The sequence below is a fragment of the Quercus robur genome, chromosome 7 (genome assembly GCF_932294415.1).
Source record: "Quercus robur chromosome 7, dhQueRobu3.1, whole genome shotgun sequence".
NCBI classification, from domain to species: Eukaryota; Viridiplantae; Streptophyta; class Magnoliopsida; order Fagales; family Fagaceae; genus Quercus; species Quercus robur.
This window is the reverse complement of record NC_065540.1, coordinates 38815599-38932228: the sequence shown is the minus strand read 5'-3', so window position 1 is coordinate 38932228 and position 116630 is coordinate 38815599. Positions and strand designations below refer to the sequence as shown.

The 116630-nt window shown below is 36.0% G+C and overlaps 4 protein-coding genes, 1 long non-coding RNA gene and 2 pseudogenes across 7 annotated transcripts; 5 read left to right on the top strand and 2 right to left on the bottom strand.

The window, feature by feature from the left end:
- Window positions 1–11186: 11186 nt before the first annotated feature.
- LOC126693362 (serine/threonine-protein phosphatase 7 long form homolog) lies at window positions 11187–13969 on the top strand. Its single transcript, XM_050389310.1, has 5 exons — window positions 11187–11513; window positions 11625–12404; window positions 12513–12600; window positions 12775–13170; window positions 13263–13969. The coding sequence occupies exons 2-5, from the start codon at window positions 12010–12012 to the stop codon at window positions 13551–13553; spliced, it is 1170 nt and encodes a 389-aa protein (XP_050245267.1). The 5' UTR covers window positions 11187–11513; window positions 11625–12009; the 3' UTR covers window positions 13554–13969.
- Window positions 13970–16754: 2785 nt separating this feature from the next.
- LOC126691361 (GDP-mannose transporter GONST2-like) lies at window positions 16755–19172 on the top strand (annotated as a pseudogene).
- Window positions 19173–22748: 3576 nt separating this feature from the next.
- Window positions 22749–26143, top strand: LOC126693361 (uncharacterized). The gene is made up of 2 exons (XR_007645312.1): window positions 22749–22978; window positions 25841–26143. It is a non-coding gene; the product is annotated as an uncharacterized LOC126693361 (long non-coding RNA).
- Window positions 26144–30791: 4648 nt separating this feature from the next.
- Window positions 30792–31664, top strand: LOC126691360 (uncharacterized). The gene has a single exon (XM_050386411.1). The coding sequence runs from the start codon at window positions 30792–30794 to the stop codon at window positions 31662–31664; it is 873 nt and encodes a 290-aa protein (XP_050242368.1).
- Window positions 31665–48411: 16747 nt separating this feature from the next.
- On the bottom strand, window positions 48412–55888 carry LOC126693360 (protein SIEVE ELEMENT OCCLUSION B-like; annotated as a pseudogene).
- A 12315-nt stretch (window positions 55889–68203) lies between these two features.
- Window positions 68204–70015, top strand: LOC126693358 (zinc finger BED domain-containing protein RICESLEEPER 2-like). The gene is made up of 3 exons (XM_050389309.1): window positions 68204–69515; window positions 69618–69714; window positions 69828–70015. Exons 1-2 carry the CDS (start codon window positions 68321–68323, stop codon window positions 69701–69703), a joined length of 1281 nt encoding a protein of 426 aa, XP_050245266.1. The 5' UTR covers window positions 68204–68320; the 3' UTR covers window positions 69704–69714; window positions 69828–70015.
- Window positions 70016–78335: 8320 nt separating this feature from the next.
- Window positions 78336–82786, bottom strand: LOC126693357 (uncharacterized). 3 transcript variants are annotated; one of them, XM_050389308.1, is made up of 8 exons: window positions 82256–82786; window positions 82060–82140; window positions 81922–81951; window positions 81068–81154; window positions 80631–80691; window positions 80222–80292; window positions 78899–78973; window positions 78336–78602 (listed from the first exon to the last, which is right to left on the bottom strand). In XM_050389308.1, the coding sequence occupies exons 1-7, from the start codon at window positions 82361–82363 to the stop codon at window positions 78920–78922; spliced, it is 492 nt and encodes a 163-aa protein (XP_050245265.1). In that variant the 5' UTR covers window positions 82364–82786; the 3' UTR covers window positions 78336–78602; window positions 78899–78919. The 3 variants fall into 3 exon arrangements, with proteins under 3 accessions (XP_050245265.1, XP_050245264.1, XP_050245263.1); XM_050389307.1 differs by having other exon boundaries at window positions 78336–78973; XM_050389306.1 differs by lacking the exons at window positions 78336–78602; window positions 78899–78973 and having other exon boundaries at window positions 80049–80292.
- Between the last annotated feature and the right edge of the window lie 33844 nt (window positions 82787–116630).

Here is a 116630-nt window from a genome sequence, read left to right as displayed (position 1 = left end):
GTTTCTTATATGACCTCTTTCTAACAAAAATTTTTTTTTTCCGGTTTTAGGGGAAAAAAAGAAAAAATAGTGCAACTAAATCAAATGAGGCTTATTAGGCTCAAAATCTTGGAAAAATATTGGATTTAACTTTTGGGTTTTGTTCTCCGTGCCTTAATTTTCTCAGCAACGAAATGGGTGTAAGTAATATCTGATTTTTGTAGTTTATGGGGTTATCTCTTATCTGTTCTGTTATTAGATTTTTTGCGTTGGGTGATTTTTCTTCTGAGAAATGTTTAGAGCACATATATTAGAACTGGGATGTAACGTTCTCTGGAAATTTTTAATTGGGATTTGAAGTAGATAAACTTCTGTGACTCTTTTTTGAATTTAGGTGGGATTTACTTGGAACTTAGTGCCCGCTTGGTTCATCGTTTTGAGCCTAAAACCTGCAATTTCAAAACACAACAAATGCATTTTATCAAAACATAAATATTAGTATATTACCGTTGTAAAATACACTTTTCCTTAGTATATTACCGTCGTAAAACCAAAAATATTTTCATATATTTGAAATTGTTCAAACCTACTTTCAATTGAAGAAATAGCTTGATCTACTATATATAAAAAATAATTAATTCTAAAATATTCTTCAGCGGATTGTGTTGCCTCATTATTGACATTCTCATCAAACTGTTTCTTCCTACGAATTATACGTTTTTTATGAAATATAGGCTATTGCCATTTTGGTTGCAATTTCTTTAGATGAATTCATAGCAGATGTAAATTCATCATTTCTATATTTTTTTTAAAAAGACATGAGACCTTTTAATTGATTTATAGCAACATCAATATGCATGTCTTTTGATTGTAAATTTTTACTAACAGAGTTAACAGCAAATAATATGTTATACCAAATAGTTATAGTTAGCAAAAACTCAAAACTTTCAATCTCATATGTTGCCAAACAATTAGCTTCACTTTTTGTTTTGGGATATTCACTTGTTTTTGTCAACTGTAACAAAGCATCTCTTATTACGTTGTACTACTCCAAAAAAAAATATAGCTTTAGGACAAGAATTAGCCATATCACATAGGACAAGGTTGAAATTATGACAACCACATGGTGTGTAAAATGCTTTAGGATTTATATCAAGAATTCTTTTTTGTACCCCTTGTTTTTTTCCCTTTCATATTAGACCAATTATCATATCATTGTCTACGTACATCATTAATATAGTTCAGGATTTTTTATTGCATTTATAATTTCATTGAAAAGACCTTTTTCAAAAGTATTATCTATCTTTAAAAATTCCACAAGATGTTCATCTATTTTTATCGGACTTATTGAAATATCCACACATCTTAGTATGAGAGTCATTTGTTCTTGATGACTTACATCGGGGGTATAATTAAGTATAATTGAAAAGTATTTTGCTTCTTTAATCTTTTTTATAATTTTACTTTTAATTTCATTTGCTAATAATTGTATCACTTCATTTTGTATATTATGTCCAAGATAATGGTTATGGATTGCACCATGTTGAATACATTGAACATGTTCTTGCATTACTGGATCAAATTCTGCAATCATTTCAATTATACTTAAAAAATTTCCGTTATTTTCTTGATAGATCTTTTTGTTTTTTCCTCGGAATGCCAAATTATTTTTTCCAAGATTTTTTACCACTGCTATTATTCTTAATAACACTTTTTTTCAATGATCTTCCTCTTTCTTAATTTGTTCTTGGACATTTTTATCAATTGTTTTATTCTTCAATAATCTTAGTTCTAAATCAATCCAAGTATTCATATTAGTAATATGCTCATTGGTTGTTTCGTGATTTTTAAGAATAGAACTAATATTTTTCCAATCCTTAGTTCCTCCATTAGCTAGTTGATTTGTATTAGATTTTGAATTAAACAACTTGCAACAAAAACAAAATACTTTATCTAGGTCTTTCGAATACACTAACCATTTTCTATCATGTTTCTCCCCATTTGGTAATTTTTGAATATAATGCGTAGTAGAAAAATGTCTAGAGTTCTTATCTATAGGAAAGTTTAGATCATCAACTCTTATTGGACCATTTTCTACTAACAAATCTCTTAATTTTATATCAATAGTTTTCCATTGACTTGGATCAAAAATATTTGTAGGAATATAATTAGGTTGATCATTAATATTTTCACTCTCCTTTAAATTATTTTGAGCTTCATTATCAAGAATGGTGACATTACATGTTTGAACATTATCATGACCACTTTCGTTATTATCATTTTGTTGTATATTTTCATTATCTTCTAACTCTTTTTGATGAATTTCTTGTTCATTTATGAAATCTTCACTCAAATTTTTTGCAAGATTTTGTTTTTTTTACTAGTAATAAATTTGTCCATAGCTCCTTTTTGAGATTCAATTAGTTCTTCTCTGTCATTTTTTTTTTTTTTTTTTTTTAAGTTTTTCATATCCAAAAAGATATTTTGTAGTAGACATTTGTAATTAAAAAATATTTATGAATAAATGAAACACGATCTATAATAAAAATGAAATTACAATTTAACCAGAATAATATAAATTTAATTTACAAAACAATAGAACTTGGTTTATCAAAAGCACAATTGAAACTTTACTAAATTGGATGATTGGATTTGGATCCTCTAATAAGTAAGACCAGCCCACTAGCAAAATGTGTAGGACTCAACTTGATAGTTGATCCACTAAGACTAAGACCCTTAGACCCGCCCACTATCCCTCCATCACCATGCTCCAACCCACTAAATCTGATTTCTTAAAAAAAAAAAAAAAAAAAAACAAACAACGTGTAGGACTAGATCTCACGAAGTACTTTAACTTCCATCCACATCCACTAAATCTGACTTCTTTAGAAAAAAAAAAAAAAAACAACAAAATTAAGTGGGTCCATTCGGACCATTCTATAGCATTCTAGAGAAATCTAAAGAAATAAAAGAAAGAAGAGTCTCACTGAGTACTTTAACTTCCATCCACATCCACTAAATCTGACTTCTTAAAAAAAAAAAAAAAAAAAAACAACAACAACAACAACAAAAAAATTAAGTGTCCATTCGGACCATTCTATAGTATTCTAGAATCTAGAGAAATCTAAAGAAATAAAAGAAAGAAGAGTGAAGTGTAAAGCAGTGCCAGTAAAGAGAAAGAGTACAATAACAACTAAACTATAGTTAAGCAAAAAAAAAAGAGCAAAAACCCAGCAGGGCCAGCACTCCGACATCAAACCATAAAGAAGACGAAAGATGCAAATGAAGAGAAAACAAAAAACGAACCTGAAATGAAGCTCTATGAAAGCACCAAGTCTATTGCCAACACCCATTGATGAGTAAGCCAACTAAAAAAAGTGTTCTTTTTTTTTAAAGAATCAAGATGAAGAGAGTCAGAGAGCAAGTGTTTTTTTTCTTCTTTCTTTTTTCAGCATTTTCTTATTTGTCTCTTCTTTTTGCCTTTTGTAATCTTTTCTTCTGCAAGCTAAAGATTTCTACCATTTGTAATCTTTTCTTCTGCAAGCTAAAGATTTGGTGATGGCCTGATGGGATTAACCTTCATGTTACATTGTCACTTCAGCTTTTTTCTCTGTGAGAAACGGGCCTTCATGGCGTGATGGGATTTGGTGATGGTCGTTTGTAAATTTTTTTTTTTTTTTTTTTTGCTATAAACGGGCCTTCATGGCCTGATGGGATTTGTAATTTTTTATATTTATTTTAATTTTTTTGCAGATGAAAAAATAATATTATATAATATATTATTACTATTTGGGGCTCCCATATAAGTGGGGGTCTTAGGCAATGGGGGTCTTAGGCAGTGGCCTAAATGGCCTATAGCTTTAGCCAGCACAGCTTGTACCGCAACCTCAGTGGAGCTTTGGAATCAGAGATCGATCTTGAAATCTTGAGCGATTTCACGAACCAAGCGCTGGAATAGGAGCTTTCAGATGAGGAGCTTGGTATTCTTCTGGTACTTTTGGATCTCACGGAGTGCAACGGTCCTTGGCCTGAACCTGTGGGGCTTCTTCCCTCCTCCGGTTGCTGGAGCGGACTTCCGAGCAGCCTTGGTGGCCAATTGCTTGCTCGGTGCCTTGCCACCACTGGATTTGCGAGCGGTTTGCTTGGTACGAGCCATTTGAGTTGGATAATTAGGGTTAGGGTTTTGGAGATTGAAACTATGAATTGGATTTCGATTTGAAATTTTGAGAATGTGTGAGAGAAATGGATTTGGATGGAGGGGATTTATACGAAGAGATTGAAATTTTGGGAGGGAGAGGAGGTCGATCATGGACGTTGATTTGCTAAGAGTTTTGGGTGATTGTTGTGTACAGAGTAAGCAGGATGTGGCTTCTGAAGCACGAACCAATTGGGTTAGATTCAGAACGTGGAGTTGTTTGTTTTTATGGGTTTTTTTGTGTGTTTGTTTCTGAAGAAAAATTCTGGATTTATGGGTTTGCTAGAGATTGAATTGGTTACTAGGTTTATGGGTTTATTTCTTCGATTTATTTATGGTTTGGTTTGGTTTCTTGGATTTATTTTTTGTTTTTCTGGATTTGATGGAGTAGATTTGGTTGCCGGATTTGGATTTGGGGTTTGCTGGAGATTGGTTTATTTCAAGGATTTAGGAAGAACACGAAGAACAACTTCAGTTCTTACGAAAAAATAATGAAAGTAAAAAATAAATAAAAAAAGTTTTGTTTTTTAATTTATTTTCTTTTTTGGTTTAAATTGTCTGACTTGACTTTTTATAAAAAAAATTAAAATACTGATGTGGCATATAAAAATGCCAAATAATATTTTAATCGCTACATCAGTGCCACATTAGCTAATAGGGTGTTCCGTCTACCACCTCAGCTTTTCTCGTTAGTTGGCTGACGATAAAGACTTAAATGTCATGCGTTAATTGGTTTAGGGACTAAAAGTGGTAAAAATAAAATGTAAGGACCAAAATAAAAAAAGTGCAAAATGTAGGGACTAAAAGTGCATTTACGCCTAATATTTTATATGGAGAGAGAATAAAAAAGTTTTTATTTTTTTTATTTTTAGCTCTCAGCTAGAGTGAACAACCATATATAGCTGTGCATTGTAGCAAGATAGGTAAAAAATATACCTATTGCAAGATAGGTAAAAAATATACCTATTCCTTCACTGCTGCAATACTCTTTTTAATATATAGTGGTGCTAAAAATAGTTTTTTAGCACCACTATTACTAGTGCTCTTAGGGAAAGGCTTCAAATTTTGGGGCAAAAATTGAAATATATTTTAAAATTTTTTTTTATGAGATATAGGAAAAAAAATTAGCTTCACATTTTTCTTCTACTTTTAAGAAGTTCCAAAGAATTTAGTAATACTAGAGATAATTCAATTTTAAATACATAGAGCTTACAAATATGTGTCACTAATCACAAAAAATAATTCGGATAGGAAAATACTATAAATACTATAAATTTTACTTCAGAACCTTTACAAATTGATATGACAATTAATATGATTTGTGGATATCAACAATCTATTAAATGTATTTTTAAATTATTTTTTGTGATTGGTGAATGATAATACACCTGTATAAGTCTCATGTTGTAAAATTTATAACATCCCTAACATCATTCATTCAAATGCTTTTGTGGGGTTAAGGGCCCAAATCATCTATTGAGTCTTGGACCTTGGCCAAGAGCGTGAGTGATCTGAGGGCGAATGAATAGTAGTAGATGGTTCAAGCTTAGAGTCTCATGAGTAAGGAAAGAATGGGAAGGTGGTCTGAAGAGGCGTGTTTCCTCGGATATGCTAAGTGTAGCTCAAATGTGTATTCCAATATTCAGGGCAACCTTCGAGGAAGCTTTAGTGATAGGGACGTGCGTCATGAACATACAAGAAGGATGAAAACTCAAAAATATCTAAGGGAAAGCTGCTATCACCGCATTGAATGCTCTGCAGCTAATTCTCTGGTCGCATTAATGATGAAGTGATCTCTAAACAGTATTTTTTCAGCCTTACAACCACCCCAAAGACTTCTGGAGGAGGCTAATGGGACAAGGATCAACATGTGTAATCAGTTGTACACGTGTAGGGCAAAAATGAATGGATAGATGTAATATAAATTAGAGTGAAGACCCCAAAGGAAGGGGATCAAAAAATTGTAAAAGAAAACACTATAGCCATCTAAACCATTCATGTAACCTCTTTCATTCAATATATATTAGAACAATGCTCCTTGGATTGTGCCAAAGACATATTTTCTTAAGCAATCTTAGTTCATTTCTATTTGATTATTTTGGAAATCCATTCTAACTGTTATCCCACTCATTAAAGCCTAATTCTTCTACCCACTCTTTACAAATTTATTGTATTGGGCTAAGATCCAATTATATCTTGGGCCCAAGATCTAAAACCAGTCCTTACAGCTTTGTTTATTATTTTTTTTTTGAAGTGTCACTAATCACATTCATAGATACATTGTTTGTAAATTTTTTGTAGTTAAATTTATTATAGTTTTAGCATTTTTCAGGAAAAAAAAGAAAAAAAAAAGTGCATATTACAAGATAAAAGGAAAAGATTTTTGTTTATAAGAAAATTATAATATTAAAAATTATTTAAATAATAATAAAAAAACTCATTTAAATATATATTCTTAGACCTTAAAGTTTGTTGCACCGGCCTGGGAAACAACGGTGGATCTATAGACAAAGCAGAAAAGTCAAGTGGGAAGACGATGGAGGCAAATACAAGAGGATAATAGTAAGACTTTCATCAGTTACCCAAAAAAAAAAAAAAAAATCTTTGTTGTCGCAGTTAAATGGCGGGGTTTGAAAAATTTCAAGGGCAATTTTGTCTAAGACAGTTGTCAATTTTTAATTGGACTGAAAAACACAAATATGGTGTGAGTTATTATTCCTAAAATAACATATACTTTCTCTTGCTCGCTCGGTGACCTTGCTAAAAAGAGAGTAGTTGAGAATGCGACGTGATAAATGATATAATTATTATTTTTAATTTTTTAAAAATAAAAAATACTATATTCATAATTTTTTTTAAGAACATATTCATAATATTTTTAAAATCCTTAAAAAAATTTAAATAATAAATTGTTATTGGTTAGATATACCAAAAAAAAGTAATTTAAATTATAAATTAAAATTTTTTTGAAATTAATTCAAATTAAAACTAATAAAAATTACAAAAAAAAAACAAAAAATCCAGATTTTTCATTCAAAGAAAAAGCTGTTCATGTTGGCCAGAGGTGCAATATGCGCTGGAAGGTGCAATAGCTAGCCGAGCATGACGTGACACAGCGACACTGACAGCGTGAATTTTCTTTTGAAGGATTTGTTTTTTTGTAGAGACATATTATTTCTCTTTTTTTTTTTTTTTTTTTTTTAAAGTAAGTAGTTTCGAGTCGGGACTAGCTCACCTCCTGTTAGTAAATAGTTTTCAAATAGATTTGAGACATTTGTTAAATAATAAATCAAATGGTTAAAAATAAAAACCACGTGAACCTCACCTTATTTATCACACATTCTCCTCTGTTTTGTCTCAAACTTCCTCCCTCTGCAACATCACCGCTGCCAAATCGAAGATCTGCCAGAAACCCAAACATTAATAAAATTCCAGCAAACCTATGAAAGTGAAGCTTATAAAACAAAATTGGGATCAAAGATCTCTGGGTCAAGTTCCATCTATTAGCTTCTGAGTTTTTTAAGGAGAGGTAAATGGCAGTGGAAAGATCTCCATTGGATTGCGTCTCCTTATGCTCTTTGTCGCTGAAGGGTCCCCTTTTCGGTGATGGTGTCGCAGCAGTGACGTTGCAGGGGCAGAAAGTTTGAGACAAAAAAAAGGGGCAAAATGGCCCATTACCATTAATTATTGAAATATTTTGCCCAGAAACACTGTTTCGGAACAATATAGCGATGTACCACTTTTTGTGGTACTCGAGCTTGGTGAGCTCGAGTACCCCCATTTTCTATTCCACCGTGGCCTGCTAACATGGAAAGTTTAATTAAAAAAATAAAAAAAAAATTTGGCCATTTAGTACTCGAGCTTGGTGGGCTCGAGTACTGTTCATGATACCCGAGTCCATCAAGCTTGGGTACCATTCTGTACTGGCAGCTTATGGACTTAACTCCTAAAAAATGGGCCGGCCAGTATAGAATGGTACCCGAGCTTGATGGACTCGGGTACCACGCACTCTCTTAATTTTATAACAATATCAAAACTTCCTCTCTCAATACAAACTGAAACCCAGCTTATAAACTTCATTCCCACAGCTACTCTCTCATCACTCACTCTCTCAATCTCCCTCTCACTCTTTCAATCTCCCTCTCAACTCTCTCTGACTTGCTCAATCTCGCTATCAAACTCTCCCACACGCTCTCAATCTCCCTTTCAGTCTCACTCTCGCTCTCATTCTCCGTCTCCCTCTCGCTCTCGGTCTCCCTCTCGCTCTGTTGCTCACACTCTCGGTCTCCCTCTCACAAGGTATGTCTCGCTCAGCTTGCATCTTCAGTTTGAGCATTGGGTATTTGTGGGTATTTGTGTTTGTAAATTTTGTATTTTTATGCATAATTTGATTCTGGGTTTTGATCCAGAAATTAATTAAGGAATTCAATTCAATTTAGTTAGTTAATTTTTATTTTTGGATGATTACTAGAATGTTGGTCTGGTTGTGCTTGTCTTTTGGGTTTTTTATTTTCTAATTATTAGGTACAATGAGTTTAGGGGAGATGAGAATTGCAGTACAGTAAGTGATATAAACATTTTCTAATTTTTATTTTCTAATTAAACTTTACAACTATGAAAAATCATAGTTAACAGTTCATGGTTAGTTGATATAAACATTTAACTACAATGAATGCTTTTAAGTTCTATCAAATGCTATTTGAATGGTTATGGACACACACTGTTCTTACATACATATATAGGAGCAAATAAATGCTAACATTTTACTTATACCTTCAGCCTTGCATGTAGAAGATGGAAAGATGCTTTAGTAAATTCCGCACAATCTTAGTGCTTAACAGGTCTTATGCTATCATCAGACAATTTTCAAGGCCGTAAAACTCATTTTAAGACTGTCTAAAATTTCTTCTTCTCTTTCAATTTTTTATTTATAAGTAGTAAGATTTTAATGTGAAAGGGGAGATACTCTATGCACACTGGATGTGTGTAGAAGATACTCATAAAAAATGAAAACACTAATCATTGCCTATGAATAGAGAGTGAATCAATGAAATCTAAGAATAGAAATTTACTCATTATTGCCTATGATCGGGACCACTCGAACAATGATCTTAAGAAGCCAGATTTTATCTCTAGAACTGTTGACTCCTTTTCATTAAACATTCACTTCCTTCTCCCCCCATATGGTCCACATTAAACAAAGGTGGTGCCATTATAAGTAAGAGAGCTTCTATGTTTGCTAGACCAGCTATAAAAACCAAATAAATCATCTATCGCTCTCTTCGGCATCACTAGTCACCACTGTTCTCTGTACATAGGGGAAAAAAAATGAGAGCCCTTAACTTAGGAGCAACTTTGCAATGAAGAAGCAAATGGTCTACTTTTTCACTATTACATTTGCAAATACAATATTGATTTACAAAGTGATACTCTTTTAGTTAGAATTTTCCCCAAGGCTATTGTTAATGAATATTTAGATGGTTGTTCTATTTCTGGAATATCTTTGTGGTTATCTGCAATAACAATTTTAGTTAAAATTTTGAAATTTACGAAAATTGTTAATAACCAGAGGTATTTTGCTTATTACCAATTATTAGGGGTGACAATGCTTGACTTCATAGTTTATAGGGGAATTAAATTTGACCCCATAGTTTAGGGAGGGGTGGGAAAATTGCAATTAGCCCAAAGAACTATTTTAATAAATGTCAAAGATGTAGCCATCAAAGACTTTAAATTGTAGAGGTAAGCCGGCAGACCAAACTACGTAACCCCCTTGTGTTCTCTCTTTTTTTCTGCATTATCCTTACAGTATTTTCTATTTCATTTTAATTTCAACAGACCTCATCCATCAAAAGAAACTATAAACCATCCGTTAAGCTAGGCACAACTTGTGATAAACAATTATACACAAAATAGCTCAATAAACGTATTTATGAATTCATCAATTGTTGTATCAACCAGATTCTTTTTACCAACAACAAATGAAGTAAAATTCAGATTGGGATGACTCAAAAGGTCCTTGATCACTTTATTATACTGAATTCCTTTCTTATTTCAAATTAGATGCTAACCTATCTTCAATTAATAGTTATTAGTATTTAGACACTAATATTTTTTTTAATCATTTACTAATTACACACAAATGGAATAATTATGGACCCTTGTTTTCTAGATTTTCAGCTTTTCTTTTCTAATACTAAAAATATTCTATTTGTTATCTCTAAGAGAAAGCAACATAGTTAGAAAAAAAAATATTATAGTTTTTAACAAACTGAAAAATAACTAAAACTTCAAAACTTTGATGACATCAAGCAATGCTTTTGAAGGAAATAAGTTGGACTAGTCCAACTGGCACCATGCAAGTCCTTAAATAATTAAAGCCTTTGAGGATTAGTACAATAATGTTGGCTTTTGTCTCCAATATTTTTTTCAGCATACTGGGTTAATGCAAATGTGGATATGCAAGTTTATTTGAATATTTTAGATTTATTAAAAAGAGAATTTATGCAATTTGTATTGTGAAGAATGTTATTGCACCACACAATCGCGTACTCAATTTTATTTTGTAATTCATTTTTTCAAGTCAATAAGCCATTAAAACTCTATATTTGAGAAGAAAATTGAACTACCCATGATGCGCTTACATTTTTGGCATTTTTTGGGTGTGATTGGTATTTAAATAAGTTCGTGGGTTTCCTATATTGAAAACTTATCCTCAAAGTTATTTAGGCAATTTTTTTATACTCTCAGTACAATGTAATACAAAGACATCTTAATGTTTAATCCCAGAATTAATTGTTTCAATCTACAATTTGATTGCCGTGTGCAATAAGGGTGAAGGACTGCATTAGGAAAAATGCGTGTTTGATTCAAGTTAGGGGCACTAGGAGTAAGGGGGCATGTCAAATCGAATGAAAACTTGTTATTCAGGTTGTGGGAAAGACATGATGGCCTATGTTTGACATTGGAAAACACCTTAACTTGAGTTGAATAATGGGAGTATTGTTCTAGTCTATTCCTATTAAACTCTACGAACCCCTATTACTGTTACCCACAATTTAAACTCTCATCCCTCACTTTCTGAGTCTCCCTCTCACTCTCTCAAGTTTAATTCAATTTTTTTTTATTGAAATCAGTGAAGGCTGCATTAGAGATATATTATTGCCATTTTCAGTCAAATATGTTTATAATTAAAAATAAATAAATAAGATTGTCTTGCTGTTGTCACCAAATGCCAAATATGGACCCACATGGAGCAGGACCCTCTATACGGACTTTGTTGACGAGGCAGGATGAGCATCGTTCAAGTTTGCTTTGGGATGCTCATTTGGAAGGCGAGGTATGCACTTGTTCAATATATGTAGTAGAAAGATTTTTGGAATTTAACTTTGAAGCGTAATTATTATGTGGTACTCTAATTATTATTAATACTAAGCTGCTGTATTTGCAGGATGTGCTAGGTGTATTGACTTGTCGTCACCGAGAGAAAGGTCTGCTTGAAGGTGGGTTAGATGGGTTAGATCCGCGAATTGTCGCTTATATCATTGATGCGGGGTTAGATGGGCTACTTCGGGTCCCACATATGGACCTTGACCACGCATTGATCACATCGTTGGTGGAGAGATGGCGGCCGGAGACGCACTCATTCCACTTGCCCCGCGGTGAGATGACCATCACACTACAAGATATGGAGGTTATAATTGGGGGTTCCTGTGGATGGCTTGCCGGTGGTGGGATGTACATCCCCGCCGATCAATTGGCGCGACCTCTGCGGCAAGTTGCTAGGGCATAGGCCGCCAGAGAGAGAACTTGGTAAAAATAAGAACACTGGAGTGATGGAAGGGCCGAGGGTAAAAGCCAAATGGCTTGAGGATCGGTTTAGCAACCCTCTCCCGGTTGACGCCCCTGAAGGGCTTGTGCAGAAGTATGCTCAGTTTTATATAGTGGAGATGTTAGGTGGTACGCTGTTTATGGACAAGTTTGGAGAACGGATCTCAATTAGGTATCTGCAATTTTTCGATCCAATCAGCAACGGAAAGAAGTATAGTTGGGGTAGTGCAGCACTAAGTTGGCTCTATAGACACCTCTGTAATGCATCAGAGAAGACAGCCAAGCAGATCGGCGGTGCACTGCTATTGGTGCAGTTGTGGGCGTGGGCGAGGTTTCCACACATATGTCCTGTGATGAGGCATCCACACCAGGCACTGCCTCTAGGTCCACTTGCTATCAGGTATATAGCATCTTAGATAGTTACCGTTTTACATTTCCTCATTAACTTTGTTCGCATGGGAATTATGTAAGTAACTAATATGAAGGTTATGTCTGTGTTGTTTGCTAGATGGAAAGGGGCTAAGATAACAACTGAACATTCAATGCACGTCCTACGTGCCTATTGTGTGTCGCTTACTTCACTACGGCCAAATCAGGTATCGTGTCTTACAAGTGCGAACCGCTTTGGCATGTAGTTTTTGTAATTACAATTCACTTTGGAATGAATAAACATTTTTTATTTCAGAGTTACATGTATTGTTCACATTCGTTACTCATTTTTTCTAATTATATTGTTAATATGGTTGTTTGCACCTGTTGGATCATTGTAGATTGTCTGGGAGCCGTACAGAAATTATTTGGGTTCCCTGCCCGCATATTGTACGGCAGGCCAACACATATGGAGGTCTATCGTACCGCTCATACATTTTTGGGTGGTTGAAGGCCATCATCCCGAACGTGTTCTCCGACAGTTTGGGATGAAGCAAGGCATACCAGTCGATGTTGATACTTCAATTGAACTGCACAAGATAACCCTCCAGGGCAAGCACCATCAAGATTGGGTTGAAGTATATGCCCCGCATATTGCTAAATGGGTTGCGCACGACATAATTGCTGATGCACCGCCCTTTCATGGGGAGATGAGCTACAATGACGAGTATATGGTGTGGTTTCGTCCCCGCACTGTTCGCCATATTACAAAAGAGACTTCGTACTGGGACACTTTGGTAAGTTTACAAAGACTGTTTCGTTATAAATGTACCTTGCTTCGCATAGTTTAGTTCAACTTACTAACACTACTCTTGTATATTTGTGACAGGTTGAATCGCAGTTGAGCATTTTGGCGAAGTGCGAACCAGGGTCTAAGATTTACACCAACTCTATTAATGCCTTGCAAGTTGTTGAAGAGATTGGTCGGTTAACCTTGGACCATGCACGCGAGGTGGGCAACACAAGTGAACCGGCTGTAGGTCGTGGTCGGCAAGCAGGTGGACGTCAAAGGCATAGAGGCCGTCAATCTAGTCAGCGTCATACATCTAGTCGGCCTTCCACGTTTGGTCAGCGTCACACACCCGTGCCCACATCTAGTCGACGTCCCACGTCTAGTTAATGTCATACATCTGGTCCGCGTGACACACCCGTGCCCTCATCTAGTCGGCCTCACACACCCGTGCCTATATCTAGTCGGCGCCACACACCCGTGCATGACCACACCATGGAGGAAGCAAGTCAGACAACAGATGAGATGTGTTTGGACATTGCTTATGACATAGGCTCCATGGCACACGATGATGCGGGTCCATCCCATACATTCCCATTGACTACCGGCACTGCCCCCACAGTTGTACATGGTAGAGATGAGATGAGGTCCATGCCCACTCTTGGGCGACCCACCCCTGGTGCTGTCCCCCCTGAGTTTGTGCATACCGAGTTCATCCAGACACAGATACCCACCCCCCCACCAGAGCCTTCGCACATTGAGGCCTTCCACGTTTGGTCAGCGTCACACACCCGTGCCCACATCTAGTCGACGTCCCACGTCTAGTTAATGTCATACATCTGGTCCGCGTGACACACCCGTGCCCTCATCTAGTCGGCCTCACACACCCGTGCCTATATCTAGTCGGCGCCACACACCCGTGCATGACCACACCATGGAGGAAGCAAGTCAGACAACAGATGAGATGTGTTTGGACATTGCTTATGACATAGGCTCCATGGCACACGATGATGCGGGTCCATCCCATACATTCCCATTGACTACCGGCACTGCCCCCACAGTTGTACATGGTAGAGATGAGATGAGGTCCATGCCCACTCTTGGGCGACCCACCCCTGGTGCTGTCCCCCCTGAGTTTGTGCATACCGAGTTCATCCAGACACAGATACCCACCCCCCCACCAGAGCCTTCGCACATTGAGGATCGACTGCGAAGGCTGCTACGGACACGGACACGGACACGGACACATCCTCCTGATTGTGGGACTGGACATGGTACTATAGTTTGATTCAATACTGATTACATATACATCTCTTTATAGTTAAATCATTTGCATATTAATATTTGCTTGTGTTGTGTTCTTTTCAGGGAAGGTGAGACCAGTGAAGGAACCGGTGAGGAGAAGAAAATGAGAATGATTCAAGAATGGTCAAGAATCAGTGCTACTTTGGGTTTGGTATATCATCTTTTTGTCATGTATGGGATCTTCTTGTCCTTTGGTGATATATTTTTTGTAGCACATATATTTTGGCAATGAACTTGAAGATTTGGGCTTAGAAGCTGATATATTTTTTGTTCGTAAGTTGCAAAATTCTGCCAATGAACTTCAGAAATTTCCATTTGAGACCTATAGAATAACTTATGTAAGTTATTTTTCAGTTGCACAACTATTTTTTTGCTAGTAAATTTAGGAAAAGGTGGTATTTGGCCAATTTGGCCAATAGTCAAGTCTACAATAAAAATTGAGATACACTTCAGCTCAAGAAAAAAACCCTTTCATATAACATTCTTTTTGGATTGGTTCATTTGCCATATTAAATTTTTAAATTTTGTCATTGATTTGAGCCTAAATTGTGAGGGGGCAGGACTTGTTATTAGTAATTGGGAATTGAGTTTAGAAAGTTTGTTGGTGGATAAGCTTCCTTAGAAAGGTGAATTCCCAAATATTATTTGCTCTATAGGTTCACAATTGTTCTATGGTGTGGGAATATAAGTTTTTAAACAATTAGGGGTGGAGATGATATCTTAGAAAATGGCTAGCAGTACAAGAAAGAAGCTGCATTTACGTAGATTCCGTCCCTTCAGACCTGGAAAAGAATCAATTCAACCTGAACACTCACTGATCGGAGGACCTGGCTTCTCAAGGGTAGTCTATTGCAACAGTACAGAAAGTCAAAAGGTCCTAACTTATGGCAACAATTATCTCAGAAGTACAAAGGTTAGTGTCTTGCACTTAGATCCTCTTGGTTTTACATTTTCTGTTGTAAAAAATCCTGTACTTTGCTACAGAAAACATCGCAGTTCACTCATAGCATGGTGATATTTTTGAGCTCTTCTGCTCAAGGTAATAATGTAAGTTTTTGAGAGATATATGGCTGAAGTGACATATTTTCATTTTACAAATCTTATAAAGTTTTGAATATTTTGGAGTTTAGTAGTGATCAAGCCTTGTGGTTTTGGCAATATGAATTGCTTGATGAAATGATGAACTTTGGGTTCCCGCAATTCACTGAAGCAACGATTCTTAGTGAGTTTATCAAGACTAATGCTTTTAGAATGGAAGTGACATAGTGTCCTCCCATGGCTGTGACGAATGCCGTTTCTTGGCGTAGTGAAGGGATACGGTACAAGAAGAATGAAGTAGGTTGATTTCTTTGTGCATGTTATTATTATTTAATTGAGTTGCAATGTGACATGTGAAATATTGCTTCATTCATTATAACTCAGGTTTTCTTGGATGTGGTGGAGAGTGCATGTTATTATGTAGCAATTGTTGCATAAAGGGTAAGGTGGCAGCGAAAGAGAAGTGACAGAAAATCATGGGTTAAGCTGGTCGTGTCACTTCTCTTTGGCTGCCACCTTACCCTATATGCAGCAATTGCTGCATACAAGGTTGCTGCAAATCCTCTCCCATTTCTGAATGTAGCTTTTAATATTCCCTACCAAATGCGAGCAATGGTGTCTTTGGAAAGTGGAATATTCATACATTTGAGGAAAGGGAGTTGCTGGTGCCACATATCAAGTTTTCTTTTCTCAAGACTTTAGACAAGTAGACTTCCAATTCCATTGGTTTCTCCATGCTTCGCTTCATAGACATTTAGGTGATTTATATTTTTGATGTTAATTTCTTCGTTTGATTTTTTTTTTGTTTATGTATATTTTTGACCGGGGGGGGGGGGGGGGGGGGGAAGAAAAAAGGTGCTTATTACTTTTTGTTTGTAATTGCAATCCCCAGGTTTGGGCTTCGTAAAGAAAGTTTTCTGACTAAAATAAAATATTAATATAAAAAAGGAAGAAAATTAGGTTCTTATTTCTTCTAAGGCAATGAATGCTTGACTTGTTATAAGAGAAATGGCTCTTTGACTGCTGGCTACTTCAATTCTGTCGATTAATGATAATCGGTATTAAAGTGGATTGGTTTCCAATAATATGTGTGTGTGTGTGTGGTATTCTCTTCATCCGTTGCTTTGTTTTGATTACAGTATAATTTGATCTACTTTGTCATTTTATAATATACTAAATGCATTCGTCTAATACTTCTGGGCTTTAAATACCATATCCTATGTTTTTTGTTTAGCTCACTTGTTAAAAATGACACGTACTGGTCCAAATTTAATGCTTGTGTAGAACTAACTAATCTTTTTGCTTTGAAATAGTTTGCACATTCATGAACGGAGTTATTTTTAAGCTAGCAAAATTTGAAAATTTTGAATTCATGGTCAGTTAGGTGCATTTTACTGATAGCAAATTGATGGGTAAAACCTGACTACATCCTTCAAATAGAGTTTCTAGAGGGAAACAAGCTGCGGTTGATTATAGTGTCAATCTTCAAATTGATGGTGATGAAAAGCGTGAACATGGACCATCACCGAAATTAAATCTGGACCTCTTTTGTCTGGGACAGCTTACTGCATTTCCTCTTGCAGCATGATTTTGCTGAATAAAGTGGTTTTATCCGGTTATAATTTCAATGTAGGAATATCCCTAATGTTTTATCAGGTATGTCATCCATTTGCTTTTCAGGTAGGATGAAGTATGCCTAGGTGTCTAATGAGTCCTAGTAGCAACATTTTTTCTACATTACATGCTTTTGCTAGTCAATCTATAACTGAACAGCCTATTTGTTGTACCTATGGATATTTTATAAGTTGAATTAACCCTTGTCACCTGTTAAATGGCATATTTTCTTCCTTGTGCATTATATCAAATTCATATAAACACGATGACATCTATTCTTTTTTCATGTAATTTTATGCAGAACCTTATCAATTCTTTAGTTGTTGTGTTATTGGGCCTCTATCGAGTAGTTTCTGTGGAAAAGCTGAACTGGAAGCTGATTAGGGTCTGGATCCCTGTCAATGTAATATTCATAGGAATGCTTGTATCCTGCATGTATAGGTATGTTATGAACTGCAATTGTTAGGTACTCCTATTATGAGCAATTGTTTAGACCTAGAGAGAAGAGAAGAAGATCCTAAATATGAAGGGAATATAAGTGAGGAAAAAAAATCTAATTACGTTCACTTCCTCTATTTGACATATTACTGAAATATTCTGTCTAATATTTATGTTCATTTAATGTTTCTGGTGCATTTTTCTTTTCAGTTTGAAGTACATAAATATAGCAATGGAGACTATTCTGAAGAACATGACAAATATTTGAACAGCAATTGCAGAATTGTATATATTTCGGAAACATCAGAATCAAAAAGTGTGGACTGCAATGTTTTTAATGGTAAATGACATACCTCTTCTAACATGTTAAAGCATGAATTCTATATTCTCGTTACCGGTGATGATGACTGTTGGCAGTAAAGGATATTCCTATTTATTTTAAACTCATACATTGGCATAGAGTTACTTAAATGTAATTCTGGATTGATCTTTTATTATTAAGGGATTAGTTTCACGTGCAGTACAAAAGCACTTTAGTTGAAATCTAATTTTTGGAATTAAATTTTTTTTAAGGACAAATTTACAGTTTACTCTCATTACACATTGAGCCATATTGGAAGAAACTTATCACCCAAATCTTAATTTTAGATAACTTGGTATCTCACTTCCCTTATCAATGCCAAAACCCATCTAAGCTCCATACGTTCTTGGGTCCTATTTTATACTTTTGGAAAGAGATATCAGTTTAATATTGCATTTTACATAAAATTTATCTTTGAATAATTAATTTGTAATTCATGTTATTCCTACCAATCCAACACCCCCCCCCCCCCCCTCTCTCTTCCCCATTTAATTGTTTTGTTTTCGTTCTTAATAAAGAGTTTAGGTGGTCTGTACTTTGTAAACTGCAGATTCTCTCTGCTGTCAGTGGTGGTATCACAGATCTTTCCTTTGACGCAGTGGGTTATGCATGGCAGATTATGAATTGCATTCTAACAGCTACCTACTCTGTATGTTATTTCTGAATGCAATGTATTATTTATCTATACCTTATTTCCTTTAAAAATTGTAGTAAGTTTACATGTTTAATTTTGGGATCTGTACTTTTGAGTTTGGACTATGGGAAACATGGTTTTTAGTGCAGATCACTCTATATTTCTAAATTTGTGAATTAATATGCTACATTTTCCCTTTGTGGCAGCTCACCCTGCGGCGTGTCATGGACGAGGCAAAGAAGTCAACAAGTTCTGGATCACTCAATGACATTTGTTCACACATGCTTGAATTTTGTGTCCTGTCTTGGAGAAACTTCATCCGTTGCTTTGTTTTGTTCTATTGTAGGGTGAGAACTTAATTGTGGCAGTTGATGATGATGGCTGCTTCACTACAAAAATTTCTGAGTTCAGTGGGCAGTATGTGAAACCGTTATGTATGAACTCTGAAGTTGTTAAGACAGCATTGCAGCAATTCATGTACAAATGCAGATTATTATTTCCTTGTGTACAAAGCTTTCCCTTTTTCATTTACAGTATTTGAAACCAAGAATGTTTGTCATATTATTTGGTAATTGAATAATAAAACAGGCAGATTCGTACCCGAGTTTGGTGGACTTAGGTACTTCATGTACTCGAGTTCTTTAAACTCGGGTACAAATCTGCCTCCCAAAAATGTTTTCTAAAAAAACCTTGACCTTTTCTCAAAGCACCCCGAATTGTACCCGAGTTTGGTGGACTCGGGTCCTTTACTTTAGAAGGTACTCGGGAAGTTGCTTCTTTATTTGGATATTTTTTTGATAACTTGCGTAAAAGGGAAATGCATTTTGTAGGTGGCAATTTTTCTTCTATTTTTTACTTAAATGGTATAGAGTGAATTTGTTTTTCTTCATAATATATGGTATTATTAATATTTGTACAGAAGGGACTTATCAAAAAAATATTTTTTCAGAAGGGATAGTCATTGTTGGTTGCCTTTGAATGACAAAATTCAGTTTGGCTAGCTTCTCTTTTGGGAGCTTTTTTGCTTAAAGGTGAGATAGATAATGGCTTTAAGAAAATAAGCCAGCTTATTTGCTTAAAGCTATTTTCTTCTTCACCTTTAAATAAATAAACTCCCAAAATAAAAGCTCACACACAAAAACTTAGTTTTTTTTTTATCAGATATCTATATAAACCCAGACTCTTGCCTAGTTAATCTTGCTGCCGTTTTTTATTAATTCTCAAATTACACACATATTCAACGTTTTTAATTAATTCTCAAATTCTCGTCAATAGAAAAAAAAAAAAAAAAAAAAAAAAAAAAAGAATTTACCCAATGTAAAATCTGCCTGTTTTAAAAAATTAGGCAGATTGGTACCCAAGCCCAGGAAACTCGGGTACCAATCTGCCTAATTTCAAAAAATTAGGCAGGCCTGCCTAATTTTGGTAGAAGGTAAAATTTCTTTTTTTTATTTATTTATTTTTATTTATTTATTTTGGTAAATTACACACATATTCAACGTTTTTTTTTTATTAATTCTCAAATTCTTGTCAATACAAAAAAAAAAAAAAAGAATTTACCCAATGTAGAAATCTGCAAGTTTTACAAAATTAGGCAAATTGGTACCCGAGCCCAGCAAACTCGGGTACCAATCTGCCTAAATTCAAAAAATTAGGCAGGCCTGCCTAATTTTGGTAGAAGGTAATTTTTTTTTTTGGGTAAAATTACACACATATTCAACGTTTCTATATATATATATATATATATATAATAGTAGAAGCTGAGAGAAAGTAAGTTCCTAGAATTAAGGAGGTAATGACAAATAAGAAAAGTACCTACCTAAAATTCAGACACGTTTAAGGTAAAAAGCGATAAATTACATCATATTATATATAATAAAAGTTGGGCTTAGACGCCGTGGTTGCGCCAAGTGGCTTCACCAAATTGCAAAAATTTTAATAAATTTTTAGATTTTAAGAATAGATATATACATATTTTTTGGATAAATATGACAAATCAAGTAATGAAAGAAAATAATATTTGATTTACAACTATAGCAGTTGTGTTTATCTAAAATGTTATCAACAAAGTCTAAAATCAATAGACTCTTCATCTAATTTTTTTTTTAATTTAAATTATATTATCACATGTAACAAAAAAACAATATAATACACGTAAAAACAAAATACGTACATAGTACAGTTAAAGTTGAAAAAATAATCTTAATTAAAAAAAAAAAAAAACCAACAACATAGTACATGTTTCTATGATATATATATATATATATATATAAAATAAAAAAAATAAAAAAAACCAGATATAACTGCACTTAAAAAGAAAATAGCAAAAAAAAAAAAAAACATATAATAATAATACTACATGTAAAAAGAACCTTATTTTTTATAAAAACAAAAACCAACAGCATAGTACACATTTATATGATTTTAACTTCTCCTATAATTTCTAAGTTGATAAAAATCATAATTTGATGACAATCCAAATTCTATCATAATTTGATTACAATCCAAATTCTATCTTAATTTGATTACAATCCAAATTCTTCATCTAATCCTTTATAAAAAAATTCTTAATTAAAAAAAAGGTAAAATCTAAGTTGATAAAAATCATAATTTAATTACAATCAAAATTTTATCTTTATTTGATTTCAATCTAAATTCTTTATCTAATCCTTTATAAAAATAAAAATAAAAATAAAAATTTACTTAAAAAAAACCTGCAACATAGCACACGTTTGAGTTGAAAAAAAAAATCTTATCAAAAAAAAAAAAAAAAGAAAAGTTGAAAAACAAATCTTAATTAAAAAAAAAAAAAAAAACAGCAACATAGAGCACGTTTTTATGATTTAAAAAAAAAAAAATCGATATAGCTACACTTAAAAAGAAAACAGCCAATAAAAAAAACATATAATAATACACATAAAAAGAAAATAGCTGTACCAATTAAGTTTGAATCCAAGAGAAATTGAGTTGAACTAAAACTCTTGAATCCAAGAGAAATTGAGTTGAACTAAAACTCTACTAAACCTACTCCACTCTACTATTTAAGAATGCCAAAATCAATACAAAAAAAAACCAAAATTAATTAAGTGAAGAACTACTAAATGAAGGATTTGGCTTCTTCAATGAGAATAGCTATCTTCTTTTTACTTTTTACTTTTTGCATTTTTTCTATTAATGTAGTTCAATTATTGCTTAAATTCTATGTTTTTTTTTAAAAATATTTTATATAATGCAATTCATCTTAATTATTGATGTATTTTTTTGATTTAGTGTTCTTAAGTGATTGTGCAGATTATTTCCTTACTTATAGCAATATCAAGATGGCTAGATACAAATGACAACATCAAAATAGTTAGACATGGGTAATTTATATGTAAACTTTTACACATTTACATTGCAATACAATTTTTCTTTATGTACTTTCATTTATCTATTTTTAAAATTATTTTGAATGTGATACTCTAGAAGGTCTAGATACTTATATATTTTTTTTGTAATTTATGGAATATTTGTTTCGGTCAAAATATTATCACTGAATCTATTTGGGATGGAGCTCATCTACAATATGAAATTATGAGATTTATGTGAGAAGAGCTATCTTCATTTTTTTTTAGTTTCTATTTTTCTATTAAAGTAGTTCAATTATTGCTTAAATTATATGATTTAAAAAAAAATTAGATAATGCAATTTATCTTAATTATTGATACTATTTTTTTATTTGGTGTTCTTAATTGATTATACAGATTATCTCCTCCCTTATGGAAACATTAAAGTGGTTATGATTGGTAATTTATAGATAAAATTTTACATTTATATTGTAGTCTAAATACTTACATTTTTTGTAATTTATGTATTTTTTTATATAGTAGTTTGTGGAATTTTTTTTGGCCATATATGCAAGAAATTTATCTATAATTAGAATGGAAAGATTTTTAAGTGCCACACACACACGCATAATCAAAATACAATTTTAATACTAAGATCTTTTAGAAATTTAAAACTTGCCATAATTTTTTAAAAATATTTTATAATATCTTTTTTTGCAAAAAAAAAAAAAAAATACTTACATAATATACATTTTCCATGTACTTAATTTAAAAAATATTTTTACTATTTTATTTGTTATTAAATTTGATTATATTATCAAAAATAATAATAATTTATATAAATTATTTTTAAATACTTACATATTTGGTTGGATCGATTTTAATTTAGGTATTTGGGTTACATTAGGTTTTGATTTGATTTTTTGAAATTTGGGGTTATATATGATTTAGGTTTGGAGAGGGCAAAGACAGAGAAATAAGAAATAAGAGAGAACGTGGGTTCGTTATTCAGAAAGAGCACTGTGGGTTCGTTATTCAGAAAGAGCACTGGTAACCAGAGAAATCAAACTTCCTATCAGAACGCCAGAAACCTTTATCGGTATTTATTTTTTTTTAATATTGCTTTAAACGTTTGAGTTGATTTAGTCTTAGGTTTGGGTATTTAATTGAATTGATTTTGATTCAAGATCTATCTTCCTTTTTTACTTTTTTTTCCCTCTTAAGCACACTCTTAAATACAATTCCGAGAGCGTGAGGGAGATTGAAGAAGTTTGATTTTTTTTTTTTTCTTTTTTGATTTTGATTGTCAATTTTTCATATACTTACTGCTACAATTATAGGAAAAATAATTGTGTTAAGTTCTTAAAATTTTCTATTGCATATGACTAATTGTTAACAATTTTCTATTCAATTTTTATCTATTTTAAATTGGTTCTATGACAGAGTTTGTTTGATGTTTCTGAAATGATTTCAAATTGCAGAGTGAATATTTGTGGATTTGTTTAATTAGTTTAAATAGATGGGTTAGATTTAGTTTTGATCAAGGGATTTTGGTTAGAAATTTTGTTTAGGTTAGCTGGCTTGGCATAAATTGGTTTTAGGTATCTAGAATCGATTTTGCATATTTGGGTTATAATTGATTGCACTAGTTTCATTACTCCACTGTAGTTGTTAGGAAATATTGTCCTGAACATTCGGTGCCCTGTTTCTTAAATGCTTCTCACTTGGATATGAAAGAATCATCCTTCAATTGTGTTCCTTGTGAACTTCTTTATCAAAAAACATGTATCATTCGTGTATGGTATGTTAGTTTTCTCAATTAGTTCATGAAAGAAATACCATATTGCCAAGTAGTTTTTTTGCTGCATTATGTTTTGATTTTTTTAAAAGTTGTTTTAAAAGATTATCAGAGTTATCCTAATATTTAGAGGTTATCAATCTGATGGTTGTTATTGTAGTGGTTGGTAGTGTTGAAGGAGATGTTCTTCATGGTTGAGCTCCACATAGAAATTTCCAATGTTCTTTCACTATCGGATTTTTATTACTGCAAGGACCAGTTTTGAGTGTGTGATTTTTTGAAATTGTGTTCTAGCCCATGCATGACACGAAATTTGATGGGTTTAATCTTTGATCTCAGAAATATAAATAAGAAACATTTAATATTTTTCTTTGTTTGGTTTGTTGGTGCTAAGATGTAAACATTTAAGATTTTTTGTTTGGTTGAGGGGGGTCACTTTGTCAAGAGTGTAGTAAATTGTTTATGCACGTACAATGTCATTTACAGATTTCTTTTAAATTTTGTTGTGAATTGTGATATCAATATTTGGTTAAGATTAATAATTTTTATAGATTAGTTCTTTGGAAATTTGGTTTTCTTTTTAAATATTGTTGTTTTATTTAAGTATACGTATGTGGGATTGGCCTATGTATGCTCAACATACATATTCATATTGGTATATTTAATTTGTGTTTGTGTGTGACCTTGGGTCCTTGCTGTCTAATTGTTACTTTCTCTCTCAAAAGGTTGAATGCTTTCTTATGTTATTAATTTTTGATGATTTCTAAGTTATTCTTTATGTTGGTGCTATGTATCATTTTTTTTGTGTGTGTGTAGTTATAGTCATTGAGATTGCTCGGAATGAAAGATTATGGGTGAGAAAGTTGGATACTTTTAACCCAATTTTGTTGGGTAAGCAATTCTAGAGATTTGAGCCGGAAAGAAATCACCTTTGGAAGTGAGTTTCTTGAATAAAGTATGGGGAGGTTGGGGACAATTGACATTGGATTTAGCAATTGCAACCTTTGGAGAAACAAAAATGTAGGATGGGATAGGTTTGCAGGACATGTGACTTTTGTTATTGGGGATTGTAGAAAAATAAGATTGTGAAAATTGACTGGGAGACCATATGCAACAAGAGCATGATTTCATATCAGTAGGTTACCTATTTGGATGAGCTCACATTTTGCTGATTTTTTTAAATCTTGCAGATTGCTGTTGGCAATGGTATTTTGCTTATTAAATCTGATGCCCAATATCAACCTATGTTACTAATTCTATTCATGATTCTCAGTGTTAAAAATAGGAAAGTGAGATACTTTTTTTTTTTATGCTCCCCATAGGACAGAACATTCAAAGCAATTTTTTAGAATTATGATAAATGAATTATATATTTTGAGAGTGAGAGAGACGTATGTGTGGTCGTCGATGATAAAGACAGTTATGTTAGTCAGGTATGTATAGTTGGCCCATTTGGATGGTGATGAAATCAGGGGAATGTTTAGTTTTATGACTATGACATTGAAATTTGCTATCAATTCATCAATATTTTTTCTCTAAATTGTGTAGCTTTCATGATGTTCAATAATTTTATCTTATCTATATATATATATATATTATAAAACCGAAACCTTTGACTTTCAGTTAACTTCATAATATGATGCTACATTAGTTAGCTCCACAAATTTTGTGTTTTTGATGAATTTGGGGATACCCAGATTTACTATTAGGTTCTAATTCAGAAGACCCATTTGGTTATTGATTTTAAATGATAGTTGTGCTCTAATCATTATTATAATTTTTGCTTTTTAAGTTTGTTCTCATCTTTTCTATTTGTTCATTCAGTAGATTTCAGATGCTATTATTTGGTTCTCTTTTAGAATAGTATTTTGTTATTGCCTATTGGCTTTTCTTTCATATACGGTGGTTAGAGACAATTTTGTGATGCTATCTCTAATCACCTATCCTCTAGATCATATGGAACCATATATAGTTAAAATATTTCACTGTGAAATTGCTCTCTATAGTTTCTTTAAAGTGGTTTCTAAAGCAATTTTGCTCTTGAGGAAATTTTCTTGACGATGGGCTATAATTATTATGGTTTTTTTTTTCGATAACAATTGTTATAGTTATTATTGTCTTATCAATGTTGGTGCTAAATTTGATTTCTTTACTCTTTTGCAGCTTTAACTTAGCCTCATTTGATCAAATTCTTTAGACGAAGTATTAAGATAAAGAACATGAAACCAACTACAACCATGATTCTCTACCAAATTGCTTCCAAGGATATTCTCAGCATTCTCTTTTAGCTGGGATTTTTTTTCACCTTAATTGCTAGAAATATTTTGTATTCATCACAAGGGATGTTACCATTAACATTTTTTTATTTGGGAAAAGGTTACCATTCATTTTAGTTGCTTATGATATTCTTAAAAGAAATCTATTTTTAAGAATCATATTGTGATGGAAATTATATGTGTTATTATACGACTCTTCTAAAACTATTTATTATTAATTTCTAATTAATTAATGTTATTAAAATTCTATTTCATATATCCTCATTATCAATAGCCGGAGTAGAATTTTATGACATTAGCTAAACAAAATATTTAATCTAAATTAAGCTTAAAGAAAATTTAATTAGATTCTTAATTTTGCGCCGTGTGTCTTATCTAATTTTTAATTTTTAGGTCAACTGAATTATTGAGTGTTAATATCGAAAAGTCCAAATCTAATTGATGTCCAAATTTGTGCTACGGGTCCATCTAATTTTTTAAATTTTGTAGTGAGGGAATTATTGGATACAAAAACCAAAAAATTTTAAATCCAATTAAATATTTTTAAAAATGTATGGTTTAAAAAAAGTATAAACTAATACTACGTATAATTTGAACCGTGTAATTGCAATTATTTTTAATTGTACCCGTGAATATGTACGGGGTTATACACTAGTTTTATTAATTCTCAAATTCTCGTCAATACCAAAAAAAAAAAAAAAAAAAAGAATTTACCCAATGTACGAAGCTGCCTGTTTTAAAAAATTAGGCAGATTGGTACCCGAGCCTAGCAAACTCGGGTACCAATTTGCCTAATTTCAGGCTGAGGCAGGTACAGCTTGGGCCTACCTAATTTTGAAATTAGGCAGATTGGTACCCGAGTTTGCTGGGCTTTGGTACCAATCTACCTAATTTCAAAAAATCAGGCAGGCCTGCCCAATTTTGGTAAAAGGTAAAATTTATTTATTTATTTATTTTTTGGTAAATCACACACATATTCAACGTTTTTTTTATTAATTCTCAAATTCTCGTCAATACCAAAAAAAAAAAAAAAAAAAAATTTACCCAATGTACAAAGCTGCCTGTTTTAAAAAATTAGGCAGATTGGTACCCGAGCCCAGTAAACTCGGGTACCAATCTGCCTAATTTCAGAATGAGGCAAGTACAGCTTGGGCCTGCCTAATTTTGAAATTAGGCAGATTGGTACTCGAGTTTGGTGGGCTCGAGTACCAATCTGCCTAATTTCAAAATATTAGGCAGGCCTGCCCAATTTTGGTAGAAGGTAAAATTTATTTATTTATTTATTTTTTTGGTAATTTAAACACATATTCAATGTTTTTTTTATTAATTCTTGTCAATACCAAAAAAAAAAAAAAAAAAAAAAATTACCCAATGTACAAATCTGCCTGTTTTAAAAAATTAGGTAGATTGGTACCCGAGCCCAGAAAACTCGGGTACCAATCTGCCTAATTTCAAAATATTAGGTTGATTGGTACCTGAGCTTGGTGGGCTCGGGTACTTCACAAAGTACAGGTCCACCAAACCCGTACCAATGTAAATTTTTTTTTTGGGTTGACGAGAGTTTGAGAATTAATAAAAAATTTACTTGAATATGTACACATGTACAAAAAAAAAAAAAAAAAAAAAATTGAAATTTTACAATTTCCTTCTACAAGTTTTAAAATTTTGAATTGTTATATGATAGTTCATTATGAGTATTAATTGTCATTGTGGGTAGCTATGACCATTTTATTTTGTTAAGTTTGTCTAGCATTTTTATTTTTATGCAGTTGTTATTATTTATTTGTCTTTGTTTTTATAAAAATATTTTAAACTGAATGGATAAACTGAACTCATTGGTTTTGTATTAATTATTGACGCACACAACCACAGTCATTCATACATAAATAACACATTACGTGTCTACTTAACCAATAAAATACTTGAACAATCACTGACTTTACAAAAAAAATTTCTTGAATTTTTCTGACTTTATAACAAAAAATTATTATAATATGGTGACAATAAACACACATGCAACAAACCTTCTTTATTTCGTAATTACTAAATCATATAAAGTTATATTATATTTAGGGTCATGTTAACGGATACCCTTAAAGCAATTGTTATATTTTCCATGAAAGTAGTGACAAAACATTTCTCTTATATTTATATTGTACACACAAACTTCCACACACATTATTATTTACACAAATAACATTATAACAAAAAATAATGCACACAATCAATATTACATACACTCATACACATATAATATAAAGAATAATGCTAGAGATACAAACTATTTTTCAAAATTTTTTACAAACTGCTGATGTGGTAAGTGATTATTAGTAAATGAAAAAATGGATATTAATGGTAGGCCTAAATAAAAACCAATAAGAAGTTGGCCATATTAACATTTTGTAAAAAATGTAAAATAGTTTGTGGTTGTAACATTACTATAATATAAATTTATGACAGAGTGACACTTACAATCTACAAACACTTATTCTATTTGTTAGAGGTGGAAATATTTGCTATAGGAAATAATTATTTCTTAATATTTTAGCCTTACAAACCTCCTGCCCACTTTTCTGGCGCCAACTACTAACTTAATGCACAATGAATGGTGTACGTTAACAACCACCCTCACCAGCTTACTTGTAGAATTTATGAGATGACTCTTGCACTTGCCAAGTCCATGTGAAGAGTCAGAATGCCCATGTGAAAGAATACTGAAGCAAAAGCTACTGTTGGGTCACCATCTGCGAATCTTAGTGTCAGTGTTTTTCCATTGAAGACAAACCATTTAAACTTTGGGTCTTGCCTGCTATGTACATAGAGGTAATATAGTTAAATGTTTTGTTAGATTGTGTTTACATGTGTGGTTCGTATGAGATTATTTTTGCATGACCACAATTCATGAGTTGAGATTTTTGCAAGACCCTGCGTCCATTTACAACTGCTGATATATATATATTTATAACTTTTTTGTCAAAACAAATGGAGCACAACTATATTGTAACAAAATAAATTGTAAAGAAACAATTGCAATTAGAAGTGATGGGGAATCAGAAAATAATCTATCTCCAATTCGTCCAAACGGATCGTCCAAAATTTGCAGCGCAGGTTTTTCCAAGAGTCAACCCAGAAGAAGGAAAAACTCCCATGGACAATAGCACTACTCTATAAAGAGTCTCCCATGGACGACATGATCGTCCATGAACAATCACCAAATATCCTTGGACGACCAAATCGTCCTACACCAGACGGACGAAAGTGCAACACTTAGAACTTTCGACTAAACCCACAACTATCTCAACAAATCCTTCGAATAAGTTAACTTCCGTTAGCGGTTACAGTTTTATAGCCGTTGAGGAAGTTAACTCCGGATTTGTTGGCTTCCACAAATCCTGGGGAGGTTATTGGACAAATAACCGTCCCAGGCTCCCTATATAAAGGACCGGTCTGAACCCGACAGCGGTAAGAATTTCTCTCAGACAATTTTCCCAAATACTTGGAACATCCTTCTTTGCGAGACTAACTTCTCCATCGGAGGGGGTTTGACCGGTCTTCTCCGGTCTCCTCTTTGATTGTGTTTTATTCCTTGTAGGCCTTCAACCGTTTCGATAGCCAACCGAAGCCAGGCCATCCACCTTACTGATTCAAAGCGATATCAGTTGGCGCCGTCTGTGGGAAGCGAAGGTTGTTTTGCGACTTTCTTTTCCGCGATAAAGGGTTAGGATGGTCAGGACCAGGTCGAGGGCTACTAGCCCTGGCCGTCAGGGAAGCAGAGGCGCTTCAAGTGATCCCCAGTGTGATCGCCAATCTGCACTAGTCATGCAGACGACGTCCGTTCAGCATGTGCAATCCATAGCGGCTGCAATGGCGGAATTGACTCGCCAAAACCAGGAGTTAAGAATGGAGATCAATCAGAGAAGACAGACACGTGAGGAACACGAAGGACAGACACAGGGCTATGGTGACAGAGAGAATACGGAGATTGGAAGTTAGTTTAGAGGCACCACTTCACGGGCGGTGCCACACTTGAAAGAGGAGATGAACCAAATGAAGAAAGTCATGGAGGAGATGAAGGAGAACATGAGGAGGACGAATCCTATAGAAGATTTGGTCCACATAACTGACTCTCCTTTTATGGCTTCCATCAATGGCCACCCTCTACCATCAAAGTTCAAACTGCCTTCCCTGGACTCGTATGATGGGACGCATGACCCATTTGATCACATTGCAACATTCAAGACAACGATGCACCTTCAAGGGGTCCCTGATGAAATCATGTGTCGAGCCTTCCCTACTACCCTTAAAGACCCGGCACGAGTTTGGTTCAGTAAGATACCCCCAAGTTCCGTAAGTTCTTTCGAAGAGTTAAGCAAATTGTTCGTTAACAATTTCATCGGGGGACAGAGGCACAAGCGTTCTTCGTCCAACTTGCTCACCATTGAACAAGGGGAAAACGAAAGCCTACGGTCATTCATCACTCACTTCAATAGGGAAGCCCTTAGTGTGGACGAGGTGGACGACAAGCTTCTACTGGTAGCCTTCCATAATGGGATCAACTCTGACTTATTTATCCACAAGCTATATGAGAAGGAGCCTCAAACCATGGCCGAGCTCGTCCATTCGGCTCAGAATTTCATGAATGCAGAAGATGCGATCATAACCAAGAAGAGGAAAAGAACTGAAAGGATGAAGCACACCCAACTCGACATTCAGAACAAGCCCCTCGTCCAAAGAAGGGACGGACGAAAGATAAGAAGGAACGAGATAAGAAGAAGACAGGTCCCTTGGGAAGAAGCTAGAATTATTCGCCCGTGAACGCTCCACTTGATCAGGTGCTCATGCAAATCAAAGACGATTCTTCCCTAAAATGGCCAGAGAAGGTGAAGGGAGATCCCAATAAGCGCAATAAGAGTAAATATTATCGCTTCCACAGGGACCATGAGCATGACACAGATGAATGTTATGACCTGAAGCAGCAGATTGAGAATCTTATTAGACCAGGAAAGCTGAGGCACTTCATTGGAAGGGATCATAGAGATGAGAAGTTGAAAGGAAAAATGGAGGAATCGTCCCGGCCCCCACTAGGAGAGATAAGGATTATCGTTGGAGGAAACTCGATGGGGCAATCTTCCAAGTCGAAGAAGACATATCTCAAAGTGGTGCAAAACGTCCAGCTATCTGGACGATCACCACGGACGAGGACAAGGGACGAGCCGGCCATTTCCTTCACCGACGAAGATGCTGAGAGGATCCATCACCCGCATGACGATGCGATTGTCATTACTCTGCTTATTGCAGATTATACGACCGGGAGAGTGTTAATTGATAATGGAAGCTCAACGGACATATTGTACTACCCTGCCTTCCAACAGATGAGGCTTGGGCAGGATCAACTTCGTCCAGTCTGCTCACCACTGATAGGGTTCGGAGGAATGAAGGTGCAGCCCGCAGGCACCATTACATTACCAGTGGTGGTAGGGTCATACCCGCAGCAGATAACTAGGGAAGTCAATTTCCTCGTGGTGGACTGTTCGTCTTCATATAATGCCATTATTGGAAGACCAACTCTGAACAGTTGGAAGGCGATAACATCTACCTACCATCTATCAGTCAAATTCCCTACGGAGTACGGGATAGGGCAAGCACAAGGAGATCAGTTGGCAGCTAGAGAATGCTACTTAGCCATGATGGCTTTGGATGAACAGATGTAGACAATGAACATCGAGGAAAGAAGGGTTATTGCAGAGCCCATAGAGGTATTGGAAGATGTTCTTTTGCAAGAAGATGATCCTGAGAAATTCACCAGAATTGGAACAGGTATGAAGGAGAAGGCAAGAAAAGACCTCATCCAGTTCCTGAGAAAGAGTATCGACGTTTTTGCATGGAGTCATGACGACATACCAGGAATCGACCCGAGTGTAATCACTCATCGATTGAATGTGTACCCCTATTTTAAGCCTGTTCGTCAGAAGAAAAAGGTATTCGCACCCGAGCGGGATAAGGCGATCAAGGAAGAGGTTCAGAAACTGACCACGGCACAGTTCATTAAGGAAGTCTATTACCCGGATTGGTTAGCCAATGTGGTGATGGTGAAGAAGGCTAATGGAAAGTGGAGAATGTGCGTAGACTTCACTGACTTGAACAAAGCATGTCCCAAGGATAGTTATCCTCTGCCACGCATTGATCAATTGGTGGACTCTACTCTGGCCATCAGTTGCTGAGCTTCATGGACGCCTTCTTAGGATATAATCAGATTAAGATGGATGAAGCTGATCAGGAAAAAACTTCCTTCATTACCAGCCAAGGCTTGTTTTGCTACAAAGTGATGCCCTTCGGTTTAAAGAACGCAGGGGCAACTTATCAAAGGTTAGTGAATCACATGTTTCGTCCACAGATAGGACGGAATGTGGAGGTTTATGTCGATGACATGCTCGTGAAGAGCATAGACGAGGGAAGCCATCTAGACGACCTACAGGAAACCTTTGAAACACTTCGGCGATATAAGATGAAGTTGAACCCAAGTAAGTGTGCATTCGGAGTATCGTCGGGAAAGTTTCTGGGGTTCATGGTTTCGCAAAGAGGAATTGAGGTGAATCCAGACAAGATCCAAGCTATATTGGACATGGAGCCACCGAAGAGTATCAAGGAAGTCCAATCCCTCACAGGACGAGTTGCAGCTTTGAACAGATTTGTTTTGAAAGCCACAGACAAATGTTTACCTTTCTTCAAAGTCCTCAGGAAGGCATTTGAATGGACGGACGAATGTCAAAGGGCCTTCCAAGACCTGAAGGACTATCTCACTACTGCCCCATTATTAAGTCCGTCCGTGCAAGGAGAAGAACTCTACCTATACTTAGCGGTGTCCCCACACGCCGTAAGTTCAACTTTAATCAGAGAAGAAGGGAAAGTACAAAAACCTGTGTACTACACTAGCTGAGCACTCAGAGGAGCAGAGGGAAGGTATCCGCTTATAGAGAAATTGGCTTTTGCACTGATAACAGCTTCTAGGAAGTTAAGACATTACTTCCAAGTTCATGTCATCAACGTCATGACGGACCATCCGCTCAAGAAGGCAATGAACAAGCTGGAAGCCGCAGGACGGCTGATTCAATGGGCGGTGGAACTTAGTGAATTCGACATTCGGTACCAACCGAGAAATGCAATAAAGGCTCAAGCCCTAGCAGATTTCATCGCAGACTTCACTCCGAGTCATGAGGATCTTGGGGAAGGAGAGTACAATAACAAATGGGTCATCCATGTAGATGGATCGTCTACATTGTATGCTGGAGGAATAGGAGTTGTTTTGCAGTCGCCAGAAGGAGACAAGTTAAAATACAAGGCCCGTTTGCAATACCAGACTACTAACAACGAAGTGGAGTATGAAGCCCTTCTAAAGGGGTTGGAGTTGGCCAAGTCTGTAGAAGCAGACTCAATACTTGTTTTGGGAGACTCTCAATTGGTCATAAGCCAAGTAAATGGGACATGCGAAGTCAAGGAAGACAGAATGAAGAAATATTTACAGAAGGTGGTACGCCTTGTGAAGAAATTCAAAAAAGCTGATTTTGTTCAAATCCCGAGGGAAGAGAATATGGAAGCAGATATTCTGGCAAAGGAAGCTTTTGCGAATGAAGCGTTGGACGAGTTAGATGAAGTACACTACATGCCAAGTATAGACCTTCCAGAAATGCTGCAGATAGAAGGTGACGGAAATTGGATGACCCCAATAGTGTCATACTTAAAAGACGGAAGGCTTCCAGAAGAGAAGGACGAAGCTAGGAAGCTCAGGGTCAAGTCAGCCAGGTATGTACTTATGGACGAAGTGTTATACAAAAGAGGTTTTTCCCAGCCTCTCTTAAGATGTTTGGCTCCAGACGAGGCAAATTACATGTTGAGGGAGGTTCACGAAGGAGCATGCGAAAACCATTCAGGAGCCAGATCACTCGTCCATAAAGTCATCCGTAGCGGATTCTATTGGCCAACCATCCAAGCTGATGCCAAGGCATATGTCAAAGTATGTGATCAATGTCAACGCTTCAGCAACATTCCCAGACAGCCAGCAGAGTATCTCATGCCAATGATGGCCCCTTGGCCGTTCGCGCAATGGGGACTGGACATTTTGGGGCCCTTTCCGACTGGAACTCGGCAAATAAAGTTTCTGGTAGTAGGGATAGATTACTTCACAAAAAGGGTGGAAGCCGAACCCTTAGCAAAAATTACGCAGCAGAATGTCAAGAACTTCGTCTGGAAGAACATTGTATGCAGATTCGGGGTACCTAGAGTACTAGTGTCTGACAATGGACGACAGTTTGACAACACACCTTTCAGGGAATTTTGTGAACAGCTTGGAATGAAGAACCATTACTCCTCACCCTCCCACCCACAGGCCAATGGCCAGGCGGAAGTAGCGAACCGATCCTTGTTGAAAATCATCAAGACTCGGCTCGAAGGGGCAAAGGGAGTATGGTCGGATAAGTTACCAGGGGTTTTATGGGCTTATAGAACGACAGCGAGAACTCCAATAGGGGAAACACCTTTTAAACTAGCCTATGGAAGTGAGACAGTTATACCAGCAGAAGTACACATGATGAGCCATAGGGTGAGGAAGTATCAAACTGAAGAAAACGAAGAACAGCTTCGTCTTAACCTTGACCTTATGGACGAGGTCAGGATGGATGCAGAACAGAGGACAGCGAGGTACAAAAATCTCATGGCAAGGCAATATGACGCCATGGTGAAGCCTAGGCATTTCAACAACGGGGATCTCTTCCTGAAGAGGGTTACCTTGGCAACAAGAAACCCGACCTACGGGAAACTTGGCCCAAATTGGGAAGGACCTTATAGAGTTATCAACTGCAAGAGGCAAGGATCCTATTATTTGGAAGCTTTGGATGGACAGAGGCTGGAACACCCTTGGAATGATGAGCACCTCAGGAAATACCATCAATGAGTGCTAACTCTTCACCAGTGTCCTTGGACGAGATACCTGGACGAGCATAAGTGTTTACTACTATCGTGTGTTTTAAGTATTTTAATAATCCCCTAGAAAGTACATTAGTGTTTTCACTTTTGTGCTATTCATGGACGAGTTGGTTTGTATTTTTAATTCAATAAGGCACTAGCTCACGAGCATGTGCCATGCCTGTGAACGAATGTTTACATAAGTTTGGATTTTCAAATATATATATATATATATTGTGTTTTCAATTATATTATTGGAATCCTTTGTATGTTCATTCAGATTGATCCACAAAAAAGAAAGATAAGCATGGACGAATGAAATCCTTGGACGCAAGGATATATCGTCCATAAGCTTTCCTCCAAAGGAAAAATGAAACAAGGTACATCCGTCCAAAGCGTGAGACGAGATGAAACCTAAGCTAAAAATGAAGCTAAGGTCCATCCGTCCAGAGCATAAGACAAGATGAAACCTAAGTTAAGGGTATACCCGTCTAAAACTCAAGACGAGATCAATTCCCAGAAGTGTTCGTCCGAGACACGGACAAGCAAAGACTTCAAAACTAGCTTAACAATCCATTGCATTGGACGAGAAATCGCTGGAAAGTCTAATCATCAAGGACGACAAAATGAACGTCCATAATCTTGAATGATGAAAAATCTAGCTAAAAGGAATCAATTTACTCTATCTTGGTGATGTAATAAAAATTCACCCCCATACTCAAGACGAGGCGAACTGAATTCCTGGGTGGACGAACCACACAGTCAAATGATGACTTATGAAAATAAAAATTTCATACATAAAGCTGGAAATGTATATATTCAAACACAATGGAAGATGAAAATAGAAATATTCATTCTTTCATGAAATTCAAAGAAGGGTGGACGACCCACGTCCAAAAACCCCTTAAGTTGTGAAAATGAAACTGTATATAAAACTCGTCCACAATCTTGGACGAGACAATTGTACTTGTATGAACTGGAATAAAAAGAAAAAGAAGAAACAAAGCCCAAAACAACGGGCACTTCCAGATAAAAGTAAAACAAATTTTAAAGGAAATTGCAAATCATTTAGGCAAACTAGCCTTGGGGTCGTCCTGGGTGACCTCAGTATTAGCGTCGTCCATGATGTTGACGTCCTCGGAACTCGTCTGCAACACGGAACTCTCTGTAGCAAGAGGAAGCTTGAAGGAGTTGAAGTCCAAATCAGGATATGCCTCTTTGGCATCAGCACGGAAGTCTTCATAGCCAGTTGCATAATGACTATCTAGACGATTCTTATACTCGTCAGACTTCTTAAAGGCAGCAATTGCTTCTTCATGTGCCTTCTCCAAGGACGAGGTAAGCTCTGAAACTTGTCCTTCGAGATGGACGATGCGGGTATCCTTCTCTAAGTTGTCAGCTTTGAGCTCTTCCACTTCGTTCTTCAGCTTCGTCTCGCTTCCCAACAGACGATTAAAATCCTCAGTCAACCTAATGACCTCCCCCTTTTTGGATAAAATCTCATGGCTTAGCTCCTTAGCCTTATCCTTGGCCATCTTAGCATCTGAAGCAAGCTCCTTGGCTTGACAGGTTGCTGTATAAAACTTTGACATAGCCTGCATTTGGACGAAAAAGAGTTAGACATTTCATTCAAGATAAAATGTTTATACACAAGGACGAGGAAGAAACTTACCTTGAAAAGGTCATGGATGCCAGAGCGTTCAAACTCCTTCACTGACATGTTGTAACATTCGTTAACTTCACGCTCAGTGACGATTCCTTTGAACGTCCTCCATGCGTAACCCTTGTCCAAAACCAAATTAGGTGGACGATCAGAGGACTCAAAAGGGCTAGGCTTATGAGAAGCTTTGGGAGGAGGGGGAGGATCAGACTAGACAGGATGAACTGTTTGGACGGGCTCTACATCCACCACAGGTTCGTCCAAGTTCACTGTTGGTGGTACGAACTTGGGAACCTTTGGAAGGGAAGTCTTAATTGACTTTTGCTTCTTGTGGCCATGACGACTGGGGAGGTCGTCCAGATCCACAGTACTTGAGATTGGCTTAGACTTCCTCTTCCCAGCCTGGACGGAAGCCACTTTGGCAGTAGGGGCAGCAACATCCTCGTCCCCGCTAGCCACTGTTTTCTCTTTGTTTTCCCTTATCGTGCTTATCCCTATGATGAGGAAAATTAATCAGAAAAATTAAAAAATAAAAAAGAAAGGAGAACTGAAATAATAAAATATAATGGACGACACTTACTTCGACGAGTGAGCTCCTCGTGACTTAAGTTCTCAGCGGTAGGAGCTAGACCAAGTCCCCAAGTTGCTAGACGACTAAGGGTAACTAAGTCGTGGAAAGTCCTTCTTGGAAAGGTGCGAACCACTTCTATCCGGTCAAAGAAAAACTTATCCAAGTGTGGACGAGCAACAGCTGCATCACCAAAAGATAAGGTTAGACGACTAACATATATAAAAAAATTGAAGGATAAACGGGATAAAATGGAAAGAAAAACATACCCTCAGGACGAAGACGACCTAGAGGGCTGGTAAAAGGTGGGAAGAGGGGATTACCCACATCAGCTAGGTCCCCAGCCCAATTTCCAGAAATAATAAAAAATTCTTTTTTCCAAAGCCGGTCAGACGAACTACGACCCTTTATTAAACTGTAATATGAACCTCTGGACGAGAACTGGTAGAAACCAGCAAATTTTTTGATCTCTGAGGGCTTATAACAGTAAAGGAACTCGTCCACTGTAATTGGACGGTCCCCTTCCAATGCCTCACGCCATAATACTTGCATGGCAACTATCGTCCTCCAACCATTGGGGTTGAGCTGGTTAGGTCCAATACCCAACCTTTGGAAGAGGTCTCTGCAAAAAGATTTGAGAGGAAACCTAAGACCAGCTAGAAGGTAAGAAGCGTATACCCCTAAGCCAGAGGAAGGAGAACAACACCATTCTCCAACCTTGGGTAGACGAGGATTAAATTCTTTAGGGATTTGATATCTATCTACAAGAATTTTCAACTTAGCAGCGTCTAAGGTGGATTCTACCTCTGGGGCACAACTATAAATGACATCTTCTTCATCCTCATCCTCGTCTTAAGGAGGACTAGATGGCTGTCTGGACGAGCTAGCCCCAGAACCAGAAGCCGCCCTACGACGCAATTCCTGAAATTCCTCTAAGGGAATGCCAGGAAACCCAGACGAGTAATGCTCGTCTGAGGAATCACTGCAGGACGAACTATCTACACTACCCTCACTCCCTGAGGAACCATCCTGGTACTCGTCTATCTCTCTCTCTAAACTACTAGACGAAGACATGGTTGAAATGAAGAGAAGACTTAAAATGAACCTAAAAAGAGAAAGAGGAAATACCTGATGAAACTAGGACGAGGGCTAGACGAGGATCTTGGACGAGTTGGTAGAAGAGAGAATGAGAAAAAAAGTAAGGGGCATGAAAGAGAATGCACTATTTATAGGCCCCAGCAACAGGACCAACGAAACGACACTCGCCACTCATAGATTGACACGTGGCAAATCCTTTGGGAAATGGGATCGACACGATCGGCCAACCAACAGTTTCGTAACACGTGGCGTACGAAAAATTGAAATTTTGTTAAAATCACAACAATGCCCTGGACGACCCTTTGAACAAAGGGGCAACTGATGGGGAATCAGAAAATAATCCATCTCCAATTCGTCCAAACGGATCGTCCAAAATTTGCAGCGCAGGTTTTTCCAAGAGTCAACCCAGAAGAAGGAAAAACTCCCATGGACAATAGCACTACTCTATAAAGAGTCTCCCATGGACGACATGATCGTCCATGAACAATCACCAAATATCCTTGGACGACCAAACTGTCCTACACCAGACGGACGAAAGTGCAACACTTAGAACTTTCAACTAAACCCACAACTATCTCAACAAATCTTTCGAATAAGTTAACTTCCGTTAGCGGTTACAGTTTTATAGCCGTTGAGGAAGTTAACTCCGGACTTGTTGGCTTCCACAAATCCTGGGGAGGTTATTGGACAAATAACCGTCCCAGGCTCCCTATATAAAGGACCGGTCTGAACCCGACAGCGGTAAGAATTTCTCTCAGACAATTTTCCCAAATACTTGGAACATCCTTCGTTGCGAGACTAACTTCTCCATCGGAGGGGGTTCGACTGGTCTTCTCCGGTCTCCTCTTTGATTGTGTTTTGTTCCTTGTAGGCCTTCAACCGTTTCGATAGCCAACCGAAGCCAGGCCATCCACCTTACTGATTCGAAGCGATATCAAGAAGCATATATTTTTTTTTTTGTTAAAAGAAAGAAAAAAAAATAACCAACTCATAATTACTAATAGTTGAAAGAGAGATAGTAAATCCATAAATTATTATATGCTTTAGAAGAATAATACATAAAGTTTAGACATGTACTTTGATTCCTTAAAATAAATTAAGAAAAAAAATCAACTATAAGTTTTTTATTTTATTTTGTGAAATCTAAAAATATTAAAAATATAGCAAATACTTGTAAAGTTGTGTATATATCTTAATGTTTGATTGCTTCTTAAAATATGCCCCATTCAGCATTTATTTCTCTATCCTTCTAAATATTTAAAATTTAAGTTTATAACAAAAATTCAGATTTTAAAATTGTAAAAAAATTAAGAAATAACAGGATTTCATCATTCATTTATGGGTTAAGCTATTTATGAGATAAGCAAGAGAGGCAAGTGCTGTGAATAGTGATATTGGTAAAAAAAATGAACGTGTATACAATATCAAAATTCATTTGGGGGGGCCACAATTAACATAAACCATATATCTAAATAACAAAAAACTCAAGAAGAAGAAAAAAATTCGTATCATTGTCATTATATTTGCCTATGCTTTGAAGAATTCATTTTATATTTTATGTTTCTATGTATTTATTTATTTAGATGTAAAAGAATACTATGTCATTGTATATTGTTTATTCTATAATTTACAAGTTATCTAAATATTAAATAAAATACAGTTTTTTTTAACAATTTTCTGGCAGCCAAGTATTGTAATTAAATCTATTATAAATTATAGATATGTGGTTAAAACGATTGAAAATTATTTATATCTCTATACACAAAGTTGAGGAGGTTGAGTTTGAATATAAATTGTTTTTATCATACGCCATATTTATTTAAGTGGTTATAGATGATGACAACTTTTATATTGTAAATAACAGGTCGGTGATGGATTTTCACTTTTTCTATGTGTACTATGACGGGGAGATGTATTATCATGAGTTGCATGGGTTGTCATACCAAGGCTCGAACCAAAAGCAAAAATATGTTAAGTTGAAACGTGGGATAGGGCTTACGAACTTGCAACGAAGAATATTGAAGGCGATGGGGTTAGATCACTCTAGGCATAACATTTCCATCGTGTATCGAGCACCTCAACGGGTTGTAGACACGCAGGTTTTCTACAATTCACTACAATTATCGAGTGGCACCGAAGTGAAGATGATGTGGGAAATGGTTGCACAAATGGTGGCTCGAGGATTCATTGCTTCAGATCTCTATATCACTGTTGAGCCCGCCACAGTAGAGGCTGGAGAGGGTTCACAACATACTGTTTTGGATGGAAGAGTAGATGAGCACATCGACTCAATACCAGAAAGATCTTATCAAGGGTGTGTAGAGAACACAGGAGATGGGTATGGCAGTGAACCGTGGCAGACATTTGTCCATGTGAACTCGATTGATGAGGAGGAAGGGCCCCAGCAAGTGCATGAAGGAGAGCATTTAGCTAATGATGAGCTACATAGGAGCACATCCGAAAATATAGATGATCACGGACTTGGTGATGATGCAACCCATATCGATGTTACTAGGGATGACTTCGAGGACCTCCTAGATACCATGGGTGAACATGAGGATGTTGATCATATCGAAGATGTGGTTGTAGAAAAGAATAGAGAGACATGCCCCGGTCCCGATCCTACGCCGGAATGGTTCACCAAAAACAGTTGGGATAATATGTTTGATCCATCACCGGTTATGCTAGCAGAAGTATTACCATGGACGCCTGGGGAGCAGCCAATTAAAGGGATGGTATTCGCGATTAAATTGGTGGTGCGACATGCGTTGACCTGGTACGCAGTGCAAGAGAATTTTAGCTTCAAAACTGAGCATTCAGACTCAGAAAGGCTTATGGTGAGTTGCGAGGATGATTCCTATCCATGGTCAGTCCGTGCGATATGTTCAAAGGAAGACAATGTCTGGAAGATCGCAAAATGCAAGGGCCCCCACACATGCGACAAAATTCAGAATGCTCATGATGGTTGGATAATTGATTTGGTGTTCCTAGCATATGTACTTTAGCGCTATATACGAGAAGACCCTGCATATAAGATAAAGAACTTACGCCACGTTGCTTTGGCAGATTTAAAACATGAAGTATCTCACTACAAGGTATTCTATTCATTAACTTGCATTCTATTTTCAATACAACGTAGAGACATCAGTCTTTTGGGAAGTATAATCATGATATTTTTTTTCCCAAAACCCATGAATACTTTATATTATGAAAATTGAAATTCAAAAAAGAAAAGGAAAAAAGGAATGCGGAGCGAAGAAATATTATAGCGTTACAAGTCCTGATTTGTTTTCTTCAAGTTTTTTTATTTAACTTGTATTCATTTCTAACGTAATCATTATGGTTCACATACAAGGTATGGGATGCCAAACAAAAGGCCGTTGCAGCTATATACGGGGATTTTAAGGAGTCTTATGCAGAGTTGCCGCGTTTTTTGGCAGGACTTAAGGATGCAAGTGCGGGTACAGAGTATAAGTTAATAGTGGACGATAATTATGAACGAGGAACCTGTACATTCAAGTCCGTATTTTGGGTGTTTCGTCCATGTATTGTTGGGTTCAAGAAGTGTAGGCCTGTGATTAGCATTGATGCAACCCACCTCTATGGAAAATATAAAGGGAAATTGATGATTGCAATGGCGACAGATGCTAATAATAAAATTTATCCAGTAGCCTTCGCCGTTGTCGAGAGCGAGAGCACAGAGACTTGAGGTTGGTTCTTGGCTTGTATAAGAACGTATGTTACCGACCGGAGACACCTGTGTGTCATATCTGACATACACCCTGGGATACAAGCTATCTTTAGAGACACTAATCGAGACTTATCCCTGCGGCCTCCCATGATAGAACATCATTACTGCCTTTGTCATCTATGTAGTAACGTCAACACTAGATGGAACAATGAAACTTTAAAGAATCTAGTATGGAGGGCAGCAAGTGCTACCCAGGAGCGAAAGTTCAATGCCACCTTCGAGTTAATTGAGAATGTCAACCGGGATGCGCACCAATATCTGAAGGATGTGCCCAAAGAGAAATGGGCTCTAACTTTTGACAAGGGTTATCGTTATGGGGCGATGACTACAAACATCTCCAAGTGCTTCAATGGTGTTCTAAAGGGTGCTTGTAGCTTGCCCATTACGGCAATGGTGAAATACACATGGTTGAAATTGAATTCTTATTTCAATGATCGTCGCAATAAGAGCATAGCATAGTTAAATTCGGGACAAAAATGGACTAAATATGCCTTGGATATCTTCATGAGAAATAAGGCGAAGGCGGAGCATCACAGGGTGACGAGATTGAGCGCGCAACAACAATCATATCAAGTAGATACATCGCATAATGTAGGGAGTGATGGACATGGGAACCACACACATGGAGTTAATTTGTTGCAAAGAACTTGTACATGTGAAAAATGGAAGCTGTACAAGATACCATGTTCACATGTCATTGCAGTTTGTATTAGGTATTGACATGATGCAGAGCAGTACATTGACCCATGCAATAACGTGGATGCACTGTTTAGGAGCTATGCTCTCATTTTCCCTGCGTTGAAAGATAGATTATCATGGCCGAATCCTGAAGAAACTCGAAGGGTCCTCCCTAACCCCCAATTGATTCGAGAGAATGGTCGCCCTGTCTCAACACGAATCAGGAATGAGATGGACGAGGGTGGGAACCGGCCGATAACCACACCATGGAAGGAGGGGGGGAGGAAGGTGCAATGCGGGTTGTGTGACCAAGAGGGGCATAACCGAAGAACATGCCCTAAGCGAAATGAGGTACCGATGAGTGGTGGTCTTGCAGACTAGGTACGCTAATTTTGAACCGTGGCATTCTTCTAAATGCAACTTGAAACAAAATGCATGCTATATGCCATTCAATTATGTATTTTTATAACTTAAGAAATATTGGAAAAAATTTTAAGGGCCAAATATGACATATATCGTTAAAATATCATCGTTGCTTGTGTACATGTGGTTCATTCCAATTAGTCTCTTGAGGATGCATACCCAATTCCAAAGTTTTGGGACTAAGACTTTCTCTTCTTATGCTTGGTGTTGATGACTACATTATTTCTAGTGTTGATTTTGTATGTGTTGGATCATTATGTGTAAAATGCTAATGCCCATTTCTTACAAGTGTTTTTCAATCATATCTTCCATTGGATTGAAACAAAAAATAGGATTTGATGTGAATGAAGTGATAAGTATTCAAATTCAGCATGGTCAAGTCCCTATTTTTGCAAAATATTTCAAGAATTGATGGTATTTGGCCATTTTGGCCTATACCTTACTATGATTCATTGTAGTATGCATAGTTCTAATATCAAAGTTGTAGCCATCAAAGACTTTAAATTGCAGAGGTAAGCCGGCAGACCAAACTACGTAACCCCCTTGTGTTCTCTCTTTTTTTTCTGCATTCTCCTTACAGTATTTTCTATTTCATTTTAAAACTTACTAGGAAATGAAAGAGCTATCTGTTGTTGGCATTTAAGGGCCTTGACAGACCTTCTCTTTAACTTATAGCTTTTTTTTTTTTTGTTCAATTTTACTTGACTGTAGATTTAATTTTGTAAGTCTTTTTCTAAATGTTTTCTAATTGCAGTTATTTTATTTTATTTTATTTTTTTATAGGATCTAACCATAGATTGGTCATGAATAATATGTGCCATTTTATTGGGTCTGGGCTGGTATATAATAGATTGGTCATGAATAATAGATTGGTCATATTATTGGTCATGAATAATATGTGCCAGTTTTAACATGTTAGGGAAATGGTTGCCCTCATGGAGCGGTTATTTAGGATTCTTTTTGCTTTTCTTAATGATCCAGATGTCAAAATTTTTGGTTTTAAAATATGGGGGATAAAAGCTTTTATGTGAGCTTTAGGTATGTGGGTGATATCAAACTGCTATATCAAGAACAAGCTTCAAAATCTACTTTCTAATCGACTGATTTTCCCATTTATCTTCCCTGTCATTTATCTACCACATTGTTTAAAAAAAAAAGTAGGACTTGTTTTGATTTTGTGTAATTATTAGCATGAACTTCCAGATACTAATACTATAGTCTATTTGTTTGATATTACTTCATGAGCATGACTACTAGCTTGCTGATTTATCTGTTTCTGTTGTTTTCCAAAGGATGCTTCTTCACATCGTCTGGAGGCTTGAGGAGTTATGAACACCCCCTTAATAAGGTGAAGCCTGTGCCAAGGGTGGACAGTTCTGGTCAGGTGTGTGGTGTAACTTTCACCGTGGATGAAGAGTCGAAGAGGGAAACTGTCAGCATGCCAAGAGTTGGAAGTGCTGCCAACTGGTCATCTAACTACTGATATTGTTATAGTTTCCTTTTATGGCATGGCTGTCATTATTAGTGGGCCTTGCCTTTGATCTCCTTTTTCTTATCATACTACTCTCATCTTGAATGGCTTGAAAGCATTTTAATGGGTGCTTAGATTTATATCCTTTTTAGTACTACCAAAACTAAGACATCATTTTATGCTGCTGTACATGTTGCGTAATGTCAAACTAAGCCAGGATCTCAAGTTTGATACAAGAAATAATATGATTGCTCTTCAAGACTGATCAATGGTAGATTTCTATTTGATATATTTCTCTATTTTTATCGCTTCTTGAATCAGGCTGTGATGATGATAATAATTACAGTCACATTCGTGATGATAATAAAATCCATTTCTGAACAGTTGCCTGTTCACGCAATAACCATTGCAAAGAAACAATGAAGTCCATTGATTTTTAATATGGCTACTATATTCACCAAAGAAGTTAAAGATGTATCTGGAGCATAGTTTAGGGCAGCTAAAGCTTTTCAATGCTTTCTTGTTGGTCTGATTCATGATTTACAACTTTAAAGTAAACTACAGTAAGGATAACTTTTTTTTCCCAATAATTTTGATAGACACACCAAAAAGAAATACTGAAAGAAGATGAGAAACCATTCTAATTAATTCTCGCCAATTTAAAAAAAAAAGAAAAGAAAAAGAGAATTACCCATGTACCCGACTTTGGTGAACTCGGGATCCAAGCATTCATCTATATATTACTAAAAGCTGAAACGTAGCATTTAATGTTGCTACGCTCCCATTGAGCCACGTCAACAGCCATGTCATTATCAATTTTTTTCCAATTTTTTTATACAATTTTTTAACATTTAAAGTGAATTAAAAACTCTATTATATTACAATCAAAATATCATATTTAATTTATCTTATTTTTAATTATTCTTATTTATTATTAAATTTTCAATTCCATTTTATCTTTTCATATCTCCACTACTCTCTACCTTAACTTTCTTCAACCTTTCTCATTCCATTTCAACTTTTCATATTCCCACTACTCTCAATATTAATATTATTCTATCTTTTTATCTTCCTTTATTTTTTACTATTCTTATTCTTATCCTCATGCTATAAAATTGTCATTCTCCCTCTTATTCCATGCATAATTTCTATTTTTCCACACACAAAATCCTCTCTCTCTCTCTCTCTCTCTCTCTCTCTATATATATATATATATATTTTTTTTTTTTTTTTTTCAATTTTTGTGTAATAGGTTGACCATCAAAACATACTGAAGCAGTATTGAAAGCTCCACCAAATGCATCGCAGAAATCAGTTTTAGACTACTAGAAGTTAGTTAGTTTGCTAAAATTGGAATTGACAAGTAATCCAGCTTGATACGATTTAGTTTTATATTTTATGTTGTTATCTTTTTTATTCTCATTGGTTGTTAAATGTTATATTATTGCATAATAAAAATAGTATATAAAAATATAATATTATTTTATTACATAGCATAACTAAAATAATATGGTGTTTATTGCTATAAATTTTATTTTTATTATTTTATTCAACATTTAAATTTAGCAACATCCTCCATATCATAATTATTTATATTTTGTCTCATTTTTTTTTAAATTAAACGTATAATATTTTATTCAATAAATAAAAATTGTTCTTATAAAGTCTTCCCATGAAATGTTACAATGCATCAATGGAAAAATGAAATACAAAACAAATGTCAATTTAGAAACACTCAATTTAAAAAAAAAAAAAAAAGAATAAACAATTTTCTTATAAAGTATTCCCATAAAACGTTACAATGCATTAATAGAAAAAGAGAATACAAAACACATGCTATTTTAGAAACACTAAATTTATAATAATAATAATAATAATAATAATAACAATATCAAACCAAACATATCATAAAATAATAAACTAATAGTTATGGATGTACTAACTTCATGGCAGCAAAATGGAGTAAAATAAAAATAAAAATAAAAATAAACGTTACAATATGCATATTTAGTACATTAGAATTATCATCAAATTTGGGAAAACAATAGGATGTTAACAAAGAAGGAGAGAAAGAGATTAGTAAAAGAAATCAAACGTCAATTAAATAAATTAATTAGTAACCGTTAATTGGAAAACAAAGAGACCGATGGCTAAAGGAGTAAAAAATTAATTAAAGACGACCTTAGGAATGTTATTATAAACTTTACAACGCAAATAAATAAATCGTTAAATTCACTTAATTAAATCATATAATCAACAATTAAATAAAATCATACAAAATTTAAACTTGAAACTAATCAAACTCTAATCTAGAAAATCATATTTATTATCAAAACTAAAAGGAAAACGTTCTTCAGTAATAATAGAAATATATAAGAAATAAAGATGAAAATTTTCAAAATCTTTTTTTTTTTTTGACATTTCATATAACATTATTTATAAATAATAAAATATAAAAAAAAAGTCCTTAAATGCTTATATTCTTCACACACCATGACTTTTAAAATCTAATGAAAGGTTCTAAGAATTTAACTCTCATTTAATGCCTCTATTATGAAAATCAACGGCCAGTAAAATATGATAATAGTAAGAAACGTTATAAATGAGAACATGAAAAAACTAATTAGCCACTATTATTATGGAATAGATGTCTTTTTTTTATGCATCTAAGAAAATGAAATGTATAGGGTTTACTTATTAAGGTATACGTAAAGATTCACGTTAAAAAAATATGTAAAAGTTTTTTGAAAAAAAAAGTAGATGTAAGGTTTTTATTAACTTAAAAGACAATGAAAAACCAATTTTTAATTACTACAACTGTCGCTACTTTATAAATCACACACAACACTATATTCAATATCATAAACAACATAGTTAGACCCTTTTGGATATACACCACCATATTCAACTTATAAATTACAACCCAAATCAATCATACAATTACACAATTAATCAAAGCATGAACATGTAACATGTATTACCTTCTGAATTATTGCTTGGAATTTTCACAATTATTGAAAGAGAATCTCCAAATTTAATTTTTAGAAAACATCAAGACAAGGTGAATTTTATTCTTTTTAACTTCCATAGAAAAAAAAATATTACGCACATTATTTCAACCCTTATGGAAAAGAAGGTTTAAATGTAGCATGCAAAACGTGTTTAATTGACTTAGGGAAGTAAAAATTAGTCAACCAACTATGGTAGAATTAAGGTTTCAAATTTTAAATAAAACAATTCTACAATAATAAAAAAAATATTTTGTGATAAATATGATTATGAAATGCATTACTTTTCATTAAATTAGTTCAAATTACAAAATAATAATAATAATAATAATAATAATGAGACCACCATAAAAAATAATCACGCACAACGCGCGGGTCTGCGACTAGTTTATTATAATTTTAATTTACCAAAATCAATCCAAAAAAAAAAAAAAGAGAATTAGTTCACCAAACTCAGGTACAAATCTGACAGTTTTAAAAAATTAGGCAAATTGGTACCCGAGTCCACCAAGCTCGGGTATCAATCTGCCTATTTTAAAAAATTAGGCAGATTGGTACCCGAGTTTGGTGGACTCGGGTACCTCACAAATCTGCCTAATTTTGAAAATAGGCAGATTGGTACATGAGCTTGGTGGACTCGGGTACTAATCTGCCTAATTTTTTAAAATTTCTATTGTGAATACTTATATCTTCAAAGTTCCATCTTTTAACCTAAAAAAAGATCATTAAAAAAGAAGATGCTAGCAATTAGCAAGTGTCATACTTATAAATAAAGATGCCTTCCATTATTACAATGTCAAAATTTGACGTTATATAAAGATGCACCCCACAAATGTGGGCATCAGTCACCAAATTAATCAAGATGTCTTTTTTCGAAGCATTACTCAAGTCTCAAACACACACCCACCCTCATACTAGTGGCACTGGTTACTAACCAAAAAAATCTTAAACACTATATTAGCATAAAAAGAAAAGTCTTAAACATAATAACATTATTTAGTAGCAATACAAGCTAGCAGTAAGAGAAGTAGGGATCTAATGCAGTCCAGCACTGTCAATGTGGCAACAATTGAAACTAATATAGGCCTCCATGACTCGTGGACACTCGAGACATTTCATATGCTCTGGGATCTTTCCAGTAGTAATGGGGATATCCACCCAGCAACAACGTCGAATAGTGTGAAGAAGCTTATCATGGTACTCCTTGAAGCAAACTTCGAAGCCTATTTGGCGCACATACTCTTTCCATTTCTCAAACTCCTCTAACACCTTCAAAAATGAGGTCCCATGTCCACTCACCACCACTTTAGACCCTTTACTAAGCACAGCCCATCCACTCTCATTCTTGTAGGAAAGCAGCTTTTGGATTTCATGTGTCACTGGGTCGGGTTCACTTTTCCTTTGTGTTTTGGAAAAGAAAAAGCTATCTATACGGTTCCAGAAATGCCCTAAGATACTGTGGTCATCCTCACCTTTGTTGCTCTTTCCAACACAAAGCAACTCTATAGAAACCCTTGCGTCCTTTATCATTGGATCGTTTGCAAGGGCATTTGCACTTTTAGTAAATTGTTGAATCCACTCTTTGTCCTTGCCACCATAGAAGAAAATGTACTTCTCCTCTTTGATCTGATTGAGCCAAATGTTTTAATCATCAATTTTTTTTCTACATGAACATCACTAGTTTAATTATGTGTGAGATTAAATCACATATGTATACTCTCAGTATTTCAATTCATACTCCATTAATTATATAAAAAATTTTGTTATTTTAAATGGAAAAAAAAAATACGCATGACAAAATGTGCAGAGTATTAAGTGGAATATTTAGAGTAAGATAAAAGATTTTTATTCATTTGTGAATGTGTGTGTTAGTGCCTAAACAATTGAGTTTTAGAACTTGTATTAGTTAAGTTAACTTTACCCAATTATGTAAATTTGGGTTTATGCCAGTCACTATGGATCCCATTCAGTCTCTTCCATTTGACAGAGCTTCTTCAACAGAGCTACTGAAAGGAAAGGCCCTCATTCCCCATACCCGAATCATATGGATTGCATTTGGGCACTCCACCTTCCCTTTTGGGTTCATCACCACGATAATAGGCTTGTTCTTGAAGTGCCACTCCTCTTTTATGAACCTAATACCAGCTATGGGTGAAAAGTACTGCACTACATACCATGGCATCTTGGACTTGAGCATCTCAAACTTCTTACGCGTCTCATCGTTCCATTGGTCAACAATCGGGATCCATACAATCTTGTACTGCTCCTCCTTCCTTATCGCATCATAAATTGGCTTTAAGAGCGAAATTTCATCAATAGAGATGTCCACGCCCGAATGAACAATAGAATATTCTTCTTTTTTAACACTTCAATGCTGACCTGTTTGTCAATACAATTGAAAACATCAGAGTCTCTATATTAGCACCAACTTTTTGCTCAAAAAAAATATTAGCACCAACTTCATACCCGATAAACTAATTATTCTTTGATTTTTTTATTGCACTTGATTCAACGAAATTAAATTACCAGTGGGTTCTAAAGAACTTGGTATTTGTTATGGTGACACATGGTTTTATCTTCGTGATGATGTTATGTTTTCCTTCTTCAAAAAATAAAAGTTCTCTTAAATAGTAGGAGTTCAACTTTCGTCCATATTAAAAATCAGTGTTTTAGGTTGATGAGAAAAACTATCATAATGAATCCAAACGTTATATATTTAAATTTTTATTGTTATTATTATTATTTTTAAAAAAGTCTATATTTTAGTCAAGTTAAATTATAACTAATGAAAATGCTTTTACCTTTGTTCCTCGGATCCCATTCCACAATTATTTCTTGACAAAAGGTGAAGTTATTTTGACGTTGGTTGCAATATTGCATGTGTGGTATTCTTTCGATATATAAAATATTTGGTGTTTTATCATGTGTGCCGCTGTTTTAGAACATGGTATCTGGGAAGATATTATCTTACAGACAATTTTTTTCCTGAGAATCTTAAGGACAATTATGAATGGCAAACATATAGTGCTTTTTTTAGTTTATAATGCTAATATATATAGTGATTCAATTATTATAACTTTTTTGGATTCCATTTCCTTAAGCTTTGGATAAATATGACATGTTTATATAGTAAAGTCTCTTGTGATTGAATAAAATTTTTAAATTTAATCCTCGCCTATTTTAAAAAAAAAGTTGGTATCTTTGATCTGATGATAAAAGAGAATTATCAAGAGAGCAGCTAGCAGTACAATTGAACTTGTGGCTGTGATAAGGGTTAACAGTCATGGTAACAAACTATATAATGACGTGTTAAAAGACCGCACCGTTTTTTGAGTAGAACCATCAATTAGCAGCTGCAGATTATTCTTGGCATAAATAAGCGTCTTGAAAACCTCCATAATCTCATTAGGGGCTTGAACGAGTTTCTTGATCTTTCTATGAGCCTCCAGATCCTCTGTGTAAACAAGGATTTTTCATGAGCAGTGTGGTCCATTTTGAAGACATTGCATTGCATTTTGCAACATAGCTAGGTAAGATAGCTTTCAGCATCAATGCATTCTTAAGAACGAAACCGCTTAGTGGCCTTTACCTATTTGTTGTTTGCAAAGTTGAATCTGCTTCTTTAATATGCTGAGGACAATGTTGAGCTTCTGAGCAAAGTGGGATAGTTCCTGCACCTGGTCCCTGAAAAGTGGGCAACCATTCGCGTTAATTTTTTAATGGAAAAATTACAATTTATTCTATGTGGTTTGCTTCTATATATTATAACTCAATTTAGTTCTCAAATTTTTAATTTTATAATTGACCCCTTTAAATTTTGATTAAAATGAAATTGTTAAGCTTTTGTCCAAAGTAAGAGATTTTGGGGGATGAATTTCAATTACAACCAATTTTATTTCTTGTAGTTTAACTCTATTACAATCTAGTCACACAAATATTTTAATTCCTAAATTTTGAAGTCCTAAAGTTTCTATTAGAATAAAATTATTAAAGGATTTTTGAAGGGGATTCTGACGATTTCATTTTGGTCACGGACACCCATATACACCATGAGCTGTATGGTAATTTAGCCCAATTTAATAAACAAAAATTTATAAATCAATATTTTTAATGGTAAATGATAATATCTTTTTAGAACTATCAACAATAACTAGATTTCTTTCTATTAATTACCCACTTATATTATAACAACAACAATATCATTTTCAAAACTTCTATTGAAAAATCTTTCACAAGATTTAATTTTCACTCAATTGTAAAAACTAAATACCCATTTCACAACAGAAAACGCGGCGATGAAACTTCATAAAAGGTTTTTGACTAAAGTTTGTGAAAACAAGATTGCTCGTATAGTAATTAATAAGACTTATAACACGTATAGGATAGGGAAGTACTTCAAAGATTTGATCAAAACTTACTCTTCATTAGTGAGGCCACACATCTTAGTTGAGCAAGCTACAACAGTTATGATAGCCCAATAGACATCGACTGGAATACGGTCCATGGCAATTAACAATGCAGGTACATCCCTTGTATCATAGATAGATAGCTTCTCCAACTCAAAGATGCACTCTATCACTTCCAATGTGATCTTGATCAGGTTGTTAAGTTCAACCAATGCTCTTCGATGTTTTTGAAGGCCTGGGCGCCTTAAGATAACAGGTACTCGCTTTAAGATCCCAATTGATTTGGCGAGTTGGTCTGATGGGTGAAGTTGGGCAAGTAGCCAGAAATCCCCATATTCTAAAGCAAAAGCAGCCAGTGTGAGCGCTGCCTTTGCATCCCACGAATAGCTTGACAGTTTGTTAAGTATTGACATTGTTGTCTTGTGGGCAATTTCCTCACCAGGAGTCTTGCATTGCATCTGACATTACAAATCTTTTATTATGAAAAATTTTAATCTAATAATTTAAAATGATGCTTACTGGTATAATAATTGATAAATTAAGAACTAATGAATTTAATCACTTGAGCATTATTTAAACACTTTTAATTATAAATATTAATTTAATTATTTTCAAATAAAATTATATCATTCTGATTACCTCGCTGGAAATTTTCTTCAGTGTACACAATGGTGGATTAAAGTTGGCCTTAGGGGTCTTGTCTTCCAAGCTCTCTAAGTGTACTTGGGTACCCTGCAGTGAGTGTAAATAATTGTATTGAGAAGAATAAAGAGGAAAATTATTTTTCTGAGTAATGTTAGTTGAGTTGGCATTTTTATTGGTTCTTGTATGGTCACATCACTTCATTAGCTATCATTAACCATCTACAATAATTAAAAAATATTTTATGAAAATTGTTGTAATTAACTCTAAAATTTTTATATTTGTCCGGCCTTAGTAATCTAGAACACACCCAAATGCTTCACTTTGATTCTCATACCTATGCTCATCCCAACAAAATGGACTAGCATTACATATCCCTCATTTTAAAGAAACAAAAATGTAAAGCAACCTTGTGTGCTTATTCCACTTCGTTAAGGCTGAAGTGGTTTTTCAATTTCTTTGGTAAAAGTAATGGATACCCTACCTCACTATAGTGTATTCCAAACTATGGAATGCTTCAGTCCAAGTTAAAATTCCGATTTAGGAAAAAGAAAATAAACAAGAGAGAGAGAGAGAGAGAGAGAGAGAGAGAGCATCTTATTCTAATAAAGAATTATGGTAGTGTACCAGTGCAACATGGTCAACAATCAGGGTGGCACGCTTAAGGATGTTTTCGACGAGAACGAAAAGAGACTCAACATCAAACTTTTCGTCACCATGAACATGGGTTGCGTAAATGTGGTTCATGATGTCGAGGTCGGACATGGTTAACACGCTCAGCTCACTTTGTTGTATTGAACTCGGCACCAACTTGCTGCCCATAATGGATTACTAATTGGGTAACACAAGAAAAAAAAAAAAAAAAGGTTAGAAAATCACAAGGTTTGGGGCAGAAGAGTTAGGGTTTGCTTGAGTTCTTGTTGCGAAAAAAACTTGAGCTTTTTATAGCCATCCAACACCGAATACCATAGGTCACAAGGAAAATCTAGTACTATATTATTTTCTTAACGAAATAAGTCCCCAGAATCCACGTCAACGAGATATTAACATTAAGCCTAATGCACAGGTACACTACCACAATTAATTTTTCTATTTTTCTACTCGAAAAATTGAGTAGAACATGTCCATTTTGAAAATTTTGACTTTTTAGTCAAAGTCAAAGATCTCAAAATGCATGTTTGGTAATGCAAACATGCATTTTCTAACCGCACTTTTTCAAAGCACAGCTTTTTTAAACTTCAATTTTTTCCTAGGTGAAGCTTTCTCAAACAACCCCATTTTCAAAAGGCTGAAAAATAAGTTATGCAATACAAAAATATTACCTCTTCTGCTCAGCAGCTTTGAGCTTCGCTTCAAGGCGCTGACCAAGATCTTCCTCATTAGATGAGGACTGTGATGGGCTTCTGGGCTTCGCTCAAGCCTTGTTTGACAATTTCTCATAGTATTGCTGCACCCAAAACAACATGACAGAATAAAGCTCATGTAAGATTCACTATTCAGAGGGACTAAGAACAATTTAAAAAAACCAATGTAGGATTCAGAAAATGAAAACACAGAAATGCCTACAAAGTGAATTTTTTTCATGGAAATAAAGATAGTGACTACAAAAAACTATTTTAAAAAATGGGTACAAAACTAAATTTCTTATTGAAAAAGTAAGGGATAATTTAAATTCAATTCAACAAGTAATCATTTTTTTTTTTTTTTTTTTTTAAGGAAAGAATGTTAAAAAGCAAAATAATTTGAAAATGGAACAAAGAGACGCCCACCAGACGTGAAAAGGAAAGACCAGAAAGTGCAAAATAGAAAAAACTCAAATAGAAGAAGCACCCGCCCACCAGACGTGAAAAGGAAAGACCAGAAAGTGCAAAATAGAAAAAACTCAAATAGAAGAAGCACCCATCTTTACCTAACACCCCCCCCCCCCCCCCCCCCCAAAAAAAAAAAAAAAAAACCCTTCAATACAAAGCTTTTAACTTTTAACCTCCCAAAAAATATATATTTATAAATAAATAACATAACCCATGATTCTTTGAGATTCAGGAAGCTTATATCCAAATCCTATTACCATGTTTGGTTACCAAGAAAAAAAAATCAAAATTTTGATCTGGCTCCTGAGAAAATTACAGACTGTACCAACTTTTATGAAACGATCACACTGTTTGGTGATCTCTGAAGATTTTCTGTAAATGAAATTCAGATTGACAAGTCTTCAAAACGTTTAATTAACTAATTAGCATGTTTAAAACAAGAATCTTTAACTACCTGAAGAATTAATTGGCTCAATTAAGTTCCAAGTAATTTCACAAACCAAGAAATTCTAGTTATTTCTTTCCCTTGAATTTGATTTTCTCAGTAAATAATCGAAAAGTTAAGAAATTAAACCATAACCAAAATCTCAAAATAATCATCAATTTAACAACAAAAAAAAACGCTCAAGATTCAATTTTCTGAGAAAACAAACAAACCGACTTTTTTTTAATTAATCATAATTAACGTGACATTATGATAATTATATTTAATTAACATGCAGTTCAAATAATTATATTTAATTAACGAAAAAAAAAAAAAGAACAGTAGAGTTGATTTCTCAATCTTTTTCCGTTAATTTTCTCAGTAAATAAACACGAACCTTTTTGTTAGTGATAATAGTAATTAATTAAATGAATTAAAAAATTTTCAAATAAAAAAAAAAACAACAACGACAACAGCTGAGAAGAGTAAAGTTGAGAGAGTCTTCATATTCAAGAACCACACCAAAAAGAGAGAGAGAGACCTGGCGGCGAAGATCGGCGTGGTGGAGCTTGGCTTCGATATCTTCGACAGTATAGTCCTGCGGGGACTTAGACTCGGAGAGTCTTCGGCGAAGCCTGCGAGGCAATTTGGGCGAAGAAAGGGCGAAGAAGAAGAGGAGGACGAAAACGATGTCGCACCACTGTCATCCAACGGAAAGTCCATTACCATCGCTCCTCCAACAACCACCACTTTCCCTTCTCCTCTTCCCTCAGGCGGCAACGCCGACGGAGACCACGATTCCACTCCCCCGGCCATTATCGATACGCGAAAGCGATCACAACGACGTCGTTTCAGTCTCTTAAGACAGTGAGAGAGCTGAGAGGTCGCCGCCGATGAGAGTCTTCTGGCGCCAACGGGTTTTCTGCCGCCGATGGTGTGAGGGTTTGGGGTTTGTATGTTTAGGTGTAAGTGAGAGTGAGAGTGTGTTCTGGTAAGTGAGAGTGAGAAGTGAGAGATAAACCTGAAACCTGTGTGTTTTTAGAGCTGTGTACCTCACTAACCAGATGCCATGTCATGGTGCCACGGTGGATTAAAAAAATACGGTACTCGAGCTCACCAAGCTCGAGTACCACAAAAAGTGGTAGATCACTATATTGTTTCGAAACAGTGCTTTTGGGCAAAATATTTCAATAATTAATGGTAATGGGCCATTTTGCCCCAAAAAAAAGAGTATATGTGTGATAAATAAAGTAGGGTTGACGTGGTTTTGTTTTTGACCATTAGATTTATTATTTGACAGGTGTCTCAAATCTATTTAAAAACAGCAGGTAATGGGAGGTGAGCCAGCCCTTTTTGAGTCTTCTCATTCTCATTGGCTTGTTGAAAAAGGGCCCGACTCCCCTCCAGTCCAAAATTCTCCCAATCCCTCCCATTTTAATTTGGATGCAAGACACGTGGCAAATGAAAAATCTAATGGTAAAAAACAAAGCCACCTTGAAATGTATTTTATTTCAATTTTACCCACATCTTTAGCGATCTCCCTTGCAAACCCACAGCCCATACACCACCGTCCTTGGCAGCGGAGCCATTGGAAATTCTACCTAGAAACACGACAGTTGCATCCTTCACAAATAGTCAAAATGGATTATTCTATAGATTCTATACTGCATGATTATATGCAGATTCTTCAACACCAGCTAATCAACGTCCAGTGGTGAATGAAACAACAAGGAGCCCAAGTTAAAACTTCTATGAGATAAGGTTTTGTATTGACACAGTCAAAGAGGCAATACCTTTTATTTGGGTGATTTGTTGTAAAAAATAGAATAGATGTTGGGTTTGATTACATTGAAGTGAAAGGGAGCAAACCCACAAAAGTTATGCCTAGATCTGAGAGATTCAAAACCTAAGAAGTGATTTTGGTGAAATTCATTAAGATTTTTAATGTTTGGAAGAGGATTGGAGCAAAACCCAAATGGTGAAGTAGGGTTTTCAAGTATTGAATGGGAATGGATAGACCCATATGGAGTTTTTGTGGATTTGTGCAAAAATGGAGATGAACCAGAAAAGAATCGGAAGTTTCCACATGATTTTTTTGAGATTTTTTTTTTCTTTTACTTGCAGAGGAGATGTAACACCAAGAGATTTTCGGAATGATGCCAGTAACTCCAAGGTTTCCATCACTATTTCCAATGGCTTCTTGCCGTATGCTACCAAGGGCAGTGATGTATGGGTTGAGGGTTTGCAAGAGAGGTAGCTGAAAGGTGTTTGAACAAAGCAATAAATTACGTTTCGAGGTGGCTTTGTTTTTCACTGTTAGATTTTTCATTTGCTACGTGTCTTGCATCAAGATTAAAACGGGAGAGAATGAGAGAATTTTGGACTAGAGGGGAGCTTGCGCCTTGAAAAACAGATGCATTGCGCTACCCAGTTCCAAATTTACTTTTATGTATTTTAAATTAGCATTTTAACGATCTACTCTACATTTCGTTCTATTATTTTTTCAAATGTTTGACTCTTTTTATTATGTTTGGGGATTGGTGGAGTACTTGTATACTAAAGTGTATAGATTAGCTTGGCTGATACCCACAATAGTAAGGGATCTTCCACAAAGTTGGACCCTTTACACTGTAGTATATGCAAAGATTATTCCTTTACTAAGAAAGGTATATTTCCTCAAATATTAAGGAGGATTTACTAATGTGTAAACTATATTAAGAAACTTTTTATGAAAAACGAAAAAGTAATAAACTGTTTTGACAGTTTTTTTAATTTTTCATAAAAACTTTTTCAAAATAAATTATTAGAGTATACATTAACCAGATCTTATTAAGAGGGATATAGAATAAAATTAATAAAGGAGGATTAGCCTTCTTTATTGGGCTTTATTTATGGTTGGTACTTAGTAACATTTTTTTGGGTAAAATGGTACTTGGCAACATTATTTTCTTATTATTGTCAACAAATTATTGTATTTGACTCTGCTACTGTCTTATTTCTTGCTTTCTGCTTTGTCTTTGGCTCTCCACTCTCACTGCTGGTTCCTTGCTGTATCTGACTATCTTGCTTGCCTTTGATTTTGGTTTTATTGGTTGGTCGTATATTTTGCTTTTCTGGGGTTTCTAGGTTTGCTTTGGGAATTTTTCTTGGTTCTTTAAGGCTGGGAATGAAGAAGATATTGTTGGAGAGGGAAGTGATGCATGGGTAAGGAAAGACACAGCGAAAACAGACAAGACCAAGTGAGAACTGATGGACTGATGGGGTCCACTGTTGGAAAAAATATCTAATCAGATGGGACGGTCGTGAGGACTTTTCTCTCACATCAAATGTGGACCGCACGCGTATAGGTCCATGTGCTGTGAGAAATATGTTTCATCATTTTTTTTTTTTTTTTGGGGGGGTTTTGCTCTTGCTTTTAGTGTGTAGTCTGCTTTGTTTTTGTTTCTTTCTTCTTGAATCTAGACCTAGACGTATTAAAAAGAACAAATCCGATTTGATGATATCTAGCGGTTATTTTTAGCCCATCCCATTTCTCATAGGTTGTAGATTAAAAGTAAAATAAAATACTATTTTGGTTACTAAATTTTATCAAATCCTTTCTCAAAAAAAAAAAAAAAAAAAAAATTATCAAATGTTTATTTTTCATCATTAAATTTTAGGAATTTTTTTTTCCTAAATTTGTAAAAGTTTTATTTTATTTTTGTTTTTAAATTATTGCAAATTGTTTTATATATGTCCTTAAACTATAAAGAAGATTTTTTCTTTTTTCATCTCTAAACTATTTAAAAAGTTATTTTTTTTTCATTTCTATTTTTGTCTTTAAATTATTGAACAAACTTTTTATAAAATTTAAAGACGAAAAAAGAACTTTTTAAAATTTAGGGATGAAGAAAAAACTTTTAATAAAATCTGAGGACCAAAATAATATTTTACCCTAAAAAATAAAATGGGGGAGAGGTTAAGTTTGATTGCCAAGTAATTAATAGATGATATGCACTCCATTTATTTCATTGTAAAATGGTTAAAAGTTGATTAATTTTGTGTCAATTAAGGTCTAAAACCCTAACAATTGCGTACTTGTAGTTAAATTGATGAGCATGTGGAATTTTATTATTTTTATGGTAAAATGAAAATTATTCTTCTCATTTGAGAGAGAGAGAGAGAGAGAGAGAGAGAGAGAGAGAGAGAGAGAGAGAGAGAGAGTGTGTGTGTGTGTGTGTCTAGTGTTTTAGTTTAATATCGAGTTCTTTTTTTAAAAAGTTTTGTAAAGAAGTCGATAATAACAATATCAAGATTCACTTTAAAAAAATTGTATAGAACATAACATTATTAATATCAAGTTTCACGTGACCTTTTTTACTCAGAAAAGCCACATCAACCGCTATACCAGCAAATTCAAATTCTGAAACATGAATATTTTACTAAAGACGTTAAAAAGATGGTTATGTTAGAGCGCTAACATTGGGGTGTAAAAACTTCACAATTGCTATTTTAGCAACCAACAAGCAAAAAAACATACACATCTGGGGTGGGTATGTATTTTTTTTTTACTGTAGCTTAGGATGTAAAAAAACATATTGTTTTATTTCAAAATATCTCCTCTTCTCTCCCACTTCTCTCTCTCCTTTGAATTTTTTTATATTATTTAATATTGTAGCTTATAGTATTTTAATAACTTGTATGTAAAAATAGAAACTAAGACGTTGGATGAGTTGTAAAATGAGTAATAAAATAGATAAAATAGTTTTTTATGATATAAAATAGAAACTGGAATACATCCCCGATACTTTTTTCTTTTTTTCTTTTTTGGTGAGATAATTACAACACATCTCGATACTAAATGCTCACGGACGTACGTATTTGCCACTGTTTTTCCTATATACGTCATCCAGCCAATCACAATTCAGAAGAATCATGCTCTAGATTTTTTCTTCATTCCTAAGGTTTCAAGGGAATCAAAATAAAAAAAATTCACTGGCATAGATTTTTTTTTTTTTTTAAAAGATTTGCCCCCATTAATTACTGATAGAGAAGTGCAATATTCGCAATATTTTCTAGTTATCAGGTTATTATTGGTTGTTATTGTTGGGGCAAAAAAGTAATTTCAATAGTAAATTCAAATTTGAACCAATAACAATTGATCATCTATGATTTGTTATGAAAATATTATGAAAATGTTATGAATATAACACCTCTTATTAATGTTATTATTTTAGGTAGAGGCACAAAGATTATAATAGAAAATATAGTATATCATTACCCCCACAATATGGGGAATTTTTTTTTCCATTTTTAAATATCTTTTTTTTTTTTTTTTTTTTTTTTTTTGTGTGCAACATTTTTAAATATCTTGGTAACATTGAACAAATTGAGGGGTACTTTACAGAACAATGTTTTTTTTTTTTTAATATTTAAATCATCATTTTAGTTCCTAAGGTTTGTCATATGTATCAAAATGATCTTTAATATTTCAAATGTTTTAGTTTAGTCTATAACCTTTTGGTATTGTGTCAAAATAGTTATAAAAGATTAGGAAGTTATTAAACTAATACATTTGAACTATTATGAACCATTTTAACACATAAGGCACACTTTAGGAAGTAGGAACCAAAATAATAATTAAAATATTTTTCTTTTTTCTAAATTGCCACATCACACATGCAACTTTTTAGGACATAGATTATCCAAAGCTATAGACTTAAGAGGCCATTGGCCCAACTTGTGAGCCACTTCATTTCCTCCTTGATACTTGGCTTGAATTGGGATACCACAAATTTTATTATATAAATATTATAAATTGATCTCAAGAGTGTTATAACTAAGTGGCATAATTTGTTCTTCTTTATTACGAGAATCAAGGTTTTTTTTTTTTTGTTTTTGTTTTTTTGACTGTGAAGATAGAGAATCAAGGTTAATAAAACAAAAAACAAAAAATAACCTTACAAACTTATGTGTTACCAATCATAAAAATGTAATCAACACATTTATTTACTAATATTAGTGGGTTTTAGTTAGTTCAATTGATAAAGGTTCTTATCATCGAATAAGAGATTTGGGGTTCAATCCTCGCACACACCAAAAACCAATTGGTGTCTTAATCTGATAATAAAGAGCAATTATCAGGATTATAGTCATAGGTCAAAATTACCTAAAAATACTAATATTGAGGTGTCATCAATCATATTCATCATTATCTCTTCAATTTATAAGCATTATGATTGTTTTATCATTTTCCAATTTAAATTGTCACAATGATCAAGTTGGTCAAACCAGTTTGTCCAAAAACAAATTGAAAAAGGATCTCCTATGCTGACATAATATTAATACATATATTAGATAAATAATGTTAAGGATACTACAAATACCTAGCTTACAAACTAAAATTACTGCAAATTTTACTAGAAGATAGTTTATAAACTAACAAGGTGTAGGGGCCTTTTTTGTGTGTTGTGTGGTGGGCTGGGCTGCCTCCTGCAGTGATGGACCCTAATGTTTTCTGAGTAAGGGAGTTGGGGCCGGTCCAATTGTAACTCAACTTGGGTCAGTTTGTGCACAAACTTATGCCTTGTCTTCCAGTAGTAGGCTTACGGCAAGCAGAATTGTTTCAGACGAGTTACGGCAAGCAGATATAATAATAATAACCAAAACAAAGTATTCTGACTATCTATATAAATGACTATGTAATCCCTACTTATAAAGCATGATTACAGTCATGATAATGTCAATCACAGAGAAAGTGAAGAAAATAATACGAACTAATCAAATGGGCATAAATCAAGTTTTTTTTTTTTTTTTTTTTTTTTTTTTTTTTAATTTAGTTTGCCGAAGCAAAGCCAAAGAGGAGAGAATGCCTCTTCTCAATGCAAATAATCTCCCGGGAAAGGATCCTGCCGTGGGGATTAATGGCTTTGAGGGAGTCGGACCTGAATGGTTATTGCTCAAAAAAAAAAAAAAAGAGTCCTTGTTTACGTTTTGGAAGAGAGCAAGATTTGAAGGGGGAGAGAGGGAAACCGATCTATCGGTGCATGCCCATTGTATTACCTCTCATTCTTCCTTAATTTTTTCTCTTTTCTTCTCTGTTTTCTTTCTTATCTTTTTTCTCTTCTCTTTACTTTGTTTTTCTTTCTACTCCGTAAAAATGCTCTGTTTTTCGATCCCTTTTTCAGGGCACAGCAAGGGCCCTTTTATAGTGCCTGCCGTGACCAAGTATTTACCATTTTGCCCCTTAACTGCCTTTGTCGGGTCTGGGCGTACTTGCCGACCACCAGGTCTGTGCGACATTCACCCTTGCCAGACAGAGGCAGGTTTGTTTCGTTCCTCAATTTACCGTGGCACTTCTCCCCTACCACGGTATAAATGCTCTCTCCCTCTACTCTCAAGGCATGCACCCAACGGTTCCCCCTCAAACTTGTCTCTTTTGGGTGGTCTATCATCCCAACAAGACGTACCTCCCAAAAGGACTTGGGCAAGAGTCACAAAATAGATCTTTTCCCTTCTCCCCACCATCAAACCATACCCCCTTTACCTCTTACCTCTGGCCCATGGTCCCACCACGTCCTATATTGGCTGGGTACAGGTTGGTGGTGCCTGAGCCTTGCACGTGCTTTCCTTTCAGATATGTCCAAGAGTCTGCCTGCTGCTCATGCGTCTGCCGTGATCTGGAGGCTCTCTGTTTGTGTTTTCTGACCTTTCATATGGGCTTTTCTTTGGTTTCCCGCTCCATTCAAGAGCTGGGCTTTGTCTGATGATGGGCCTTACATTTCTTTGGTCCATTCTTGATTTTCTTTATTTCTTACAACGTTGGACTGTTATTCCTGCCGTAATAACTTAATCCTGCTGGACCTCTCTTGGGCCAGCCGTTTATCCCTTTTCTCAGTGGCCTGTCATGGGTACTGTTTTGCTTTTACTTATGAGCTCCTATGTCCCTTTGGGCATCCACAGCCCGATTGCTTTCTTTGGGCTTCCTCGGTCCGTTTGCTAATTCCACACTCCCATGGGCTTTTTACTAACTTCATCGGGTTTCCCTGGCCCAATAACCTTATTCTTATCTTTGAGGTTCATGGGCCTGCCATAAACCCCTTACTCTCTTAGTTTGCATTGCCTTGGGCTTGCGGTGGCCCTTTCTCACTTTTCTACCTCATACACTACCCATGGAATGCTATTTCTTTCTTTCCTGGCTTCTTTGAGCCCGCTTGCCTCTTTAAGATCCATTTATTTATTTGTTGGGCTTATGATCCATTATTCCTGCCGCTTAGGCCTAATGGGTTTTTGCTATCTATTTTGTCAATTCTTTGTTACCCTCATTATTGGGCTCTCTTTCTGTTTGCCTGGGCTTCCACAAATGGCCCTCAACACAAGGCATCAGCTAGTAAAAACTAGATTTACATGTTAAGCTAGACCATTCTTCTCCCCTCATTTCTCATGGTCAGTGCCACTATAAACCATGATTCAAGCTAGACCATTCATCCCCTCTCAATCCTCTCAATAGTTTTTTTCCTAATAAATCTAGTGATATAATATTATTTAGAATTTTTGACATGTCATGTTGTAATTTGTGAATTAAAAATGGTGTCAGGTACATCTATTATTTAACTGAATCAGAAGAACAAAAAATCTTTTCTCCAAGGAGAAATAATAGCAGAAGGAAGACAAGCTAAGGAAAACACAAAAGTCATAAATTTTACTGCCCATTTACAACAATAGTGAGCTATTAGAAATTTCAACTTATGAAAGACCTTGCTAACTCCTTTGCATTTGCTGCCAGGACTGCAGTTTCTCACGATACAGTATCCCTAACAGCATAGATTGCATCACTGAAAATTTTCTAATCTCCCTTTACTTGAATGCTTCAAAGTTTCTCCTCCTTAGATATTTGCCTATTTCCTCAATCACCGCTACTACTTGTTTATAGTCTATGTAATATATGAATTAGTGAAGCATGTTAATTTCCAACAAGCTTTTGGGTGGTTCCTGCTGTAGCTTATCTGGCATTCCATCCATAGTGATGGCACCAGACCACAGGTTTGATCCCCTAGGTATTATGATTGTAAGCAGGACACAATCTTAAACTAATTTCTAGAATATTTATTCTTGTGATGTTGTGAATTTAAGTTACTGTGAATCTATTCAACTTTAGTTATGGATTTGAAATGCAAAATCTGAAAATTCAATTTAGATGATAATGGAAATTAGATTGTTCAAAGAAAGTAGATTGTATAGCATGGTAATTGCCAACAAGCTTTTGGATTGATTTGCTCTCTTACTTCAAAATGTAACTTTGATTAAAAGAGACGCAATTTCTTCTCCTTTTTAACAAAACAACCCTCCTTCTTACATCAACTTTAATGGGTCGAAAATGCTTCCTATCTTGAAATTGTCATTATGAATCCTTGTGTGTTTCTTTGCAGCCATATGTGGTAGATTGTAGCAGCCCAAGAAATCTTACATAGCTTCATTCTAAATCTTCTTCCCTTGATCTCCTAGTGAAAGAACACAATTTCGAAACTTGTTGCCAAAATCCTAGTGAAAAAATAACACAAAAACAGATGGTTTCTACTCTTAATTTGGCTTCTATAGAAAACACACAAGTCTTCCTGATATTCCCAGAGCACCTCTGTATCTAGAGGAGAGTCTATCATTAACAGGCAACATGCTAATGAATGCATATGCTAGAAATGTCATCAGGCAACCTTACCATTTTGCACCTTTCATCCAAGCTGTACAAATTTTATTCCAAGTTGAACTACAAGTGCAGTGACCTGTCTTAGAAGGAATCCAATTTATAACACCATCTTCCCCAAGTTTACCTGATATTGTGAATTTCGTTGTTTAAGTTACTGTGAATGTATTTATCTTGTGTTCTGGATTTGAATTACAAATTATGAAAACTAAGGTTAGATGGAATTGATAATAAGGATGCCCCCACAAGTGAGTAAATTAGAAACTGTTAAATGACAGATTATGGTTTGGTTGTAACCAATTTTAGTTAGCCAACGTCTTATACGAGTCAAATCCATGTCTATAAATAGCACACCCTCTTTGTATGTAAGTTACTCTAATTGTAATAGAATCTTGTGGTTTGGACAAAAAAGTTTTTTGTCCTTTTCTTCATACTTCATATTGTGAATTTTGTTGTTTCAGTTACTATGAATCTATTTTTCTTGTGTTCTGGGTTTGAATTACAAAATGTGCAAACCAAGTTTAGATGAAAGGGGTAACAAGGTTGCCCCCACAGAGTGAGTAAATTAGTTGATTACTTGTTTTATATAAATAAATAAATAAACCAGAGTTTTATTTAACAGAATCAAAAGAACAGAAAAAATCTTTTTGCCAAGAAAGGAAATTCAGCAGGAGGAATACAAAGCTAAGGAAAACACAAAAGCTATACATTTTACTAGGGCTGTCCAGCGGTTCTTTGACCCGCCCAAACCGACCGGGTCCGACCGACCCGCATCCCAACGGGTGAACCCGATATCTGTAGTGAGTCGGATTCGGGTGTATTTCTTTCAAAACCCGAATAATCGGGTCGGGTAGCGGTTTAAGGAAGAAAAAACCCGCATTACCCGACCCAACCGATATTTAAAAAAAAAAAAAAAAAGTAATTCAGCACTCAGTTCAGTTTACCCGTGAAGACTGAGTTGCTGTCCAGGACTGAAATGAGGAGACAGAGACTGATTGGACTTAAAGCACTCAGCTTTTTGTTGTTGTTTTACACGCTAAGTTCAAATCAGCCTACTTACACCTAAGATTTTTACACACCAAGCAATCATGGCCATCCAATTTGAACGTGATCAACGGTTAAAGCACTCAGTTTTTTTTTTTTTTTTGTTTTACACGCTAAGTTCAAACTTCAAATCAGCCTACTTGCTCCTAATATTTTTACACACAAAGCAATCATGGCCGTCCGATTTGAGCGTGATCAACGGTCTTCATTCTTCTGAAGATCAACAAAATCATTCCAACTTCCAAGTTCCCAACGCACAAAAGAAAATCCCACAAATCTCTCTTCAGAAAATCCCACAAATCTCTCTTCATCTTCAGACTCTCAGAGGTGCAGAACGGCTAACCCTCACCTCACCTCAAATCATAGTCAAAAATTTCCACTTCCCCAAGCCATGGCCGGTTACCCTCCCTCAGCCTCAAGAGACCCTCAACCCTCATCTCTTTCTCTTTTAAATAGATCTGATTTTTCTCTCTGTTCCACTTTTCTCTGCTCTCTAGTCTTAAGGGCTGATTCAAAATCCCTCTTTTATTTTGGAACCCTTGACTTCAATCCAACTCTCCAAGTCTCCAACGGACCAAACACCAAACCTTGCTGCCTTGCTGGTTCATCTTCACACGTATCCCCGCTGAGCAGAGGATCGGAGTGTTGTCGCTGGTCTGTCGCACCAAGGGTACCGTCCGCCGCCTCCCAGCCTTCAAGCACGGCGACCGTGGTTTTGCTTTCCTCGTCAACAGGTTCGTGTCGCTCAAACAAATCTGTTCTTTCTCTTTTTTATTAGTTATTTAGATTCTTCAGTTCTGATTGTTTTTTAAAGCTTTTAAGATTATTTGATTGCCTTATTGTATAAAGAATGGTGAGGATTTAACGAATAATACAGACACCAAACAAAGTTTGTAACTTTTTGAAGTAAAAAACTATTTGAGGTGACGGATTGTGATTAGTGCTCAAGCACCTCCTTTCCATGTAAGAACACTGTGATGTTGAGGAAGTTTGTTCAAAAACCATTGGCTATGTGTAACTAAGCAAAGTAAAAAAAAAAAAAAAAAAAAAGAGAAAAAAAAAAAAGAGAGAACTAAAGACAATGAGAGTCTCAGATCACTTCAACTGAAGTTGTGTCTATGATCTGGTTTTATAAAAAAAAAAAAAAAAAGATTTGGGAAAATGTATTGGGCCTCTATGTTTTGAACAAGGACAATTTCTTTCACATGTAACTTTTTGAAGTAAAAAACTATTTGAGGTGACGGATTGTGATTAGTGCTCAAGCACCTCCTTTCCATGTAAGAACACTGTGATGTTGAGGAAGTTTGTTCAAAAACCATTGGCTATGTGTAACTAAGCAAATTAAAAAAAAAAAAAAAAAAAAGAGAAAAAAAAAAAGAGAGAACTAAAGACAATGAGAGTCTCAGATCACTTCAACTGAAGTTGTGTCTATGATCTGGTTTTATAAAAAAAAAAAAAAAAAAGATTTGGGAAAATGTATTGGGCCTCTATGTTTTGAACAAGGACAATTTCTTTCACATGCTTATAGTTATATCAGTTCTTAGTTTTGTCTTGACTCTTAAACAATGCATACTTGCAATTTAAATGAAATCATGAAGTGCCATGTAATTTACCTTGATACAGAACACTGAGTGTTAAATGAAATCAGTACTAGTGAAGTAAATTCTTGTGCATAATGATATTTCTTATTTTACAAAGCTCCAATGTATGTGATTTTGCCCTTTAAGAGGTCAACTACAATGATCTTTCTTAGTATTAGTTTTTTTATGGTTGTTTGTTTATGCTTAAATTTGATGTCTTTAGGTCATGGAACCCTCTACTGATGCCCCCCCTTCCCAAACAACACCCGCTGCCCAAGCTGGACCTGCTATCCAAGCTGAACCTGTTCCCACTCCAACAAATGCTGAGGCACTTCCACCTAGACCTAGTGATAAAACCAAAGTGAGTGAGATAGTTGCTGATTGTGGTAATAATAGGAAAAAGTCTAGTGCCTGGGATCATTTTGAAAAAAATAAAAATGAGTGAGGGTCAATTTAAGGCTGTTTGCCATTATTGCCAAAAAACTTACCGTGCTAATAGTAAGGGTCATGGTACTACTAATTTATTGAATCATACACCAAACTGTGTTAAGAACCCTAATAGAGCTTCACTTAAAGGGCAACAAACCTTAGCATTTGAACCCAAAATGAATGGGGAGGAAGGGTTTAAGCTTGTACCAACAGCCTTTACTGTTGAGGCTTCTAGGAAGGCACTCGCAGAAATGATTATAATAGACGAGTTGCCTTTTAGGTTTGTTGAAGGGTATGAGTTTCAAAAATATTCAACAACCTTACAACCTAAGTTGCAAATCAGGGATATCCCATCTCGTCAAACTGTGGCTAGAGATGTGATTAGCATTTATGGTGTTGAGAGAGAGAAACTAAGGGAAGCCTTGAAAGGTCGTAGGGTGTGCCTTACTACGGACACATGGACTAGTATTCAAAATCTAAATTATATGTCCCTCACAGGTCATTTTATTGATGATGATTGGAACTTGCATAAAAGAATTTTGAATTTTTGTCAAGTGGAAGACCATAGGGGGGAGACTATAGGTAGAAAGATTGAGATGTGTCTCTGTGAGTGGGGCGTTGATGGCATATTCACCTTGACAGTGGATAATGCTTCCTCTAATGGTGCTACCATTAAATTTTTACAAACAGTAACTAAAGATTGGAAGGGGACTATTTTAGAACATGAGTTCTTGCACATGAGGTGTTGTGCACATATCTTAAATCTGATTGTGGGAGATGGTATGAAAGAAATTGATCCGTCCATTGCTAGGGTGCGTGAAGCAGTGAGGTATGTGAAGTCCTCACCAAATAGAAATCAAACTTTTAGGAGTATTATGGAGAGATTAGGTATTGAATCCAAATGTTTGCTAAGTCTTGATGTACCAACTAGGTGGAACTCTACCTATCTCATGTTAGATACTGCTGAAAAATTTGAGAAAGTGTTCCTAAGAATGGACTTTGAGGATGATAGCTATTCTTCATACTTTTTGAACAAGGAAAATAGTGGTGGTTTGGGATCTCCTTGTGGGGTTGATTTTCAAAATTGTAGGACATTTGTGGGTTTCTTGAAACTTTTTTACAATGCAACTAAAAAGTTCTCCGGTTCTTTGTATGTGACTTCAAATACCTTCTTTGATGAGATGTTTGTGATTCAAGAAAATATTGCTCATTTAATTAAATCTCAAAATCATCTCTTGAAAAACATGGCAACTAAAATGGAAGCTAAGTTTGAAAAGTACTGGGGGAAAGGGGATAAAATTAATAAGCTTTTGTATGTGGCTGTGGTGCTGGATCCAAGGAAGAAAATGAGGTTTTTGAAGTTTTCTTTTTTTGAAATTTATGGGGATGAAGTGGCTAATGAGATGGTTGACTTGGTGGGGAGTTTTATGGCTAGGTTGTATGATGATTACTCTAGGGTTGATTCACCAAATGTGGTGCTACCAAGTGAGAATGAGAGGACACACATGGAAGGTGATACAGTTGGTTGTAGTGATCCGTATGCAATGGTTAATTCACGATATGAGCGGTTTTTAGAGGTTGAGAAGTCTATAGGGTGTAGCAATGAGATGGAAAAATATTTGGCTGAAAATTGTGAGAGTAGAAGGGATGTGAAATTTGAGATTTTGGAGTGGTGGAAAGCCAATTCAGATAGGTACCCAGTGCTGCCCAAAATGGCTAGGGATGTGCTGGCTGTACCTGTTTCTACGGTTGCTTCTGAATCGGCTTTTAGTACCGGAGGGCGCATACTTGATCCATTTCGAAGTTCACTCTCCCCTCTCATGGTTCAAAATCTTATTTGTGCTCAAAACTGGCTGCAAGCCCGTGTCCCAATTTCTTTTCGCAAGTCAAAGGACGAGATGGAGGCCTTGGAGGATGAATTTCATGAATTAGGTAATATGTTTAACTTCCAATCTTCTTGTTTACTAAGTGTTATTAAATGTGTCATATACTTGAGCAAAATTTAATCTATTGTCTCAATTTTTTCTTTTCTAGTTTTAAATCAAACAACAGCAGCAGCAAGTTCTAGTTCCTGTTCAAACAAAGGTGGTACTCGTACCACAGTCAATATTGATGAATGATCACTGATTGGGTATGTTTCTGCCTTTATAATTTTTGTTCATATTGGTGTCCCTTTTGGTTATTCTGTAGCTGTTATTCTGTCTTTATATAGTATTGATAAATATTTTTCCCCTTGTATTGTAGGAGGATGGAAGGTTGCCTTTTGTATAGGAGGCAGTTTTTTTGGATATATTTTGAAGCTTTTTTGGACAGATGTGTAGCTTTTCTAATTATAATTATACATGAACTCTTGTCTTGCTTAGAGGAAGGAAAACTTAGCATCTGTGTAGGCTTTCCTCTCTATAAGTTATGGACATGTTAACTATAGAAAACAGAGTAGTTCGTTACTGCCTTAGGAAAGCTATTTTTTGGAAATACTTAATAGTATTTCATAGTTGTAACTTATTATATATACTGCTGGGAACTGCCTACTGCTTTGGTAGTTTATTGCCTTGTGCAGTAACTACCTTCTCTGCTGCCTCTATGGCTTTATATATCAAATTATGAAGATGATGTATTTTTAGTAGTGCTTGTAGCCTATGTGGTTCTGGAAATTTGTTTGATGTGTGGAATGGTTGGTAGGTACTAGGTATGTTTTCACCTTGACAGATTGATGAATGTGGAAACAAAATGGTACTGCCTAGGCCTTAAGGCTTAGGCAATTTGGAAAATATTTGTTATAAATTTATAATGTGTGGATGATGAAAAGGTGGTAACAAAAATGGTAATTGTGTTTTATTGATGAATGTGGAAACAAAATGGTACTGCCCAGGCCTCAAGGCTTAGGCAATTTGGAAAATATTTGTTATAATGTGTGGATGATGAACAGGTGGTAACAAAATGATAATTGTGTATTTGTGTTTTTATCTATTTGATTAATGCCTAGGTTTTACATTCTATTGATATTTAACAGGTATCCAGATTTTACTTTGAATTCATACTCAATGAAGGCCCATTTTACATACTTTGAATTCATACTTTGAAATTTGAATTGATAATGTATTGATATTTTACATTCTGGGAAGTATGAATTTGGAGTTTTGGACAAATTATAGTAGAGTTGAAGGCCCATTTTAAAAGAAATTTAGTAAAAAACAGGCCCAATCTGATATGTTAAGATTCAAAAACTATTAATTCGTTGAAAAGTCCAATAATTTCGGCCAAAAGGCCCAAAAAAATTAAATTCAATAAAATTTACAGAAAAGGCCCAATAAGAGGTCCAACCCGTTCAAACCGATGATCCGACCCGTTCAAACCGATGATCTGACCCGACGGGTTTAACCCATATTATAGATGATTGCGGGTCCGTTTTTCAGTGACCCGACCCAATCGGGTCGAGTGCGGGTTGGGCCCAAACCCGGGCTGACTCAACCCGTGGACAGCCCTACATTTTACAGCCCATTTATAAAGACAGTGGGCTGTTTGTTTCGACGTAAAATATTTGCAAAGGTAAAATATTTTACGGAAAATATTTTCATTTTACCGTGTTTGGTTTGTATTCCTGAAAATGCCAAAAAAAAAGAAGTATATTTTAAAAGAATTTTAACAATCTCACAAAACAATTTTGAGCAAGTCTAGGTCCACCTGAAGACCATCCTTGAGGGTGTCAGTGGTTTCTTCGGAGGAATATCAACAACTAATGGCTACACATGTTTGAACGGGCTGAGTATAATGTTTCTAGGGTTGGGTTTTCCATTGTATTTCAGTGCTTTCTCTAGGGACACCATTCCATGTAGTTGGTGTTCCCCTACACTAGTGTTAGTTGCTAGTTTTACATGTAATTTCTTCAGTTAAATAAAGACCTTCTATTGTTTTGGCTCGAAAAAAAAAAAAAAAAAAAAAAAAAAAAAAAAAAAAAAAAAAAAAAAAAAAAAAAAAAAAAAAAAAAAAAAAACCAAACCACCGAGTCCACCACCCAAATCACCACTAGATCGGCACAAACCCACCCACCACCACCCTGACACTCCACTGACCACTCAAATCCACAAATTGGAGAAGGAAAAACAAAAAAAGAGAGCCCAAAGCCGGCCAACCACCCACCATAACCCACAAACCCAATCCTCACCATAGCCCACAAACCATTCCAGCCACCCAAAAACTCAGCCATCAACGGACCTACAAACATCTTAGCCACCCAAAAATGTAACCACCCACCACAACTCAAATACCCAGCCACCGACCACAACCCATAAAAGTAGCCAAAAAGCCCAAATCAATAAACCCATGTAGTGGTAAAAAAAAAAAACTAGATCTGAGAACTGGTGGGTGAGTTGATGAAGGTGGAGGTAGAGCCGGTGTGATGGTGATAAGAGAATCGGTGGAGAAAGAGCTGGTGTATGGTCAGATCGAAATAAGAGTCGGTGGGTTTGAGTGGTTGAACCAAACTCGGTGGGTGGAGGTGTGGAGGCGAGTCAGGCAACGATGGCAGAGGTGGAGTCGGCGATGAGAGCTACCAGATATGAGTGGCGCCGACGAAACTGAGAGTAACTTGGTGTCTCTAGTTTGTGGGGAGGGAGAACTTGAGAGTGGAGAGGGAGAACTTGAGAGTGAGAAGGGAGAGAATGTGAGAGGGACTGAGGAGTGAGGTCTGATGGAGTATCGGGGTGATAGCTTGAAAGAAAATGTAAAATGTTTTACCAAAATTTTTAGTGTAAAATATTTTATCAAAATTTGCCTAGTTGATTTAGTTGACTGAAAATATTTTATTTTTAACTAAATATTTTATTGCAAAACAAATATAGTAAAATAGGAAAATATTTTTCTGAAAATATTTTACGCCAAAACAAACAGAGCGTTAATTTCCCACGATGTTGTATCCATCTCAGCATCAACCTTTCCAAATTTGTAATAAAAATTGGGGCATCACAAGTAGCACCTCCAACCACAGGGCAGTCGATTGGAAGCACCTTTAAAGATTAAAACTACAATCTTCCTATGGAAACTGTGTCATAAAGCATTACCCTTGAAAGTTTTTTCGGAAGTATCTCTCTAGAATCTAAATGAATGGGATGGTCAAGTTTTTTCCACATTGACTTACTTTTTAGAGGTTTTTGTCAAGGGAAGGGGTATAAGGGACACTCAATTTGAGTATATAATATATATATATATATATATATATATATATAAAACATCTTTGGGGTGCAGTGGTTATGTCTCAAAGGTAATTGATCTAGTTGATTAGTTAGTATGTTACCCCTATATTTCTCTGGTATACTATTTAAATGTAACACAATAAATGGAAATTTGAAAGACTTGAACACGATTAAAGAACTACATGATTTTACTAATTTTTAACAGATTGAATGGCTGCTTTCCTGGCCATTCAATACCAAGAAAAACGGTCGGAGCTATTCAATACTAAAAAAAAAACTACATATCAAATATTACCATATAAAATTTCATTCCTAACAGGAAAAATATAATCTAAACCATATAGCTTAATAAAATCGTATAACCAGTTAATGAAGCATAGGAAAAAAAAAAAAAAAACACTAAAACTCGAATCTTTTATACCTGTATTAGATCAACATTGTCTAGTCAAAAAAGGCTATCAAAGCATATTTCTGTGGCATATAGTTTTTCCGGAAAAGTTGTGTTTGTTACCGTATTTTTTGTTTCCTTCCCTATGTCACGTAAAATTAGCATGCTAGGGGAATTCTACACCTCTAACAACATTTCGTGTGCGTTTGGATACCGTTTATTTTGTTGAAAACAAAAAACTGAAAACAATAAAAAAATAATAAAAAAGTTACTGTTTGAGCTTTGTTTATTGTTCATATGCTTGCACTGTTCATGTCCTGTGCAAGAGGCGCTGGACAAAAAAAAAAAAAAAAAAAAAAAAAAAAAAGCCAAACGCAGACGTGGGAAGCGCAAACCCTTTCCTTTCCATTACTGTATAAATAAACAGGCTTTAGGTATTCAAAAAATGTTAGTTTTGATGCTTGCTCGATTTTGTAGAATCTTATCCAAGAACTATCTATCCTGTAGTTGTTCATCGCCCAAACTTCATTATAAGTTTTGCCCTCATTTTTCAACACAATGGTAAAGCAGACTTTTTCTTTTATTACCTCTAGACAGTACATTCTGTATCTGTTGGCGTCCAGTTAAGCCGACGTCTTATAGCACTTAAACTTTTCTGTAGCTAGATTAAAACAAATAATAGAGTATTTGTTTGATTCCAAAAGCAACCAATGCAGGGATCCGTTTACACAAACAAAATGACTCCAATTTACTCCAAGATTTGTAGCCGGCCAAACTTCTTGAATCTGTTTCCAAGAATGCATATTAAGACTATACATTTTTACTTTGGGCATTTTCTTTTAAAACTCTATCACTTTCAGCACCTCATTTACAACATCGTAACCAAACATAAATTTAGTTTTGAACTCCAACTTAAAAGGGTTGGATATAAATTCTTCAGGCAAAATTCTGTATCTTCTTATAAATGGGTTCCAAATAACGAACTAAGTTCTCTCGTTCCAGTCACTGAAAAGATAGACTAATCTATGGCAATAACAAATGTATGTTGAGCATAGTGGCGGGTAGATTTCAACGGCATTTCCAAGAACTTCGTTTTTGAAACTAGCGGTGTATATTTGCAAAAACCCATTATAGTATTGGTGATGCATTAGAATTTCAGAGTGTGTTTTGGTTTGGATGGCATAATACACTTACATCTTGATCAAATATGAAGATGATATCCAGTTATGCCACTTTGATTATCATTAATAGCAAATCGGAGTTTGGATATATTTATTTGCGATATATACAAATGAGTATAGCCTATAATATCTCAACTCAAACTAACTATTTACTTAGAGGGAGAGGAAATGAGTTCTAACAAAAATCCAAATGGGACCATGGTATTTCCCCTGATATTATACGGGTCTTCACAAGGACAAAACTGTCATTGGCCTCCATTGCTTTTAAACACAATTTGAAATTCGCTTTTCCATTCTTTCTACTCCCTCTCTCCCATTCTCTCTCTACTCTCTCTCTACTCCCTCTCTCCATTCTCTCTCTACTCTCAATCCAAAAATGACACTCACTCTCAGACTCCGATCTGCTATTAATGATAATCACTGCCTCCAAAATTCTTTTACAATTGCCTTTAAAAACCCTTATTTCTTTTTGCAATATTTCATTGGAGTGGCATAACTAGATATCATTTTCATATTTTATCAAGATGCAAGTGTATCATGCCATCCAAACCAAAGCACACTTCGAGATTCTAATTCATCATAAAGACTATAATGGGTTTTTGCAAATATACATTGCTAGTTTCAAGAACAAAGTTCTTGGAAATGCTGTTGAAATCTACCCGCCGCTACGCTCAACAGACATTCTTTATTGCCATGGATTAGTTTGTCTTCTCAATAATCGGAAAGAGAGAACTTAGATCGTTATTTGGAACCCATTTATAAGAAGATACAAAATTTTGCCTGAAAAATTTATATACAACCCTTTTAAGTTGGAGTTCGAAATTAGATTTACATTTGGTTACGATGTAAGTGATGACTACAAGGTGCTGACAGTGGTAGAGTTTCAAAAGAAAAGGCCCGAAGTAAAAATGTCTTAATATGCATTCTTGGAAACAGATTCAAGAAGTTTGGCCGGCTACAAATCTTGGAGTAAATTGAAGTCGTTCTATTTGTGTAAACGAATCCTTACATTGGTTGCTTTTGGAATCAAACAAATACTCCGTTATTTGTTTTAATCTAGCTACGGAAAGTTTTAAGTACTATAAGACATTGTCTCTATTGGATGCCAATAGATACAGAATGTGTCGTCTAGAGGTAATAAAAGAAAAAGTTTGTTTGTGTTAAAAAATAATGGCAAAACTTATAATGAAGTTTGGGTGTTGAACAACTATGGGATAGATAGATCTTGGACAAGATTCTACAAAATCGTGCAAGAATCAAATCCGACATTTTTTGAATACTTGAAGCCTGTTTATTTGTATAGTAATGGAAAGGAAATGCTGTTAGAGGTGCAGAATTCCCCTAGCATGCTAATTTTGTGTGATACAGAGAAGGAAACAGAAAAGACTACAACCACAACTTTTTCAGAAAACTATATGCCACAGAAATATGCTTTGGTAGCCTTCTTTTGCTGGACGATGTTGATCTAATACAGGTATAAAGGATTCGAGTTTTAGTGTTTTTTTCTTTTTTCTATGCTTCATTAATTGGTTATATTATTTGATTGAGATATATGGTTTAGATTCTATTTTTCCTGTTAGAAATGAAATTTTATATGGTAATTTTTGATATGTAGTTTTTTTTAGTATTGAATAGCTTTGACCATTTTTTTTTAAGTATTGAATGACCAAGAAAGCAGCCATTCAATCTGATAAAGATTAATAAAATCATGTAGTTCTTTAATCGTGTTAAAGTCTTTCAAATGTCCATCTATTGTGTTACCTTTAAATAGTATACCAGAGAAATATAAGGGGTAACATACTAACTAATCAACTCGATCAATTACCTTTGAGACATAACCACTGCACCCGAAAGATGTTTTTTTTATTATATACTCAAATTGGCAATCAACTGATTTGCCAAGTGTCCCTTGAGATATTCTACATTAAAACTGATGTTAGAAAGTTCTTCCCTCTTCTGTATAACCTCAGCCCATGTCTTGAACCCTTCCCTTGACAAAAACCTCAAACAAGTCAATGTGGAAAAAACTTAACCCTCCCATTCATTTAGATTCTAGATAGATGCTTCTGAAAAAACTTTCAAGGGTAGTACTTTATGACAGTTTCCATAGGAAGACTGTAGTTTTAATCTACAAAGGTGCTTCCAATTGGCTGCCCTATGGTTGGAGGTGCTAACTAGATTCTTCATTGTTTCAGCACATAAAGTATAGTGTGATAACCCTTTTTTACCTCATAGTCACCTTAACTTGATAAGGGCCAGATAAATTTGTCTACCCCTATAGTGGTGGCAATTGGGGTACTACTAATGCATTTAGGTGTGTGCCATGATTTGTGTTCTGGTATGATCGGGATTGCTACTCTTGTAATCTTGGGAGACACAGGGTATCCCAACTAAGGAGGGTGTTGCTTTCTTTTACCGTCTTTATGTTCCCCTCCATAAAGTTTTTTGATTGTTGTCTAATCTTTTACAAACTTCTTCAGGGTATCCAAACTAAGGAGGTGTTGCTTTTTTTTTTTACCGTTTTTATGTTCCCCTCCATAAAGTTTTTTGACTGTTGTCTAATCTTTTACAAACTTCTTAAGGAACATTGAAACAGGAGAAGCTAAAAATGAGGAGTAAGGTTGGAACATCTTAAACAATAGTTTGGCCTTCCAAAAGAAGATGAGGTCTATGAACGAGGCATTTTGTAGCAATTTTGATTCCACATCATAATATAATTTTTCTCCTTTTGAGCATGCTGACCCAGTGCATTGGGAACTTCATTCTCATAAGAACCACTTTTAGAAAGTTCCAGCCTTGGTCATGTCCAATCTTATAGAGCCAAAAGTTGGTTTTCCTTCTTCCTTTTTTTTTGTTGTTGCCGCCGCCATCACCTTTTTGGAAATCAATTTTTAGCTTTTTCCTTGAGATTTATGACTGGTTTCCTTCCTTAAAATCCTAGTGCTTTTGTTTTTCTGGATGTCAATGACATCACCGGATTGAAGGTTCTTTTAACAAAATGGATATCTCTCTGTATAGCTGTTGTTATACTGTGAAAGGGTATTTTAGTGGTGTTTCCAAATGAAGGTTATTTGTACTAATTACAATTTATTATCTTAATAAGTTTTAAACAATTTTTTTTTTTTTTTTAGAGATAATTACAACATGCTGCTAACCTCGCAGCTCAAATCCTTTCCACCCTAGACCCCCAAGCACTTTGTGCATAAGGAGGTATCAATTCAGCTCCAAGGTCTTTGGCAACTGTAAAAAATTTTGTACATGGCATTAGGGGTGTTCACCAAACCGCAAAAACCGCACAAATCGCAAAAACGGCACCAAAACCGCCCGCAAAATAGCATAACCGCACCGCACATCGCATGGTGCAATGCAGTTTGCGGTTTTATAATAAGAAAACCGCACCGCACCTTCTCTATATATTAATATATTTAATTATTTTTAATATTAAATATATTATTAATAGTTTAATAACCCTAGTTTTCAAAAAAAAAAAAAAAGTTTGATAACCCTAACAAGTGTTGATTAAGAAAGTCAGCCCAAAATAAAGAAAAACTATCTCAATAGTTTAAAACTTGGACCAAAATAAAGGGAAAAATTAGTTTTTAGCTGGGTAGAAAAAGCCCAAAATTTGAAATATATACTAATTTCAAATCATTCAAACCGCATCTTATACACCGCACCGCATATGTGACTGCAAAAATGAGGTGCGGTACGGTTATGATTTTGGCTAAATTTTAAACCGCACCGCACCACACTGCACCGTACATGTGACCACAAAAATAAGGTGCGGTGTAGTTATGGTTTTAGCTAAACCGCACCGCAAAATGCAGTGCTAAAAATGACCCAAAACCGCACCGCACCGCGAACACCCCTACGTAGCATTGTTGAAATTATATTTAGGGAAGTAGTTATTAAGTTAAAAATGCAATTACCAAAAAAAAAAAAAAAAAATTTACATGCTCCATAACAAAAGTACTATTAAATCAAAATGGTGTGAAGTTAAAGAATATAACGATTGATTAGCTTCTTGGCATGCATGAATTGTTCAAATGCATTAATGGTAAGAGCACAGGGTATATTTGTAACATTCCAATAATACTTATTGCCTTTCTTTTTAAAGTTTAACTATTTCTATTATAGCATGAAATGTAACTGTCATGTTCTTTGACACTCTAATCCTCTGCTTGGTAGTCTCTTTCTGATTTCAGGCCTGCTTCTTTCTTGGTCTTTTCTTACTTCTTTTGTATGGGATAAAATTTAACTGTCACAGGATAAGATGAGCGATTGTTTCTTAGGTTCTATGTGCTGGTAAGGATCTAGCAACACAGCAAACTGCTAGCCAAATGATTAATCTGCTAAGGCAGCTTCAGTTTGTGTATAATGATGTTCAATATATAGGGTATTATCTTTGGTGTTTAGGAAAGTATTGAGCCAAGCTTTGCTTTGTTCAAGTTTGGTTCATTAATTAATCAAGCAATTGGATGGATATGCATATGATGTTATACAGAGAACATGATCTAAGAATATGCAAAAAATGGAATGCAAGTTGTTTCTTACCATTATCAACTACACCCGGTATCACATTGATGTTCTTCTCAAGCTCAGCTGGGTTCTGTATCCCATTCGGGGAAGCTGATGAGGTAGCAAGAACTCAAGTTAACAACATTAGTCAGTATTCTTAAACCACAACAACCTTAAACATATTGAAGCAAGTTGGTTTCTGGGCCAATTCTGGGAAGCAGGAATCAATCACACAAGGGTTTGCTAAAGCATAAAAGATAAAAATAAAGAAACGAACAAACAAACCAAGGATGAGCTGATCTTTCAACTAGAGCATCAATTAATATTTGATTTAGATCAGTATCTAATGTTCAATAAGAAAACAAATGCCTCTTTTGCTATATCACCTCCAGAAGACAACAACAAATTAGTATCCATGTAGTCAGGAATGCAATTCAATTCCATGTTCAGGCCAATGGATCAGGTGGTAAAGGAGCGTGGTGGTCCAAGAAACAGCCAACTGCTGCATGGTGAAGCAGGCTTTAGACAATATGCAGTTGCAGCCTTCCAAATCTAGGCCTCAAAACTAATTCTGCATTTGATAAAGGCAGAAACCGAAAGGATGGATTCCAGGTAAGGGTACCACATGAAACTAAAATGTACATTTAAGATATCCAACCGTCCTTTCTCTTCCATCCTCCCGGGAACAAACTCAACATAACTCAAAAAAGCTTAATCCCACACAACTTGGGGTCAGATTTATAAATATTTCTTGCCATCCAGCTCTATGTAGAAAAACTCCCGGTAAAAATATTCCTTAGACTTTAGCCATCTAGACCATGTAAGACCAGAACTATTATAGTTCTATTCTAAATTCCACATTAAACTGTCCTGACTTAGCCTACTAGCCTCAAAACTAATAGCTGATATAAATTGTTTTCAGTTATCAAATTTTCTGAAAAAATGGAACAGCCGAACAGGCAAGTCTACTTTTTAAGTTTCTTCCATTTGAAAAACTTCTGATTCACGTTTATAAAGTATTAGCCTGTGAAAATATCAAGCTTACAATTTTCAAAACAAGAACTTTTATTCTAAAATTTGTGACTTAAAAATTAAAAATTAAAAAAGAAAAGAAAAGAAAAGAAATACAGATGTCCACTCTAAAAGCATATAAACAACTGCTGGTTAGTTTGCGGCCAAGACAACAAAATCAAAAGGGGAATTTAACCAGTAAAGTTCTAAAACACAACACATGAACAAAACTATTACACCAGTCCAAAAATAGACTAAGACTTTGAGGATCCATGTTCATAAAGTTCTGTACCAAAGTTTCATTTGGGGAAAACAAAGTGAGGAAATAGTAATAAGAATATAACTCACATCTATAATCATATTCCCAAGATCTGCGATAACTGGACCATCCTTCCTTAGGGCAGATCGAATTTCAGGAACTGTAACATTCACAGGAAATACAGTAAGTAAATTATATAACTCCCTCTTCCCCCCACCCCAAAAAAAAATATTCAAAAATATTTATCTACAAATAAATAATAATAGTGTCATCCAGTCTCAAATAAAAGGCATGAAAATGCCCTCCGGGAACTGACAACTGGAAATTAGAACAGACAATCCTGTCATTACAACTTCCCAATGTAATTAAAGGGGGTACAAATAAACAACCCTAAAGGGGAAAAAACCCTCAAAGAAAATTCAAATGCAATTGTAAGATTTATAAACAGGTAATACTGCATCATTCAATTCATATTTGGAATGGCACTGTGAAACTAACCTCCTCCAAGAGCAATAAGCTGCCTTGAAACAGGCGATGTGGCAAGTGGGAGAACTTCAACCTAAAACGCATCTTGTCAACTTTTTGGACACGTTGCATGAGATCAATATCAACAATCAATTTGAAATCCTATTGAGTTATTCCAAATCTTCGTAAGATGAGTGTGAATGAAAATCATTACATCATCATTCTCTACAGCGAAGTCTCTCAAATGGTACCAACTAAATTAGGGTCCTTACCCAAACATCAAGGCATAAATAAATAAATAAAAGGTTCTTCTATAGGACTGAGTTCTCCTGCTCAATATTTTCTATTACTAATCAATGCAAATGAGAAAAATATATAACTAAACACGTCAATGATTAACAATATCAACTATGAAGAACTCAAACTACAGAAACAAAATAACTGATTAAGCACAAAGGGAAGTTACTAACAGTGACTGGAAACTTGCTACGAAGCTGATGAACAACCTTTGGGTGTTCAGCTAATATTATGCACACATTTGCCATGGAACAAACCACCTGATTTAGGAAAAGAAAAATTATCAGAATAAAAAATAAGTTTGATCAATATTGTAACTTTAATCTGGATGCCAGGTACTCAAGTGGAGATCCATAACTTTTGTTACCCCCCCCCCCCCCCCCCCCCCAAAAAATTCAATTTTAGGTTTAAATATATGTGTCTGTTATTTTCACTTCTAGAGCTTCCTTTGTGTGCATAGGAATGACTACTATTTGAAGAAATGATGAGGGAGGGGTCACTTAAGATGCTGTGGTGATATGCAATGAAGAACAATTAATGCATTGGTGCAAAGGTGATATAATGAAGATAATAACTGGACCGCTGCAGTCACAAAGTCAAGAAATTAAGATAACCCACATGAGATATGCTTATTATGAAGATAATAACTTCTTAAAATAAACTTCATGTAATAATATATAATTAGGCCTTTATGTAAGTCAGTATCAAACACCATCCAAAACCAAGGTTCGAACATCAAATTGAAACCAATAAAATACCAAAGAAGCCAAGAATTTAAAAGAACTAAGCAGAAAACTATGATCTGCCAGCAGCTGGCACATGCAAAATAAATGCTAAAACTTGATTTAGACCCAGCTGTGTCACTGGAAGTGATGAAAAAACTTTTAATAATTCCTGAATTATTAGAATCTTGCCATTAATAACAGGATTCCCGTTGTCTAGCAGAGACAAAACACCCATTTTCCCAATGAATTATATCATTAAGACAATTCAGGGGTAAATAACAATGAATTTAAATTTCACTCACCTTCTGAACAGTACGAGCAGCTTCCCCTCCCTGGCAAACAAAAAATAGCAGTATATCTAATTAGACATCAGAATATTAAAATACAAAAACCAAAAAGAACCAACACACCCAAAAAAAATGCCATGAGGAATCTTAAACCTTTAACAGGTTTTTGTTGAAGTCCACCTCATCTACCCCGTCAAACACAATGTCAATGTCATCAACATCATTCAAATCAACCTGAATTGGCAGCAAAAACACCAAGGAGATGAAAACATATTTCAGAAATTTAGTAAATTAAATATCTCATCTAGAAAGGTTACCAAAAATATTAAGAATACCCAACAAAACTTACTGTTCTCAAACCAAATTGTTTAGCTAGAAGTTGTGAATGGTAGTTTGCTCCAACTGCAACAATGTCTTTCAACCGGAAGAACATTTGAAAAGGCCAATCAAAACCCATTGACAAGAATACAAATACCAAATTTTGTAATATGAATGAGCCAGTAATTACAATTCTGATTTGCTTTGATCATAAGAATACTTCAACAAACCAGACCTACACTTATAGCTCATGATCAAAAGTGGAAAATGGACGTTTACTTCTTTGTGTTTTATAGTGCCACCTTCCCTTTTGTAGGGAATTATAAAATGACCACTAAAAAGAAGGATTTCATACAAAGTATGAATTTAAACAAAATCCTCACTTCTATCTTTGTGTTATAATGCTTCAAATCTGTGCATTAGTGATGTTACGAGTCTCTAAACATTCAATTTTAAGGAAAAAGAGAATCACAGTTTGTATCATCTTATGTGTAAAGATGGCAAAAGGTTTGAAAATGAGCTTTAGCTCAAATGACACATCCTCCCCTTTCTAAGAGCAAGGTGGAGGGTGAAGTTGTGAGTTCAAGACCCACAAGATGTGTGTGTTACTAATGGGTAAGGTTTTTTCTTTTTTCCCTTCTTTTTTAAAATTTTTTTTTATTGTTTATATGTAAACTACTATTACAAATGAGGAAATAGATCAAGAAAATAATTGGCCTACTCCTAAATAATTACAATCTCAAATTCATAAGATCTATAATGTATGAACTCTAGAAAAGAAGTTGACATGGATGCTACTCAAAACAGTAAACCACTCATACAGGGATCTCAGCAAGTACATGCATAGACCATTCAACACCATATAAAATTCCAAAGAGAGTAAACACAAAGGACCACATGTTCCCATCTCAGGCATGACCCAAGAAATCCCAAAGAGAGTAAACACAAAAGATTACATGTTATTGCCAAGGAACAATGCAAAAGATGGCAAGCAACAAACTCTCCATCACTCTTGCAAGTGCAACACTAGTCAACAGTCATTAATTAGGTAGAGTTTTCAAAGATTATCCACAGTCAAAATTTTGTCAAATGTTGGTACCCAAGCAATGAACGCAACCATATGGGGTGCCTTTACACTCCATATTCTCCTCCAGGTCAAGTGAGTTCTTATAGAATCCTCTAAGACCCAGTAGACGGACCAAACCTTGAACTTTCCATTTTAGCTAATCTCCATGGATGTTAATCTTCGAGATGGCCTTAAGAATACTTATTAAAAAAAAAATAATAATACTTATCAACAAAAAAATGGCCTTAGGAATACTAATCATCAAAGAAATTATCCACTGCTTCCAACCGAGGGTTCAGGATATGTCCAGCACCCAATTAAGAAGCCACATAAGCACCTTCATCTATGGCCACTCAAGGAACAAATCCCTAAGAAAAACTTCAGCACACCAAAATAACAGCATAAAATATGTAAAAGAGAGGATAAAGTGCTGTTATTAAGAGCACTCTTTTTTCAGTGATAAGAAAAAAGAGTGCTCTTAATAAAAGTGATCTTCCCCCCATTTTGCAAGATACAATTTCTTCCAACTGGCAAGCCTATTCTCCATCTTTTCGACAATCAAATTCCAAAACGCTCGCACCTTATGGGAGATTTCAGTGGTAAGCCTAAATATGTTACAGGAAGTTAACCCAACTTGCAACCCAAAATGGCTGCCTAGTCCATAGCTTTGTTCACCCCACTGGTACAAGCTCACTTTTATTTCAAATTGATACAACTTTAAAAAGAAGGATACATCTAAGGAAACCAAGATGCTAATCATTTTCCTTACAGAACAATATTATATCATCCGCAAAGAGAAGGGAAAGATTTCCATGCCTATTTCACCCTTCAACTTTAAATCCAAGCAATTGAAGCACCTTCAACAACTCTATGCAACGTCCTACTCACGATCTCCATCATTAAGATAAACAATAATGGAGATAAAAGGATTCCTTGTCTAAATCCTCTAGAAATACCAAAGAAGCCGGTAACAAACATTGATCATGATTGAGAATTGAGTAGCAGATGCACAAAAATGTATCCAATCCAGCCATTTCACTGCAAAACTGTATTTCTCAAAACAAGAACAGCAAGCAATCCCAATTCATGATCATAATCCTTCTTGACATCTAGCTTACAAAAACCACTGGGCTTCCACTTCGCAGTCTACTGTCCAAGCACTGAATCAAGGATCTGCCTAGTTGGTCTTGAACTCACAACATCATCCTCCGCCCTATTCTTATATGGGGAGGAAGTGTCATTTGAGTTGCAGCTAATTGGTAAGTAGAATGAAAATAGTATGAAATCCTATTTAATTTCTAAGGGGGAGAACAAGATCTAAGGAATCTAACTTGCATGAAAACTGTAGTCAATTCTTTTGCAGTACAAGTGCTGGTTAATACAGAAAGAAGGAAAAACTATCATAAAATCATTAGAACCACACCTTTCCTTCACCAATTAGTTTTCCAAGCTCTTTAATGATGAGAGATGTGCCTCCTGTTCCCAGTCCAATCACCATTCCAGATTTCACAATTGCCACAGCCCTCTTAGCAAGGGCAAGCTTAAAAACATCTTGTGCTGCAAGAGTATTATTGAAAACTTATATGAAGTCCATTCAAATATGTAGAAAAAGAAAGGGTAAAAGATGTGGAATGTAAACTAGTCTGAACTACATAAACATGTAAAAAGTTTGAACTAGTTTCTCCAATATGCTAGAGTATAATCCACAAGAGAAAAGAATGTATAAAAAATAACAGGAAAGAGTAATTACTTAACCAGTCCATGAAGTAACACACCCTGCCAATGTTGACATACAAATCAGTGATAGATGTCCTTGTTCCATAACACATTCACAAGCAATTACAAACAGATTTACATAAGCACCTACAAAATATAAATATAGGAGCAATGCATAAATTCATGGGCCTAAAGGACTCACAGCACATAGAATCTGATGTCCAGATTTCAAGGCTAGATTATAAAGTGCTCTTTTTTTCCCACATGCAACAAACATAGGGTGGTGCCTAACCTGCCCATGCATTAACCCCCAACTTATAAGTGTCACAGCCATTAATATTTTCTACTGGAAATGAAAGCAAAATCCATCACTTCAAAGACCACCAAATAAAGCTCTGCATTTCCACTATAAAACTAAAATTTGAAAAAAAAAAATGCTAATAGGGATCTTTGAACTTACAGTTTTGGGAGTTTTCAAGGGCTGAACTTCTTCTCTTTAGATGATTGAGCGTGCTTTTAGATGTAGGATGGCCAGTATTTGGGAATAGGTGATGCTTGTCACCAACTCACCATTTGCTCACTGTTTAGTAACATTGACTCCTTCCACTGCTGGAGAATCAACTATTTTTAAGAATTTTTGTTGTTACAAAGCCATACAAATGAGCAAAACACAGCAGATGACTCTGAAAGTTATGATTCAGTTCAAACCGACCATTCATAATGACCAATGCTTGACATGGGCAGTTGCACAAAATCACAAATGATAATTCTCACCTGATGGTATAATTTCACAGCTTGTAGCTACACCAACAAGAGAAGGATAATTTTGATGGAGTTTTTTAGGATATGAGTTTCATGGCATTCTTGTAAATTAGTAGACCCGTGTGGTCCCCACTGCAGTGGCTTGTCACATCAAATTTCAATACTGTTGGAAGCTTTTTCATCTTCTTTACCTTTGCTCCAGCTTCACATTACATACACCACCAACCCCTCTCCATTTACCTCTCTTCTCTCTGGATCCATAACTACACTTCCGCATTCCCCATTCACTCATCTTACCTACCTCTCTGAGCTAACGTAAATTTTTTACTTTACTCTTCTTTTCCTGCTTATATTTGTAACTCATTTCATTTGTGAAGCTGAGAAAACAACTACAGTTGAACCCGAAGAAGACTTCCTAGCCGAATAGGGTACAAAATGATTGGACTGTCAATGCAAATGTTTGCACTGAAACTAGCAAGATAACACTTGTATTTGACTACAATTTAGGTGACATGTATAAGAACATAATGAACAATTTGTACTAACTAAACAGATCACAACCAATCCAAGGTCAAAAACAAGATAAATTTTGTTCTAAATGGCATTCTAATCCAAACAGGTCAGTCCCAGGAAAGAATGAACATAAACATAAGAGCAGAACTTCGAAATCCATTGTTTGATTTTGGGGTTGAAACTCAGACACAACAGAGGCCCTAGAGTAGAGCTGATGGACTTTTTTCTAACATCTGGGGTGTGTGTGTGTGAGAGAGAGAGAAGGAAGACAAATTTTGGGTGAAAGGAGAGAGAAGGTCACACGCGCGAGAAATACATAACCGTTCTGAAAGTGCAGGCTGTGGGCTCCACCAAAAAGTGAAAAAGTTGAGATACACGGGTTTGAGATTATAAACCAAACAAGATTTTTCAGTTTTGGGTCTTTTGTTGAGATAGAGCTAGGAGATATAGGGTCCGTTTGAATTGAGCTTATTTTTGTTGAAATTGAAAATATTATAGTAAAATAATTTTTAAATACGTGAATAGTGCCGTAGAACCAATTTTTAATGAAAAAATTGCTGAAAAGTGAAATTTGTGGGTCCATAAACTCGTGCACTGTTCACCGTGGAAAATTCAACCTTTGTTACTATTGTTCATGAATAGTACATGAACAGTAACCGCATTACTCCCTGAAACGTGTGAAAACAAAAAAAAAAAAAAGCTAGAAAATGCAGGCTTGTAAACGTAGATGCCGAATCAAAACCCTACCATAAGTCCCGTTTGGATTCAAATTAATTTGACGTTTACGTTTTGTGATATGCGTTGTTGTTGTTGTTGGTTTTTTTTTTTTTCAGCCCGCAATTGTTGACAAGTCAACTGTGAACAATGCATCTGTGTACTGTTCACGAATCCCACACATTACACTTTTCAGTCACTTTTTAATTAAAAATAGGTCTCACAGTATTATTTACACATTTAAAAATTATTTCGCTACAGTATTTTCAGTTTCAGTTTTTAATTTCAGCAAAAATAAACTATATCCAAATGGAGCATAAGGAGAATGATAGTGATCAGTTTTGAGTTATTGTTTTCGAGTTTTGAGATAGTCTCAAACCAAACATCTCTGGGAGTATTATAAAAAGTGTGCACTAGTTTATATTCTGGACAAACAAAGAGGGCATAAAGAAATAAACAGTTACAATACAAGTAATGAGAGTCTTACGAATAGAGAGGGTCTGGGACTGAACTGGGGCTTCGCCAGAGAACACGGTGTTGGGTTGGTGGGATGAACAACACATACACAAGAAGCGCGGCCAACACAAAAAACGCACCAACTCCCTTTGAAAATCAAACGGCTGGTCACCTAAACACTATGATTTTCAAGTGTAGCCAACACTTATGGCATGTACAATGAAATTTTTTTTTTAATTATTTTTATTTATAATCATGAAATCTGTATCTAGTCTTCTTTTTTATTTTTTTATTTTTTATGTGAATAAGTATAAGGTAGTTTGGCTTGAATTTTATAATAGGAAAGAGTTATTTTCTCTTTTTTTTTTTTTTTGACCGATTTGACAATTATTACTTAGGAATTGCAGAGGGTGAGAGTGAAGAGAGAGGGGCAGAGAAGAGAAAAAAGAAGGGATTCATATCTAGGTATTGCACGGGTGCAATAGTTCTAATCTCAACCTTTGATTTAATCCAACGGTTGTAAATAATTGCCACGTCATCGATCCGTGTCTCACCTAGTGTTGGGCTATCTTTCGGCCAAAATGGGTAACTAAGCATAATTTTTCAACTATCTAGTTAGTAGTTTCAGTTTTCAAACTATATTATTTACTAGCATCTCGAGTCTTTGAGACTCGATTTTGGCCTATAAATCGAGTCTCAAAGACTCGATTTTTATGGTCTAATCACGTCTGATGTGGCATTTTTTTCCACGTGGTAACCACTTGGAAATCGAGTCTCTAAGGCTCGATTTATAAACCAAAAAAATTTTAAAAAAATTTGAAGTATCATGTACCAGCCAAAATACCCAAAAACAAATTTCAGAAATCCCAGAAACACAACAATCCCAATCTTAGAGACTCAGATCAGAGGGAGAGTAAGCTCACCTCACCAGTGCGCGGCCTGGGGTCGCGTGGCTTGGGCTGGCGCACGGCCTGGGGTCGCGCGCGGCTTGGGCTCGCGATGCTTGGGTTGCGTGCGGCTTGGGGTCGCGTAGCCTAGGTTCTGGTGATTTTTTTTCTCCGATCTCCATCTTCTCCAATGTTCTGGTGGTTTTTTTTCTCCGATCTCAATCTTCTCTCTCTTTTCTGTTTCTGGGTTTTTTTTTTCTCTGGTTCTCCTCTGATGTTCTGGTCTGATTTGTTCTTATTTATAAGAGTTATAAATCGAGTCTTAGAGACTCGATTTCCATGTAATTGCCACGTGGAAAAATATGCCGCATCGGACGTAATTAGAGCATAGAAATTGAGTTTTTGATGCTCGATTTATTGGCCAAAAATCGGAGTTTTTTAGACTCGAGATGCTAATAAATAATATAGTTTGAGAACTGAAACTACTAACTAGATAGTTGAGAAATTATGGCTAATTTCCCATTTCGTCCCTATCTTTCTTCACTTTCCCCTTGGCTTTGTAATTGTAACCGCTAGCTACTCGCTCTCAAACTCAAAACACTGAAACATCAATTCACCTGTCCGTGAATTTAATTACCCACAAACAAACAAATAGAAAATTTTCCAACCAAAGCTGATGTCTTTGAAACACAGACGCATGACCACACAAAGCAAATGTGGAAAACTATCAAGCACAAAAATCACATTAATAACACTCACTTCCAAAAACCCAGATATTTTTTCCTCTTTAACTTCACATTTTCTGATTCTCCATTGGCACCTAAACTTCAAGCAAGCTCCTTATCGATTATCATCACCACCAACAATGATAGTTCTAAACTACATCTCAATGACCTCTACAACCACACCCATATCTCAGGACTCTCCAACTCCATCTGTGCCAGACCCAAGGCAGACAAAGGTCATCCTCCCTAAGAAAAAGCCTCTCAAATGGTCCACTGTGGTGGCTCCAGGTGACTACGCTGGCCCACCCACCACTACTAAGCTCAGAAAGTACTGGGGAGAGGAAGAAGACCCTTTGGACCAAATATCCCTGAAACTCATCCTCGTTCGGCATGTTTATGGCTTTGGATTTAACTTGGTAGTTTTGTAAATCTTGACCTTCTTGATGATATATGTTATTGCCACATGAAAGATTTCAAAAAGTCAGACTTGCTATTCTGTGTATCTAAAAAAAAAAAAAAAAAATCATTGAGATGGATGAATTCCAAAGTTGGGTAAGGCTAATTAACTAAAAAAAATTTGTAATATTTGAATTATTTGGTCTTGTTGCCTCTGGATTAATTTCTTGGGATGAAAGCTACTCGCCCCACCACAAAAAGGCTTGTGATTTGATGAAGATACCAGATTAATGAACTCTGGTATTTCGTTCATATTCAGAAAGACCAATACATAGCAAAAACTGAGTAAAAAGAGAGACCATAGACATTAAAAGGCAAAAGAAAACATATTTTCTCATTAAAAAGCAAAAGATTTACATATTTTCATGAGAAGATTGAAGAGAACCAGACTAGAAAAGCATTTACATTAAAGAAGACCCAAAAATATGGTAAGATCTACTCCAAGTTTATACATATTCACCTGGTTAAAGAAACCCTCCTAAATTAAAACCCAGCAGCACTCATCAGATGAGAGACCAAAAGAATGGCACCATTAGTATCGTTCGACCCTTTTCTTTGAAACCCACCTGCCATTGGTTTAAAGATGAGGCCCCAAGCGAGAGAGTGGATATAGAATCTCAAGCCCATAAGTGTTAAAGAAGACGGGAATGGGTTGTGTCCATTAAAGTAAGCAGTCACCATCAGTAGTACTACATCCCTATTAAAATAACCCTTCAATCTTTTTCTTTTTTCTTTTTTTTTTTTTTTTTGTGCTGCGTAATTGTTTACCCAGAAGCTAGAACTTCTGAGTTAACGGTCACTAGGGTAACCAGCTACCACTTGGACCAGCAAGTCTGGTGCTAAATAACCCATTCATCTAGAAAATCAATAAAAAAAATAATATAATACATTTTTTCTTTTATGAACAGAAAACACCCTACGTCTCTCCCAAAAAGAATATAATACGCAATGGCGAAGTCATAAATTTATCTTTGAAAAGACCATGTATAATTTTTTTTTTTGAGCTTTTTCTTTTTGCTTGAAATGTCCTAATATATTGTTAAGTGGACCAAATTATGGACCAAAGTTTAATTTTATTGGGCATAAAAAAAAAACCTAGGGTGGTCACAAATCTTTTTTTAAGAGTAGAAAATGTTTATTATTAGGTATGGATGACAAAATGATAAGGGTATTTAAAAATTTTCAAATTATTTAAGATATTTTTAATAAAAAAAATTAAATTTTTCAAAAATTTTGGAGGGCCCAGGCCCACCTTAATCCCTTAATAGCTACGCCACTGATAATACGTATTATAGTCCACTTTTTTCTTGAGGAATATATATATATATATATATATATATATAGTCCACTTTTTTTTTTTTTTTTTTTTTTTTTTTTTAAATAAGGCACTAACTCCACTTTATAAAGCACACAAGATGTGTGGACCAACAAGGCGACAAGAAAAAGGAACGTGGAGGCAAACCTCAAATTTCTTTCAAGAACAAAGGAACGTGGAGGCAATCATCTATGTAAGCAAAGTAGTAGTTTTCTTTTCAATAAAAAAAAGAGGGAAAAATACCTTGCTGAATAAAAAAAAATATTCTCTCTCTTTCCTCCTCTCTTCTTTGTTCATCTGTCTCTCTCAAACGGTAACACAATCAAAACACAAACACAATCTAAAATCAGAATAGAAACAACAGATTAAGAACAGGGAAAAATACAAATTTAATTAGAACAACAAATCTAAAAACATAGCAAAAACAACAGATCAAGAGCATGAAAGCCTATCCAAGCTCCATTATAACAACAAAGTGAATCAGAACAAGAAAAGAAGGTGTTAGGTTCTAAAAGTTTAGAACAATTGACAAATCGTTAACACAAACTTGTCTAGATATAGATCTTAGAGTCTATAGGTATTATTAGACGATACTCAAGGTGATTCAAGTCAAGATTCAAGAACATACAAGCGGCAGGAAGAAGATTTCATAATCTGTTTGGTTCGATTGATTGAAAGACAGGCAGGCTCGATCGATTGAAAGTCGTATCTGCAGGATTTTAATTAAACTCAAACAGCAGTTCAAGCCTATTAAAGATTAGGGTTTCAGATCTACTTCTCCTAGTATATAAAGGAAACCCTAAGCACGTTTTTATAAGGTTTTTTAGAGAGAGAAGAGAGTGACTCTTTTGTAATTAGGGTTTTGTTCCTAAAAAACTCTCTCATATCTTCTACAGGTGTTATTACTTGAAGAATCTCAAGATCCGGTATTGTAGAAGTTTGCTGCATTCTCTAGTCATCAAAGGTGCTGATGATCTAAACCTTCAAGGGTGGTCTTGGAGTCACAAACAGGAGAGTTTGTATTGCTAAACCTTTGAATGGGATTTCAAAGTCACAAACGTGGGTGTTTGTGTTTTGCAAAGGCCAAAGAAAGAAGGAGTTCGTGGTCTCGGAGCTTGCACGTGGTCGTGTCAGTAAGTTTCTACTGGTGGGTAGCAATAGGATGTTAGTGGTCTAAGTCGCTATTGTAAAACTTTGATTCTTTCTAGTGGATTTGCTTTTTACCTTGAAGATAGCTAGGTTAAATCCTCCCCAGGTTTTTTACCAGTTTGGTTTTCTTGAGTTATCATATCGTTGTGTTTTTTAATTTTCCGCTGCTATACATTGATATGATATATTTGTGTTAACCTAGATTTATTAATTTGACTAAGTAATCACTTGGCTAATTACCTAGGTTAATCTGTTGTGGTTTTAAGGGGTCTAAAAACTCACAGAAGGAAGAGAAAAAAGAAAGAAAAGAAAGATAGATGAAGGCCATGTCAGCTATGTGTGTGTGAAGTGAGTTAAAGAGGAAAGAAAATAGAAGTAGAAATAGAAGTCAAAAGATCATGCTAGAGAGTGTTCTAGAATCAAGTAGAAATAGAAAAGGTAAAAAAAGAATGAGTTAGAGAATGAAAGAGAGAGTCCGGCATGAACTAGAAAAAGAAAAAGAAGAGTAGATAGATATAAGAGTGGGATACGTGTGTGGTGGAGAAAAAACCAAGAGAAAAAAAAATGTATGGATGAAATTAAAAAAGGAAAAATAATATAAAAAAAATGGCAATTAAGAAATGCTACCATAATATTTTCATAATAAATCTTAAGTAATTGATTGTTATTAGCTAATACTGGTGAGTAAAAAAATAATTTCAGTGGTGAATTCAAATTAGAATTAGTAACAACTTTCCACATAAGATTTTGATGTGATTCTTGTAAAAGTATTGTGAAAAATGTTATGGATATAACATTTTTCATTAAAAAATATAATTGTTGAGAATGAATATAGGAAGAATAAATTATGATAAATAAAGAATAATGAATGAATGAAGAAATAATATTTAAATGAGATGGAAAAAATGATAGAGAATCTGTTGGAAAGTATATTTAAAAAAGTAGGTAAGTAAAATCTAATTATTACTGTTTATTCTCCAAATAGTTCAAAAATTTGAAAAATATGCTGCTGAAGATGCTCTTAGAGGAGGAAATCTGGAAATCACACAAGAAACAATTTGCCTCCGCTTGGGAGTTCATAAGGGAAGGGAATGGAATGGAATGATCATAAGAGAATGGAAAGAAATGGAATGGAATGTATTAAGTAAGGGAAATGAATGGAATGGAATGGAATTAAGTAATCTTGATTGGATGTTTTAAAATAAACGAATGGAAATGAATGAAAATGAATGGAATGTAAGTAATCTTGTTTGGGAGTAACTTGGAGAGAATGGAATGGAATCATTTTATGACAATATTACTATTAGACCCCTATTTTAAAATAAAGAATTGAATATACAGGGGTATTTTGGGAGTTTTAGTAAAAAAAATCATTAAATCAAATTTCATTTCCTCCCACTTAAACTCCCAAATTAGGGAATGGGTTTTCCATTCCCTCCATTAAAACTCCCAAACAAGGGAAGAGAAGAATAAAATGATTCTTTTCATTCCTTTCCATTCCATTCCATTCCCTACTCCCAAGCGGAGCCTTTGTGTGGGCCTTTCGACTTCAGAGGAGGAAATCACCATTTGTGTGTGCCCATGGAATAATCAAATTAAATCACTGTTGATAATGAAGTATCAAATTAGTAAGTCACCATTTGTGCGGGCCCTTAGAGGAGGAAATCTGGAAATCACACAACAAACAATTTGTGTGGGCCCTTCAGCTTTGGAGGAGGAAATCACCATTTGTGTGTGCCCATGGAATAATCAAATTAAATCACTATTGATAATGAAGTATCAAATTAAGTTACCATTTGTGTGCGCCCTTTGTTTTTTTTAAGAGAGAGTTTAATCTATGGTGCCTGCTCTTAATAACAGTTTTTTATCATCAGATTAATATATCAATTGATTTTTGGTGTAGGTGAGAATTGAACTCCAAATCTCTTATTTAACAATTCGAGACTTTACCAATTGAGTGCTAATTGAAATCCACAGTTTGTGTGCACCCTTTGTGATAAGTGATAACAAAGTATATTTTCTTTTTCCTTATGCTTAAAAGTATAAGTGAAAATATTTTTTTTGTTCCAACATTTTGAGTTATTTTTTACTTTGGTCCTTAAATATTTTAAGCTCCTATTCTAGTCCTTATAATTCGAAAATCGTTTTCTATTTAGTCCTAACATTATCTCACTAACAGAAATTACTTATATGGCACACAAAATGCATAACTGACATGTTAAATGCTGACGTGATCATTAAAATTAAAAAAAAAATATTTGGCATTAAAAAAATTAAATATTCAATTTTAACCCCAAAAGAAACATAATTAAACAAACAAAAAAAAAAAAAAAACACATTAATTTATATCAAAGTTATCTTGAACATGAACACAAACACATAAAATCATAGAAAACCTAGTGTGTGTGTGGTTAAAGAGATGGAAAATGGGGGAGAAAACAATTTTCTCGTCAGGCCCACATTCTGTGAAGAGTGAATTTTTTCCCCAAATTTGGAAAAAAATAAAGGAGAAAGTAGGCTTAAGATGGGAAATTACTTATCTACCCAACATTAGTTTCTTTCTTCAAAAAAAAAAAAAAAAATTATACACATTTATTTTTCTTATAAAACCTTTATTTATTTATTTTTTTGGTAATAGGAGTATGAGAGTATATTTATAAAAATATTATTTTCTATCCTTTCATTTTTCTTCTCAACTAAATTCTTTTTTTCACTCCTTCACTTTTTTACCCCAAATAAATTCACATGAGGGAAAATTAAAACTTTTTTATCTCCCACTTTTTTATCCAACAATTTTCTCTTCTTTTACTTTTTCATCTCTATAACTAAACAGACCCTTATATCTAGAGAGTAAGGGGATGAGGTGAGGAAGATAGTTACACAAAGAGTACGACTCTCTACCAAGACTTTATTTTTTTAATCTTAATCTCTACATGACATGAGAAGACTTTATTTTTTTTTTATTTTTTTTTTAATCTCTATCAGGACATGAGGAGAAGCAACTTAGGTGGATATATATTTTTTGATAATAGGAACTTAGGTGCATATGGCTGCTATTGGAAAATAATTCTTTTTTTTTTATATATTATTTTTATAAGAAAATGCAGATTTTATAAATCAAGAGATTTGGTTTACATTTGAAGATACTTCAGAGGCTATTACTGGTGGAGTGTCCTCCATCCATGTTACAAAATCCTCAATAAAATGAGCATGCTTGTCCAGCCCATGAGTTGCTCTATTTCCTTCCCTATGTGTATGTCTGAAAGCAATTTGGCAAAAGAAATGAAGTTGCCTTGGTGTCACTATAACCACATTATCGATACTTGAAGGTGGCTTTGTCAATCCCTGTAGAGCTGAGTAGACCATCATCAAGTCACTTTCGAACACTGCCTCCTGAATGCCAATATTCTTAGCAAAGATCACAGCAACTTTGACAGCCTTTGCTTCGATCTCTAGTGGACCCAAAGGGTATTGTAGCCTTTATTCATTACTGCCACCACTAGCCCATGATCATCCCCTTACTATTATGCCTATACCAAACTACCCTTCTTTCCCAAAAGTAGCCCCATCTGTGTTCACCTTATACCACCCATGTGGGGGCGGATTCCACCTAGCTCTTGTTGAAGGCCCTTCCTCTTGAGTTGTTGGGTTGTGCCGAGCTGTCTTATACTCCTCTAGAAGAGTAATGGCTTTCATGTATATCTCTGCATGTGTTTGTTTCCTCCTCCCATGCCTCACCTCATTCCTATTTTTCCATATACACTAGGCAATCATTAGTATGATCTCAAGCAGGCTAGAATCAGTAATGGGGTTCAAGACAATGTTCTAGAGAATATCTGTAAACTCTCTTTGCCCCTTAACCACATGGCACAGCTTACTAAACCTCCACACCTCCCTTATCTTTTTGCATTCACACAGAACATGCATGACGGACTTCGTTCCAGCAGCACATTCTTCACAAATGAGGTCTTCAAGTACTTGTCTATAATATAGGTTCATTTTTGTCAGGATAATATTTTGACATGCTCTCCAACCGAAATTTCGAACCTTATTTGGAACTTGTGCTTTCCAAATTGTCTTCCAAAATCTTCTCATCCCTGACAAATTTGAGCTTTCTTCTTCATCATACTTCATTTTCTAGCCAAGTGATATGCACTCTTCACACTAAACTTCCCATTAGTAACTGCTGTCCATACTAGTTTATCCTCTGGCAGTGTTGTGCTTAAGGGGATGCTCAAAATGGAGTCTACTTCATGTTCTAGGAAAATATCCTGAATTAAATGAGCTTTCCATTCTCCATTATCTACATCATTGAGTGCACATACCTTTGCATTATTTGGGAAGATCTTTGGTGGTGAAGCAATCCGATATGTGGTTGGGCTAGTAGTCCACTTGTCCCTCCAAATTTGAATATTAGGGCCATTTCCCACCTGCCATCTAACCCCATCTCTGATCAGTGATTGTGATGCCCACATACTTCTCTATGCAAAGGACGGATGGTGGCCTTTTTTAGCATGGATGAAGTCTTCCTTGGAAAAATATTTATTCCGAGGAAGACTTCTTTAATATCTCATGCTAGTATATGCTTTGAGAATTCTATGGTTTAAATATTTTTTTGATAAACACTTTTTAAGACTTCAGCAGATGTTCCATTCAACAAATTAATTAAAAAAAAAAAAAAAAAGACTTCAGTAGATGTCCCATCAAATAAATATACCAATCACCGATCCTACATCTCAACTAGGGCAGTGTTACATTAAGGTCAGGGGTAAAAATGAACCCATGACCTCGCTGTGATCCCCAAAATTAAAAATTTGAACAAGCCCTAAATTTTGTTTAGAGCCAACATAAATAAGTTTGAATATGATCATTTTAATGCTACTTTCATAATATTTTTATAATAATTTCACAATAAAGGTTATGTTATAAGTTGAAACTAGTTTTATCTGAACCCACAACTGATATCACTTTTTTTTACCTACCTTTAATAACTTGTTACCTTGATTTTATTGTTAAATTTTGAGAAAATGTTTTGTTAGTAGCACTAATATTAAAATATTGGGCAAACTACATATTTAATCCCTTTCATTTACAACATATTTCAATTTGGTCTCTAATTTTCCAATTGTATCAATTTGGTCCCTAATCTTTCAGTGTCGTGTCAGTTTAGTTTTTACCGTTATCTCTTAAATGGAAATAATTGACGTTATTAACAGCCAAAATAAAAAAAATTAATTTTTGTTGATATGACAATTGTGGGGTTAAGGGCCTAAATTATATATTGGGCCGTGGGCTTGGCCGAGAACAAGAATAGTCTAAGGATGAACGAATGGAAATGAATGGTTCAGACTCAGGACTTAATGAGCAAAATACAATTGGGAAGGTGGCCCGAGGAGGAATATCTCCTCGAACAAGTAAACTCAGATCAGATATAGATCCTAATGATCAAAGGGACCTTCCAGGAAACTCTAGTGATACGGATATGCGTCATAAACGTACCAGAAAGGTGGGAACCCAAAAATATCTAAAGGAAAGCTGCTGCCACTACATTGAATGCCCTACAGCTAACTTTCTGGCCACATTTATGTAGAGAAGACTCCTGAACAGTGCTACCTTGACTACTACAACTCACAGAAGGCCTGAAAATGTGTCTGATGGGACAAACACTCAAGTGGTGGCTCAAATAATCGACAAGTGTAGGATTAAGATCGTCCAAAGGGAACTATATAATGTAAGGGATCCTTCATGGATAAGGGATCGAAAAAAAGAGAGAAAGAATACTGTAGCAATCAAAATTGTACTTGTACTCTGTTTAGTTGATTTATATGAACAATTACCTCCTCGGACTGTGAAGTCATTCCGATCCGTACTTCTTGTTCTTGTTTGATCGTCCTCCAAATCCATACTAGCCGTTGTTCAATTCATTAAGGCCTAGTTTTTTGACACACTCTCTACAAACTTATTGTACTAGGCTCACTGGGCCAAGATTTCATACCAATTTGGACCTGGGCTGCAAAACTTGTCCCTACAATTGATGCCATCTATAGGGAGAACTTGTGTAATAGTGAGTGTAACGGTGAAGCATGGTAGGATCGGGTCCTCATCAACAAGAGCCCGCGGGGTCCCAATGACAGGACAATTTCCTTAATCTTGAACGTGGGAGAGATCGAGAGGGTAGCGTGCATACTACGCACACAAGCAGAAGCCACTCTCGAGTCGGAAGTCATGTCTCTCAAGAACAACATGACAAAGCCATGTAGCTGGAGATTGACAATTTGAAGAAGCAGCTGCGCCATGCACAACGAAAGCGAACTCTTTCCAGTTCTGATATCTCCTCTAATGATGAAGAGGATACTAGTTATAAGCGAAGGTCAAGAACTCCACCAAGCAAGTCTTTCTCCTATAATGAAGAACACCATCACAAACGTAGAAACAAGAGCCCACCTCGCAGAGGTCCAGGAAATGACACTATGAGCAAAGCGTTGAACCAAATTTTCAGGTTGCCTTTCATGCTTAAGATTGAAGGGGCAATACTTCCTCGGCGGTTCCATCAGCTAATGTTCACCATTTACAATGGTCGAACAAACCCTGCAGAACATGTAAGCCAGTTTAATCTGAGGGTGGCTGTCCATTCTAAGGACGAGGCTTTGATGTGCAAGGTGTTTCCATCCAGTTTGAGACTTGTGGCAATAAGATGGTTTGATGGCCTGAGGGCCAATTCCATAGGTTCCTTTAAGGAGCTCACCCAGGCCTTTGGCTCTCATTTTATCACGTGTAGTAGGATACCTCAGCCCTTGGACTCACTACTGTCCTTATCCATACGAGAGGGAGAGACCTTGAAAATGTATTCGGACAGATAATGGGAGATGTACAATGAGATAGATGGTGACTTTGATGACGTGGCCATCAGTACTTTTAAGGTCGGCCTCCCAACCGAGCACGGTTTAAGGAAATCTCTGATTGGCAAACCTGTTATCATTATGCGCCAACTCATGGACCAGATTGATAAGTACAAAAGGGTTGAGGAAGACCAACAGCAGGGGAAAGGAAAGGCTATGGTTATCCCTCAAGAGAGGAGGGATTTCAAGTCGGACCAATACAATAATAATCGACCTCGGAGAGACTTTGTTAGGAAAGTCAGGGTCCGCCAACACTTAGGCAATTAATGCTGTGTTCCGAAAGCCAGTACGCCAGGTACTGGAAAAGATTAAGAATGAGTCATTCTTCAAATGGCCAAACAAGATGGTAGGAAATCCCATGAGGCGTAATCAGAGCCTTTATTGCCACTACCACCAGGACCAGGGACACATTATTGAGGACTGTAGGAATTTGTGGGATCATTTGAATCAGCTAGTCTGAGAGGGAACACCCAAGCAGCTCTTGCATCACTCCAGTGGATAGGGGGGCCAGATAAATTCAGAACCTCGGAGAGATGCTTCTTCAAGACCTCCTTTGGGAATGATCAATGTCATCTTTGTTGCTCCGAGAAGGACCGGTTCTTATCCCTCCAGAGTGATGCCTGTGGCTCGGCTGTCCACCGAAGATAACAATTCGGAGCCAAAGAGAGCTAGAATAGAAATCCAACCGGTTTTGGGCTTCTTGGACGAGGATAAGACTGGAACCATCTAGCCCCATGATGATGCTTTGGTGGTCACACTCAGGATTGAGGGGTATGAAGTGAAGAGAATGTTGGTGGACCAGGGTAGTGCTGCAAAGATTATGTACCCCGACTTGTACAAGGGGCTGAATTTGAGACCCGATGACTTAACAGCCTACGATTCCCCTCTAGTAAGTTTCAATGGGAAGACTGTCATCTTGAGGGGTTAGATTAGACTACCCATACAGACCGGTTCAGAAGTGGTGGAGGTGGACTTCTTCGTGGTGGACGCTTATTCATCCTACATAGCTATTCTGGCCAGGGCAGTGGTGTAGAGATTATGTACCCCGACTTGTACATGGGGCTGAATTTGAGACCCGAGGACCTAACAGCCTACAATTCCCCTCTAGTAAGTTTCAATGGGAAGACTGTCATCCTGAGGGGTCAGATTAGACCACCTATATAGACCAGTTCAGAAGTGGTGAAGGTGGACTTCATCGTGGTGAACGCTTATTCACCCTACATAGCTATTGTGGCCAAGGCAATGGTGCAGAGATTATGTACCCCGACTTGTACAAGGGGTTGAATTTGAGACCCGAGGACCTAACAGTCTACGATTCCCCTCTAGTAAGTTTCGATGGGAAGACTGTCATCCTGAGGGGTCAGATTAGACTACCCATACAGACCTGTTAAGAAGTGGTGGAGGTGGACTTCATCGTGGTGGACGCTTATTCACCCTACATAACTATTGTGGCCAGGGCCGTGGTGCAGAGATTATATACCCCGACTTGTACAAGGGGCTAAATTTAAGACCAGAGGACATAACAACCTACGATTCCCCTCTAGTAAGTTTCAATGGGAAGACTGTCATCCTGAGGGGTCAGATTAGACTACCCATACAGACCGGTTTAGAAGTGGTGGAGGTGGACTTCATCTTGGTGGACGCTTATTCACCCTACATAGCTATTGTGGCCAGGGCAGTGGTGCAGAGATTATGTACCCCGACTTGTACAAAGGGCTAAATTTGAGACCGAGGACCTAACAACCTACGATTCCCCTCTAGTAAATTTCGATGGGAAGACTGTCATCCTGAGGGGTCAGATTAGACTACCCATACAGACCGGTTCAGAAGTGGTGGAGGTGGACTTCATTGTGGTGGACGCTTATTCACCCTACATAACTATTGTGGCCAGGGCAGTGGTGTAGAGATTATATACCCCAACTTGTACAAGGGGCTGAATTTGAGACCTGAGGACATAACAACCTACGATTCCCCTCTAGTAAGTTTCAATGGGAAGACTGTCATCCTGAGGGGTCAGATTAGACTACCCATACAGACCGGTTTAGAAGTGGTAGAGGTGGACTTCATCTTGGTGGAGTTGGACTTCATCTTGGTGGACGCTTATTCACCCTACATAGCTATTGTGGCTAGGGCAGTGGTGCAGAGATTATGTACCCCGACTTGTACAAAGGGCTAAATTTGAGACCCGAGGACCTAATAGCCTACGATTCCCCTCTAGTAAATTTCGATGGGAAGACTGTCATCCTGAGGGATCAAATTAGACTACCCATATAGACCGGTTCAGAAGTGGTGGAGGTGGACTTCATCGTGGTGGACGCTTATTCACCCTACATAGCTATTGTGGCCAGGGAAGTGGTGCAGAGATTATGTACTCCGACTTGTACAAGGGGCTGAATTTAAGACCCGAGGACCTAACAGCCTATGAGTCCCCTCTAGTAAGTTTCAATGGGAAGACTGTCATCCTGAGGGGTCAGATTAGACTACCCATACAGACCAGTTTAGAAGTGGTGGAGGTGGACTTCATCTTGGTGGACGCTTATTCACCCTACATAGCTATTGTGGCCAGGGCAGTGGTGCAGAGATTATGTACCCCGACTTGTACAAAGGGCTGAATTTGAGACTCGAGGACCTAACTGCCTACGATTCCCCTCTAGGAAGTTTCGATGGGAAGACTGTCATCCTAAGGGGTCAGATTAGACTACCTATACAGACCAGTTCAGAAGTGGTGGATGTGGACTTTATCGTGGTGGACGCTTATTCATCCTACATAGCTATTGTGGCTAGACCCTAGCTCATGCCTTAAGAGCTGTCTCTTCTACTCTACACCAGAAGGTAAATATCCGTCGGAGGGCCAGGTTAAGGAGATCCTAGGAAGTTAATCCACTGCTAGGCAATGCTTGGTGGCCGCCATCTTACATCAGCCTAAGGTTGAGTCCTTGGCTTCTGCTGAAAGGGGCTTATAGCAATCAAAAACTCTGGTGTTACCAAGTAATGGATCAGCCGAGGAAGCGAAATGCGAAAATTTAGGAAAGGTTGTTGTTGACAATAACCCAAAGAAGTTCTTTCAGATCAAAGCTCACCTGCCTCCTCAAGAGAAGGAAGAGCTAATAGTGTTCCTTAGGAGAAATGTTGATGTATTCGCATGGAATGCCTATGAAGCCCCAGGGGTGGATCCGAACTTCATCTGTCGTCATTTGAATGTTAATCCCTCTATCACCCTCAAAAAGCAACCACCTCGACACTCTTCTAAAAATCACTCTGATGCTGTTGGAGACGAAGTGCTGAAGCTTAAGCAAGTAGGGGCTATTAAGGAGGTGTTCTACCCTGAGTGGCTAGCCAATACCATGGTGGTAAAAAAGAAAAATGGGAAGTGGCAAATATGTGTAGATTTCACATACTTGAACAAAGCCTGTTCAAAAGATCTCTTGCCCCTACCTCAGATAGACCAATTGGTAGATGTAACAGTAGGCCATTCTCGGATGAGCTTCATAGATGCCCTCCAGGGATACCATAAGATACTATTGGCCCAGGATAATCAGGAAAAGATAGCTTTTGTCACTCCCATTGGAAACTACCATTACAAAGTGATGCCCTTTGGTTTGAAAAACGCAGGGTCTACCTATCAAAGGATGATGATGAGAATGTTTGAACGATAGTTGGGCAGGAGTATTGAAGTTTACATAGATGACATGGTGGTGAAGAGTAAGGTGGTATCTGAGCATGTGAGAGACCTTAAAAGCATCTTTGAAATTTTGAGGAAAACACAAGTTGTACCTAAACGCTTCCAAGTGCTCATTTGGTGGGATCAGGCAGGTTCTTAGGCTACATGGTAATTCACAGGGGAATCGAGGTCAATCCCAATCAAATCAAAGCCATTAATAGTTTACAACCACCTCGAAATCCCAAAGATATCTAGAAGCTAACCGAAATGATTGCTGCCTTGAATCGGTTTATTTCTCGGTCAACAGATAGGTGTAGACCCTTCTTCCTCTTAATGACTAAGTGGAAGGGATTTGAGTGGACCGAGTAATGTTCTTTGGCCTTTCAGCAACTTAAAGAATATCTATCTTGGCCACCTATCATGTCTAGTCCTAAGGTGGATGAGATCCTGTTTGCTTATGTCATTGTGGCCCCTTATGCTGTAAGTTTGGTGTTGATATGAGTTGACAGTGGCATACAGCGACCAGTTTACTATGTGAGCAAGTCACTTCATGAGGCCAAGATCCGTTATTTACCACTGGAGAAAGCTATTTTGGCGATGGTGCATGCTATACGAAAGCTTCCCCATTACTTCCAAGCACACACAGTTGTTGTCCTAACTCAGCTTCCGCTCAGGTCTATATTTCGAAGTGCTGATTACACAGAGAGGATTGCTAAATGGGGGACAATAAAGGGGCTTTTGACATCAAGTACATGCCTTGTACCTCTGTCAAGGGCCAGGTCCTCACGGATCTGGTGGCCGAGTTCGCTGAACCTCCATTAGAGGAAGTAGCAGCTACACAAACCATGGATGGAAAATCAGTTGGCACAATTTCCCTGCAAGGACCTTTATTTTGGAAGGTATATGTTGATGGTGCCGCAAATCAAAGGGGCTCCGGAATGGGGCTAGTTCTGGTTTCTCCTAAACAAATCACTGTCGAAAAGTCACTAAGACTGGGATTCTCGGCTACAAATAATGAGGCTGAATATGAAGCTTTGTTGGAAGGAATGTCCATGGTTCAAAGAATGGGGGAAAAAGCAGTAAAGATGTTCTCGGACTTAAGATTGGTTGTTGGCCAAGTGAAGGGCGAGCTAGAAGCAAGAGATGAGAGAATGCAAGGGTACCTAAGCCAAGTTAGGCATTTGCAATCAAGATTTGAATCATTCAACCTATTGCATATCCCTAGAAGTGGAAACATACATGTTGATTCCCTAGTTACACTTGCAACCTCCTCGGCGCAAAGCTTACCCCGGGTTATCCTTATAAAAGACTTGTGCAAACCCATGGAGGTAAAGGGAGAGGTGGTCCATGTTCACCAAGTCAGAGTAAGGCCTAGCTGGATAGATCCCATAGTACTATTCTTGAGAAAGGACATCTTGCCGGAGGATAAGTCAAAAGCTGACAAAGTATGGAGAAAGGCGCCTCGTTTCTGGTTATCCGAAGACCAAAAATTGTACAAGCGCTTTTTTTTTTTTCTGGGCCATATCTACTCTACATTCACCCTGAGGCATCAGATCTACTCCTTGAAGAGTTACATGAAGGGATTTGTGAAAGCCATACAGGAGGCAAGTTTTTTTCTTATAGAGCCATCACGCAGGGTTATTGATGGCCAAATATGCAAAATGAAGCACAGGAATATGTGAAGAAGTGTGATTAATGCCAAAGATTCGCACCAAACATACACCAACCAGGTGGAGTCCTTAATTCCCTATCCAGCCCTTGTCCATTTGCTTAGTAGGGCTTGGATATTGTTGGCCCTTTCCCCAAAGCAGCAGGGAACAAGAGATATTTGTTGGTCGACATGGACTATTTCACCAAATGGGTTGAAGTTGAGCCCTTGGCGAATATCAGAGATGTGGATGCCAAGAAGTTTGTATGGAAAAACACTGTCACCCAGTTTGGGGTCCCTCGTACCCTCATCTCAGATAATGGCCTTCAGTTTGATAGCAAATCTTTTAGAAAATACTGCTGTGATTTGGGAATTACGAATAGATATTCTACACCAGCTTATCCCCAAGGGAATGGACATGCCGAGGCTATTAACAAGGTCATAGTGAATAGATTCAAGAAGAGGTTGGATGATGCGAAGAGAAAATGGGTGAAAGAACATTCATATGTCCTGTGGACGTACCGAATCATACCTCGCAGGTCAACGGGGGAGACTCCCTTTTCAATGACTTATGGAGTCGAGACTGTTATTCCTTTAGAAACTGGCTTCCCAACGCTAAGGACTAGCTCATTCAATCCGAGCAGTAACAATGAGTTGCTAAAAAAGAGCTTAGACTTTATTGAATAAAGAAGAGAAAGTACAATGGTTCAATTGGCATACTACTAACACAAACTCAAGTAAGGTTATGATGCCAATGTAAAACTGAGGCCATTAGTGCCTGGTGACTTGGTATTGAGAAAAGTTTTAAGTACTGCAAAGAACCCAGCATGGGGAAAGCTAGGACCCAACTAGGAAGGACTATATCGCATCATCTCGGTGGCTGGTATAGGAGTATATCGTCTAGAAGACTTAGATGAGCATGTAATACCGCGCCTTTAGAATGTAAACAGACTAAAAAAGTATTATTATTAATGAAAGTTTCCTTTGTCAATATGTTCATTTGTTGTATAAAGGCATTGTACTTCCTATTATTCGTTCTTTATATGTGTTAAATAGAATCTAAGTCATGTCAGGCTCCTCGGGCCACATACTTTGGTAAAATTAATACTTAATGACATCTATTCATTCTTTCCAAGTATTAAACAAAACCTTAGTCATGCCTGGCTCCTCAGACCACATGCTTTGGCCAAATTAATACTTGATGACATCTTTATAAGTGTTTAAACAGAACTTTAGTCATGCCTAAGTCCTCAGACCAGATGCTTTAGGGAAATTAACACTCTATGACATCTTTACAAGTGTTTAAATAGAACCTTAGTCATGCCTGAGTCCTCAGACCAGATGCTTTGGGGAAATTAACATTTTATGACATCTTACTAAGTGTTTAAATAGAACCTTAGTCATGCTTGAATCCTCGGACTAGATGCTTTGGGAAAATTAACACTCTATGACATCTTTATAAGTGTTTAAACAGAACCTTAATCATGCTTGAGTCCTCGGACTAGATGCTTTGGGGAAATTAACACTCTATGACATCTTTATAAGTGTTTAAACAGAACCTTAGTCATGTCTGAGTCCTCGGACCAGATGCTTTGGGGAAATTAACACTCTATGACATCTTACTAAGTGTTTAAACAGAACCTTAGTCATGCCTGAGTCCTCAGACCTGATACTTTAGGGAAATTAACACTCTATGACATCTTTACAAGTGCTTAAACAAAATCTTAGTCATGCCTGAGTCCTCGGACCAGATGCTTTAGGGAAATTAACACTCTATGACATCTTACTAAGTGTTTAAACAGAACCTTAGTCATGCCTGAGTCCTCGAACCAGATGCTTTGGGGAAGTTAACACTCTATGGAATCTTTATAAGTGACTGGTCCCTCAGATCGCATACTGGGGAAAAATTAACACTGTGATGTCTATTGGTCTTCTACTAAGTGTCAAAACAGATCTAGGGTTATGCCCAACTTCTTGGATTGGTGGCTTTGAATAAATTAAGGTCCTTAATTGTTTATCTAAGCGTTGGGTAGAGTGAAGGATATTTGCCTCTCTTATTCTTTACAAAGTATATTACTTACCTTCATTAGATCTAGCCTTCATTGCAGAAAGGTCAATTCACAATACAGGTATGCGGTAAACTTCTTTATTGCTGGTACTTGGTTAAATTGATTAAATTGTTAGCAGTGTATTGTTATCAGTTTTTACTAAAGATAAAGAAACAACAATTCAATGCTATTTATAATAGTAATACTCCTCAAAGCACATAAAGCAAAAGTGCAAGAGATGAAGAGAAAAACATTCTCATTAAATGAAAGAGGGAATACATTATATACATTGATAGAATGTCATTACAAAAAAAAAAAAAACTACTACAAAAGAAATTACAAACTAAATCCTAAGTACTACTTGGCTTTGGGGGGATCTTCTTGTTGGCTTGGTTGAAAGGCAGGAGCGTCATTGGCTTGAGGATCAGTCTTCTTGGTATTGTCCTCTGTCTCCTTTGCATTGGCCTTAGCAACGTCCTCGGCTATTGAGGAGGACTTAACCTCCTTGCCTTTACCCTTGTCCTTGACCCCATCAGCCCCTTGGCCTTGATCACCAACTTGGCTGGGTCCTTTCAAAACCTCAAGAAAGGGGAGAGCAACCTGGGCAGCCAAGGGCTGCTCTAAGGACTCAAGAGCAATGGCAGAGGGAGGAGGGATGGCACTTGGAACCTCACGAATATCCGGGTGGTAGTATCTTCTCCCAGGTTGCCTCCACGCCGAGTCTATAAGGACTCCTGCAACATTTAGGGCCTCATCCCATGTTGCATCGTAGTAGTCCCTGCAAACCTTGGCAAGCTCCTCAGTAAGCCTAGCTTGTATCTCCTCCATGCCGAGGGCATAGGCTGCTCGCTTTTTGGCCTCTGCTGTCTCCTTGGCCAGTTGAGCTGCCTCCTTGGCCTTCTGCAGATCAGTTTTGAGATCTATGACCAGTTGCCTTTGGGTGGCCAGATTTATCTTGATCAGGTGCAGTTTTTGACACTAATCCTTGGCCTGCCTCTCCATGGTCTTTAAACTCGCCTCGGCATTCAAGCGAGCCTTGTTCGCTTCTTTCAGTTTCTCAGACAGCTCCGCCTATTCTTGTTTAAGGGCCTCTAAGGACTTCTCGACCTCAGCATTGGCCTTATTACGGGCGTCACGAACCCACTCCTCAGCCACAAAAACCTGTTGAACAACCTATGCAAAAACAACGGAAGAATCATATGAATAAAAAAGTAGGGAAAGAATGAAAGTACAGCTTAGCACTTAATTCAAGGATATGATAGATTGCTTACCATAGCAAGGTCCTTCTTCAAGGACAGGAAGAGGTCGTTCTGCTTGAAGCGCCTGTAAGCCTTCATGTCTCTTGGGAGGAGAAGAGGCTGCTCTAGGGCTTTAGCAATGTAGCCCGCACGTCCCCTTTGGAAGTCCCTGACTGAGGTGTTCCAAGGGATGGTAGCCCCATCCATCTCCAACCGAGGAGACCAGGTGCGTTGCGGAAGGTCCACATCAGCCCTATTTTGCTCCTTCCGGTTGGCCACAGAAATGGACCTCTTGTCCCGAGGGTCTTTGTCCCCCTTCTATAGCTTAGTCCCCTTCTGAGGGCCCACCTCCCCTTCTTTAAGCTCCTGAATCGGCCTTTTCTTCTTTAGATTAGGAATGGCTTTCAGTCCGAGGTCAGTGGGAGGTGGAGGAGAAGGAGGAGGAAGTGTGGGTGGAACTTAGGACTTGGTGGCTTCTTTCGAAGTTGACACCTTGTTCCTGGCAACCATGAGGTCTCTTAAACTCTTGTTTCCCTGGTTTAATGCCATCCAGTCTTCTTCTTCGGAGGAGGTGTTGTCTGGACTGGCAATCACCAGAGTGGGAGCATGAACACTTGAATGCCTATCAGTCTCTTCCTCGATGTATGAGATGTTGACTACAGGAGCCCCTGGATTCTCTTCTTCTTTGAAGTGGAATTTGTCTTTCTCCTCTTCTAGTGATAGGCGTGAAGATGCAATCTCCTTCTTGGGCGCTGCTGCTGCTTCAGGCGGAACTCGTTGAAGTGGTAGCATGACTAGTGGAAGATCGTCTTGGGCTAAGAAATTTGGGCGTGACATGTCAATTCGAGCCAGCCGCTGGTCACCCATTCTTATGGCGTGGCCTATTTCTTGGTATATTTCTGAGATAGGCTCGAAGTCTGAAATTAAATGGACTGCTCTCAACTACCTATCTTCACTTACAAAGATCTCGGACCTCAGTAAGTAGTTAAGAGCTTCAACGTTGGTTAGACTGAGCCTAGGCACTACGTGTCTCTTATCTGCAAAAGTAGTCGAGAAGCAAAACATGGTTAGAAAGTTAAAATCTGTCATCAAAAGAAAGTAAGATGAAAGGGAAATAATGACATGGTCAGGGTCAAAGAATCTAAATCTCTTGCTAAGGAACCTAATTCTAAGGTATCCCACCTGGCTCTCCCTTTCGGACAGGGTAGTGAATGCCATCATGCCATGCTCCCGAAACTATCAGATAGTCGTCTTTCATACCCTTGTTAGATTTAGGTAGACATGATACTAGTCTGACAACATCAGATCAGGACTTGAGATAATATCCCGCATTTTTAAAGGAGTGACACTCGTACGTGTGGACCACATCATGCCAGGTGAGCCCCAAGTGCAGATGCTCATTGAGAGCATCAACACTACCTAAGACCCTAAATAGGTTGGGCGTACATTGGTAGGGGCATATCCTATGGTTGATAAGATAATCCTATGTTATCCTACCCATAGGAAGAGTCATTCCCCCTTCTATGAAAGCTATCATAGGGATGATGACTTCCCCATCTTCTCTGTGTGTCACTATTTGTTCTGGGGAACAGTATCGCAGGGCGACTCCTCGTGGTATGTGGTATTTATCCTTAAAGGCCTCTATTTTGGCAAGGGAGTCCACTAGGTGCTTAAATCTACCTATCTGGACAAGTTAAAGGGAAACAATTGAAATTGGTAAATGAAGAAATAAGAACTGGAAGGCCGAGGAGATTGGTCGAGGAGAAAAATGAAAGTTTAAAGAACTAGAAATTTACAAGAACTAAGGTGTGTATTAGTCCCTGAAACCTTTAGAAAGTTTTTCAAGGATCTCTTAAAGAAAAGGTGTGGGAAGTTTAGTAACTTAAAGAGCTTTGTGAGTTTTTTGAGTGCTTGGGATCTCTAGAGAGCTTGAAGACTTGTGAAATGAGGGAAATGATTTCTCCGAATGCTTTATATAGAGGGCGAGATTGAGTGGGAGTTATAACTACAACAAAATGTAACTATAGTGACGAATTTTAGTGAGGAAAATTTTTTTGTCACAATTAGTGACGAAATTTATATTTCGTCACTATATATAAAAAGTAGTAACATTTAGTGATGAAATTTAGATTTCGTCACTATAAGGTGTGATAAATTCAGGGCGCCAAACAAAAGTGGAGGTGGGAAACCAAATTGATTTACAGTGACGAATTTTTTCGTCGCTAAAAGTTTAAGTTTTTTGTGACGAATAATTTCGTCACTAAAAGGTGCTACTAGTCATGCTATTAGTGACGAAAATAAATCGTCACTGAATGGAAAATGGTGGCCATTAGTTTTATTTTTTGTGACGAACCCGACTTCGTCACTAAAGGCATAAAACAGTGATGAAATCAAATCGTTACTAAAGGTGAGGTATATATATAAAGCTCCTTTTTTTTTTTTTTTTTTTTTTTTTTTTTTTTACACATCAGGCCCTTAATCCGAAACTCTCTCAAGCTCTCCCTCATACTCTCTCAAGCCAGCCGACGCCGGCGGCGCCGACTAAGCTCAACGGTGTCGACCTAGGCTTCCGCTAGCGACGCCGACCTCAAACCCATTAAACCCATCACGACGCTTCAGCTCCGATTTCTCCTTTTGGTGACGATTTAGACACTTCACCTGATCTCAGCCGTCGCCGTTGGCGATCGACGCCGATCGCGACCCTTCTGGCAACCCTTCACCTCCCACCACAACCGGCGACGCATCAGTTCGTGTAATGGGTATTTTTTGTTAATTTTTGTTTAATTTTTTTGTTAATTTTTTTTAGTGATCCAAATTTGAGTTCGTGTGATTGGCATTGTGACCTAAGTGAAAACTGAGGCCATTGATGGCTACAACGCAGTCCAAGTTGGGTACCGAAGGGTTAGGGACTGCAAGGTCACAAAGCCAGAGATGGGTCATTTGCAGAAAGCGGGTGCTATTCCTATGCGCCATTTGTAGGAGTTTCTTTTGGTTTCTGTGGATAGGTTTGAGGCTAACCAGAGGCTTGTGTTTGATGATCTTTTCAAGGAGGGTGATCTTGTTGATGTGGCTGGCACCACCATTGGAAAGGGTTTCCAAGTTTTCTTTTTTTGTCTTTAAAACTTTGGTTTTTTTTTTTTTTTTTTTTTTTTTTTGCACTTCATTTTTGACAGATATATGTTTTAAGTTTTTGAAATTCTGTTCTTTCTTCTTATGTGAATTATGCTTTGGTTAATTGCTGAGGAGAGAGAGAATATATTGAGCTGAAGATAAAGAAATAGGAATTTGAAATTTTGAATTCACCAGGGAATTGTCGTATGATGTTTCTTTTGAAATATGTGCTTTGTAATAAGTCGTGCCCTAACCCCCATTAAAATTAGTGCTATATCCTTCCATTTTTACTTAACAATAAGTGTGTGATGAAAGTGAGCAATGGACTAGATCATTAGCAGTCACCAGTGGAGGAAACTTAGATTTTTGTTTATATTTGGGAATTTAGAAATTAAGAGTCAGATATTACCATAAATCCTGGAAGTTACATTTGAGGAATTGACCTTTTAGTTCAACGCAATATGTTTCAAAATATACAAAGGGGGCGGGAATGGTAAGCGCAAGGGCAGTGTATGTATTCTAGGTTTTTTTTTTTTTTTTTTCCAATATAGTGACTTGCGGTTATTTATCACGTGTGCCTAAAATTTGCAATTGCAACCTTTTCTAATTTCAATACATTATCACCAACTGGTTTTCTTGAAATATCTTGTGTATTTTCATGAGTTTATTGGAGTTTGAGGATGTTCACTTTGTATGAAGTTTTCTCATTCATTCTAACTTCCCAAAATGGTTGAGTGTAGTGTCAAGGGATTCATGAAATTGTTCAGTTATAAATGGGTTAAACAAGGGGAAATTTTGGTTGTGCATTGCATGGAAAGTTCGCCAAGCTTTATTAGTTTGAGTTGTTGTGCCCTATCTAGAAATGGTGACTAATTGAGGATTTGTTGCTGAGATACCTTTCAAGAACATTGCATTTTGTGAGGAAAAAAGAAACATAGGGTCAATTATAGATTATCCTCTGAATAGCGGCCATGGTTTGTAACTCATAATTTAGTAAAACTTCTCTCATCAAGATGGTTGGAGAGAAGGTTGTAGACTTCTGTCAAATTTTTCTTCAACATATATCTTTCATAGTACTTGGAGAGGTAGACTTCTAGTGTACTCCTTTTTTTATTATAAATGATGTCATAATGCTGCGTCTTGCCAAATTTCCATGACAATATACCCCCTTGTTGGTCACACCCCCACCCCTGCCTTTTTAAAAAAAAATTTATTTGTTAAGGTACACACATGCACCTAGCAGTTGAATGGTTGATTTTTGAATCTGATTTTTCCATTATAGTACAAGTAGTGTTGTTTCTGGATTGTGGCTTTTGTTTGCTAGTTTTCATGTGGGGTAGTGATTTTGAAGAATTAGATATTTGTGTTGACATTTGGTTGTTTACAAGCTTTTCATTCTCCTATAAATATCTTTCTTTATTGGCGATTCTAATTATTGTCTTATCTGCTTGTTTAACTTTTCTTTAACTTTTGTACTTATAAATTTAACTTTTCTTTTGCAGACTAAATACACATTGTTTGCAGTAACTTTGGATTTTTTTTGAAAGTTGTAAACTTAGCTTGAGCAAAGTAAGTAAATTCTAGTTAAAAACTTATAAAACTCTATACTTGTGATGTTGGAAACTGGATTTGTGGTGATATGTTGTGTTGGAGCAAGCGGGTGGCTTGCATGATGTTATAAGGTGGTTTAAATTTATATTGAGAGTGTTTTTAATTTCTTGCAAATATGAATGGACCTTGTTGATTAGATGTGATGAATAGTACTTTAATTGATTTCAATACTTGTAAACACTCTATATTTGTGATGTTTGTGATTGGTTTTATGGTGGGTTATTGAGTTGGAGCAAGCGGGTGGCTTGCATGGTGTTATAAGGTGGGTTGTGTTGGATTTTTGAGATTGGTGAAAATTGTATGAACCTTTTGGGGAGGGTTAAAGTGTGATGAGTAGATTAGGTACTACTTCATTCATTTCAATTAGTTTGTATATATATGATATGGGAAGTGAATTTTTGAGATTGGTGAAAATTGTATGAACTTTTTGAGGAGGGTTAAAGTGTGATGAGTAGATTTTCACAAATGGGGTATTGGGTTTTACCTAGACTTTGATGTTTTGGCATTTGGGTGTTTGTTTCAAAGTGTGGTTCAATATTTACTTATAATTGTTTGGTTGTTGCTTTCAGGAATTAAGGTTCAAAGATAAATTAGTTGTTTATGGGGGATTCTTTGGTTTCACATTATTTCAAGGTGATCTAATGTAAGGGCTATACATAAAACTTGGATAGAAAAGGGTAGAATGAGTAGGTAAAGAGGCGTGTTCTTGTTAAGTAATTTTTTTTTCCAGGAAAAGGGTCCTCTTCATTTGTCTTTGAAATGGAAAATGTCCATTTAATGGTGTGCATGGTATCTTGTCCTCTAAAATAAGTATTCATTCCTTGGTGTAGTAAGAATAGAATATTAAATGATGTGCCACCATGTACACCTTTACATCTGAACACTGAAATGGAAAGTATAAGGGAGTCCTATAATTTGAATGTATATGTCACCAAGAGCCTTGTACTTAGCAGCATTGACACATTGTCCAGTTCTCTATAAAGGCAGGAGAACTTGAGTTTGAATCTCCCTCCCCCACTTAATGTTAGCAAAAAAAAAAAAAAAACTTGAACGAGTATGTCAGAAATGTTAAACAATGTTAGTTTTGAGAATCTAGTTTCATATTTGATGGTAGATGCTAAGATTTTGTTTGTGATAATATGTAGGCTTTTGGTCCCTCAGCTCAACAAAGAGATCTTTATGATCAAGCAGTGATTCCAATAGTACATGAAGTTTTAGAAGGTTTCAATTGTACCAAGAGGAGCGAGCTAAGGACCAAGAGGCACGAGCTAAGCAAGAGGCATGAGGACATCTTCCGTTAGTTCTAATTATATTATGCTATACTTTTTGTATTGTTATAAAACATCTTGAGTTATTGTATGTGTTGCAAACAATTATTGTATACTTGTATGGAAGGAGTTTGAATTGGATACTTGTTTTATTTTTTACTTATGGAATGTATGGATCATTTTTTATAAATGTGTTGTTGAAATAAATGTGTTATTCAAATGTGAAGTTTTAATAATGTAATGACAGGTTGTAGGTTAATATCAAAGCCATGAAAAAAATAAAAACAGAAAATAAGTTTTAGTGACGAAAATTTTTGTCACTATATGTGCCTGGATTTTCTTAAAAATAGTTTTAGTGACGAATTTTTTCGTCACTATATATACCCGAACATAGTTTTAGTGACGAAATTATTCGTCACTAAATATGATTTAGTAAACTAAAGTGTTTTACTGAATAGTGTTTTTAGTGAGGAAAACATTTAGTGACGAAATGTTTTCGTCACTAAAAGTTTTTTTTTTTTTTTTTTAAATCAAATCGGACTTTTAGTGATGAAATTTTTCGTCACTAGGACTTTTAGTGATAGGGCTACAGTGACGAAATGAGTTTCGTCACTAAAAGTCCAATTTCGTCACTAAAGGTCCTTAGTGACAAAAAACTGGACTTTTAGTGATGAATTTTTTCGTCACTGAAAATACATTTTGTTGTAGTGATATCCCGCTCAAAACCCAAGGAGAAATATCAGCCATTGGATCAGTGTCTCACTGTTGGATTTAGGGAACATAGCGCCGCTTGGAGCAATTAATGACGCCTTGTAGGCTTCGAAGCATCAGTAGCAATTACGGGGTGCGCAAAATAGCACTCCCACGTGTGTAAATCCAAGGATCAAATAGAATTAACTCTTAAAAATTCAAAACGCCAGTTTTCTCCTCGAACGAGAGGAAGAAATTGGAGTTTTAAGGGGCTATTGTGGGGTTAAGGGCCCAAATTATATATTGGGTCTTGGGCTTGGCCGAGAGCATGAATAGTCTATGGACGAATGAATGGAAATGAATGGTTCAGACTTAGGACTTAATGAGCAAGATACAATTGGGAAGGTGGCCTGAGGAGGAATATCTTCTTGGACAAGTAAACTCAGATTAGATATAGATCCTAATGATCAAAGGGACCTTCCAGGAAGCTCTAGTGATACGGATGTAAGTCATAAACATACCAGAAAGGTGGGAACCCAAAAATATCTAAGGGAAAGCTGTTGCCACCGTATTGAATGCCCTACAGCTAACTTTCTGGCCACATTTATGTGGAGAAGACCCCTAAACAGTGCTGCCTTGGCTACCACAACTCACAGAAGGCCAGAAAGGGTGTCTTATGGGACAAGCACTCAAGTGGTGGATCAAATAATTGACAAGTGTAGGATCAAGATCGTCCAAAGGAAACTATATAATGTAAGGGGTCCTTCATGGATAGGGGATAAAAAAAAAAAGAGAAAGAATACTGTAGCAATCAAAATTGTACTTGTACTCTATTTAGTTGATTTATATGAACAATTACTTCCTTGGACCATGAAGTCATTCCGATCTGTGCTTCTTGTTCTTGTTTGATCATCCTCCGAATCCATACTAGTCGTTGTCCAATTCATTAGGGCTTAGTTCTTTGACCCACTCTCTACAAATTTATTGTACTGGGCTCACTGGGCCAAGATTCCATACCCATTTGGACTTGGGCTGCAAAATGTGTCCCTACAACAATAAACTTTTTTTTTTTTTAGTTGTTTGTTACATCAACAATTTCCATTTATGAGATAACAACATGAACTAAATTAACATGACACTAAAAGGTTATGAACCAAATTGACTCAATTGAAAGGTTAGAAACCAAATTGAAATATGATGTAAATTATGAGAACTAAATACGTATTTTACCCAAAAATGTTTAATTTTATAAGAAAGAAAAAAAAAATGTTCCAAAATTTTGCTCCTTCATTCAAAATAAATAAATCTTCTCTCCATGATTTTGGCTTTCTTTACAATTAATAGCAGAATGAAATTGTTTTTCCCTGCACTTTTATTCTTCATCAACAAAAAATTACACTACCGTTACAACCAACATATCTATATCTACATCTGTGATTCTTTCCTCATTATCTTTATCTTTCTTTCACCCATCTATATTTTTCTTAGTTTTTTCTTTCGGTTTTGATCAAGTAGTTTGATAAATGCTCTTTTCTAAAATTTTAGGAAAGGAGTTTCATAAATGCTCTATAGATTTCCAAGTTCAAGAAGTCTTTTAGTGTTTATTCTAGTTCCAAGAGAGTGATCATGTGTATGGTTAAAAAGCCATACACTTTAAAAGCAAAAACTTATATTAATTAGATACTATATATTTTTTAGTTTCACATTTACTCTCAATCCTACTCTTAGGTGTGTTACTATTCTTCCTTATCATATATTTGTATTTAATTGATATTACATATAAATATAATAATTTTTTTATTAATTTGATAAAAATGTATGATTAGTTATTTAATTATATTTTTTATGCATTTAATGATTATTATTTTACTAATCTTTAAACTATTAATAATCTTTTAAGACAATTATGCAATACAGTTGTATTGTATACTAAATTGCATTTAGAATATTATTTTAGATTATTGTATATAATATAAAAGTTGTATATATCAAAAAAAAAAATCATTTTTTTTTTACTCGTCCCCATGACAAATTCCTATTTCCACCATTGTTGATTGCCTAGAAAAAAAAATCCTAAAGCTGCCACTTATCATAACCATAAATTTCAATTGTTTTAATCCTAACCGTTCATTAAAATAACCCACATCTTTTATGATAGGTATGTGAAAATGAACAACAATGCCTGGATCAGAATGGGTGTGTGAACAACGGTATGGTTCCTTTGGCCTTTTTTTTTTTTTTTTTTTTAAACCAAAAATAGTGCCTTTGTTTTTATTTGGAAAAATGCTAGGATCATAATTTTTTCCATAATTTTTGACACAACTTGCTTATGTGGCAAGTTGTAACAAAAGTTGTGGTCCTATCATTACTCTTTTATTTGTGCCTTTATTGAGCATAAGTTTGATAATAACTTTTTAAGACATTAGCAAGTTGTTCAAACAAATTAGGGTATGTTTGATAGACTATAATAGGC

What these genes read in the sequence shown, in the direction of transcription:
- LOC126693362 (XM_050389310.1), top strand. Translation starts at nt 12,010, where the DNA reads ATGGAAGGGCCGAGGGTAAAAGCCAAATGGCTTGAGGATCGGTTTAGC. An exon ending in CTTCACTACGGCCAAATCAG is followed by an intron (nt 12,601 to 12,774) that starts GTATCGTGTCTT and finishes GGATCATTGTAG; the next exon opens with ATTGTCTGGGAGCCGTACAG. An exon ending in CTTCGTACTGGGACACTTTG is followed by an intron (nt 13,171 to 13,262) that starts GTAAGTTTACAA and finishes TATTTGTGACAG; the next exon opens with GTTGAATCGCAGTTGAGCAT.
- LOC126691360 (XM_050386411.1), top strand. Translation starts at nt 30,792, where the DNA reads ATGCAAATCAAAGACGATTCTTCCCTAAAATGGCCAGAGAAGGTGAAG.
- LOC126693358 (XM_050389309.1), top strand. Translation starts at nt 68,321, where the DNA reads ATGAGGTGTTGTGCACATATCTTAAATCTGATTGTGGGAGATGGTATG. An exon ending in GGATGAATTTCATGAATTAG is followed by an intron (nt 69,516 to 69,617) that starts GTAATATGTTTA and finishes TTTCTTTTCTAG; the next exon opens with TTTTAAATCAAACAACAGCA.
- LOC126693357 (XM_050389306.1), bottom strand. Translation starts at nt 82,363, where the DNA reads ATGGGTTTTGATTGGCCTTTTCAAATGTTCTTCCGGTTGAAAGACATT. An exon ending in CTGCTCGTACTGTTCAGAAG is followed by an intron (nt 81,155 to 81,921) that starts GTGAGTGAAATT and finishes TTCCTAAATCAG; the next exon opens with GTGGTTTGTTCCATGGCAAA. An exon ending in GCTTATTGCTCTTGGAGGAG is followed by an intron (nt 80,293 to 80,630) that starts GTTAGTTTCACA and finishes TGAATGTTACAG; the next exon opens with TTCCTGAAATTCGATCTGCC.